This window comes from Meriones unguiculatus, chromosome 3 (genome assembly GCF_030254825.1).
Source record: "Meriones unguiculatus strain TT.TT164.6M chromosome 3, Bangor_MerUng_6.1, whole genome shotgun sequence".
NCBI lineage: Eukaryota > Metazoa > Chordata > Mammalia > Rodentia > Muridae > Meriones > Meriones unguiculatus.
In genome coordinates this window covers 44,807,566-44,951,744 of record NC_083351.1, presented here as the reverse complement: position 1 = coordinate 44,951,744, position 144,179 = coordinate 44,807,566, and the positions used below count along the sequence as shown (strand labels likewise).

The window sequence follows — 144,179 nt, the reverse complement described above, 5'->3', positions numbered from 1 at the left end:
TTTCCAGTACTCCTTGTTCCATTTAGGCCAGAGTAGTGTGCCATAACACATTAAGGATTGGGGAATTAAAAGACCATTCAAGAACAATAGAAAAAACAGAAGAAAACCAGTTTGATTTATCAACTACATCAGCTACCATTGTTTGATTGCCTCCCAACTTGTGATTGCATCTTCCTACTGCTAATCGCTGGTGGCCTATGACACACAAATATCATGAAATAGTCACGGATAACTTTACAATAGAATCACAGATCCAGAGAATTTGAGAGGTGATGGGATTCTTGGAAACTTTCTTGTCAAAGTATCTTTTTATGTAAATAATAAAACTGAGTCTCGGTTAGAATAATAACTTGCCAAGGACATGGGGAATAGAACAGGAATTCATTCCAGGATCTGGCATTTAGTCAACATGGCCAAACTTAGTCATCACCCAGTTAGTCCTCCTGCAGTACTTCTAGATGGATCAGATTGGCTGAGGTCAGGTTGCAGTTTAGTTTACTTCAAGCCTTGTTTTTGTTTGGACCGACCAACTTTGCCAGATGGATTTCTAAAGATGGAAGCCATCAGCAGGGTAGGGCAGACATTCAAGCTCACTGGCTATTGGCTAGGAGAGTGATGTACTGAGTCTCAGGAGTGGGGTTGGGGGTGGGTGCTTTTCCTTCTAGTAGAAGGTATCTGACAAACCTTTGAGGAGAACAGTCAAGGCAACCAGAATCCAACTAAAGGGAGAACACATTACGAGCTGGAAAATCAACTGGGAGATAAAAGAATTGGGCCAGCATGCCAAGAGCCTTTAACCAACCAAAAAGTAGGACTATAGAGGATGTATTAAGGCCAGTTCTGAAGTAGGAAGAGAATTGCAATCAAGGACTCTAGTCAAAGGACACCAAAGAGCAAATTGCATTTGAGTCACAGCATATTTTGAAGCTCCTTCTTGCTTTGCATTTTTGGTTTTCAAAAGTTTCAGAAACCTCTTGATGGAAGAAATTTTGTGTTTGCAAATTCCCATTTTTTAAATTATTGGTTCAATCTGTCTTTCAGATCTTACTGTCTAGACAAATAAGATATATATTCAGCAATGTTAGTGACAGTTAAACTTATCATGGATTGCAGAGTAAGAAGACAAACACTAACAGGTCTCAGACAAGTGCTTTGAATTCTCCCTCAAAGAAAGACTTCCTGCAAAGAAGAACACCAAGCTTACAGTCCTCTGCAGTTAGCTGAGTGAGGCAGATTGACTAAATGAGGGCATTTCCACTTCAATGAGAGTGTTAAAAAATATATGGATGATTGGGTTAACAGCTAGGAAGTATCAAATTTGAGACTACAAAAAAATCAACTTTTCTAAACCCATGGAGCAGCTCTATCCCTTGACCAAGAAAATCAGTGTTCTAAATATACTGTCTGATTTAACTCTGGAAGGAGAAATATTAATTAATTAATCTACTTTTGATTCGATTTGGCAGCATACATATTTATAAGAAGAAAGTAGGTTTTATTCATTGATAGCTTGAAAGTTTGTCCCTGGGCAAAGATCTTGAGGAGAACATTAAAGAGATGGATTTTAAACCTTGGGAGGCACGATGGGTCCACAGAGCGAACTGATCATGGTAGATTAACTTCTTTTCAACAAGGTTGATAGACTGGTCAATAAGGCAAATGCCACAGTGTCTGGGTTCCATTTTTTTCTGATGCTTCTAAGAGGGTATGTGAAGATGAAGGAGTCTTGCAGGAAAGACTGGCAGGATTTCGCTCTGGAGCTCTGCTGGCTGTGGAGACAGTGATTACTGATGATACTGTTAAATAGACAATAGCTAATGAATAGTCACACTTAGAGAGAATGGATTAATGGCTGGATGGAGCATGCTGCACTTTATGGTGGTTTAGTATTTTGTATTAGGAAACATATTAAAACAATACTGTCTATGGCAGTTTTGGAGGGGTAGTTAATGTAGAGCAAGAGGAATCAGTATCTGAGGTCTCCCAAATCTGAAACTATAAGGAAAAATAGAAAGAAATTCAGGGAAGTACTTAAAACACATGCAAATGAAATAGCGATAAGTAGGGCATATTCAAGGTGGAAAGTGGGACTCATGTGACTGTGTTAGCACAAAGCATCTCTCAATGATTAATTCATATGTCAAGGTGACTGGGCCAGGGGGCACAGATGACTGATTAAACACCATTTCTGAAGATTTCTGGGTGAGATTAACATCTGAATCAGTAGGCTGAATAAAGCACAGTTCCTTCCCCAGTGTGACCGAACCTCATCCAATCCACCGAGGGCTTCGACGGAATAAAAGGCTAAGTACTAAGAAAGGAGGTGGAAGGGGGTTCTTTCTGCTAGATGCTCTTTGAGGTGGGAGGTCCTTCTGTTGATATTCTGATTCTGATTCACAACACTGATTCTTGATCCAGGACTTTGGACTAAGATTCTATCTATGCATTTGGCTTTTATGGTCTTAGTTTTCCAGCTTCCATACTCATGTCGACCTATTCTTTTAGCCAGTGTATGTCATTGTCTCTACAGTCGCATGTTCACAGATGCAGGCACACACACAAAGACATACACAGATACGCATACAACCCATTGCTTCTGTTTCTCTGCAGAATCCTGAAAAATATACTTCCAGGTCCCTTCAAAAATAAGAAGAAATGGAATCAGTGGGAAAGGCTTTTCTGAAATTGGTACAAGTCATAAATGTTCCAAAATATTAAGGATACTCTTGCATCCCAAACAAATAAGATGCTTGTTATGGTTTGATAGGAAATGCTCCCACGGGACTGATTGAAGGGTCTGTTCCCAGCTGGTGGCACCGTTAAGAGAAAATTGGATCGTGAGTCCATTAGTTTACTGATACATCCATAGCTGGATTGTCCTAGGTGAGGTCCTCCTGCAGGAAGCAGGTCACTAGGAACGTGTCTTTGAAGGATGTCTCATCCCTGGACTTTTCCTCTCTCACTCCACATCTCTCTGCTGTCTACCATGATATGGCTGTCTTTGTTCTGCCATATGTTCCACACTGCGTTGCTCTAGAGGCCTCACCACAAGCCCAGCACTGCAGTCAAGTGAATGTGGACTGAAACCAGAAGCAATGGAGCAAGATAAGCCATTTCTCTCTTTACATTACTCAGGTATTTTGTTACAGGAGTGGGAAGCTGGTTACCACGGTGATATCTTAAGAATTACCCTGATCATGCTTTCAAGTACTGTACTCATTTTGGGTAATCACAGCAGAGGCAAAAAAGAATCAAGCAGAAAAAATGTCCAGAAAGAAAGCACTGTGGTAGCAGATGTGTCAAAAGTCATGCGATGAGAAATGCTCAAAAGGACACTGGGGAGATAGTTCAACCTTACAAGCCTAAGAGTCTGGGTTCAGTCCTCAGAACCCAAAGGGCTGCTATGGCAGTGCTCTTTGATAATTCAAGTGATGATGAAGAGACCGATGGACGAAAAAAGAGAGAAAGAAAAAAAAGAATGAAAGAAAGAAAAAAGGAAGGAAGGAAGGAAGGAAGGAAGAAAAAAGAAAGAAAAGAAGGAAGGAAGAAAAAAGAAAGAAAGGAAGGAAAGAAAAACAGTGCACGTTGAACAATGCTGGAAGATGAAGTTGTCCTCTGATTTCCACATACACACATACCCACACACAGGAACAATACACAAACACACACTCTAAGAGAAAAAAAAAATCAAAAGTGCTGAGAGTGCTACCCTGGGAGAGACTAGTGTGGGGCATAGTGGGTGCCTCTGAGAGCTGAAACTGTTGTCTGCAAGAACAGAGGACTTCCTCCCTAGACCTCCACACACCAGTGACTCAATGCTTGCAGAGAGCCATTTAGCTCTTCCTACGGCCAGTAAGTTTTTTTTTTTTTTTCCTGAGTCCATGTGGTTTGGAGTTTTCCTAGGTTAGAGACAATTTAACATCAGTTAACTAAAAGATGTTTTGGAGGCTTTTTTACTCAGTGAGATTGCTTTGGTGTGGGACAGTATTCTTAAATAGCATGGTGTTGTGGATTCCTTATTCTATTTAATGAAAGGCACTTTCCAGAGATGTGTTCACAGGTGAAAGCTTAGCTTAGCTCATGTTTTTAAGTAGGTAGCGGAGGAATCTTTCTACATTAATTCTTTTTAGTTACATTAGCTTCTTTTAGCTATTTTAGTTTAAATTATCTATTATCCCTTTGAAGTAGCACAATGGATTAAAACTATCATTCACTCATTCATTCATTAAACATTTTTTTTCCTTAATAATACCAAATGAATTGCTGTTCTGAACCAGTGACCTCCAGGTACTTAAGGAAATAACATCTTATTAAAAGTAATTTAGTATTTGGTATTGGATAGCCAATTGATGTTCTCTTCTCTGGGAGAGACAATTTCTCCTGCTCCCAGAATTCCTTAGTTGCCTGTAGTTCTTTGTCCCAAGTTGAAGACTCCTGAGTTTTCCCCTTCCATGTTAGCACATCTGCTGGTGTCATTTTTATTCAGCTCATATTTAAGCAGCCGTGTCAGTGCGACTTTATGGGTGCAGCTTCTGACATATCTAAGAGACATCAACTACAGCAACACCCCTGCTCCTCTGGCTCTTATGATCCTTCCACCACCTTTTGAAAAGGCTCCCTGAGCCTTTGGTGCAGGAATGTTTTGTAGATGTGCTCTCTGGGACTGGGCTCTACAACCTTGCTTTTTGGTCGGTGTTGTTTTCTGTAGTAGTCCCCATCTGTTGCCAAGTAGTTTCTTTATAGCCCTGCAGGAATGAGGACACATATTTAGAGTCTAACTATGGATTATACGGGTTTATTAACACTCATACCAGGCTTTTTGACATACGTTCTGGTGTGCATACTCAGGTCTTTATACTTGTGAGGCAAGCACTTTACAGATGGAGCTATGGCCTCAACCCTTGAATTCCTTCACTTTCACAGATTAACTTCACCAGTCTTTGAGTAACTGTATAAAGTCGTTGCCATTCTTATTCCCATTTTAACATTTTAACTTTAGATTTTAGGTGTGCGTGCGTGCATGTGTGTGTGTGTGTGTGTGTGTGTGGTAAGTGCACAGAGTCTAGAAGAGGTCATTGGAGCATCTAGAACTGGAGTAAAAGATGGTGAACAGCCCCATGTAGGTGCTTGGAACTAGACCTGAGTCCTTTACAAGAGTAGCACATACTCTTCACTTCTGAGCTATATCTCTGGCTCTCTTTATTCCAATTTGGGGTTGGAGAATGAGGGGTCAGAAAAGATGTCTGGCAATTTGTTCTGGGACACTCCTAAACAAAGTGTAAGCTTCCGGCTCTAGAGTTAGTAGTCTCCTCACTGTGTTAGTACTGTTGAACAACTCGCAGTTTTTGTAGCACTCCAGTTAAAAGCAGAAGCAAACTCTGGAATTTCTGCATATGGTCCTGTAAGTCCTATTGAAGAGTAGGCTCATGGAAAGCATCTACCATGGGGGCTGGAGAGACGGCTTGCTCCCTGATTAAGAGCACTTGTAGCTCCTGTAGAGGACCTGAGTGCAATTTCTGGCACCCCGTATTGACCAGCTCATAACTGCCTGTAACTCCAGTTCCAGGGAGTCTGATGCCCTCTTTTGGCCAAATGGGAATCACCCACATGGTCATAAAGATGCACACATATACACACATACACATAATAATAAATCTTAACACACACACACACACACACACACACAGCTCTGCCTATTCTGGGCTGTGAGAGACAGATGGCTTCACTGTCCTCAAGTCACACTTTCATGGAGACAGGCAAGCAGGTTCCAGTATCGTCATGATCTACTAACTAGATGTTATTTCATCTTAATTCATCCCTAAAGGATATTGCCTTTTCAGCCCACAGCATAAGCTTTTCATTACTTTGATTCTAGTATAGTCACAGATGAGAACTTTACTGACATATATCTAGGCTGTGAGATTTGACTTCATAGACCCCAGTTCAGAGCCCAGTTTCTCTTTTTACAAGGCAAATGAATTAGGGCAAATGACTGTATCTGTATGGTAGCTCCCTCTTTTTGGATGGAGATTTCTGTCTGATACACCCTTTGCAGAGAGTTAATGAAGATTAAAAGAGACATCAGGGAGCTAGAAATGGAGCTTGCTGATACAATGCTTGCCTGTCATAAACAAGGCCCTTGGTTCAGTCCCGGTACTGCAGACAGATAGACAGACAGGCACACACATAGATATTATGTATGTGACACAGGAATAGTATAGAATTGGGACTTTTTTTCTTTTCATTTGACAAGTATCATGTAGACTACTCATTTTTTTGGGTATTATATTAGTAATACAATTTTAAGGAAAAATTATTTTACTTCTTGTAACTTGAGTTTCTGCTTGAAGATAAGGAAAAATCATACTGGGTACAACTCCTAGGTAGTTATTTAAGGTTCATAGGCTCCTTGTGCCTTCAGTGGGGTGCTGCATTCCAGTGAATTGTGTAACTAGGCATTGCTCATGTTGTGCGAAAACATCCATTATATCTTGAATTTTCCCTTTATTGGTATTAATGCTGCCTCATGTTTTAGTTATGGCCCCTATGCCAATTGCATTTTTCATGGAGTGTCCATTAATTTTAAACACTGAGCATCTATTATGTTCTTGCCTCAGAGAAATAAGACAGAGCTTGTCATCTAGACAGGAAATGCTAGATCCCAACAGAAACATGGAGGGGAAAAAAAAGAGTAAGGCAGCCTTCTACTTGACCCCACATGCAAATACTGAAGAGAAGGCTCAGAGAAAGGAATGGCTTCATGTACGTGAGTTTACCTACGAGCATTCACTTCTTCAGACCAAAGTATTTCACTTTCTCCTCCGGGCTGCTGAGCTCATGACTAATTATCCATATCTCAACCTTGTAAGCTAGAATAAAATATTCTGGTTAGGTAGCCTGATAAATTTTCCTTTAGAGAGAAAAGAAATATATATTCTTGAAATCATACAAGATACTATGACTTAGAAAGAAAAAAAAAGACGAAAGTAAAAAATATTTGAAACCTACTAGGTTATTGTAAATATATACCCTTACAAAAGTTATATATGTACATATGTATTATGTATATTATATATGTATCTATTGAGATAGTATCTCATTATGTAGCCTTGGCTTGGAACTTCTTGTATAGGTCAGGCCGGTCTTGAACCTTGAACTTACAAAGATCTGTTTGCCTTTGCTTTCAGAGTGCTGGGATTAAAGGTGTGCACTAGCATGCATATGTGTGTGTGTGTGTGTGTGTGTGTGTGTGTGTGTGTGTGTATTTCTGTATCTAATGAGCATCAAACCAAGGTTCTGGTACACACTGGGAAGCTGCTCTCCTACTGAGCTACATCCTTAGTCTATTAACACTGGAAAACACTGTTCTGAAAATTTCTCCTACAGTCATAGATATGGTACATAATAGAGGGATATTGCAGATATGGTTTATGTACATAGATTTGGTTCATAAATGAGGAATGCTGTAGATACACTTTGTATTATATGTTAAGAGATGACTGAATAATATATTAGGACTATTTCCCCGTGTTAAAAAAAAGAAGAGTAGATTTGCATGGCCACTTGGGAAGGACATGTTGGTAGCTAGTGCCTTGTGGTGCAGTTCTGCCCTAGAGAAAAATAAAATATTTATTTTGAGAAAACCTTGCACAAGAATGTTTGGGGCAGCTCCAAACGGTTCATGCTGCGTGGGTTGTCATCTTGATTTTGCCACTTCTTAGCTTTCTGACTTTGGGTAATATAGTTCTCTGCACCTCAGTTTCCTTATTTGCAACACAGTAACAATGATATTTACCGCACTTCCAGCATTATGGTGGGCTCAGTGGATTAGTATCTGAGGAATTCTTTGAAGGAGATCTAGGAGCAGCCAGTGCTAGTCAACGATGGATGGCTCTTATTACTATTCATGTAGCCGCAGCAGTCATTCTCTTTATAGAAAATTGCTCTGATAGAAAATAGCCTTACTTTTCGGTTCTTGTCATGAGGTATCAATGGGCTTGGCTTGGGATCTCAGAGGAAATATTATTTATCTCCTGAAATTCATTCTAAGCGCTTCCTCTGATGTCTGATACATTATGAGTGTGTGTCGAATGTTTAATGAATAAACATTTGGATCAATAATTGATAGAAGATGGAGAAAGATCTGTGGCTGCTGTAACAAAAATAAATCCCTCCTGACTGTGAAAGGTTATTGATTTGAAACTGGACACGGAGTATGTGCAGGTGTGTGGATGCTTTAGGTTGAGACCACATGGCTGACAGATTCTAACAGGGGCTCTACCACTTGGTAGCTGAGTTACCTGAAGCAAATTAGCCACTGAAGCCCTTTGGTGCTCAGTACTTCCTATTCATAGGGCAGGCAAACACTCCTCTCTCCTGGAGAGCTAGGAAAATTAAGCAAGCTACATTGTATGGAATACTTTTGGTTACATAGCAATTAGGTTTCTTATAGCCTACCTTATGCTTGTCAGGGAGAATCCTAGGATCCATTTTCTGAAAACTGATGGACATGAGGCTCTCAGAGGTGAAGTATAATCCAGAACAGAGAAGTCTTGCCAGTTAGGCCACTTACTGAATAGTGATCTAGAAAGACAGTTTTTCCAAACAGACTTAACAGATGGCACACCTTAGTTTTCTGTCAATGTGATCAAAGAAGCCTGAAACACTGCCTGGAATCTTCTACATTAGTTCTTTCTTTAACACAGAAAGTTTTATTTCGCTCATAATTCGTTAATTCAATCAAAAGGGTTGCCTCTGGTTGGCCTAGAACAGCAGTTCTCAGCCTGTACACTGTGACCCCTTTGGGGGAAGCGAGGGTATCAAATATCTCTCTCAAAGGGATCACATATCAGATACCATGTTTATCAGACATTTACATTACATTCACAACAGTAGCAAGATTATAGTTATAAAGTCGTAACAAAAATAATTTTATAGTCAAGGGTCACCATAGCATGAGGAACTGTATTAAAGAGTCTCAGCGTTGGGAAGGTTGAGAACCACCGGCTTAGAACAAACCATGACATCAAACTGTTTTGGGCTTTTGTACAAGATACCAGTGGGCCTCTGACTTTTGACTAAGAAGAAAAGACAGCAGTTTATTACAGTGAATGTCTGTAACAAGACTGTTCCTTGAGATGTAGCAACTTTTAGGTGCGTGGGTTGCAGGGAAGGCATCTCAGAGGCATCAGTTTTTGCATTTGTTACACTCTTGTGTAAGTACACATTGTATCTCCGGCACGGTGCCAGGTGCTGATGGCAGTGCCAGTGAGGAACAGAATGCAGATGGAGTCTGCCTTGAGGAAGCTCCTTCTAGTTGGCAGTCAGAGGGGGCTTCTTCGCCTATCATTTTGTGAATATGTGTGTCTGCAGTAGACATGCATGAACACTGCTTAGAGGAAATCCATGTCGCAAACAACTAACTCATTCTAGGTGCACCAGAAGGCAGGGGTGACTTTCAATGGTGGCTGAAAGGCAATTTCTCAACTTCATTAGAGAAATGAGAGGGATGGACGTTCCTGGCTGAGAAGAGAGCACTGGCCAAAGTACAGGGGAAGGTAGAACTGCTCCAGGGGGAGACCCTTCAAGCCTGGCAGGGCAGTGAGAATGAAGCCCAGGCTTTGGCTGGTGACTTTCTAGAACATCCAACAATGTTGACTTTAAAGTGACATAAATAATGAAGACTTTTTTTATATATACTCTAAGACCTTGTAAAGATTTTTTAAGATCTTGCAAAGCTTGTAAAGAATTATGCAAGTTCTAGCTCTCCTCCTCTCGGTCTCCAAATCGTGCTCCCTGAGGGAACAGGATGGGTGCTTGTCTTTTGACTTGGATGTTGCCCATGTTTTCTGTGTGCGTATAAAACTTATATCATTACATATGTATCCAAATTCATACAGTTATCCAAATGAATGAAGTATCAATATTATTTATGGGCAACTTTATTTTTCATTTAGAATTGTATTTTAGAAACCATTCCACATATTTTGGTTGTATTTTGAATAGTTGCATAGTATTCTATTATAAAGGTAGACCATTATTTGATTAAAATGATGATTAAGGCTCTTCTCAACTCATTATGCTAGGGATTTCCACTGATTTCATTATCTCAAGCAAAGACAGGAAGGATAATGTTCAGTGCTGTCCAAAATGTACATCTTGATTTGAAAAGTTCTCTTAAGGCCAGAGGACAACGTGCCATCTTTCCAGGGTTCTTAAAACACCATCTCATGTTATGTTATTTGGTTTGGCCCAGGAGCTCTGAGAGCCCTTCAGTCACAGGGTCTGTTGCAGACAAGATGACATTTTGAGCATTACTCTCTCCTGAGAACTCCACTGGCCTAGATTAAACTGCAATCCTGGTCCTTTTCTCATTCCAATCAGTCAATCAACAAGCCCTTAAGAATACCCACAGTGTACTCAATAGCAAATAGCAAAGGGAACATGGCTCTGGCCTTTGATTAATTTACAGTCTGGCTCAAGAAACAAGAGTCATAAAGCAGTTATGAAGCAGAGTGTAAGAGTTGCTGAATTTTGCTCTATGCTCTGGAGACTCCAAGGAAGAGACTGAGCCAGGCTGGGAAAATCAGTGACGTCTCAATGGGTGGCTGAGGTGTGGAATGGATGTTAGAGGAAGAGCTGGATGCCAACATACAGGGTAACAAAGAGGGACTTTCTAGCCACAACCAGGGTGGAGACATACCAAACAGTTGATGGGTAGGCATACTGCCTTCAGTCGCTGGCTAAATAATAGGGAAGAGATGAATTTCCTGTCTGTGTTCTCAGATACCAAAGTATCCTACTGTCCTCTTTGCTCATGAGTCACAGATTCCTCATGGCAAATAAAGAAAATAATGATTGCTTACTGTCATGAAAATAAGTCTCTAGGCTTCTGCCTTGTTGACATCTCTGTTTTCAGGCTCATGTTTTCAGGCACATCATCATTCTCATTTTTGGGGTGCCTGGAGGGCTTTGATTCACAGCTGCTTCCCAAAACAAACATGTCCACGTCTTTGACCATCAAATGTTCAGAAGAGAGCCTGAACATTAAAAGAGCTCTGCCCATAGTAGCCACAATGCCCAGATGAACTCTGGGCAGTGGGAAGCCCTGGTGACCTGGACTATCTCTTGGCCTAACTCTACTTCAATGCTCCCTCGATGCCATGTTCCCAGGAGAGCCTGAACCCTCCAGGGGCTTTAGAAGAAGGGAAAGCTGGGGAGGGTTTTACAATATAAGTGAACAAAAATGTTAGGAGAAAGAAGGCTGTTCTCAGAGAGAGCAGATCTGATTTATATCCCAGAGCCACAATTTAATTTGTTTGATAATTTTGGATGAATTACTTTACTAGTGAAACGACATATTTTGCAGAAGTAAGGCATACTATTCAAATGGGCAAAATGGCATGCTTGCTCTCAACTGCTTTCAGGAAAACACAGTTAGACTAATTGATGTATTCCTGTGAGTTCAGGACATACATGAAGGCCATACTGAGTGCCTTTAATCTTAGGCAAAATGTGACTGTGCATATATGTTTCTGTGGAGAAGCCTTATAGCTCAGTTGCCTCCAGTTAACAGAAAACCCAAAGACCTTTCAAACCTGAAAGGTCATGTTTCTTCCTACATTTGAAATGGGATTTAAGAAGCAAATGTAGTTGTGGAAAAATAATTGACTCAAACCTCTTTTAAATTATAACTTTATTACATGAATCTGAGGCCAAATTTATGTTATAGAGGAAGACATTTTACTCATGAATTCTGAAAGATTCAAAGTCTTATAATTTTCATCCTCTTGATCTTAGAATGTTTGTGTACCCAAACAACCCAAAAGGTTGTTTATTGTACCATTATTACTGACTTTAGTGAGGACACCAAGAGTGTTCCTCAGGGTTCCCTAGACCTCATTATTGGGCTTTAGGGGGCTGTGCATTTCAGGGGAAATGTTGTTCACTGCTCTAAGCTGTAATTTCCTGTATCAATGCCTTTTGTGGATTGCTATTTGCTCAGCAATCACTACTTATGTGGCTGCTGTAATCTTGTCCATTTGAACATGTCTGTGTTTTCTGAAGAAACAGAAAGAAGATATATCTAGTCTGTCATTCAGTGTCAACGTCCCATCTATACAGTAAAAAAGGCCAACTCACAATTTAATCTCAGAAAAAGATAATCTTCTAAAAGATTATCTTCTGCCAAATGTGATGACTAGCCACATAGTGAGTTCAAAGCCACTGTGGGCTATATTAGACCCTGTTTTTAAAGATGAAAACAAGCCAAGCAGAGTGCTGTACACATCTTATCCCTGCCCTTGGGGAGGAGGCAGAGGCAGGCAGGTCTCTGTGAATTCCAGGACAACCAGAGCTACATCAGCGAGGCCCTACCTTGAAAAAAGTAGATTAGAGAGAGAAGGTGAGAGAGGGAGAGAGTGATGGGAGAGATTAACTTATATTCTCTTCCTATTAAAAATGGTTCACTCTATTTACTGTTTGCTTTGCCTCTAAGGACCCTCAGGATGAAAGTCAAAGCTCAAATATAATTTGTAAGAGTTTGTGAATTACAGCTATTGAGACATACCTGTACTTTTCTGTATGTATTCCAATATTTTTTTATCAGTTATCTATTGTAAACTAATACAGTTCTATTGAAGAAGAAAGTAAGAATTGCTGTCCCATGACCATGAACAACCTTTGCTTTTATCATGCATTCCTTTACTACACTGACACAATTTTACTAAAACTGTATGTGTATTAAAAACTGAACTAAAACTGTATGTGTATTAAACAAAAAAAAATCTTTCATTAATGGTAAATTGTGAACATTTTCTATTCAAGGAATTTTCTTTTTTTAACTTTTTGTTAACTTTTAATGAAAAAGAAATTTTAATAGGATTGATTAGGCATTTGGGAATTAAAACGTGAACAAAGCACAATCACTAATTTGTTAATTATTTTCTCTGTTGTGGACCTCAATTAGCTCAATCATTCAAAAATCAGTGTATATTAATTATATAAAATAATGGGTTTTATTGTGATATATAAGTACATTTACATAATGTGCTTTGATCATGCTCAGCCCCCTGCTACTCTCTTTTCCTCCCCCCACCCATTGTTTCCCGTCTCCTTTCAGATTAATTTATTTTATGTATATGGATGTTTTGCTTGCACGTGTGTCTGTGTACCATACGCTTGCTTGGTGCCCCAGAGGTCAGAAGGCAACATCGGGCTCCCTGGAGCTGGACTCAGGGATGAGAGCGAACTGCTGTATGGAAGCCATGCCTTCTGCAAGGACAGCAACTGCTTTTACCTGCTGAACCATCTCTCTAGCCCCTAGGTGGTGATTAGAAACAGAGAGACTAGAGTCCCTCTGAGGCTGCACCGTGGGCGCACAGCCTTTCTTTCAGTCATTAGGACAGGCTACTGCTTGATGTGTGGAATGCTTGAAGCAGTGCCTGGAGTGCCAGACGCAGTCAACTTGTAGTCACTAGTTTAGTAGTTAGAATTATCTTCTTAAACTTTCTAAGCTTTATGATGCCAAGATTTAATAGTTGTCATATCTTTCTGAGGGGTCTCGTGGTGGGAGAATAAAACAAACAAACAACAATAATATAAAAAAACCCAAAAAAAACAAAACAGTGGGGCTAAGGAGATGGTTCCGCAGATAAACGCAGTTAGTGTCCAAGACTGCTGACCTGAGTTTCACCCCTAGAACCTGTGTAAAAATGCACCATCTGTAATCCCAGAAATCTGGTGACATGGTCGGACGCAAAGCAGGCAGGCTTCCCCAGAACAGCGCAGGACCGTGAGATACGTCATCACGAAAACAAGGTGGAAGGGGAGAACTGACTTCTATGTGTGCGCCATAGTGCACTCGCCTGTGCACACATCTTGAAAATACGAGATCAATCACTTGTGTCAATCTCATTAGCACCTTGTGACATCTTTGGAAGAACGGAGCATTCTCTCCTATTCTGAGATTGCTTTACCCTCGAAATAAAGGTAATGCACAGACAAAGAGGTAACTGATCGTGCTAGAATGTGCAGGTCTGCAAGCACATAGGCCATTGCGCTTTTCTAATTGTTTCGTTTCACATGACAGGTGATACTCCATGACCTTTTCCTAGGAGGTTCTCAGGATACTCCACAGGTCTTTGATTTCTACTCAGGAAATAATCCAAGCAAGGCTCTCACTTAAAAGAGAAAGAAAAAAAAAAAAAAAAAGAAAAAGAAGAAGCTGCCAGGAAGCTATCAACCCTGGAAGGGCTCGGAATTATTTTCCTTGAGACCAGAGACCCCACCAACTGAAAAGAAAACAAATTCAGTTGCAAATCTGGTTTTGAAATGAGGAGTGAAGAGCCTCCAATTTGAAAATAATCACATCCACTGTATCTTCATCTTCCAAATGAGGCCTCTCTTACATTTTAGTTAGGCAGTGTGTAATGTTCCTTTTATTTCTGTTCTCAAAGTCTTGACATCACTAAAAATAAATGACTCAATTACACTTGTGCATAAGCAGCTGGAAAACGACCAAAATGTTCCCAGTTCCAAAACTGAGTAAACAGAGACACCAGAAGAGGGGGTAAAAAGAGAGAAAAAGGGAAAAATAAGGAAAGCAAGAGGCTTTTGAAAAGAAAAGAATGTGCTATAAAAGCTCTCAGAGAAGAGAGTATATTTCTTCCACATCTTTGCTTCTTGTGGCCCACAGCAGCCAGTCAGTCACCTGGTTCAGGGAGAGAGCAGGTGGGAAAATGGATGACGTCTTACAAATAGCTGTCCCTGCCTAATGCACATCTTACTACTCACTGTGGGAAAATGTTGGCAGCTGCCTCTGCTTCGATGTTCCAGGATCTTGGGGCCCTTCATCTAGAACTTGAAAAAGAATGGAAAAAGTGGAAACAGAAACCTGGGCTGGCTAACAATCCCCCAAATAATACCACAAACCCCCTTCATTTTCCCAAACTGATCTTTTGTGGTGACTTTTAGCTCAGAAGGCATGATTATAAAAATGAAATGTTCCAAATGTCCCTGATACCCACAACATTCTTTTATTTACTGTCTGCCTTTGGTAGAATAATATACTTTGTCTCCTAAATGTTCTCTTGCTGGGGAAGCGTGGCGATTCTGACCAGCAGAAAGCCTGATTGTCTTTATCTGTTCCCCCTCGTATCACCAGGAGAGGAGGAGAAGGTGGGAACAGCTGTGCAGCTCAGCTAAATCACCCGGGGTCTGGCTGCACCTCAGATGTGTGCTTCAGGGGGAGAACACCATTTGAGATGAAAGTAGTCACACGGCTGCAGAAGGCAACTGAGGCTAAGAGAAGAGAATGACAGCTGAGAGCTGGGTTAAACCTGGGGCCTGGAGCTCAGGGTGCTTCTTCTGAGCAGTGAGCAGCAGGGGACTGTGAGCTTGTTTCTGTGACCTCTCTCTACATCATCTCCTGCTCTCCAGCCCTTCCCTTGCTCTTGTTTTAATCAGTAAATAAAGTGCCTGTTGGGGCCAAGGAATCTGTGAAAGGACCTTTCAGGGGCAGTGGCAAAGAGCTTTCCTCTTTTCCACACAAAGACAGGCCAAAGGGGAATGGCTTAAATTGCTTCCAGCAGGATTTAGGTTCGGCATGAAGAAAATCTCTGAGGGCGATGAGCTGCTGGAATGCATTAGGAAAAGAGACCCCGAGATCGACTCCAGGGATCTCCAAGGACGCCATGGAATGCTAATCCTTCCTTAATGGCTAATATTTTGGTGCAATCAGAGCTAGAAACGTGGACGACCTTTCAAGTTCCTTTACTCCGGTGATGAGAACAGACACTGCCCTAGAGTGACAGCTGTGGTCTCCAGACCCTGCATCCTCTAGGTCACCCAAGGTTCCTTAGCTTCCTACCCCCCTCTGTTAGCACTGGGGTATTGATCTGGGGAGGGGGTGGGGTGATGGGGAAGGAAGAGTCTTTTTTTTTTTTTTTTTTTTTTTTCAAAAAAAGGAAGGAAGGACTTAACAGAGAGTGAGTCCAAGCCAAAATTCCTAGGACATGCTGACAGGGAAAGGACAATATTCTATTAAATATTCCAAGGGGCAGAGACTGTGCCAGAACGGAAAAGCAGGGGCCAAGGCTCCAGAGCTAAGTAGAAGGAAGGTGAAAGCAGTTCATTTGAAAGCCAGACAGTTCACTGATGGAGACTCTTGCCTCAGCAGCTACATGCCAAAAGGAGTTGAGGAGAGAGTTAATGTGGGAATGAGAGTCTGTAGGCAACCCAGCTACTGATGAGAAAGAACACACAGGGATTTATAAGTGAGCATAGTAAGATGGCTTCCAGGGTATCTTGATATTAGCATCTCTCTATCACTGTTAGGTCATAAGCTTTCTCCTGTGGGTGGAGAGCTGGAGACCTTGCCACCTCATCCTGGGGAAGGAGGACAGTTCTGAGATCCATGGGAGCCACTTAGCGAGGGTTCTACTCATGGATCTGATTGGAGAGATAATCATGTGAAGTGCAGATAAGATGATGAGCTGGCAGGCTAGCTGGAGGCCCATGGCACAGTGTTGTGACACACTCAGTGTATTGTCATCATAACAGTATTTGCCTGTACTGTGGTTATCTGAGTCCATTATCTGCCACTCTGACAAAATACCACAGACAGAGTGACCTCTGAACCAGAGATGCTGATTTGGCCAGCATATCTGGAGTGCCAGAGGTCTGAAAGAGAGAAACTAAAGTTAGTGATGCTCTCCCACCAGCTGCCCCTCATAGAGAGAGAGCCTGTGCAAGAAAGAAAAGAGCCATTCTTACAACTAACAGACCCTGCCACAACTGGCTTATCGCGTTTATTAGGTCAGTGGCCCCATGACCTACTCACTTCTAAAAGAATCTACCTTTTAATACTGTCACTATAGCAATCAAGTTTCAACATGGATTTTGGAGGGAACAGTCACACCAGGACAAGGGGGCACTTCTGTTCACTTCTTTTCTCTAGACCAACTTGCTCCACAAGTATCATTTTTTAAAAGTCATTTTCTAGAAGAAGCAACCTTTATGTTTCCAGGCTAGGGTGTGGTCCAACCAATATGCAGTTATCCAGTTTGTGAGTTTTGAGCTAATAAGCAAACAGAAGTGGTTGGCTTCCCTTTCACTGTGTTTCATGCTGCCATGGACACGACTGTTTTTGCTCTCCTGTGCTGGGTTGTGGAACTTCAACTCCAAGATGAATGAGACGGGGTTCCTGGTCTCAGTCTATTCAGCTATCATCACCTGCTTACTCGAGGCTTCTGTGTCATAGAACCCTGACATAGAGGAGAGAAGAGAAATGGCCATCATCAGAGGGGTGATGTCTGATGTCACATTTTGTTCAACTATGAGGTGATATCTAATGGTGGAGGTGATCAGGGAAGGCTGGCAGAATTTGTAAGAACTGGAGACCATTTTACAGCATACTGTACTACACCACACCATGCCATATCTCACACACCAAACCACACCACACTATACTATAGCATAGCATACCATACCACACCAAGCCACCCCACCCCACCCCACCCCACCCCATCCCACCCCACCCCACCCCACCCCACCCCATCCCACCCCATCCCACCCTACCCCACCCCATCCCACCCTACCCCACCCCACCCCATCTCATCCCATCCCATCTCATCCTATACAACAACATCCTATCTCATTCCATCCCATACACCACCCACCAAGCTGCACCACACCATGCCAAAGCATACTGCACTATGCATATAATATCATACTATACCATACATTATCAGACCACAAAAACCAACTGAATTAGAGAAATTCAAGTATAATTCCTGAACCTAAGATGAAGAACAAGGAGAGTGACACCACAGTGGTCATAGGCTTGACTCCTCCAGGCAAACATGGAACCTTTAACTTTCTTTCTAGAATCTTCTCCTTAGGGTGCCTTTAAGGCAACAGGTTCTGAGATTTCTGTGCTCCCTGAGTATGTGTGGGATGACATTACTATTGAATGGCAGAGAGAATGCTAGCTAATGACCTAGGGTTGGGAGTTGCTGGACTGGTGGTCATTATCTGAATTTTACCACTGACATTTCTAGGAAAGAATTTGGCCTTGATGATTTTGGCTGCAAAAATATTGGTAAGATAACTCCCTGCTTTCCCTTCCCATGTTCATCTCCTCTGAGGCAGAGGAAAACCCCAGACACCAGCTTTCTGGTAACACAAAGAGTTTCCCATAACCATGTACTGTAAATTACAAGCACGACCCTCCTCTTTCTCTTCCTCTTTGTTTTGTTCCCCAAGCAATATTGTAAGAGTCTCTACAGTCTCATGAGGGACTTGGCTGGCAATCAGCGTAAGCAGTAAGTGACTAGACTAATGTTTTTTTTTTTTTTTTCTTCTTCAGTTTCAGCAAAATTGCATTATGGTTCTACACTGCTGAGGGTCTGGAAGAAGAAACCAAAGCCTGGAGAAAGTGAAGGTATAGTCTGGCAAAGCTGCCTAACCAGGCATTATGATTTTACCAGCTGCAAGTCACAGGCCCATTCACATGTTAACAACATCCCTGCTGTTTCTTTGGGGTCTGGCTTCTTTGCAGTCACTGAGGCTCAGGATCCCTTGTTGACCAAAAGGCAGATAAGGTGAAGAATCTATGGAGGCAAAATAAATCTGGGGGCTGACTTCAATTTTTAGGTTCATGTTCTTTATCTCTACCTTTGATCTCAGAGATGCTGTCTTTCAAACAGAACCTGGCTCAAAGTGAAGCCAAGAAACAAAATGGATTGTGAAGCCTTCCTTCCTATCTCAGAGCCAAAGGAAATGGACATTTAAACTCCATCACTAGTTGGGACAGGGTCAAGCCTTTACAACCATTTCCACTGTATGCAATGGAGTTGGGGAGAAGGAGTGAGCCCATGAGACCAAGCCTCAATTTTCCTAAGTTACGTTATTGGGAGATGAAAGTATTTTCCTCATCTGGTGAAAAACAAATAGGCCTTGGCCACATCTCTTTCCTGCTTGGGGCAGTTTCCGAATGTTCCTGACAGTTAGTACTTCTTAACTTCCTTCGGCTTTGTTTTCTGAGATAGTAGAGCTGTTTTACCATGAAAGAGTTGGCTAAGGGTGAAATTTGGATCAAGTATGTGTCCTCTGTTTTCAAATACAGCATCGTGGTAAGGAGTTGTGAAGAGCTGTCAGAGACCCAGGGATTTTGGATACATAACGTGAGTTGGCTTTTGAAAATCATTGTCTAAATCCTTTGTGAAGCTGAGCACGGGGACAGAGAAGCCTTGTGCATCATCATTAGCCACCCTTGGGTCCCTAAATTGGTGCTAGCCCATAGCACACATTCCTGAGTACTTGTGGGATGAGGACATTAAGTGAACCAGCTTGCTACGACAAATTACATCATTGATATCAACTACAGTACCAGAGCTGGGAATGTGGCTCAGTTGGTAGAGTACTTGCCTAGCATGCATGTAGGCCTGATTTTGACCCCTCAAGTGCTGCATAAATGGGGCACGGTGGGGTAGATTTGTAGCCCCAGCATTCATGGAAATGGATGCAGGAGGATCAGAAATTGAAGCTTTTTCTTGGGTAAATAGCCTGACCTCCATGAGACCTTGTCTCAAAACAAAATATAATAGCATCCACAGATAAATTTTCCAACTGTTTAAGATTATGAAGGGTTTTTAATTAAGGTATAATAATTGAATATACTTGGTGGGATTCACAGTGTATCACCCCTGTCAGGAGACCATGACTCTACATGATCACAGTTTCTTCTGATGATTGCTTCTAGGGACTGAAGCAGAATCGTCTCCAATTGGAATAAGTTTGAAAAATCATTTTCCCAAATTTTAAGGACTTGGATTCTGAGCATGGCTTTTCTGTTTTTAACTCATCCATGTAGCCTTGGACAAATACTTCTTTTCTCATGACCTTAATTTTCTCATCTATAGACAGGGGTTTAAGTTTCTTAGGCTCTTTCCGAAAACAGAAAGAAGAAAATGATATTCAGTTCGGCATTCTCAAGTGAGAGTTTCACAACTCCAAATGCCTCTGTTCCTTTAAGAATTCCATCCCAGCCTTGAACCTGGCAGAAGATAGATGGTAGACAATAGACGAAGAAACAAGCACAACTGTTTCAGAAGTTAGTGCTGTGTTGGCTGGACACCAGGACGAACACCTGCCTAGAGAGGGGTATTTACGCCGAGAATGTGCTGATTCTCAGAAATGTTGCCCTTGGAAGCCCCGACCATGCCACTCTGCCTTCTCACATCTCTTTCCTCTAGAGACAAACCTGGCATGAGGTTTAAGGTGTGAAGCAGCACAGCCTCTCTCTCAAGTTAGCGCTCACATTCAGCCATTGTTGCTGATGGCCCAACTGCACTCTAGTAGTTCAGTTTGGAAAGTTGATCTATGGCCTCCATCCTTTATCCTTCATCTTGAGTCTGAGAGAAGCCAGAAAGAGTTTACCAGCACGTTTATTCTTTCGTCCTTTTTGTGTCTTTCTAGGAAATGCTAGCTTATCTAACTTATTTATTTATCTATTTTATTTAACCCAGTATCTTATGTATCCAAGGCTGGTCCCAAACTTACTTTGTTGTCCAGGATGACCTTGATCTATTGATTCTTCTGTGTCACTTAAGAGTGCTGGAACTATAGGTGTGTACTGCTATACACAGATTAGGGACCCTAGGGGGTGAAGTCTAGAGCCTCAAGCATACAGGCAGAGCACTGTATCAACAAAGCCACACTCTCAGCTCTCCCTTAATCTCTTTGTGACTCCTGCCTTCTCCTGTCCCCTTACCCTAGCCTGCCCTCCTGTCCTCACCTATCATCTCTTCCCATACTGACAGCCCTTCTGTCGCCTGCTTCATGTGGGGATCTTGGCGGCATGGATATAGCCCGGCCCACAACATTTTCAAACTCTGCAGATTCCAAGGTCCAGTTAAATGATGTTCGTGTATGCCAGAGGAGTTAGGCTGACCACTGGCAGGGAAATGCAAAGTGAGAAAAGAGAGTCTCAGTCATCATGCGTAGACTCCATTATGATTATAATTCTTCAGAGATGGTATATTGGGCTCATTAGCTGAAAGGTCAGTACTGTGGGCACTAGATGTAAAGATGGGGATATGTTAATGGTTTCTAACAACTCTCTCTGCTCACATGCCTGTAAGATTACTGGAGGCATTAGGACATAGATATTGTTCAGCTTCTACCCCCATCAGGAACAAGGGCTCAAGTTCTGAACACATGTCAAGTAGATGGGACTGTAATCTTCCTCATCTCTACCTGTATCTATCTATAGACCTCATCTAGATCTATAGTGTTCCCCAATTCATGACGAGTCTTGCTAAGCTCTGCCATCCCTCTGGATCTAGCCATTCTTGCTTTGCTAGTTGTTGATGATCACATTCAGGAACTGTTCAAAGACGTCAGATAAAACTGGTAAGTGGCAGCCTTAGTAGCAGAGCTCATGTGGACAGAGGCCAAGGCCATTTTCAACCTTCAGTGTGTCTATGTGAGGTGAATCTTATGGAAAGAGATCCCGCTTCAACTGTAGTCCCCATCACCAAGCCCAAAGGGCGACAGAACAAAAGAGTAAGGACTGAGGTTAGAAGCAGAATGGAGCCACAGCAAAGTGGAGCACGAACTGATGAATAATTCAGAGTTAGCAGGAGAGCTCAAACTGTGGACAGAGATGAATGATGTCTTCACCTACCAACAAGTAGGCAAGCTTTACAGAGGCCCTCAGAACTGGGCCTGTCTACTTTCTGGGCCTTACTTTTCTCTGTGTGAGGCTGAACTTATTCCATCCAACAATGTGGCTAGTCTCAGAGCAGGACCCATCCAGGTTGCTTCCAGGGCAGTGCAGGCCACACTAAAATGTGACCCATTTCATGCAAAGACTGTATTTGGTTGCCAGCCTTGAATAAGACCCAGTAAGTCTGTCTGTGTTGAGCCGGGAAGAGAAGGCAATCCCCAGGCTTGTTTCTGTTATTCCTTCATAAGGGCTGGTCCTTCTAAAAGTTCAGATACATCCTAAAAACTGAAAAGCAATTTTAAAAACAAAGCATTTCTTTACTCTGCAGGAAAATCTGCTGCCCCACCCACATCTCTTGCCTGCGCCAAGTCTGTCTGCTCCCTGCTGTCACCATGTGCTTGGTGAAGTCAGGACACTCGCTGAATTGGCAAATGAATGACTGTTACCAGTATTGGTATGAGACGTTAATTTACGGTGTTTGCTCATAGCAAGGGATGAAGCCCAGTTCATGATTTGAAAGCCACCCAGAGCAGAGCCACATGTGTGAAGATTTCTGAAGATGCTGTCTGATGCCACAGGAAAGAAGTAATCAAAGCTGTCTGTGGTACATTCCTCTCATTACAGGAGAAATCCCAAGTGGGGCTTTCGTTCGAAGGGCCAGAGTGGTCTCCAAAATATTATGAATTCCATCAAATTGACTTTTACCTCCTGAAGTGGATGGGAGAAGAAGAATTCGGTGTCTCTTTAAACATTGATCATTCTGGGAGAAATAGACAGGGCTTTGAACGAAAGGGATGGGTGTGGAAAAAAAGAGCTACATTCCTGTGCAAAATGTAGAAATATCATGTAGAAAATACTTTCATGTTCACCATCTCGTTTAATACAAGACAGTTCCAATGATGCTGTTAGTGCCCCAAGTTTGCAGATGAAAACACTGAGGAGTTAATTTTTCTGACACGAGAGTCCATGTTATGTGAAGCACCTCACCTCTTTTCTCCCACATGCGGCAGTAACATAGCCATCTGCACATACAGGCTTTCATCTGTGAATCACCAATGGGGGACGACGGTGGATCAGTCTTTCAAATGATGAATGCTGTACTTCAGGACACATTCTCTATTTTAGTTGACAGCATCACCTTGTGGATGAAAATACATCTGGTGTGTGTTTTTATTTGTAAATATATGTTTACTCTAGCGATTAGGGATAATGAGCTAAGCTATCACGCTGTCAGTCAGAGTTGTTTAGGGATCGTAACTTCTTTTCCAGAGTTTATTTTATTTTACTTTTTAGCAATCATTCTGTTATAAGAAGGATGGTCGAATAACAATTCTCAATCAACAGAAGGAAAGCTACTCTGTGTCTGGCTATCTTGATTAAAATGTACTATGATTTTGCTTGCTTAATTAATAACTTTTGAAGAGTGGGGAGTAAGAACTGACAGCAATTGCGATTCTGTGGTAAGAGGTAAAAGGCAACAGGAGGCAGCAGTGGCTTAGCAGAACCACGCTGTTTAAGACAGAAGGACTTCAGCCCCAGGCTCAAGATCTTGAAGGTTGGCCATTTTCACTTTCGGCGTTTCCAACTCCCTTAATATCAATGTCTTTCCACATTATACCCCCCCATTACTCCTCTATTTCTTTCTCTTCTTTGAAAAATAAAATCTTTGTGTGTCAAGAGCAAAGCAGCCAACATTCTACCAGGAGTAGAAAAGGGGTTCATGAGCTCTTAACCCTAGCTAGTGAGCCATTGATAGTTGATAACTTCTGGGATAGGGTGGGCCATTTTCTTTAAGGGTGTGTCCCAATTGATAGGCCCAGGAATGTATGGGCCACACAAACTGGACTTGATGAGTTAGAGGGGGGAAGAGAGAAAGAGAGAAAGAGAGAGAGAGCACATGAAGTTAGGTGAAGTTAGGGGATAGTCAGGTTAGGGATATATCTGAAAAGGGGTTATTGGAGGAGTGGGGGTTTAGTATTATCAAAATACATTATAGGAAATTCTCAAACAATAAAAAATAAAAACTAAACCCTAAAAAGTTATGTGTGTGATGCCTCTGTGTATCCATGCTCCTGTGTGTGTGTGTGAGAGAGAAAGAGACAGAGACAGAAAGACAGAGAGACAGAGAGACAGAGAGAGCACCCTTATGTGCTGCTGCATTGGAGTGTGGCGATTAGAGAGTAACGTTGGGTGTTGGTGTTGCCTTCTGTCTTGTTCGGGACAGTGTCTTAGCTCTCATCGCTCCACAGTAGCTCTGGGTTGCAGACACACTTTAGCTCCTTTGACTTTTTGTGAATTCAAGTCCTAATGCTAACTTGGTGAACACTCTACCTACCAAGCCATCTCCCCATTCTGTTTTTGTTTTAGAGATGGATTCTCACTATGAAATTCAGACAGGGTTGAACCCTCTTGTCTCAGTCTCTTAAGTGCTAGGATTACACCTGGACAGGTGAGTCCAACATTTTGACTTTGTGACATGACATCGACATCTACAAAATTCATGCATGAGAACCACGCAATTGAGTGAAACACACACACACACACAGGTTATAATATTTCAAGCAAGTATATGATTTTGTGTATTGAGTGGCATTCTTGGGCTGCAGGAGGCCCTTGGGTTGGATGTGCATTTCTAAGCTCAGTTTATTCCTCACATGGAGAAACTGATGCAGAACATGTGTGGTAGTTGTCAAACGCCTGGGAACATAGATCCATGTTTTAAAGGACCTAATCCCTGCCTTTAATAACAATGAAAACCCCCAAATGATCACCTGTCTAAAGCGCCCATGACCAAAGCAAGAGTTACGGACCTGGCAGCCAGTACCACCCTGTCCACTGCCTTCTTTCCTTGATGTACTTTTTGGTAGACAAATAGAGCTATAAAAATAATGGAGTGAAAATGACAAATTCTCCAGCCCTGGTCTCCAAAGACTTAACTGACAGCATCAACTGGCTTTAACTAGCCTAATAGCTCTCAGTCCTAGGGCAACACAGCACACCCTGTCCTCTTTGGAGGTGATAGTTTGACCAAGAATTCAACCACCTGTCTTACATTATGTGCAATGTTTTGATTAAACGCTTCCTTCAGAAATTATAGTGGAAAAAAAATTCTTTTCTCGTCATTCCCCTCCCACCCCCCATTTCCCCAGTGGGAAATCCTGTTGGGAAATCCATGAATGTCAGCCTGCATGTTAGAGTCTCACTTTTATCGAGTTTGCAATAAGCCAGCCCGCTGAGCTCTACCTCATCAGGCTTTTCTCGGGTCGCCCCTGCCAGCCTGGCTCACCTCACACCCTGCCCAGCAGCTCAAACCTCACAGCTGAAGGTCTTTAGGGCAAGCCTTCAGTTTGAATTTCCCGGCTTTTTGTCAGTTGGTGTCAAAGCCATAGCCGCCTCCTCCCGCTGACTGCGGTGGCTTTGTTTTGTTTTTGTTTTTTTCTTCCCCTCCATTTGCTACTTGTTAGCCTCCGTGGACTGTGCCGCTATACTTGCAGGAGCCAGAGCGTGGTGGTGACAGATGGAGGGGGTGGGGGCGGGAACTGAGCTGCCATGGCCAGCCGCCAAGGGTTATGGGTGGCAGGGCCAGAAGCAGCCCAGTGCTCTCTGTGCAGTTTGTTTGGGTTCTGTGGGCGTGTTCGTGGGTGTCTGTGCACACGTGGCGTGTTTTGTTGTGTTACTGGTTGTTTTTATTGTTGTTTGGGCCAATGACAACAGAGGCCGCTGGCTGGCTGCTGCTTTCTGCTCTTGGCAGTTTCCAGGCTCCCAGACAGGAAATCCTCCCAACGATTGCAGCTGTGAATTGGCCCATTTTTCTGGAAAGAGGATAAAGAAAAGAGTTTAGTGGGATCCTTTGCTTTTCTTGCACAGCAGGGATGTGTTGAATACAAACAAGGAAATGTGGAGCTAAAAGGGTGAGTGGGAAGAGAAGAAAGAGAGAGCTCTGAATGATGAAGATGAAATTCCAAACCCAGAGCAGGCAAGAGCTCCCAGACATACAAGAGGGATTCCCTAGAAGCCAGGTGGATGGTGTTGAGAGATGGTGTTGGAGGATTTAGAGTGGGGAGGGGAGGACAGGAGTGTCGTTACATATTAAACAATTTTTCTCCATCTGTGTTTTGGAGGAGTTGCACTGGTCTAGACAAGGGTGGATGGATGAGCGTAAGAGGCTATTTCTGGTGAAAAATGATGCTCCCATGAATTAGTATGATAGCTGTGCAAATGGAGACGGAGGGGTGCAGGGATTAGGTTTCTGTGTGGCAAGTGGACCAAGAGGAAGCATCTATGGGCAGGTCAGAGGTGGTTGGCAGAATATTCACCAACAGCACAATGGTTCTTGCTTCGGTCACTGGATGGTACATGCAAACATTCACCAGGATGGGAAGGGCCATGAGAACGGAGGCTTCCTCCCTCGGTATGCAGGACAGACACTTACTCTACTGTACACTGGAATGTTCACTCTCTTGAAAGTGAGTTCAGGCTCTTGGGATGAGAAGAAAATGCCTTCCATTGAAGGGGACAAAGATTGTTCCAGGCAAGAAAACAGCTTCCTAGTGCTTATGATGTGTTACTTCAGCTTCGTCCTTTGTCCAGCTTGGTCTTGCCTGTCAGAATCTAAACTGATGATGATGACAGTGAAGCCAATTTTATAGATGGAGAAAATGTGAGTCTTCATGGTCACATAGCTGATAATCCTCATTATTGCCAACGTTCATCAAAGGCTTACCATGTACCAATTGTGCCCTGGTGCACTTCATGCTTTATACACGGCAGGGACACCTCCAGCTTTACCCCGTTTTGCAGAGTGGAGTCCAAGGGACAGAATGTTTAAATGCCGTGTTCAGCTTTATACGTGACAAAGTTGGGTTTTGTTTTATGCATTTTTATTTTATTTACATATTGTATGTATCTGTGTGGGTATACACATGTGTGTACACACATGTTATGGCCTGGGTGTGGAGATCAGAGGACAACTTCGGAGGGGTCAGTTTTCCCCTTATAGTCTGGAATTCAGAGCTTGAACTCAGGTCACCAGGCAAGCAAACACATTGGGACATCTCACTGACCCAAAGTTGGGTTTTAAATAGAGCAGTTGAGCTCCTCAAGATGTGCGCTCTTCAGCATCACATGATGTGTGGTAGAAGGACAGCAAGCCAGAAAAACCTTTCATTGGTTTTATACACATTCAAGCTCCCTCCCCTTCCTTCCCTTCTTCTCCCTGCCCCTCCTGCTCCTTCTATGACCCTCTCCCTTTTCCTTCTCTCCTTTCCTCTTCCTCCACCTCCCCTTCTTTTCTGGTGGCCCATGCTGGGTGGGGCTCAGTATGTGGCAAGGCTAGCCTTGAACTGATCCTCCTGCCTCCGCTCCCACGGCTAGGATTATAGCCCTGTTCCACTAGCACATCTTACTGCTGAAACTGTTTTCCATTCTATTTTGATGCTTATTTCCCCCTTCCAGTGGCTTCATATATTTGGGGCATTATCAGCATTACTTTAGTGGCTAGATAATTACGTCTTAACTATTTTTCTCTAAAGCCTTTAGGGCATCATAACCTCCAAACTTCAAAAATAAAAGACTATATGTTGAAGTGACATGATGGTCATATAAAACTTTATAAAGAAAAGAAAGGTACCATAGATGCTACAGAATAGTTTGGTTCATGCCTTCAATTTGAAACTGAAAATCAAACTTCATGGAATGTTATTATTATTATTATTATTCTTTGGTGTTCTAAGGACTAATAGGAAGGTCTGATACTAACATCACATTAGTTTCATTTTCCTATCTATTGACAGACGACCTTTGCACATACCAATGATTGAAGGAATTAGGCTAAAAGCAATGACCTATGTTCACATGCCATGGGCCTGTACACATTGTCTTGGCAGTGTGCTCAGTACAGTTCTTTCATAACAAGAAGAGAGATGATTCCAACTTTATCTGTTCCTATGTATTCTACCAGGCTTCATTTATCTAATTTCTCTCTCTCTCTCTCTCTCTCTCTCTCTCTCTCTCTCTCTCTCTATATATATATATATATATATATATATATATATATATTTAAGTAACTGCCAGTATGAGAATGGGGCAAGTTTGCATTCAGAACTGCTGTTTCCAGAAAGTTGCTCTTTTTCTAAGTAGGATTGAAGCAACTGTAAACAATTTCTTTCTTTAATTTTTAACTCCTAGCTACTGTGGGGTAATCACGGAGCCAGATCCTCTTGCCAGTTCTTTACACTGGTATCTGGTATGCAGACGATGGGAGGAAACAGCTATTGATACTCATATGCAGGACGATGGTCCTGCAGATAAAGCAGGCTGTTTCTCCATTATGGCTACCATCCAATCAGGTGGCTGAGACAAGACAGGTGAAAATGACTACTTGTCATTAACTACCACTTCTAAAAGGAAGTGTAGGAGAATGTTAGTATTATACACTCCCTAAAATGTGTTCCTGGTCAAGATTTGAGAAGTGCATTCTTGCCATGTATTGGCAAACTGAGAACTCTAGTAATCCTCACAATAAAGAAAACTTTTAAATATCTTCCTGACATAGCATTTTCCAACTTACCTGCTTTCATGAATGCTGATTGCTGTTGGTCCAACTGATGTCCCAGCTAAATCACTCTGTAGCTCATTTAAGATATATTGATGAAATCTTTTCCATTAAATAAAGAAGATCAGGGTGAAGGATATTGACTCTAGGTAAGTTGTTTACAATCTGGTGACACATAGCTTATGCCCTGGCTCAGTCCATTAGCAATTCTGTAATTTTGGGCAAGTCCTTGATTTCCATGATCACAAAATGGGCAACAGATTTTTCCCAAAGGATGGTCATGATTTTATTTATTCATTCAAAACTTCATTCATTTTTCCAATGTTTCATTTTTTTTCAACCTCCAGGTATTGATCTTGGAAGGAGGATGCAAGAGTTACTTAGTCTCCTTGGAACTGGATTGTTGACTTTCAAGAAACCCCTTTTGAGAAGTGAAGAGACTAGTCTCTGCATTTATATTAGCCCCCAAATCACTTGATCATCTTCTGTCTTGGTGTTATAAAGCAAGAAAGAGTCCCCAGTAGAGCTAGTCCATGACAGGCCAGGCCAGATGTTTTTCAGTAATTCTAAGCCAAAAGGATGTCACTCACAGCCTAGATGGGTAATGGAAAATGTGCCAAAGTAAAGACAAGCTATTTGTCAAGGCGCTTCCTACAAGAGTTTCACAAATGCTGTTTTGACTACTGTTCTTTGTTCTGCTTTTTAAAACAAAACCTTGGAGTTTTCAATTTTCTTCCTTTAATTTAAGAAATGTATTTATTTATTTACTTTTTAAAGAATTTATTTTAAAGAATCAACACATGAAATATTCTGCTTTGAAGATGAATAGATTAATACAAGAAAAGAGGAGTTTCAGGTATACCTACATTGTTATGACTGCCACGTCCTCTCACCTCTTCCTTAATTCCCATCACCTTCTGAACCTTGAAAAGTAGCTAGATATTTTAACTAAGTTCTGCCTTATAGAAAACACTGGATTACATGTGGAGTCAGAACAAGGTCTGGGAAGCTAGACAGAGCCACAGGAACCATCCTTTTGTTGCTTTTGTTGAGAAGACTTTTTATTCAGTTTCTAACAAGTTGGTCCAACAAATGCAGCTGTATTCATAAATGCTCACATACAACTTCTGGCCCATAGATCTAGAGAAACTAGTGTACTTGCCCAGGTGGGTGAAAGACTGGAAGACAAAAAAAAGGGGGGGGGTGAGGGCTGGTACTATCTTTTTGCTGCACATTGCTGAGCAGCGTGGTGAAGACATTCAGCTGTCCTTTGCATTGTAAGATGCTTACTGCTGTCCAGGACCTCTATGTACTTTTAGATATCAATAGGTACTCTTTCCAGATAGTGCCAGATGCCCCTGGGACCTGAGAACAACACTGTCTCTGGTTTAAAATAAGCATTTAAAAGCAAGAATTCTTTCAAAGGTATGGTGCAGTGGACTCCTTTGGAAAACTAGAGAAGATAATCAACTCTTCCTTAGATTGTTGTTTCTAAACATGTAACAAAATGTGCAGGACGAAAGGGGCTAAGATTTGCATTGAGTAATCTAAATACTAAAAACTCAAGATTGTGCTATGGCAATTTATATTGTGATTGGGATGATACCAAAAAAAGGTGTCCTGATGTAGCTCAGGGGACCAAAAGAACAGCCATGGTGATATGTAATGTGACACAATTGTAAATCGTAATTGGCTCAGCAAACAGCTAACTGCCTTCCAGAGGAAGTTTTCTGACCTTGCTGGACCTCAAGGCATTACTTTGAAAGCTCTGTTTAACCATGTTTATTCAGTTTCTGTTGCGTTTTTATGTCGTTGAAGACATGTGAGCCTAAATGAACCTCATTCTGCTTCACAAAACCCAAAGTTGCTATTATCTTTATTTTATTGAGTATGTGTGTGGCAGTTAGGAGATAACTTGTGGAAACTGGTCCTCTCCTCCTACCATGTAGGCTCCAGGGATTGAACTCAGATCATCAGGCTTGGCAGCAGGCACCTTTACCCAGCGAGTCATCTTACTGGCCCATAATTCCAATTTTACAGCTGAAGAATTGTTATGGAAAAAGAGTGTAGGCCAAACTACTTCACTGCACTCACAATTGAAGTCAGGCAAGCTTCTTGGGTCCCCCAAATGGGCTTACATATTGTTAACTAATAAATTAACTTCTTTTGTTTAAGAGTCTTAGTAAAGGCTAAGAATATTAACATGCTCTCAGTGATGTTTTTTGAATGACAAAAATAAGTAAGTGAATGAATTCATATGTTACAAGTTTCTACTTTCAGTTCCCATCAATCCATTCATCTTAACATATCATTGGTCAGCTTTGTCAGGTGTCACCATTTGTGGTGTGATTTATGCCGCTTATCTCAACATATTTATGGACTAAGCAATGTTAACTCTATCTCATACTCTCTCTGTCTCTGTCTCTCTGTCTCTATCTCTGTCTCATCTCTCTGTCTCTCTCTCTCACACACACAGATCCCTTATCTTGTTTGTCTATTGCTTCCAAGGGGTAGTGAGGGGTCCAGTTCACCAGTGTCTTCTCAAACCTCCCCTGAGCCTTATCTGGATGTCTCTTCACAGCAGAATGGCTTCTGTGGGGTGGGATAGGCTGCTCTGTGGTGTCACCCCCCTATCAAGCGGCATTTCTCATAACAGGAGGAGGGCTCCTGACTGAGGCAGAAGAACTACCTACGGAAACTATGGGGGTGGAGGGCAAGGAAGGCTAAGCCAAAAAATGAAAGCATGGCAGGCTTTATTTATTTATTTTTTGAAACTTAGCTTTTCCTAACAAGGGAAAATAAGCGCCTCTGCTTTCTGGCTTTGTAGAAAATAAATAGGCTTCACTATGGGCCTGGAGTTCCACATGGGCTGTGTGAGGCACATGAGTTATAGAACCAGAGGCCCTGTGATGCTTAGTTTAAATTGTCAGCTTGACACAACCTGGAGTCCCTTGAGAAGAGAGTTTCAGTGAAGGACTGTCTAGGTCAGGTAGGCCCATGGGCCGTGGCCATGTCTATGTAGGATGCCTTGATTGCCTAAACTGATGTAGGTAGAAAGACTGAACTGGAAAGTGGATTGTACTGTTCCCTGGTTGGGGTCCTGGGCCATGTTAGAGAATCTTGCTGTGCACCAAGCATACAGGCATTCATTTCTCTCTGCTCTTGACTGGATGTGAATAGCTTCTTCAAGATCCCACCAACTGGGACTTTCTTCCTGTGGTAGATTGAACAGTGAGCTGCAATCATTCCCTTCCTTCTAAGTTGACTTTTATCAAAGTATTTTTCTTTTTATAGCAAGAACAATAAAGTAGGGAGGCTCTAGAGCAGGAGTTGGTGGATCTGAGAGCTTCCTGGGTGATGTTCATTAGGGCATGGTAGCTACAGGTTACAATTCAAAGGCTTAAAGACGGAAAATGTGTATGAACAAAGGTGGATACAAATAGGGTGAGTGAGGACTGTGGCCAGCTGTGGATGTCTCATCTGAAAGAGATCTTGCTACTAAATTTTAGTTCACTAAAACCATCTAGAATTGGGCCTGAAGTTGAGAAATTGATCTAACTTTAAATGAAAGTCTGGAATTTGAGTTTTAAATGTTATGAAGTCTTCCGAAGTCTTAAAGAGCCACCACAGGGAAAGGTTAGCCTTAGGATAGCAAGGAGCATTTCTAAAGGCTCATAGCATTATCATTTCAATGAATCCAAGTAGGTGTGCTACTTCTGTGAAGTGTTTCAAGTTCACATTTATAGTTTAATAGTTTGCAAGTCATTTTCATGATTCTGTCTGAGTCCCACAGTCACCCTGTAAGGGATTGCTATTGCTTTACAGAGAAGAGGGCAGGTTCAGGACATTGAGCTACTTAATTTTCTTTAGACACAGGGCAAAGAAGTTGTGGAGTCTGGATGCTAATCTTGGTTTCTTCAGCATACCTTCTATCGCTACCACCTTTACCATCATACAGACTTTTGTGACCCTATTAAGACCTCTGGACACCAGTGAAGGAAGCACCATCATTCTATTTTTTTCCTCTGTGGAGGTGTACTCTTGAACCAAGATAGGTCATGAAACAAAGATGTTTTAAAGAAAGAACACTCAATATCCATCCTCCTATTCGGTTACACATTGGGTTAGGCTTTCTTCTCAAGTCTCAAGTATTCTGAGACAGGAACGAGACGAGAGGGAGGGAACTGTTCCCATAGTCCTATTGTCAACTTGTGTGACCTTAAACAAAGCACCCCTTGTCCTTTCTCTGAGCTCCAGCTCGTCATCTGTACAGTTGGCAGCAATGAGGAGAAGGGGTACAGCAGAAGCCAGATTGGCATCTCATTCCCACTGCATAGACTGAGATCAGCCCATGCTTTAGACATGGGCACAACTGGGTCTTCCAGTGTCAGACATGCTGGGTAGATGGCTGACAGATAAAGAAGATACAATGAGACCCTTGAGACTGCTGCTTCCACAGACAGATCTTATTAGTCAGAATAAGTGAATGTGACACAGAGGCTGACTCTTCATGCTATCCTAATACCATCAGAAAGGAATTTAAAACTCTTGAGTATCATACAATAGGCGGAAGTCTCTGTGTCACAACAACCTCCATCCAGTTTCTAAGAGATAACTTATATGGTGGCCCGAGAGATGGCTCAGTGGTTAAGAGACTGGCTTCTTTTCCAGGGGGCCAAAGTTTGATTCCCAGCACCCATGAGGCTCACAACCATCTGTAACTCAAGTTCCACGGGACTTGACTTCACCTTCCGGCCTCTGTGGGTACTGCACACACATGGTGCACATCCACACATGTAGGCCATGCACCTATCAAGCAGCTTCACGCTGCTAAGTCCTACCTTCTAACTGTCCCACAAATTCTCAGAATGGCATTACCAGCTGAGGACCATACGTTCAAAACACGAAGCTGTGAGGGACGCTTCATATTCAAAGCACAATATCCCCCAACCTGTGTTCATTTTGTACCTCCTTGTGACCAAAGCCAGGCAATGTGCTCTTTCCAGATACAACACCAAAGTAGACATTCTGTTTCTCTCAAGACAGTCTGTAGTGTGCCACCAAACGGTAGTGTCTCAGACTTGTAGTGGTACCAGACCTTGAGCCACTTGTCAAATTGTTTGGTGCTATGTTTCTCCGCTGTTTAAATCATTATTTTTTTTCTTTGCATCTGATAGGTTTGTTGTGTACAATGTCCAAAATAACCAATACAATATTGCTCAACAAGATGTTCCTCACCTTTCCTAGAATCCATTAATAATCCTCATCCGAAGCCACCACCACCATGGCGGTTGTGAAGTAATTCTATCTTCAACATGCTCCTACATTTATTAGCTGGCATTTCACCAAAATAAAGGGTTCTCCTCCCTCTTTCTTCCTCTCATTTTCTTCTCATCTTCTGTTCCCTTCTTCTTTTTTCAGGATAGAAGCAAAGCGCTCAGTTTTAGAGAACAGATGGGAATCTGTTAGAATCCTCATTTATGTTGATGTTTAAATCCTTTTGTATTTGGCCAGGCAGGGACCTTTTCAATCTGAGGAGCCCTTTGGTCTTGTCCCTACTTCTTTCAGCACTTTCCTACTTTATGTTGCCAAAGCTTTGGGGGCTTATCTTAAACTCTTTCTGCTTTCTGCTTTGGAATCAATCTTTTTTCCATGAAGTTTTGGTTCCCATCAGTGGAAAAATGCTATAGCTGTTTTCAGCATTTATTCTAGATGTCTTCTGTAGACAGTGATGAAAAACAGTTAAGAATGTATTTGAACATGACTTCATAGACATATACCTATGCAACTCTATGGGCATCTGTGATTAGTAATACGTCCACACACATATATTTAAAAATAACGCTGTGAGTTAATTCTCTATGTCCAATTTCAATCTGACACCATGGGTTTTTTTTTCCTTAGACTTCTCTTTCCACGTCTAAGTCTCTTCTCTAATCATGCTGATATTTTAACAAATTGCAGAGCTTTTTCTTGCCTTTGTATACACTAGAGAGTTCCAAGTTCAGATTGCAGGTTCTTATCCAGCCTTCTTCTTTGGTCCCTGATTCAAGGACAACCTTGTCTTTAGCAGTGAATCTCCTAACTAAAGAAATCATTATATCAGGAGGCTAGTTTGTGCCTTATTATGTGATGAAAGCTGACAGTATAAATCCCTTTAACTACTGTCATTGCCTTTTTTTTTTTGTTTAAAAATGTGTGTGTTTGTGTGTGGTGTGGAATGTGTGTGGGGAGGTGGTGTGTCTGAGTTTGGGGGATTGTGTTTGGCGTGTGTGGTGCGTGTGTGTCCTATAGGGGGAGTGCGGGAATGTGTGGCATGTGTGTCTGCTTGTCTGTGTCTCTCTCTCTTTGTGTGTGTATGTGCATATGTATGTGTGTGTTGTGATGTATTAGCACATGACTGTCATGGAGTACATGTAGAGATTACAGAGCAACACTGTGGCGTCAGTCCTCTCCTTCAGACTTGTTGAGGCAGATTCTCTCTTGTTTCTGTTGTGCTGTACACACTAGGGTAGCTGGCCTATAAGCTTCTGGTAGATTCTACTCTTCACCCCCAGCTCCCTGTTGGAGTGAGCTCTGGGATTTCAGATGTGTGCTGATGCATCTGGTTTTATATATGTGTGTGTATGTATGTATTTATGTGGGTTCTGGAGGTTGAGCTCTGGTTGTCAGGCTCATATGACAAGCATATTAACCCACTGAGCCATTTCACAGGCTCCTCATAAACCACTTACAGTGAGGACTAAAAAAGGACTCTCAACATCTCTCAGAGGTTCTCCAAGGACAGATGCTACATAAACCTAATCATTGTTGCTGTGTGGAAAAAAAAGTCCCCATCTGCTTTGTTCTACCATAGTTGGAGCCTGATTTTGAGGAGTGTTGCTATTCTCAGTGCTCCAAACAGACACAGCAGCTAAATATTGCATGAGATAGTCACAGTAGCATCAGTCACAATGAATTACAACCCCCTAACTTCCACATTTCACATTTTTCTTAGACTTAAGAAATGCAGGATGACAGAGGGAATGCAGTGAACCTGTCTTTCCTGTTAACACAGGAGGGCCTTAACCCTGAGGTCAGAAAGGGTGTGGTTATCTCGGGAGAAGCAACCAACAACAAACTAGAGAAGTCCAGGTGGTTATTGCCATGGATCTCTCTGACTTTTCTTCACTTGGCAGCACCCATGGAAAGTGATGCTCTCTTCTGCTAAGGCCTTTCTCTTAGAAGGAGAAAACCGATTAGGTCCTGAAGGTTTCCATAAATGCATCAGGCAACTTTCTCAACAGTCCCTGAAGTAGTAAGTGAAGAATCAGGACTCAATCAAAGAATACTACCTTTTCCATTTATCCAGCAACTGCTTCCCAGCCTCTAGATAAAGGATTATTGCTCCATGATTATTCATGGTTGGCTGTGTTTCACTGAACCCAATGTAGAGACATACAGAGACTTAGTCTCTGATTTGAGCTCTGCCTGAAATTATAAGAATAGCCAAGATAAAAGAATACTCGAAGATTTCACCTAGGTGCATAATTTTACAGATGAAAACATTTTATAGATGAAATCTGTCCTACTTCCACTCCTTTCTGCTTTACAGCTTCCCTCTTGTAACTTGTCCTTGTGCCTCCAGGAACTACATCTTGGCTAGGGGTCATCTCTGGGTTTACATTTTAAGATAGCACATTATTGCTAAATAAGTTTTAACTAAGAGGAAATGGTATAGTGGGATTTCCCTCTCATTCTTCCATGTTGTACTCCTAGCATAGTAGAAAGTATATCCAAATGACTCCAATTCTGCCACTGCTTTCAACCAGCTGAATGAGCTGGGTTGGATTTCTTTAAGCCTCCATCGCCTTTTTTTCCCCAAAATGCATGTACTGGATTAAAGCACTCCTTTGAGGGCTGGGGAGATGGTTCAGCAGTTAAAATGCTTACTGCACAAACAGGAGGACTGGAGTTTGGATGCCCAGATCGTATGTAAATGCTGGCTGGGTGGAGCAGCCTAGAGCAAGCTGGTTAAGCAAGAGTAGCCATATTGGCCAGCTCTGGGTGTGACTGAGACACCCTGCCTCATGGAATAAGGTAAGAAGGCAATCTGTTATCACATGCTCCCACACATGGAAACATGCATACACATGGGTACCATACACACAGAGGGAAAGAGAGCCAGAGACAGAGGGAGTGAGAGATAAATGGGAAAACAAACATAAAATAGCCCTTAATTCAACAAATACCATTTAAAAATATAACTTCTCCCTGTCATTTAGTATATAGCTTTTAGGAAATTATCAAACTTATCTGTAACTGAGTCTTTGCAAGAATCAAATGCATGTCCATGTAAAAAACCTTTATAATAGTAATTGACACACATTACTTAAAACATGCTTACCAACATCATTACCAGTATAGATATATATTACTATTATTACCAATAATATTATCAGTATTATTGCTGTTTTCTGATTCTTCATTGGACTCTGTTTTCGTTTCTTCTGCTGAAGTTGACTTTCCTCCTATTGGTTAAGTTCAAATGCAGGGCCCAGTTCAAGTTCTTTTTCAGCAAGCCTCCTTTCATTTGAGCCAGCTTCTTTTCTGAGACATCAGCCCCAGTTTCACTCAAATTCCATGTGTGCACACATCAGTCCTCCCTCAGAGTTCCTTCGTTTCCACCTGAACTATCTTTAACCCATGTACCAGGCACATAACATAACAACGTACAATTAGGTAATAGTAGCTGAATCATAAGGTGTAATGTTGCTTAAATAGTTGACCTATATTGATTGTTTGAATAATTGTGCTGATTTCAAATCAATATAAGCAAGAGGCATTTTTTTCTACTTGTTTATAAAAAGGCTGTACATGACATACACAAATAAACAATTTGGGATCTACCTTAGTGAACCCAAATTTTGATCTTTAAATCAAATCAATCCACCTCATCCTTAGAGTTTATAAGTATATGAAAGCCTGGTTCACATGTCTCAAATAATTTGACCCAGTGTTTGTGTGTGTGTGTGTGTGTAGCCAAAATGGGAAAGCTCAAGTCTCTCTTAGCTGGAAAAACATTCTTCAGTTTTCCTTCCCCACATGAGTGATTAATTTCCACAAAACAAAAACAAAACAAACGGATAACCAGAAAAGTCTCTTTGCTCTTCTATGTTCATATCAATATTTTCATTCTACATAGATGATCCCCCAATAAATGATACCATCTGTTAAGGGGAAGTACGTTAGAAAGAGTGTTCTGAATGACAAGAGATACAGAATATACTTGATCAAATGTGTTTGAAGGTAAATAACTTACTTTAGAACTCTGGGTTTCATTTTTCACATCTTAAAAATGAACACAATTATATTAACAGAATAAAGCTTATTGGGAGACTTTGAAATCATCTTGATTATTCAGCACTATTGTGCCACCAAAACGCTATTTGATTTTGCTAGAATTAAGCCTGTCATAAATGAAGATATTTTGAGGGTATTTTGGAAGCAACTCCTGCAAATACTAGGCTTTTAGCCTCTAAACATTTATGTTTATGCACATAGCTTAGCACTTCCCTTAACTTAGGCAGAAAAGCTTCTTTCTGCCATGGTCAGGAGTTAGTGTGGAGAGTCACAGTGGGTCAAAGTGTTGAGAATCAGTGGCTGTTGGGTACTCAAGCCTAAATGGGATGTTTATATCAGCCTTTCCCTAGTCCAAACCAGGACTCAGGGAACATGGCGGAAAAGAGGTTGGAAAGAGTGTAAGAGCCAGAGGATGGAGAATAGTCTCTGTCTCTGGACATGAACTAGTCACTGTACTCATGAGCTCACTGCGGCCAGGGTTACCTGCTCAAAACCAAGCCGTGGCCAGTCAACACTCTAACCGACAGTACTAATTTGACTCAGTGTGTCACAAACAAACAAACAAACAAACAAATAATAATAATAATGACGATGACAACAACACAAACTAGAGAAAACATGAGTGAGGAGGGTATATACTGGAGGTGCATACAAACCAGATACATTGTAGACATGTATGAAATTTTTCAGCAAATACATAAAATACATGAAAGATAACCCATTTTTTAAATTAAGGTTTTATTTTTACTTTTGTTTGTGTGTGTATGTCCATAGACATACATGGGTGCAGTGTCCATGGAGGCGAGAAGAGAACTTCAGATCCCACGGAGCTGAAGTAAGAGGCAGCTGCAAGCCACTTGATGCAAGTGATGGGAGCCAAATCTGGGTCCTCTTCAAGAACAATACACATTTTTAACTGCCGACCCATCTCTCCAGCCCCACAATGAAAGAAAATATTGATTTTTAATGATCCCTTGGAGACGGCAAGAACTTCTCTGCGGTATTTGGCAGAAGAATCAGCAATTGTGTTTCAGTAGGTCTGTTGGTCACAGAATCCCAAAGGCTTGCCTTCGCACCTCTTTATGGTTTATCAGTTGGAAAAATGTTACTGAAAATTCATCTTTGACTATTTCTGTTAACCAAACATGGTGGCGGGTGACAAAAATACGAGTCATTTTTAGGGCTAACTCGTGGGCTTATGTCTAATGGACTGTATGTTTTGCCACAGTGATATTTCCACAAGCATGTTTAGTGTTCCTCTTCCCAGTAGCCGGGAAATGGAACCAGCCTAGATGTCCATCAGCAGCTGATGTATGATGAAAATGTACATTTACACAGTGGAACCACATTCAACTGTAAATAAAAGGGGGATTATGAAATTCACAAGAAAATGGGTACAACTATAAAACATTGGGTTAAGAAACATAATATAGCTCCCACAAGACAAAAATCATGTTCTCTCTCATGTGCCGAGCCTAGTTTCTGAGTGTTTAATATGTGTGTCTGGGTGGAAATAGACATAGACAGGGCAAGAAAATAAGGAAAAAAAAAAACTCTATGAGAGGGAAAGGAGGCATTAAGGGAGGGAGTTGGATAACCTTGTAGAGGACACATTAGAACAAAACTGGAAGGCTGAATCCTGGGCGCAGACATGTACAGTGGGAGGTGAAGGATGCAGGCAAATCAGGGAGGAGTGGGATAGATGGGGAAGGACCCACCAGAATAAAGTATTATGAAAATGCCATAAGGAAACTTGCTTCTCCCTAAGCTATTTTTTAATTAAAAATATTTTTAATTTACAAACAAAATTGGACACAGTTGTAGAAGCAAATATGTAAACGTTTTAAAAATATTTGAACATAAAATAAATAAAATTTGTTTAGGCTAAAGGGAACAAAACCCTTTCAGGTGAGCTTGGAGAACAGTTGGAGAGAATAAGAAACTGTGTGGACCTCTGCTACTCTCCGCATGTCCTGTCCATGTGCTCTGCCTTGCTTCATCCATACCCCAAGGCAGATGGTTGTTGGGTACATGCTTGTCTTTGCCACCAAGGAGAGAAATGTTATCTCATATTCTGATTTGACAACTCTGAGGGAAAAAATTGCCTAGCTTTGGACACAGCTATGCCCTCAGCCAACCGTGGAGAAATATTGTGAATGAAAGATCCAATTAATAAGACAACCCCTCAGTCAGAGGAGGGATAGTCCTATAAGTCAAGAATAGGATGACAGGGAGGCCAGCGATGTCCACTGCACTGTCCCTTAGGCATCCAGGTAGAAGTATATGAAAAAGACTTGCAAGCTAGCCAGCTACACGGCATGTAATGCAATGAATCAGGACTTAGTTCTGCCACCAACTACTTATATGACATTCAGTCATATTGTTCATCTGAATTCTGATTCTTAGACATGGCTGATTGCTCAGTTAACTAGGGACTTTTGAGATCCATAAGCCACTATCACTCATCTTTACCTCTTTGGGACTAAGTATCCCTTAATGAATACTCAATGTTATATTTTTTCAGTTGTTCAGGGAATTGGACCCAGGGCCTTATGCATGTTAAGCACATGCTTTATCACTAAGCTATCTTCCCAGTCCTTCTATAAAAATTAATGTGCAAGCAGCATTTTTAGTAAGGCTTATTGGGTTTTTTTGAAAAGAAAAAAATGAATGAGGACAAGAAAGCACAAAGAATATAAGCAAACAAGAAAGATAAAGTAAGATAGGATATAAAATCTTATTGGAAAATGATGGTGATGCACTTGACTTTAAGTGTCTTGACAGCCAGTGCAAAGGCAGAAAGGAAGACAACCCTATAGTTAGCACTACCACTACCAGATTTTACAAAAATCACAACAGAACAATAGTAAAATAATAGAAACCCGAGTTAAATTTGAATTGTAGTAAAGTGAATAATTTTAGTATTCCATTGTTATGCTATATTTGGAATAACAATACTAAAAATATATTATAAAAAAGCACAACATTTGTTATCTAAATGTCTTATATCTGGGCAACATCATCTATAATTTGGTTTCCCACCCCCAAATAGAAGAACCAAGCCAGTTTCTCAGGTGAGCTCGAGATGTTTACAGGCATGGGCTTCCCCAGGGAGTCAATGAGCTGTTGCCTGAGTAAAGGGACTCCTCTCCACTCTCCAAGTCTTGGTTCCCCATCTGCACAAGGAAGGAGTTTGGCCCAGTGATCCACTAATCTCACTCCTGCACCAGTGCCTTAGGATTACTGGACTGGGATTTTTCCATCCCGTGGCATGGAGCTTTCAGACACTTATGGAGCAAAAGGCTGACAACTGTTGATGATCACTGAGCTGGATTCTTTATTTCATCCAAGAGGTAAGCCTGTCATTCCAGCTCAGCCAGGAGGCTCTGGAAATCCCCACTCCCAAGTCAGCAGAGAGCCACATCCTTTATCTTTCTGACTGTACCTGTGCATGTCATCACTGGACTCCTGGGTCCAGCAAGAGCAGTGATGACTACAGTTTTCCTGAAGGGAGGTCTCAGAGTCTGGGAGGGAGTTCACTCCAAAGTCTAAGGAAAGCTTAAGAAACAACCCAACATAACCCAGAGGCCTCTCCAGTCACGTGGTGAGCAACCCATGCCATCTTCAATAGCCTTCTCAGCACGGCATGCTGTCTTATAAAGAAGCTAAGCCATAGAACCTTCTAGAATCATGCTCAGTTTTCCACCATGCTCAGTGAAACTCAAGAATTAAAGGGAGGGAGAAAAAGTGGGGGACAAGAACTGGTTGCCCATGATAAGCTCTCTGGGCTTAGTTTTATTTAATTTTTTTTAAAGATGTAGTTTATTATTTATTTACGTGTATATACTAAGGAGGTGTGCACAAATGTGGGCTTCTGCCTGAGATCAGAAGAGGGTGTCAGGTTCCCTGGAGCTAGAGGGGCAGGTGATTCTAAGCAGCCTGTCAGGATGGCTGGAACTAACGTCCAACCCTCTGCAGGACCAGCTCACACTCTCAGCCGCTGAGCCACCTCTGCACTTCCTAGACTTATTTCTTAAAACATCATTTTACTGGGTTCGCTTAAAGACTTTGAAGAAAGAAAAGAAAATCTGGTAGATCCTTTTCTTTTCTTGGAAGAGGTGTCATGGACCACACAGGAGATTTCAGCAATAATGTAGTACTTACAAACCCAGGCCTCTGAGGAGGTTCCTCCTTCCAACGACTTCACCCATCTTCAGTCTGCCCTAAGAGGTCCTCACTCAGCTGTCACAGCTGTGTCCATGTCCCTGAAGATGGCACACGTTCCCACCCTTGGAGGTTTTGAGGTTCCCCTCTGTCTTCAATCCCGCACAAGAAACACCACTTCTGAGAAGCTGTCCTCTTTGCCGTGAGAGAGCAACCATTGCCAGCAGCTGTGAGTCTTCAGCTATCCACGGACAAGCTTCTCAGCCATTGACTCACACGAGGAGCTTGTAGGCAGTTGTCCTTGTCAGCTGAGCATGTTGCATAAAGTCAGAATTCATTAATTATTTGTTAAAAAGGGAATGAATGAGAAAAAGAAGGCATAAAGGAAAAAAAAAAAGAGGAGCTTGTGGTTCTATGTTTGTCAGGGTTCTCCAGAGAAACAGAAACAGTGAGAAGATAGGTGTGTGTATGTGTGTGTGTGTGTGTGTGTGTGTGTGTGTGTAAGAGACAAAAACAAATAGGTAGGAAGACATAGAAAATAAGTAATTTTTTTTAAAGTGTTGGCTATGAAGGCTGACAAGTCCCACAAGTCCCTGATCTGTCCTTTGGAAGTTGGAGAATGAGGAAAGTTGATGGTGTGATTTGAAGGCCTGAGAATCAGAAGCACCAGAGGCAACTGAAGCTCAGTGCCAGTTCAGCCAAAAAGCAGACAGTGAATCTTCCCTCCACCTTTTTATTCTACTAGAGTCCTCAACTGATGGGCTCATTGGAGAGATCAGTGGGTATCACTCAGCCTGCTGACTCAAGCACGAGGCTCTTCTAGGAAGACACTCACAGACATGCCTAGAAATGATGGTTCCCCTGAGATCTGGGCATCCCCCAAAACAATCAAATTAACACATCCCATTAACCATGGCAGTGTTCTTTGCTGTCTCTAAGAGGAAGGACAGAGGTAGGAGTTTTGGTTATTTGCATTATTTTGTTTCCCCAGGATGTAATCTCATTGTACTTGTTTGTGGGCTTTATAAACAATTAACTTGAATTCATTTTAATTGTTTTTTTTTTTAATAGTGAGGCATTATGATTGTAGTTCATAACTGTCTGGGCTGTGCCTTGGGCTCTGATTCAGGGCTGGAGGCACTTTGGAAGGAAATAACTCATTGCCTAACTCAGCTTCTTCTTTGGTTTGTCTCAGCTTTGATTTGTCGTTTTTGTTTTTGTTTTTCAGAGACAATGTAAGCTCAGCTAGCTGCACACATTATGGAATAAAGGCAATTTGGCAGCACTCTCCACATTCACATCCAGTCAGCTTGCCCTGTGCTGCCAATATTCCTTCTCAAATATTTTTCATGTTGTTTCATCCTCCCTAAATACCCTGTGACTGCACTCAACTGAACTAAACCTCTCCCATCTGAACTCTTGCCTCAGCCTCTGGGTGGTCAGCCTGTCCCTCTGTGTCTCCACCTCGATGGAATGAGCTCCCTAAACCCCACTGGGAAGTTGTTTAGTTGTCATTGTTGGCCCCTTTCACTCTTCAATACAAAGAAATGAGCTCATCGAGCAGGACACCAGTTAGGTTGGATGACAGCTCTGCCTAATGAATTCACTTTTCACTTAGCTACCTCTGTTAAGAGCTCGTATGAAAATGAGGGTGCCTTCTGTGCTGCCAGGGAAGGATTAAATTTTTTTTACATACAAATTTGGAGGGACACAGCTCAACCCATAGCATCACATTCTCAATCTCTTTCATACTTGCAGGACTTTACAGACATGGGTCCATTTGTATAGAACTGTTTTCCCCTGAACCCTAACCTACACAGGCAAAATTAATCGATTAAGGCCTTCTCTCGTTCTTCTCCCCAGTTATGTACACACATTCTACTGTAATCCTTATTTCAGTGAACAAGACCTAACCAATCCCCTGTCCATCTCTTCACCTACCCTTCAGGGCAAAGATGGTCTAATTCATCATTATATGCTCAGTGCTTACCATTGTTCCTGACATACAGCAGGATAATTAAATATTTGGGAGAAATAAATTAGAAATAAGCCAGAGGAAATGACACCTAAGCTTACCCAGTAAGCATTAAAACTTCTCCAAATAAAAGAAATGAAGCCCTTCCAAAAACGGAAGCAAAACAGAGTGCTTGTGGATATACTGGCATATAAAGTCGGGAGTTTGAAGCTATAGGAAGGTCATATATGCAGGCAAATTAAGATCCTGAAAGAACTTGTGGACAAAAATGTTTGGTAAGCTTATGTTTGTTCACTTATCATATGCTTTCATAGCACACCATGCCATGTCTCCAGAAAGGTTTAGAGAAGTAAATCACCTGATCACATTTATTTATTGTGATAGTAATGTTGGTAGCAAAATGAAGGTATATTGCAGAGAATCAAGACTGGAATAAGGAGACCACTGGAGTGGACAAAGATAATAAAGAAAGAGAAGACACTATGGAGGTTGAGAGGAGGAGACATATTACAATAGTTCTTAGAAGGTAAAGGTGGGTAAGTTGGATGTTTGATTAAGTAAGAGACAGAAGAGGAATCAAAGAGAAAAACTAAATCTCATTCCTGATTGGATGAACGAAATTCTGTCAGACTTCAAAGTCAGAAGGGGAAAGAAGAACACCCTGGAATGCATTTATCAATATTGTCTTACTAATAAAACAAATATCCTCAGGAGTTCATTCAAAATTAAAATTATAATAATTATGTTAGAGTAAATTTATCAGGAGATTAAAACCTATCTCTTCTCAAGTTCATGAAACAAAACATAGAAAAAAAAATCCTTGACCTGGAGAGCTAACTCAGCAGGTAGAATTGCTCACAGCACAAGTGTAAGGGCATGACTGTGAGGGTCCCGAATCTGTGGAAAATGAGATGTGTAGCATGAACATGTGTAATCCCAGATCTCCTGTAGTTAAGATGAGAGACAAAGACAGGAGAATGCCTTGGAAGATACAGGTGATCTAGCCTCACCTATGCCGCTGGGAAAACCAAAACCACAACCAAAACCCAAAGTGATCTTCTCCCGAAGCAGGCAGAAGTTGAGGACTGATATCTAAGTTGTCTTTTGACGTCCACATATGCCACATTCACAACACATACACACAGCAAAAAATCTCTATTTGAAAGGGTTCCTGTGCAACCATCATAGAAAACAACACTAAAATGTCCCTAAAAAAATTCACTAAAATGAGATGGACGCTCTCATTTTTCAATTGTATAATGCTGTATTTGTTACTTAAAATCACTGAAAGACAACCCCCAGCAATAGAAACTTGAGGAAGAAAAGGCTCATTTTGGCTCAGAGTTTAAGCTTTAAGATTAATTTCCAAAGTGGTTGTACAAGGTTACATTCCTATCAGCAATGGAAGAGGGTTTCCCTTTTCCACATCCTCACCAGCATGTGTGGTCACACTGAGTTTTTGACCTTAGACTTCTGGTCGGTGTAAGGTGGAATCTGTGTCATTTTAATTTGCATTTTCCTGACAACTAAGGACGTTGAGGATTTGTTTGTTTCTCTGCTATTCGATATTCGTCTGTTGAGAATTCTCTGTTTAGTTTTGTACTCCATTTCTTAACTGGATTGTTTGGTTTGTTATTTAATTTCTTGAGTTCTTTATATATTTTGAATATTAGCCCTCTCTTGGATGTAGTGTTGGTAAAGAACTTTTTCCAGTCTGTAGGCAGTCATTTTGTTCTGCTGACAGTGTCCTTTGCTTTACAAAAGCTTTTCAGTTTCATGAGTTCCTGTTTATCAATTGTTGATCTTAGACCTGAGCTGTTGGTGTTCTGTTCAGGAAGTTGTCTCCTATGCCAATGAGTTCAAGGTTCTTCCCCATATTTTCTTCTAACAGTTTTAGTGTGTCTGGTTTTATTTTAAGGTCTTTGATCCACTTGGACTTTAGTTTAGAGAAGGGTGATAAATATAAATCTATTATCATTTTTTCTACATGTAGACAGCACCATTTGTTGAAGATGATTTCTTTTTTCCATTTTATGGCTTTGGCATCTTTGTCAAAAATCAAGTGCCAGGAGGTGTGTGGGTTTATTTCTGGGTCTATGAGTCGATTGCATTGATCCACTAGTCTGTTTTTATGCCAGTACCATGAAGTTTTTATTATTGCTGCTCTACAGTACAGCTTGAGATGAGGTATGGAGATTTGTCCAGAAGACCTTTTATTGTATAGGATTGTTTTAGCTATTCTGGGTTTTTGTTTTATCCACATTAATTTGAGAATTGTTCTTTCAAGGTCTGTTAAGAATTGTGTTGCTATTTTGATGGGAATTGCACTGAATCTGTAGATTGCTTTTGGTATCAATTTTGGTGAGCCTGGAAGATCTTTCCATCTTCTGATATCTTCTTCAGTTTCTTTTTTTCTGCTTTGTTAGAGTTGTACCAATATACTTTATGTTATTTGTGGCTCTTGTGAAAGGTGTTATTTCTCTACTTTCTTTCTCAGCCTATTTGTCTTTTGTGTATAGGAGGGCTACTGATTTTTTGAGTTAATTTTGTTTGTTTTTAATTTTAATTTTTATATTAATTATAGTTTATTCACTTTGCATTACAGCTATAGCCCCCTACCTCATTCCCTTCCAATCCTACTCTTCCTCCCTAATATCCTCCCATGCCCCTTTCCAAGTCCACTGATAGGGGAGGTCCTCCTCCTTTTCCATCTGACATTAACCTATCAGGTCTCATCAGGACTGGCTGCATTGTCTTCCTCTGTGGCCTGGCAAGGCTGCTCCCCCATCAGTGGGTGGAGATCAATGAGCCAGCCACTGAGTCCATGTCAGAGACAGTCCCTGTTCCCCTTACTTGGGTACCCACTTGGATACTGAGCTGCCTTGGGCTACATCTGTGCAAGAGTTCTAGGTTATCTCCATGTGTGGACTTGGTTGGAGTATCAGTCTCAGAAAAGACCGCTGGGCCTTTTGTTGCTCTCCTTGTGGAGCTCCTGTTCTCTCCAGGTCTTTCTGTCTTCCCTTTCCTTCATAAGATTTCCTGCACTCTGCCCAAAGTTATGAGTCTCAGCATCTGCTCTAACACACTGCTGAGCAGAGTCTTTCAGAGGCCCTTTGTGGCAGGCTCCTATCCTGTTGCCTGTTTTCTCCCTCTTCCAATGTTCATCCCATTTGCCTTTCCGAGCGAGGATTGATCATCTTACCCAGGGTCCTCCTTCTTGATTAGCCTCTTAAGGTGTACAGATTTTAGTACGTATATCCTATATTATATGCCCAATATCCACTTACAAGTGAGTATATGCCATGTGTGTCTTTCTGTTTCTGGGATACCTCGCTCAGGATGATCTTTTCTAGCTCCCACAATTTGCCTGCATTGTCATGATTTCCTTGTTTTTAATAGCTGAGTAGTATTCCATTGTGTAAATGTACCACAATTTCTGTATCCATTCCTCCATTGAGGGACATCTGGTTTATTTCCAGGTTCTGGCTATTACAAATAAAGCTGCTACGAACATGGTTGAACAAATGTCCTTGTATACTTGAGCATCTTTTGGATAAATGCTTAGGAACAGTATAGCTGGGTCTTGAGGAAGCACTATTCCTAATTGTCTGAGAAAGCGCCAGATTGATTTCCAAAGTGATTGTACCAGTTTACATTCCCACCAGCAATGGAGGAGGGTTCCCCTTTCTCCACATCCTCTCCAGCATTGTATCAAGCCACTTTGCTGAAGGTATTTATCAGCTGTAGGAGTTTCTTGGTAGAATATTTGGGGTCATCTCTTCATTTCCTTTGATCCATAATTCTGTTTCTATGCCAGCACCATACAGTTTTTATTACTATTGCTCTGTAGTACAACTTGAGATCAGGGATGGAGATACCTCCAGATGATCTATTGTAGTACAGGATTGTCTTATTGCTCTAGCTAGGACTTCAAGTACTATGTGGAGAGCGGACAGCCTTACCTTGTCCCTGATTTCAGTGGGACTGATTTTAGTTTCTCTCTGTTTAGTTTGATGTTGGCTATAGGCTTGCTATATATTGCCTCTACTATGTTTAGGTATGTGTCTTATATCTCTGATCTCTCCAAGACTTTAAACCTGATCAGAAGTAGGATTTTATCAAATGCTTTTTCAGCATCTAAGAAGATCATGTGGTTTTCTTTTCTTTCAGTTTGTTTATATGGTAGGTTACTTGATGGATTTTCATATACTGAACCACCCCTGCATGCCTGGGATGAAGCTGCTTGGTCATAGTGGATGATATCTTTGATGTGTTTGGGTGAAGAGTTCTATAGATATCTGTTAGGTCCATTTGATCCATGACATCTGTTAGTGTCATTATTTCTCTGTTTAGTTTCTGTTGTGTTGACCTGTCCTTTGGTGAGAGTGGGTTATTGAGGTCTTCCACTATTAATGTGTGGGGATTGATATGTGGTTTAAGCTTTATTAATGTTTCTTTTACAAATGTGGGTGCCCTTGTATTTGGGGCATAGATGTTCAGAATTGAAATGTCTTCTTGGTGGGATTTTCCTTTGATGAGTATAAAGTGTCCTTCCTTAACTCTTTTGATTAGCTTTGGTTGAAAGTCTAGCTTATTGGATATTAGAATGGCTACTCTAGTTTGCTTCTTGGGTCCACTTGCTTTTTTCATATCTTTAGTCTCAGGCAATGCCTATATTTGTGGCTGAGATGTATTTCTTGTATGCAGCAGAATGATGTGTCCTGTTTAGACATCCACTCTGTTAGTCTATGCCTTTTTGTGGGCTCTGCTGGATAAGGTTGAAATCTGTCTTCTCGGGATAGCCATTTATTTTCACTTGGTCTATGATGATAGACTGCCTTTGCTCAGTGGGGTTTTAAGTTTCCCCTGATCTGGGTGATTCCAGGTATTGTGAGGATGGTCACCTGTCTCTTAGGGCAGATTACAGGCTAGACTTCCCTGATAAGGAAACTGTTCAAGAAAGCACCTAAGAATTCCTAGAAACACCCCACCCTACTAAGGATCTTAGTCCAGCAATGACCTTCAACTGTACTTGGAGATCCTGCCCCCGCCCATAGGATAATTAAGTACTGGATTTTCCTTCATGTCTTTCTTTCTGTTGTTGTTTGTTCATTTTTGTTTTGTTCTTTGAGACAGGGTTTTTCTGTGTAGCCTTCGCTGTCTTGGACTTGCTTTGTAGATCAGGCTGGCCTAGAACTCACAGAGATCTGCCTGCCTCTGCCTCTTCAAGTGCTGGGATTAAAGGTGTGTGCCACTGCACCTGCACATTTTCCTTCTTGTGATAGGACTATTTAACTATCCCCAACTCCCTGACCCCAGCGAACCAAACACATTCACACTCTGCCAAAGGTTTATATTGCCCTTGATTTCACATGAACAAAGGCTCACATTTTCTCACTTCAAGACTATCCTCTTCAAGACTATTCTCGACAGAGGAATATTGAATGGCAGAGAAGCACTTAAAGAAATGCTCAAGACTATCCGAGATTTGTCATTTGTCTTCCACAGGGTAGAATCTCACCAGGCCTGCTCTCTGGCCCATCAAGTCTGGGCCTTGCTAGGTCTGGGTCTCACTAAGACTGTGTCTTGCCTGAAAACTGACCTGGCATGGGCCTTGCCCTGAATCTCGAGCACAGCAGCTTAACCAAGAGCTGCAACACTTTGGTATCTCCATAAGCTTTGGAATGCCTGTGCTTCCATTGCCAAAGGCGACCTTATGCCAAAAGACCTAAATTGTAGCCCTCTGTGGAAAACCTTTTCCATGCCCTGTCTTAGCTTACTCAGGCCTCTCCCTAATGCACTCTTGCTGCCCCTGAGAGAAATGGAACCCTATTCTCCAACTGGAAGCCAAGTTCTAGGAACCCAGCCAGAATCTAGGCTCCTGCTCAACAGAGAATGACACCTTCTAATTAAAAAGTTGAGTCCAGGAGAAAACTTCCTGAACAGAACACCAACAGCACAGGCTCTAAGAGCAACAATCAATAAATGGGACCTCATGAAATTGAAAAGCTTCTGCAAAACAAAGGACACCATCATCAAAACAAAGCGACTGCCTACAGATTGGGAAAGAATCTTCACCAACCCTTTATCTGACAGAGGACTCATATCCAGTATATATAAAGAACTAAAGAAGCTGAAAAGCAGCAAACCAAGTAATCCACTTAAAAAATGGGGAACAGAGCTAAACAGAGAATTCTTGACAGAGGAATATTGAATGGCAGAGAAGCACTTAAAGAAATGCTCAACCTCATTAGCCATTAGGGAAATGCAAATCAAAACAACCGTGAGATTTCACCTTACACCCATGAGAATGGCCAAGATCAAAACCTCAAGTGACAACACATGCTGGAGAGGTTGTGGAGAAAGGGGAACCCTTCTCCACCGCTGGTGGGAATGTAAACTTGTACAACCACTCTGGAAATCAATCTGGGGCTTTCTCAGACAACTAGGAATAGTGCTTCCTCAAGATCCAGCCATACCACTCCTAGGTATATATCCAAAAGAGGCTCAAGTATACAAAAAGGACATTTGCTCAACCATGTTTGTAGCAGCTTTATTTGTAATAGCCAGAAGCTGGAAACAACCCAGATGCCCCTCAACTGAAGAATGGATGCAGAAATTGTGGCACATCTATACAATGGAATATTACTCAGCAATGAAAAATAAGGAAATCATGACATTTGCAGGTAAATGGTGGGACCTGGAAAGGATCATCCTGAGTGAAATATCCCAGAAGCAAAAAGACACACATGGTATATACTCACTCATATAGACATACAACATAGGACAAACCCACTAAAAGCTGTGCATCTAAAGGAACTAAGCAAGAGAGAAGACCCTAACTAAAATGGTCAATCCCCATCTGGAAAGGCAATGAGGATGGACATCAGAAGAAGAAGAAAACAGGAAACAACCTAGGAACCTACCACAGAGGGCCTCTGAAAGCCTCTGCCCTACAGACTATCAAAGCAGATGCTGAGCCTGATGGGCAACTGTTGGGCAGAGTGAATGGAATTTTATGTAAGAACTGGGAAATAGTAAGAGCTGGAGAGGACAGGGTTTCCACAAAGAGAGTAACAGAACAAGAAAATTTGAACACAGGGAACTTCCCAGAGACTCATACTCCAACCAAGGACTATTCATGGAGATAACCTAGAACCCCTGAACAGATGTAGCTCATGGCAGTTCAGTGTCCAAGTGGGTTACATAGTAATGTGAAGAGGGACTGCCTCTGACATAATCTGATTGGCCTGCTCTTTGATCACCTCCCCCTGGGGGGGAGCAGCCTTACCCGGCCATAGTAGAGGACAATGCAGCCACTTTTGATGTGAACTGATGGACTAAGATCAGAAAGGAGAGGAGAACCTCCCCTATCAGTGGACTTGGGGAGTGGCATGCATGCAGAGGGAGGAGGGAGGTTGGGATTGGAAGGGGAGGAGGGAGGGGCTTATGGGGGGGATGCAGAATGGATAAAGTGTAATTGATGAAAAATTTTAAAAAAAGGAAAAAAAAAGAAAAGATAATTTAAGAACCTTAAATGACTTTCAAAAGTGGAGGAAAACATGGAGTTAGTCAATTTACATGGAGCACGTCTCGCCCCTGGGGGCAATGGTCTCCTGAACCTACTCAGACCTCGGACACCACCACTGCTAGTTCTAGAACTGATGCAGGATGTTCCAATGAGGGGGTTAAGGCTTCTCATAATATTTCCTATAAGTCCACACCTGTTTGTTTATATCCCCCATTTTTATTCATTGTTACCCAGATAGAGCCAAGTAATTGTGGAAATGATACTTGCTTTTTTGCCCAATGCTGGAATGCTAATGAATTTAGGTATGCCCTGGTTACTCGCATGCCTCGCTGGGTGCCTGTGCCCGTTGATGCCCCTCACGCTATGACTCTCTTCAGACAGAAAAGGGATCTTGGAATTACAGCCACCATTGTTACTGCCATCTCATTGGCGGCTGTTGGAACTACCACTGCAGCATTAGCCATGAGTCATACTGTGCAGACTGCTCAGACCCTAAATAATCTTTTAGCCAATGTAGCTCATGCTTTAGATGTACAAAAAGGAATTAATGCTCATCTAAAAGGAGGCTTGATGGTGTTCAATCAGAGGATTGACCCTGTGCAGGAGCAAATTGATACCCTATGGCAAATCGCTCAACTTGGCTGTCAATGAAAGTATGCTGGACTTTGTGTCACTAGCATACAATATGAGAATTTTTCCCATGCTGCAAATCTGTCTAAACAATTGTCTAGCTATATTTTAGGTAATTGGACTGGAGAATTTGATACTATGATGGAGCAGCTGAGAGTGGCCATTGTTATGGTAAATTCTACCAGAGTGGACGCAGGACTAGCCACAGGATTATCATCATGGATTGCTGCAACCATGAATCATCTGAAGGAATGGGCGGGCATGGGAGCGTTAGCAGGCCTTCTGGTGTTGGTCTCCATGGTTTGCCTGTGGTGTATATGCAAGATTAGAGTCTCACAACAGCGTAATGCAGCCATGATCATTCAGGCCTTTACAGCCATTGAAGCAGGACAGTCTCCCCAAGCATGGTTGGCTACCATAAAAAGCTAAAATGTTACACTCAGGATGCGAGGCTAAGCACTGCACTCAGGGTCAGCCGCTTTGGACCCAGAGAAGAGCATGTCAGATTGCATGCGGGTTGAAGCCCCAGGTCCCGCCTCTGAGAAAAAGGTATTGGACGGGTCTGATGCTCTTTGGGTGGATGACACCTAAATGAACATCAGTACAAAGTCCCAATTTATTTCTAATATCAGAGATCAGACCTCTAATCTTGCCTGATGCATCTAAAACAAAAAGGGGGAACTGTAGAGAGCTGCGTAATGCCGCGCCTTAAAGATGGAGCTGGTTTCCACCTTCCACCTTCTCGATGGTGAGTGCTCTCTGTCACAAACAACTCCATATTTGGCTAAGGCTGAGGATCTGGCTTGCTTCTGTGTATGTGGACCTATCTGCATTGCCCACGTGGCACGCTGGTGTTGGCTACCCAGAGGCTATTTAAGCTGTGGGCTGGCTTTCCCCAGGGTCAGAAGATTGTTCAAGGTTCCTGAATAAACTGCATTGAGGAACAAAAAAAAAGTTAAGTTCATTTATTTTGAGAGATATTAATGGCAAGTGACAGTTCCTTGGTGTTGGTTATTTTAGTGTGTCTGTGTGCTTGTCTACTTTTGGTTTTGCTGTAGTGAAGTTATTTATATCCTGTGTGTTTTTGTTTGTTTTTGGTATAGTTAACTTCCATTTGGGTGGGAGTTTTCCTTCTAGTATCTTCTTTAAGGCTGCGTTTGTGCATAGATATTGTGTAAATTTGGTTCTGGCATGGAATATCTTGTTTTCTCCATTGATTGTGATTTGAAATTTTGCTGAGCATAGTAGTGTGGACTGGCGTCTGTGATCTCTTAGGGTTTGTAATACATCTGCCCAGGCCTTTCTGGTTTTTATAGTCACTGCTGAAAAGTCAGATGTGATTCTGATAGGTTTGCCATTATATGTTACTTGGTCTTTTCCCCTTGCAGCTTTTAATATTTTTTCTTTGTTCTGTATGTTTCGTGTTTTGATTATTACGTGGTAGAAAGATTTTCTTTTTGGTCCAATCTAGTTGGTGTTCTGTAGGCCTCTTGTATGCTTATAGGCATCTCTTTATTAAAATTGGGAAAATTTTCATCTATGATTTTGTTGAAAATATTTTCTGGTCCTTGGAGCTGGAATCTTGTCTTTCTTCTATTCCTATTATTCTTAGGTTTCTTCTCTTCATGGTGTCCTTGATTTCTTGGATGTTTTGTGTCAGGAATTTTTCGGACTTAAATTTTCTTTGATGGAGGCATTGTTTTTTCTCATTGTGTCTTCTACACCTGAGATTCTTTTCTCTATCTCTGATATTCTGTTGGTGATGTTTACCTCTATAGTTTCTATTTTCTTCCCTAAATTCTCTCTTTCCAAGATTTCTTCAGTTTTTTGCTTTCTTCAATGTTTCTATTTCCATCTTCAAATCTTGAACTGTTTTGTTAATTTTCTTCACCCGTTTGTTTGTATTTTCCTGCCTTTCATTAAATGATTTGTTCAATTTCTTCAGCTGTTTGTTCATACTTTCCTGTATTTCTGTCAATAATTTATTTATTTCCTCTCTAAAGGTCTCAATCTTGACTGGATCTTCCTGTATTTCTTTACAGATTTTATTCATTTCCTCCATTATCATCTTCAGAAGCATAGATTTAAGGTCATTTTTTTTGTGTTTCAGTTGTGTTAGAGTATATCCAGTGCTGCTTGCCCTTTGATAACTGGGTTCTAGGGATGCCGTAGTATTCTGGCCTTTTTTATTGTGTTTTTATTCTGACCATTAGTCATCTGGTTGTTCCTGGTGTTGGCTGTAGATCCTGTTGCCTACTGGAGTTCTTGGGGGTTTGGGAAGAGCCCTGGGCAGAAAGCTGGATGTTCTGCAGGAGCCCCTCTCATATTAGTAGGTGGGTGGTTCTCAGAAAATTGCCCGTGGGTCTCAGCAGATGTTTGATCCTGGGCACCAAGTGGATTCCTTGGGAGTTCAGGGGTTTTCCTTTCACCAAGGGAAGTCCTGGAGTTAGCTGCCCTGCCACTGGCTCTCTTGCTCTGTGGTGAGTGAGCTCAGGCACTCGGCGTAGCCTTTTTAGAGAACCTGTGATCTCAGAGGTCCTTCGTCTCCTTAGGAAGATGGGTTGAGCCTTGGAGAAGTGTCTACGTTTGCTTTCATGGGTCCTGAGCATCAGGAGGCCTGAGGTTGGGGCTGTACACCCAGAACAGTAAGAGTGGGGCCCTGAGGTTGGAGCCATGCCCCCTCATACCAGAAGGTATCCTCTCCACAGGTCAGTGAGAGATGGTGGCTGAGTTTGGAACCTGGAGCTGTTGGTACCAGAAGGTATCCACTGGACTGTGAGAGTGGGCCCCTAGTTGGAAGCCTCACCCTTGGTACCGGAAGTTATCCACTCCACAGGACAGTGAGAGTGGGCATCTAAGGTTGGAGACGCTAGCTGCAGGAACCCAGAATGTGTTCACAGAGTGGTGAGAGCTGAACCTGTGTGTGGAGCCCCAGTACTGGAAGGTATCCAGTACTGACAGTGAGAGTCAGCACCTGAGGTTGGAGCTGCAAGCCAGGACCAGGAGGGTGTCCCAAGATGATGAGGCCTAGGGCTTTTCCCAATATTAGCAGGAGGATCTGAAGTTGGACCCTCGTGTTTCTTCATGGTTTTTCCTGAGAAACGGAGAGGTCAGTGTTTTGGGGTCCACAGTATGGCCTGTCTGTCGCTTTGCTCTCACTGCTGAGCTGCTTTTCAGATCTGTGTAGTAAGTGCCACCATATTGGATCCCCTTTCTGTAATTATCTTTTGAGTTCCTAAGAGGGGTTATAAATTCCTCCTAAATGACTGATACGATATACATTGTGACTTCTTCCATTGTTTTTATACAGAATATGAAGCATGGCTTGGGAATAGCTCAAGATCACTGTTAATATGTGGAGCTGAAACTACCTTGAACAGACTGTCTTCTTTTCATTGTGTTTTCTATCAATGATGTTGAATGCTCTTATATTACTTTTAATATTTACTAGAAGAAATGAAATAAAGAACTGCTTCTCTCAGTAAATGAAGACACAGTTCATTCTAAATTATGTGGTTAAAAAATGTAATATTTAACATAAGACCATCTCTTTTTTCTGATGCTGCTGTGGAAAATGCCCTTATGCCCGATGTTGTGGGTTCTGAGCTGGTCTACTCACCTCCTTCTGTATGTTCTCCTATGATTACTCATGACAGGGGCTGAGAATCTCCACTGATTCTTATTTGGAGACAATGTATCAGCCTGAGCTATCCTTTGGACTGAAACTGTATGTACAGTGATTGGGCTGTGAATGCAGAAAAAAGGCTTTGTGGCAATCTTTGTTGGTTGGCTCCAGCCCCTTTAAGACTGCTAATGCCAGCAAGCTCACTGAATCACAGAGAAAAGACTTGAAGACTCACTTAAATGATTGACCTATTTCTAAGCTCTCTGTTGCTGCAAATTACAAGAATATACTGTGTGCATTTTCAGGTAATTTGATACTATTACCTTAAAACTCACTGGTTGCACCTCCCCCTGCTGTCCCCTATTTAGATGGAATATCTGACCTTTTCCTTTGGCAGGCTGCTTCTCTTTTCCAGGTAACTGGTGATGATTTTATACCCTGGATGATAATCAATATGTAGAAGCTGTCTTTATTGATTTGGATAAAACCACCAATTACGGCTATTTTGAGCAGAGCTCAATGGGATTAGATGTGATTACATGGCCCTGGAGTGTGAGCCTATCAGCACCCAGAGGCTGATGTGTGGCTATTTAATATTTACAGAAGTCGTGTGGATGAATGGTGACCCAGATCCAGAACTTCTTCAGTGGATACTGTCTCCAACTCTCATGGAGCAGAAACTCCAAGTGAGGTCACCTGGCTACACACACTTCAGACCGTTAGTGTTTAGAATTTAATGGGTCTGTCTTCAAGATAGCAAAGGTAGACTGGCTCAAAGAGAAGCAATCCTATTGGCCCCATCCTTTACCCTGCTTTTATCCAGAATGCAGAGGCAACAACATTTCCAAGAACGTGAGGATTTCAGTCCTAGCTCCGTGTCGGTTAGCAGGAAGATAGAACAAAGCAAGCTGGAAAGAAGAAGCAGAAGTTATCAGTGAAAACAGCCTGACCAAGATTTCCACACTCCCTGAAAGGGCACCACAGCCTCCCCTGAGACTTCCCAACGTCTTTTCTGGAGAACAACTCCGTTCCCCAATAGTGGAAAGCATGGCTAACACTTGCATAGTCCAGTAATAGGAAGTTTAGAACAAACCTGATACTTTAAATTGAAGTTACTTCCTGCAAATTATCCAAATCTTTCTACATTCTTTGTAAAACAGGAATAGTAACAAAAATTTTTAAACTGCCACTGACCTCTATCGTTAGCCTTCTGTCTGCACTGAGAGAGCAATCCAAATGCTCACAGCACTCCCTACTCTTCCTAGTCTGTGTCTCTGCCTACATGCCTTCAGCTGTATCGGTTACATTAATTAGCAGGCATGATGGCCATGACACAGGAGAGGTCTTTCTGACTGTGGGTAGGTTCCTAAACAAGGAGAAACTCATTGCTTTTGTTTGTTTTCCTTTTTCTTGTGATAAATACTCGACAAAAGCTACTTAAGGGGAAAAGGGCTTCTCCTGGCTCATAGTTCAGAAGTGTAGTCCGTCGTGGCAGTGAATCCAAGGAAGCAGAAGAATGAAGTGCCTGGTCATTTTGCATCCACAGTCAAGAAGCAAGAAGGCATGCATGCCAGTGCTCAGGTCACTTCCTTTCTCATCAAGTTCAGGATTTCTACCCAGGGAAAGGTCCTGCCCACAATCAACATAGGTCTCCCCACATCACTTAACATGATTAAGAGAACACCACCCAGGCACGCACAACTTCTGTGTGATTCTAGATTCTACCACACTGACAGTTAACACTGACCATCACACATAGATTTCCTCAAGAAATTGAAAGGCATAGTACATTAAGGTCTTAATAGGAATGTCAACTATCTATATTTTATTTGTGGTATCAGTCATGCATTCACTCATTAAAATAATTTATTGATATTCCTCTAATTGCTGAGAAGACATTGTTCTGGCTACTGGGGTAGAGTGCTGGGCAATTAATGAGGATCCTAACACAAATAATCCTATATCTCAATGAAGAAAGAGAATATTAAGTTTCTGCAAATAAAATAAAATAAAATAAATGGAACAAGATAGTTTGAGTGTTGTGAATACAGAGTAGAACTGGGTACCCAAGAATGATTATATGGAGACATTGGGGGAATGCTGCTACTTTGATTACATTGTTCCTCTTTAAAGACATGGCACCAAATGAAGAACTGGAATCCAAGATGGGACTGACCAGGTGAAGATGCAAGAAGATCCGCAACAAAGCTAAAAGGTTGGACTGGACTGGAATGTGTATGGACAGCAAAAGCCAACCCGGAAAGTCTTACCCAAGCACAAGAGAAGAGTCTTCAAAAATCAATAAATAAAAATCTAAGAGGGGAGAAGAGTCCTCTTCAGCATCTTTGGTGTCATGGTTACCACTGAGCCCATGAACTTCTGTTTCAGGATAATAAATTGATTCAGGAGCAGTCATGACTCAACTCCTCATTCTAAGTCATCATCTCAGAGCCCCAGACCCTCCCCTATGCATAGAGCTCAGAGCTGCTTCTCAGCAGTGGATGGATTTCCAGAAGATACCCAGAAGATCCACAAAATTACAAAATCAAGAATTCAGATCACACCAGCTACTTTTTTTTTTTTTTTTTTTTTTTTTTTTTTTTTTTTTGAGACTGAGTTTTTTGTGTAGCCTTGGCTGTCCTGGACTTGCTTTTGTAGACAAGGCTGGTCTCGAACTCACATCGATCTGCCTGCCTCTTCCTCCTGACTGTTGTGATTAAAGGCATACACCATTGTGCCCAGCTACACCAGCTACTCTAACTCACACACTCAGACATCTACACATGAATTGATTTCATGATGCCTGAAAACAAACTCAGATAAACAACTGAAGTCTCCCTTGTATTTTGTTTTCTTCATTTTCATGCACTTTGGATTAAAAAAAAAATTCTTAAGTTAGAAAAAAAAAGAGAAAAGAAGAACACTAGTTTCATTTGCTTTTGGAGGGAGTGCCTTACAACAGTTGCAAGATTTTTTCAGGTCTGAAGACAGAACCATTGGAATTATGCCTTATGACCCCATCATTTAAGACTAAATTCTCTTCTCTAAGACATAGTGATGGTCGCTGTTGCATAATGTAGTTTCCTAGCACGCACTTAAGTCCTATTCATACAAAGTGGAGCTCAGTTTGTAGCAAATGTAGAGTATGTGAAAGGCTGTGTGCTGTTGCTGATGAGAGAGAATTTACCTGCTATTCCTCCAAGCATTCTTGATACTGATCTGGCGTTTGGGAGGAAGAAAGGAGACAGTGATGAGGATGATGTTGGGTGAGCCAAGATGCATAAAGATCTGTAGCAATATGTATGCACGCCTTGCTTCTTACATATAAAATTGATCTATGTATCACCTTTTGTACTACTTCTGAACATGCTGACAAGAGCGGTTCAAAAGACAGTAAGTGCATAAAGGTCAAGGGTCTCTAGTCTGAGAAGAATGAGCCCATCTCTGGAGTAGGTCAACACATCTGAGGAAGCTCCTTTCTCTCCTTGTGGGCATGTTTGAGTCCATGTCATCACCAAAGCAGGAAACGCACCTGTTCTTCTCTGTTTTGCTTTCCCAGCTTTGGTTGTTTGACCATCAGATTATATAATCGATGAGACTCAGCAGATTACAGCTCACCTCAGCTACAGAGACAGAAAAACAATGCTTCCAAAAACCTGCCAATCTTCAGAGTTGAATTGGATAATGCCTGTAACTTCCTAGTGCTTTCCCTATCTTCAGCCTGACACAGCTAGAGTGATAGGCTCTCACTGGGTGATATTGATAGTTACTGAGAAATAAAATAAATCCACCTAAGTCCTGTGCCCTCTTCTCATTGCCTGCTTCCTATCTGACCCCTCTTCTTTCTTCAGCTGGCTTGAACCTCACTTAATAAATGAGTTCACTTCAACCTTGTTTGTGTTAGTTGCCACCTAATGCTAATTGTAGCTTGCTGTACTTTCTGGTTTCTAGGTCAATAAGGTTATCTGATGAATGGCCACCCCTGTATGGTTACCTTACCATCACTTCTTACACTCCATTGTTCTCCTCTCTGCTTCCCTCTGCATCAAATCTAGACCTCAGTTCATCATCCATCCTCTTTATCCTCAATTCCCAATTGATAGAAAGCTACCAGTACATGGTGCTCATTAAAGATATAAACATTGAGTGAGACTTTTAATTTCAGTGTACTTCAGCTCCCAAAGCAGCTCTGCATATTATGCAGAAGAACTTCGGGAGATGGCTGCCCCCCGTCTTCATATACTCCAGACAAGAGCAATGAGACTGAGAGCCAGCAGAGCTTGACCACCATTCTTGCTCCAATTTACCAGCAATGTGCTCTTCCCATGCTGTTCAGCCTCTCTTCACATGTTTTCACATGTGTACAAAGCATGTTTGTAGAGCTGCTGAGAATTATTAATCATAAGGTGTATGGAAAAGAAAATACTCTTGAAGTTCCGATCATTGTACTACCCTACTCATGTGATTCTTCTGACTAGCTGAAATGTAAGCACAAAGGATATTTTGGGTGATGGTTTGTCCTTACTAGAAGTCTCAGAACATTCTCCCATGCAGAATAAGCTGTCTGACATACAAACCATCATAAGAAATTAAATTACCTAGAGATACAATAAAATATTAATTAAGTTTTAAGCAGTATATTAGAGTGAGTAGGTTATCTTGGACTTTGGAGGCCATTCATTGTAGCTACGATCACTAAACTTTCGTTTCTTCTTGAAACCTGACCGGTTAAGGGGCAGGTATTATTTATACACATTCAGTCAGCAGACAGGCACACACAGACACATACATACATACACCCTGCACATGACTCAGACGATCAACCTCTTTCTAATCTGAGAGCATTCTGGGAAAGGCTGTTTTCTCTGTAGAGTGAACATAAATTCATTCAAATTGAGACATTTTTTGACAGTAAGAGAGACACTATTACAATTACCCTGAAGCAAGGAGCATACACCACAGTCTCCCAGACACGATGTTACTAATGGCTGCCTTCTCATGCTCCATCTAGAACCCTCTTAGAGCTGTATGCACATATAATAATAGTGCTAGACAGGAAGCCCCTCCCCCTGACCCACAATTCCCTTCTGTATATCTCCCTGAGTCTTATGTGACAGTCCTCTTCTCTACCTTCTGTTAGCAATTTCTACTTTAAACTGGCTGTTTGGGGCACATGGCTCTTCTGGATAACCTAATATGAGACTTTCAAGAGAGAAGAACATTTAACAGGTTTCCTGAAATTCTTTTTGCTTTCATATTTTCTCAAATATCACTCTCTCCTTTTCCCTTCCCATGTAAGAGTCATTTCCTGTTTTGTCTGTGGCTATTCTTTGCAGACAACCTCTAAAAACTCACTTTAGGATGCTCACATTGTAGCCTCCAGTCTTGGGGAGGCAAGGTACACACACATCTCACAATACAATGTGGTGAGTGTGAATACTACCCTCTTACAACAAGCAGGAAAACCACTTTAGACAATAAAAAATGAAGAACAAATTCATGAAGGTGATGAGAGTGAGCAAGACCCTTAAAGATATATACACCAGGGAATGGAAATTTCCTCCATGAGATATGAGGGCACAGGCAAAGGTCTTGGGCAAAGAAAGGCAAGAACTACAGTGAGAATTGTTACAGCTCTGAGAGAAGTGGGGGGAGTCTGGCAAATTAGAACCAGACAGCTCAAAGTCCTCCATCTTGTATGTGTTGAGTAGATAACAGACAGTCACTGGGAATCTGGGAAAACATGAGCTAATCCAAGCAAAATCTCATGAAGATGGGAGATTCATGTAGTAAGAGATCATGGTCAATAGCCTGACCATGTGTTCCAGTTCTCCACTATCTGATTCTTCATTGCACACTTTTGAATTATTAAACTTTAAAGTTAGTAGTCAGAGTAATGGGTCTCATCAGTTCATATTTGTATATACATCATTATACTCTGTTTTCATTGTTTCCTTCCCCCATTGTCCTATACTCACACTCTTGCCACCAACTGTTTTTTCTTCCCTCATTTCCTCATCATTTCTGCTTTCTTATATCTCTCCTATGTAGTACTTTTTCTTTAAAACTCTACTTTATTTGGGATGTTTATGCCTCAACTTCCCTTCCAACCTCCTAACACTTACTTGGGAAAGAAAAGGTTAGTGGGAAGAGAGGGCCCAGACTCCTTTACTTCTCCGGGCTGTTTAGGGTCAAGGGTATTTTTCAGGGCTCTATGCAAATCTTCATCAACTGCAGGCACAGTTAGCAGTTTCCTCCATGCTGCTGTGCCCTGAAATGTTTATACCTGTCTGTCTGTTCAAACCACCACACTGTCTCTGGTCTCCGGTATCTCCAAACTGCTACATGCCACACACCAACATTGAATGCAACCTTCTCTTTCTCGGCTCTCACATGTATGTTCAGAGACCTAGATATGCCCCTCTCTGTGTGGCGTGTGGAAGACCGTTACCAGCTAGCAAAAGCCACGCCCTGCACAAGACAACTAATATGTGTGGACAAGCTACAGCCCAGCTAAAACCCCACACTTGGGATTAAGACAAAAAACATATTTACGTGATTTAACTGAGTTTACAAAGAGACTAAAACTTCCATTATATTCCCATTATCTATCCTATTTCCCAACTCCTTTACTAGCTCCTCCTCTATTATAACCAGCTTCTTAGTTTCATGACTTAGGAACATACACATATAAATACACACACACACACACACACACACACACACATACATACATACACAGAGAGACACAAAGGCACAGAGAGAGAATTTTAAATCTAGGTGTCACATAGCAGAGAAACACATGGTATTTGTCTTTCTGACAAATTCACTTAACATAATTATTTCCAGTTTCCTGAAAACGTCATGATTTCACTTTTCTATGTCTGCACAAAATTATTTTGCTGGGTATGTGTAACACATTTCCTTTATCAAGCCATCTGATGACAGACATCTATACTAGTTTTGTTCCTTGACGAGTGTAACAATGCGGCTATGGACATGTATGGACAAGTATCTCTGCTGTTTATGATTGACTTAGAAGCCTCTAGGTATGGATATAGACCCAGCAGGAGTGATATTGCTGGGTCATATGGTAGTTCTATTTGTATCCGCATCTTTCTTGCTACATTCGTATGTGTGCCCAATGCTAGACAACCAAGTCATGCCCTACTAACACCGTGTTTAACTCCTCTTGCTTGTATAATGTCTAGCACAGTGGTTCACAACTGTGGGCATGATCCCTTCGGAGGTTAAATGACCCTTTCACAGGGATCTCCTAAGATCATCGGAAAACACAGATGTTTACATTATGATTCATAACATAGCAAAATTACAGTTATGAAGTATCAATGGAATTAACTTTATGGTTGGGGTCACCACAACATGAGGAAGTGTATTAAAGGGCCACAGCATAGGAAGGTTGAGAACCAGTGCTCTAGGAGAACATGTCCTGCAGTCAGCGCTTAGTATGTATCTGTGGAAGGAAAATATATCTTTACATGCTGAATGATGTTAGTAGCAACAAGGAACATGACAGAATCCATAGTAGCAATGTCAGTGGAGAGAGGCTTTACTGGGCGATGCTCTTGACATTTTTACAGACATCAGTAAATGCAGCCTACACAATGACCTCCTAGTGAGCACAATGCTACATCATCTTATCCACACTGCTATTTACATGGATGAGCTGGGCAAACTGACCATCCTTTCCCTCTTTTCTGGGAAAGACAATTCATGTAGAGAGCACTGTGAGACTCTACGAAGGGTCACTGTGCAAAGAAGTAAAAGAGGAAATGTGGCAAGGGAACATAGCGCTGAGAACACAGCTTCTCTGCGACGTCACAGGAGGGAAGCATGGCTAGACTTAAAACAAAACAAAACAAACAAGCGAACAACCTTGAGTGGAAGACTCAGTGCCCCCATTCCTGCCTATTCACTCTTCTCCTGCAGGTTGTCTACTGATTTCTAATCTCTCTCACCTAGCACTTTCTGACCACATCTGGAGCAGCCAGAGGCTATCACAGTCTGTCAGTGAGTGTTCATCCAGATGGCCCAGAAAGGATGGGCTACCTCCTTCTGCTTCTGTGTCAGGGAAGAAAAGTCAGGTACACTGTGAGACTTCATGAAGGGTCTCTGGGTAATGAAGTAAGAGAAGTGGAGCAAGGGAAGGTAGAAGGAACCATTGACTTAAGAAATGGTGCCCACCCTGCACCTCACAGGAGCTAAGAGGTTTTAGTTCACATCCCTCCTTCATTCTCATTTGAATTGTGGGAAAACAGCCTCAGAGAAGAGAAGGACGTTGCCCAAGGTCACACCAATAAGACTTATCAATGCAGGTTTCTTTGAATTCCTCCCATCTGGCCCCTTTGCATCAATAACGATGTATTGGCAGGCCTAAGGAGGAGGAGAGTGACCTGTACCAAGCATGGAGAAAGGAGACACTTGGGAAGAATACTCCATGAGTCAGCTTTCTGGTTTTGTTGTAAAGGAAGAGTTGTTCTATTTTTGTTTGTTTGTTTTTAATTGGCATGAAAACCAAGTATCCCACGTGTTTTAGCAAAATGACAGTCATTCCTTATTATAAGAAAACCCACAACATCAAATGATTGTCATAACAGCAACACCAATAGAACAATAAAGTATGAATTCCTAAAGCCTTCAGTTAGCTCTACTGGGGGTCCTGTCTTGCCCTGGTCTGATGACCTTTATCTCGACCTGGCACCTAGAGTAGACAACCAAAACAAAACTCTACAGTTGTACCATACGCACCAAAAGCAAACACTGGTTTTGACACAGTTGCTCAGTGATTCTCTTCATGTCCATCTGTTTTAGGAGAAAGTAGGATTTTTTTTTTTTGAATTTCAAAATAACAATAGCAGAAAGGAAATCTCAAAGGCCTCATAGTACATCAGCTTTGAAGTTTTCCCAACCCTTTAATTAGATAAAAAGCAATAAAAGTATCTTTTAAGAACTCCTTAAGAGAGGATCTTATGGAGCTGACCCCATAGAAGAAAAAAAAATCCACTAAAGCACAAGAGACACAGCAGTCTGGGGCTGAAGATCAGTAGGGGGCTTGTGTAGCATGTATGAAGTCCTAGGTTTAATCTCCATTACCTCATAGACTAAGCATAGTGGCAAAATGTAACCTGAATACTTAGGAGGTAGATGCAGGAGGATCAGGAGTTGAAACCTAATCTATGTAGGAAATTTGAGCCTTCCCTGGCTCAAGAGACCTTGTGAGACAAACACAGTAAAAGAGCACATGAAAACAAGTACTATTACTGTAAAGAAAGACCCTACCCAGCAGTGTATCAAAGCAGATATTAAGACTCATAACCAAACCTTCAGCAGAGTGCAGGGAATCATAGGAAAGAAGGGGGAGTTAGTAAGAACTGGAGAGGACAGGAGCTCCACAGGAACCAAATATATCAGGGCACAGGGGTCTTTCATGAGACTGTTTCTCCAGCAAAAGACCATGTATGGATATAACCTAGAACCCCTGCTTGGATATAGCCCATGGTAGCTCAGTATCCAAGTGGGGTCTCTAGTAAGGGGAACAGGGACTATTTCTGACATGAACTCAATGGCAAGCTCTTCGACCCCAGCCCCCCTCGAGAGAGGAGCAGCCTTTCTAGGCCACAGAAGAGGACATGGCAGCCAGTCCTGAAGAGACCTGATAAGCTAGGGTCAGATGAAAAGGGTGGAGGTCCTCCTCTATCAGTGGACTTGGAAAGGGGCAGGGAGGAGATGAGGGAGGGAGGGTGGGGTTGGGAGGGAATGATGGAGGGGGATACGGCTGAGATACAAAGTAAATAACCTGTGATTAATATAAAAAATAAAAAAAATTAAATAAAGAAAAAAAAAGAACAATATGCCAACAAGCCTTCGTGATGAATCCCACACTGTCTTCTAGATTCAGATGTAGAGAAAACATTTTAACCATCCAATCCATATCTCACTCTTTATAATCAATAATCCTGCCCAAACTGTTGCTAGGGTCATTCTGAGTCATGGGCTGATGTCTCAGTGTAGTCCAATAGGAAAGGAAAAAAAAAAGATGGAAGAGAAAGGGGAGAATGTTATTGTACTTGCTACTGATTAGGGGCGTTGAGTTCTTAGGACAAATTTGAACTTTGCTTTCAGGATATCTAATTTCTTGTTGTTGTTGTTTCTTCTTTGCACATAACTACTTAACAAACAGTAACCAACCAACAACCAACTAACAACCGACCACCTCTCTTGGGACCCTAGCATTTATATACCTTCTGAAAAGTCTGCAGAATTCCAAATGTCACACAATCACAGACACTATCCAGGGCAGGCGAAATCACACCGCTGTTAGAGCACAGTGTGAATCACAGTCAGCTGCTGTGGACAGTCTGAAGCAGCCCCATATCCATACCTGGAATTTAAACAAAGACATATCCCCACAATATTTCTGTGGTTTTTCAAAGAAGCCAAAATTCTCACTCTACTTGAGACATAGTCTGTGGAGTCTTCTCCAACGCTCTGGGTGCAGTGAAGTCCTAGAATCTATGATGTGAAATCAGGACTGCAGGGTCTGTTCACTGCTGGGTGTCACACGAAGGAGGTCCTGATCACTGGGGCTGGTTCAGAAGGTCTATACACTACCAGAATGGAAGCCATCATGAACCACAGCGTGGGACAAGGGCCACTCAATAGGACACAGGGCCAAGCCCTGGGGTTGAGTAATTGATGCCAATTCAGAGAGGGAGTATCAGCTTCCAGCTTATGCTAAATGGCAGGATGTAAAGATCAGCAGACACCTTTGAATGAAGAGAGGTGTGAGGAGGCTGTTCATTTATTCATCAAAAATGTACTGGGATCCTATGTGCCAGGCTCAGGGGATGTGGGGATTAATAGACAGATATTTGGACCCCCCCAAGCTTATAGACTCATGAGGAAGATAGAAAATTGAGGAAAATGAAGTTGAACATATTGCCTCAAACTGGGGAACAATGACAGTCAGAACTGACTGGTGTTCAGAAGGAACTGGTGTCACATGCCATTGACAGGGGTCTCCTGTGTGCCCAAGAGCCTTACACACAGAGATGATACCAACACCTGTGGCTTCCCAGGTTCTTTGGGTAACACTAGAAAACAGAAGGAAAACTGGAGTGTGAAGTCCACGGTGTAGATACACGACATTTCTGCCCTTTTCTCCAGTCCCTGGGGATCACATTCTAAGGCTGTACCGACAGACTCACACTAGGGACAGAGCAGAAATGACACTTCATGATACTTTGTGACATATGGAAAATGAGGGCAGAATATCTGAATTCAAATTCTGTTGCCACCAATTGTTAGCCAAATAGCTCTGGAAATGACAGCCCTCTTTGGACCTGTTTCCTCATCGTGGCTTAGGGCAAACAGTATCTATATCCCATGAGAATAAAAGAGTCAGCACAATATCTGTGACTTAGTAGTCATTTGTAAGTGGTGATAAAGATTACTGTACTAGTTGCTCACCTAGCTTTCTCAAAATGGCAGAGTTGAGCAGAGTCAGGAGATGGCCAATGTGGCAGTGACCTCACAAGTGTGTCCCTGGGTTCTGAGAGCATGGATTTGGCTCATCTCGTCCTAACATCTTACCCCAGTGTTGTAATCCTAATTGTATATTGCAGAATCCCTCTTAGCTTTAAGCCCAGACCTAAAGAAGGAATTAGCTGCATAAGCCAAAGTGGCTAAGTGTCCTAGTGACCCTGGAACTGAATGTTTCCAGGGGACAGAAGGCTTTCAAGAGTCCAACATGGACAATGCCAACAAGTAGAGATGCTCCATCACTGCGTTTCACTTGATCTCTGGTTAAGCTAGAAAAGCCAAGGGCTATGCAACTCATCATGTTCTGTTTCATACTGTATGCACCTATGGATGACCAAGAGAAATAAGCAACACAGAGAGAAATGCATCCTAGAAACCAATGACATAGATACCTTGTTTGCCTGTAATTAAATTGGATCTATAATCGACCAACAGGAGCCGCTCTGAGTGCTCTACTTAACGCAAACATTCAAGCTTCTGGAACTCTGGCTTTGTTGTTTGCCATGACTTGGAAGAAACATGGCCTTCTCTGCTCTATACTTATGATGCTATTTTAGATTATAAATCCAACAGGCTGGTGCCAAAAGGTTTCTGAATGAACAGTCCATCCTCAAGAACAATGTGGCCAGGATTTTTTGTGTCCTATCTTACAAATGTGGATTGGAACAAAAACATAGCTCCCCTTTTAATTCCATGACTATGTGTGAGATTTGTCTCTGCTGGTGCAGGACAAAGCAAGTTGTCGGGGTGTCTGCCTAAGTGACAGAGCCCCCCCTTCACTATGAAGCTCCACTTCCCTGTAGGACTTACAATTCAAGTGACTGAAGATGCTGAGCTCTTTAGCACAGCTGTAGAGGTTTCTTCCAAAATTCCTGCGTTGTCTGCTGCGTGTGAATTCGAAGTAACTGAGAAAAACATTTTACTTTAGGGCTCTTTCAGCTTTTCTCTCATAGTAAAAGACTTAAAGGTAGCCAGGATGATGCCTAGACAGAGGGCATACATCTGTTGGAGGATATGTGAAATAAGTCAGCGGCTTCCATTGGTCAGTCAGCTTTTTCGGCAACATGATGGCCCCCAGTTTGGGAATCACTGTACCCCTCCCTTATGATGAAAAGCAGGAACTCCCAAGCGAAGTTGTGCAAACACATTTCTTGGCCACATCTGTTACTTCAGCAGGGTAAGCTGAAGAAGCCATCTTGAATTTTTTAAAATATTATAAAATTGAAAACTTTGAAATATACCATAAAAAATGACAACACCTCCCAGAAAACCCAATGCAACACAGGTGGCATTCCGATGTTCTGGTTTCCTTAATATGTAACAATTTCTTATAGTTCAATAAAAAAATATTTACTAGAAATAAACTGGAAAAAAAACCCAGAAAGATTATTTCTTCATAAGAGATACAAATGACTTAGCAAACTTTGAAAAGCAGCTGGGCCTGATAGCCTAGGCCTCTGTCTCATTGACACAGTTTTGGATGGGTACACTGCTTAATATTTATTTGTTTGTGTATGTTTTTGCTGTGCACACATACACATGCATACATATGTGTGCATGTGTGTGTGTGTGCATGTTCATGTGTGTGTGTGTGTGTTTGTGCATGCTCACGTGCATCAAGGTGCCTACAGAGGACAGTAGAGGATGGTGGATCTCTCCTGATGTTACAGTTATAGGCTGCCAGTAGTGAGCTTCCCAACATGAGTGCTGGGAACTGGATTCAGGTTCCCTGGAAGAGCAGCCAGCACTTTTAATTGCTGAGACATCTCCAGCCATGGTACGCTAGCTTTGTACTGTCCCTATTGAACAATGTTTGTGCCTTCTTTGAGAATACAGTGCTTGAGAGAGGCTCAGAATGGAATGAAAATTTACCTGTGTGTTTGGTGTGTGTGTGTCTGTGTGTATGTTTGTGAATCTTGGAGAGAAGGACACCAAAATAGTCAAAGGTTAACATTTGAAAATTCTGCATTAAGGGGACATAACAAGCCTTTGAACTGTTCTTATAACATTTCTACAAGTTTAATATTATAAAAGCTAGGGTTAATTTTTAAAAGTTAAATGAAGAAGGCTGCAGTCTGAAGCTTTTCCTATCTCCCCAGCTCTCCCACCCCCAGTACAATGATTACAGTAGTTTGTCTTTCTACGCCAATTACTTATTTAGTGTGTATTGCAATGAATGTGGTATAATGTGTAATCACACATGATAAGAAGGATAGAAATAACATATGAAACATAGAAGTGAAAGTAATTGCATCTCATTGTTGGCCAGGAGAAAGTTTCATAGAGGAGAGACATTTGAGATGTATAAAATATGGCCAGGTAACATCAGCTACTCACAAGCTAAAGATCAAATGATACAGAAGATCAACAGGGCCCCTGAGCAAGGATGGCATTATATTTGTGATATAGTCCTTTGAAAAGATGTGGTCAGACAGAATCAGGAAGAAGGTAGAAGCAAAGAGGAGACAGAACAATGGCGTGAGAGAGTAACCAGGAGAGGTTTACAGTGCTGTTTCAATTACAAATGATAGACATCTGCTCCAACTACCACAAGAAACACAAAGGGATCTTTCTGGTGTATGTAAGGGTAAAGTGTAGAAAAAGTACAGCTTGAACCAGGTACCTAACAAATTTCATTAGGAATGAGTCCTTTCCTTTCCCCATGTCCTGGTGTTTCTTGTGCTGGCTTCATTGTCAAGATAATCTTTCCCAGTGATAAGTTACAGTTGATAAATAAAAACTTGGTAGGAAAAAGGCTTTCTTATTCTCAATAGTTCCAAGAAAACATCAGAACTAATGTTGCCTTTTTGATCCTGTTTTGGTCCCAAAAAGACTATGTGCCCATCACCATATCTTGTCATGTGTTCTTTCCTGGGACTGACTGGGAGGAGGATCAGATAAGGTGGGAGTAGCCCTTTCTTGAAGTGTAAGAAGTATAAGCAGTTTCCCAAAGGAAACTAGAGATGCTTCGAGAAGGAGAATACACAGGCATGGATTGATTTACCACTGGGTGTTTGTGGAACACAAAGCCATAACATGAGCAATGAAAAGAAGAGGTACAGGAATTCAAATGGGAAATCAAGTTGCCATCATTGTCTTGAAGATACTAAATGCTAGTAGACTAAGACCACAGTTCTTATTTAGTGGGTTAGAAAGAAGTTTGACATCTCTTTCTACAAAAGGCAGATAGGAACTCTTTTATGCCATACAAGCCATGTGGTTCCTTTCAAAATTTCTCATGTCTACTGTCATGGTGACAGTAGGCAATAAAACACATGATAGATTTGCCATGAAAGCTCATCTTTGGTGACCTTACATTAAAGGAAGCCATCAAAGACACCAACACTATAAATGATATCATTGGAATTATTCTTTGGGAGGATACATCTCACAACCAAGTAGAGAATAGTAGAGAATGGACTAGAAAAGTGGGAGGATTAAATGGGTAAGGCTGTTGCAATGGCCAACCCCTGCATTTGCAATATGAAGGAACCTATACAGTGTTTATAACTGCATCCTCCTGGGAATTTGTAGCTGGCACACAGCTGAGTCTGCCTGTCTTTTAGCTGACCCAGATTCCTACCAATCCTTCTAGTTCATCCATCTCTGAAACCCTCCCATGGTTGAAATCTATGTTGGAGTTAGTAAATCATCTTGGGAGGCTTATTATTCCATATCTTTGCTCTACGGTGTTTTTGATTTTGAGAACCAACCCTGTACTATTTGTATGAGAGAGGAAAATCAATAAAAAGAAAAAGTGTAATAAAATGCATTCCTCATTGACTTTAATTAACTTGGTCTTAGGTTTACAACTTTGAAAAGTATGAAAAATGAAAAAGAAAAAAAAACACGCCTCATATCTCATCCTATACACAAAACTTTGTATGCATAAACTTGTAAATTAAAATCCAAATGGATCAGTGATTTATTTGAGTGCAACAAGTTCAAGAAAAAAAAATGACATACTGGGAAGAAAAGAAATTCTTTTATTGAAGTCATAAAGAATAGACTAGCATTTCTAACTTCCAAGGTATATGAGTGAGTGCTGGATCCAGGCCAATGGTTTATCATTGACCTAGAACGCTTGTCTCTTCTCCAGACCCAGATGGTCATAACTTGGCATCTTATCATTTCACGAGCCCTAACCATTCTTAAAACCTGTCTGCTTTGCTTATAACTTCAGCACCAATCCTTCCTGCTTGGAAAGAAGTTTACTACAAATGAGAAGTGACCAAGGAAAATGATGTGAGTACCTGCCTCCTACCAGGTGTTGGCAAAGAGCTCCTGAATGCTTGGGCAATTCAAACATTACATATCTGTGAGCCTTTTTGGTCACCTAAAGTAATGCATAGATAGATATGTATGTCTATGAGATGTCAGCATGTATACTGGTATAATATGTAAATATATACACAGGCATATGGATACCACATATGTAGTCTATAAAGTTCTACATGCATTCATTCAATTTCACAATGGATATGTATATATGTGTGTATACACACATGTGTACACACATATATATTTAGCAGATGTAGACAACATTGACTAAAACTGTTACATGAATATTATGGATTTATGTCCAAAGATGTTATAACATAATTATACAATAATGTACATGTGGGGCCTGCAAGATGGTTCAGTGGGTAAAGATGCCTAGCACTAAGTCAGGTTCTCAGGACCCACGCAGCAGATGGAGAGAAAGTTGTCTTCTGACCCCCACAAGCATGCTGCGTTCCAGTTAAATAAATAAATTAATAAGTAACTCTCTTATTTTGAAAAACACTATAGTAGAAATAAAATGCATGAAATATAGGACTGAAGTAGCATTTAAAATCATAAAATATGTATATGATGCATACAAACACAGCAGCTATGTACAACCATATACGGCATGTGATCTGCTCTCCGTCTTTTCTGATTACATTCTCTGCTGCTTGAATACTTTCCCCACAATCATTATATTCCAAGTGATTCCTGGCTCTTCCACAAATGCTTGCTGCTGTCCCACCTCAATGATGGTGGTTCTCTGTACTGCAACATTTCCCCAGCAGCGCTCACACAAACTGCTTCCTCATTTCCTTATGCCTTTGTGCGAATCTCAGCATGTCAATGAAATCTGCATAACTACTTCTAGAAATGGTGCAATTCCCCCCACTGCACAATACATGTTTCCAACCTTCCTTATTCCATCCTGGTGGCTATGCTATTCAAGAAATTATTTTTTATTGTTCATTTCGAATGTAGTATTTATGCTTGCTCACTGCTATTTAGAAAAGAAAAGAAAAAAAAAAACAAACCTGACTCATTGAAGACACTTAGTGTATATGTTTTCAATGGCTGAATGAGTGAATGCATGAATATTAAATCATCCAACATTACATTTACGGATAAATATATGTATCTATATGTAATTGTTAGATCACATATAATACATTAAGAGTGGTGATGTCTCCGCTCGCAAATAACATGGTGAACATATCCATATGCTTACTCAGAATTTGAGACATGTTGGCAAAATGGTGTAAGCGTTACAGGATAGGGGGATGTTCTGGAGTCATTGCAGTTTTCTACTTCCATAACCAAGAAATCAAGTTCAGATCTGAGTCTCCATCCTGTATCTATGTAAAACTCCACCTCATGACCTCCAGGCCCCGTAGAACATCCCTTAGGGACTGTCAGAGATTAAATTGTTCTAAGTTTACCCTTCTGAGTGCCTGTGATTCTCTTCAGGCTTAAGTTAAATCTTCAGGTCCAAACCACAGTTCAACTCCTTCCTTCTTGTTTGAAAGGGGAATTTTCAAAACATTAAAGACAGTTATGGAGATTTTGTAATTATTTTTCAAAAGGAGGTTCCATAAAGAGCAAAGAGTGGACACTATTACTAATTATGTCCCTCTTTTTTTGTCCTTCTGCCTCTCTGTTCACATTATTGGTGATTTGCTGCCTTCTGATAGATTCTTGGTAGAACTTCTTTTGAAGTGCCTATTGGCATGTAAAACAACAACAACAACAACTGTTTTGTGGTGGTTGCTGTTGTTGGGGTGGAGCGGAGCTGTCGAGATGGATGAGCAGTTAAAAGCACTGGCTGTCCTTCAAGATCCAGCTGGATCTTAGTTCAGTTCCCAGCATTCATAGGGCAGCTCACGACCATCAGTAACTACAGCTCCAGGTGGCGCAGCACACTCTCTAACTTTCATGGGCACAAACATACATGTGACATATATGTGTGTGCATATGTGTATGTCTGTATGTATATTTATATACATATCATACTCATATACATAAAATAAATGCATTTTCAACTTTTATTAATTACACTTTATTCACTTTGTATCCCCCCATAAGTCCCTCCCTCCTCCCCTCCCAATCCCACTCTCCCTCCCCCTTCTTCACTCATGCCCCTCCCCAAGTCCACTGATAAGGGAGGTCCTCCTCTCCTTCCTTCTGATCTTAGTCTATCAGATCACATCAGGAGTGGCTGCATTGTTATCTTCTGTAGCCTGGTAAAGCTGTTCCCCCCTCAGGGGGAGGTGATCAAAGAGCAAGCCAATCAGTTCATGTCAGAGGCAGTCCCTCTTCCCATTACTATGTATCCCACTTGGACACTAAACTGCCATGGGCTATATCTGTGCAGGGGTTCTAGGTTATCTTCATGCCCAGTACTTGGTTGGAGTATGAGTCTCTGGAAAGACCCCTGTGTTCAAATTTTCTGGTTCTGTTGCTCTCCTTGTGGGGTTCCTGTCCTCTCCAGATCTTACTATTTCCCACTTCTTACATAAGATTCCATGCACTCTGCCCAACAGTTGGCCATAAGTCTCAGTGTTTGCTTTGATAATCTGCAGGGCAGAGCATTTCAGAGGCCCTCTGTGGCATGTTTCTAACTTGTTTCCTGTTTTCTTCTTCTGGTGTTCATCCTCTTTGCCTTTCAGGATGGGGATTGAGCATTTTAGTCAGGGTCCTCTCTCTTGATTAGTTTCTTTAGATGTACAGATTTTAGTAGGTTTATCCTATATTACATGTCTATATGAGTGAGTATATACCATGTGTGTGTCTTTCTTCTTCTGGGCCAGCTCACTCAGGATGATCCTTTCCAGGTCCCACCATTTACGTGCAAATTTCATGATTTCCTTATTTTTCATTGTTGAGTAATATTCCATTGTGTAGATTTTACACAATTTCTGCATCCATTCTTCAGTTGAGGTGCATCTGAGCTGTTTCCAGCTTCTGACTATTACAAATAATCTTTGACAAAGATGTTAAAACCATACAATGGAAAAAAAAACAGCATCTTCAACAAATGGTGCTGGTCTAACTGGATGTCTATATGTAGAAAAATGAAAATAGATCCATACTTATCACCCTGCACAAAACTAAAGTCCAAGTGGATCAAAGACCTCAATATAAAACCAGACACTTTAAATCAGTTAGAAGAAAAAAGTGGGGAAGACCCTAGAACTCATTGGTACATGAGACAACTTCCTGAACAGAACACCAACAGCACAGGCTCTAAGAGCAACAATCAATAAATGGGACCTCATGAAACTGAAAAGCTTCTGTAAAGCAAAGGGCACCATCATCAAAACAAAAGGACTGCCTATAGATTGGGAAAGAATCTTCACCAACACTTTATCTGACAGAGGGCTAATATCTAATATATACAAAGAACTAAAGAAGCTGAAAAGCAGCAAACCAAGTAATCCAATTAAAAAATGGGGAACAGAGCTAAAAGAGAATTCTCTGTAGAGGAATATGGAATGGCAGAGACACAAAGAAATGTTCAACCTCATTACCATCAGGGAGATGCAAATCAAAACGATCCTGAGATTTCACCATACACCCATCAGAATGGCCAAGATGAAAAACTCAAGTGACAACACATGCTGGAGAGGTTGTGGAGAAAGGGGAACCCTCCTCCACTGCTGGTGGGAATGTAAACTTGTACAGCCACTCTGGAAATCAATCTGGGGCTTTCTCAGACAACTAGGAATAGTGCTTCCTCAAGATCCAGCCATACCACTCTTAGGCATATATCCAAAAGATTCTCAAGTACACAATAAGGACATTTGCTCAACCATGTTTGTAGCAGCTTTATTTGTAATTGCCAGAAGATGGAAACAGCCCAGATGCATTTTTAAAAATTAAAAAAAAAAATAATACAGTCTGCCACCAGGAAACCTGTAAGTTTAGTGAAGAAGAAAGATGCTAATGTATTTTTTTTTCAAGACATAGTTCTTGAGTACTTCTTACATGTATCTACTGTCCGTTTACACCCCGGGGAAAATTATCAAAACAAATTAAGGTTTTTGCCTTTGTGGAGCTGAGAGCTGGAAATAAATCACTGCATTGTTTGCACCTAGGATGAATTGTCTAAAAGAAAGGGCTATGGTACTAGGGAAACCAAATAGCGTCCTGTCTAAAGTGAGATTTGATGCTGTTGAGGAGGTTATGACGCTTGAGTGCTGATGAGTTCAAGGGTCACCACATAAACGGGCATGGGAGGGACAGGGAGGTGACCTTTCACACAGAGGAAGAAGCTTGTGGAAAGACCTCAAGACAAAAAGAAACACAGCCTTTCCGCAGAGCTGGACCGGAAGATGGTAATGCGACCAGAGAACTAGCACACGGTAGGGGGTGGGGTGTGCCGTGGAAAGAATCTGGAAGTGGCAGGCAGAAGAAGACATCATGGATATTTTTGGGTCAGGGAAGACCCCCATCTTCCAGGAGATGGTATATCCTGAGATAATTCATCCCTCCAGCATGGATGAGACTGGTGAAGCAGCTGTCTGGGGTGCTTAGCTGTGAAGCTGGGGGAGGGTCAGAGTAGTCTAACGTTATGAACTTCCTGCTCTGTTAAGACATAGGGTTCAGCCAGATGTTTTCCTGTGGTCACACACAAGAAAGGAAGCGGTAGGGAGAACTTGTCAAGATTGAAAAGGTCTGGGTAGTGATTGGAAGATGGGGTCTCAAGGCAGCTGATAGAGACCATGCTAGGCAGCATGACTGACATACACGCATTTATTCAATAATACTAATTGAGCACCTAGAATGAGCTAAAAACTTTGAGAGGCATGGAGGAAATAACCATTATCACAATAGATTGGATTTATGCTACCAAAAAATTACATTTTACTTGGCAGAATATCTTTATCGACCATATTTTAAGAAGGATAATGAAAAACATAGGTCTGTTAAGCAATAAGGAATCCAGAAATCAGAGTCCAGAGGAGAACTAAAGATTAAAGATCAACATAAAAATGTTTGAAATTTCCACAGAAGAAAAGGTGGGTTTGTTGTGTTTCATTTTAGGATGTGGGGCATTCTGAGGCTTCTGAGACATTAATTAAACACAAGAAAGACTATTTTGTGGGTGGAGGAATCTTGGGGTGCAGTAAGACTGCTGGAAGTTTGGTCTGATGGTCGTTGCAGAGAAGACTATTTAGGAACTGACTTTGAGGAAGAAATGTGGGTTCAGTGTCTGCAGTTTCCTTTGGCTCACAGACACATAACACAATAAACTCAAGGAGGCAGCCCTCTGGAGAGAAATGCTTGTCTGCTCAATGAGGCAGGCTCAGGTTGCCTAGCTGTAGCTTGCTTTGCATACCTCAGCCTGGTAAAGGGATGGCCTCTCTGGTTTCGGGAATGGGAGAGTGATCTGTTAGAATACTCTACTGCTCCTTTGGTCAAGGTGGCCAAAGGAGCGCAAATCTTAGGTCTGACCTCCTTCCTGTGAAAAACTTTATCTCTAATTTTGTTAGCTAATGCATCAGCAAGTAAATTCTACTTTTAAAAAATTATGTATTTATTATCATTGTGTGGGCATATATGTGTGTGTGTGTGTGTGTGTGTGTGTGTGTGTGTAATGTGTGTGTAGGGGGAGGGTACATGTCTATGTAGAGGCTAGAGGACAACCTTGAGGAATTGATTCTCTCCTTCTATCTTTATGTGACTCTCTGGGATGGAACTCAGGTCACCAGGCTCTTATGATAAGTGCCTTTATTTGCAGAGCCATTTCTCCAGCCCGGGATCTACCTCTCAATGAAAGTCTGATGGTTAAGTTTATTGGAGGGTTTTGCTAGCTGTGAGACTGCTCTTTTTAAAGGAAACACATTCTGAAGTTACTAGAGGACAGAGTCCTGTTCTTGGTAATGGCGACCTGTCAAAGATAAGAGTGGCCGTTCTTAAGAAGATTTACTGTTTAGGTGCTGATTTTAGATCCTTGGATGGCAGTAGCTATTTTTACAGCTATCTCCATTTCTGAAATGAGAATCAGGATGTTCAGATAAGTAAGGACTATGTTTAATAATCTAGAGAAAGAGCTTGTATCCACCAGGACAATAGCAAACAATGCTCAGGTCTTAGGCACATATTATAATAAAAATTTAATTCCCTGTCAGTCTACTTGAGTGTGAGAGTGAGTGCCCACTTGCTCTCTATGGTCCTGCCCCTCCCTCCTGCCCAGGCTGACACAGCATCTGTCACTGTAGTACTGACATCCCCACTGCAAAACGAAAGGTATGTTCTTAGATCTGCCATTCCGAAAGAACTCAGCTTGAAATATGAGCTCATATTTCACTGGCCACAGTTAACTTAAGTGGGTGGAAAATTCCATCTTACCATGTGGCTGGAAGAGAGACCTGGCCTGTCTGTATGCAGACTCAGCAGTTGCTGTTGTGCTATGGAAACAACCAATTTGTTTCCTCTATCTAAACAGCCATACTTTCCACTGGGCAGTTTCTTTTCATACTAGGTCAGTGTTTCTCAACCGGTGGGTCATTACCCTTTTGGGGGTACATATAGATACTCTGAATATCAGATAATTACATTATGATTCATACAGTTATGAAGTAGGAACAAAATGATTTTATGGTTGGGGGTCACTACAACCTGAGGAACTATATTAAAGGGTTCCAGCATTGGGAAGGTTGAGAAGGTGCTAGAAGGTGAAATCAAGACTGAGGTTGGCATAAACAATCTAAATGTCTGGAAAAACCATTTGTTACTTCCTTGATGCTTTTTGTTGTTGGGCAGTTTATCTTATTTCCCAGAATAAATCCTTTTGGGCATTAACATAAGTTAATGAATCCTTCCTTGTGACACTGTAGGACTCTTGTGAGAAGGCTTAACTATTATAAACCTAGTTATGTTGTCCTAAGTGAATTATTCAAAGATTTACCTGGAACATAAGTCCAAAACAGTAATAGGATATTTTATCTACACTGGAGATACTCACTCCATCTACCATGAAATAAAAAAAAAAAATGCTCCCTATCTCCCAGACTGTGCACAGATTCTGAAGCATTGACTTTGACAGTTCTCATTGACCTTGGGGATCTTTGTCTTCTAGAATCTCTGGCTTGAGCTGCTTTGCCTTGAGTTTTTCATCAATTAACCTGGACTATTGAAGACAAGAGATCCTAGAATTCTTCATTTCCTCAACTTCCTAATCCTAGTATTCTTAAGAGTATCAGGAGAGAGAGAGAGAGAGAGAGAGAGAGAGAGAGAGAGAGAGAGAGAATCATCTGAAAGAAATCAGGTATCTGTTGAAAACACAAACAATAAAATTCTAAACAAATGTGTGAGTACTAGTGGGAGCAAGGCCCAGTAAAGCTATAAACCATAATTGGGCCTGATTTTAACAAGACATGTCTTCTGTTGAACCCTGGGCATGGAACTGGAGTTTCTGATTAGTACCTTTTTATTTTCTTATATTTCTTCCCTAAAGAAACTTAAAGAATAAATCATCCAGGAAGTGGAATAATCACTATGCTATTTGGTATATAAAATTTTGAATGTTTGAGATACATGTAAATTTTTTGCTTAGTTCTGACTTACTCCACACTCAAGTTAGTTTTTTGTTTTGTTTTGTTTTTACATCATTCCCTATAAAATGCTTCCGCCTCTTTCTGAACATAGCATTGCCACCTGAAAGGGATGACTAACCAGCTAATGAAGATGAAATTTCCTAGAGATATGAAAAGGGTTAAACTACACAGTTTCACCACAGTCCACTGAGTGTGGCTGCATCACGAGTGACACATTGTTCCGTTTTAGGTTCAGGCATTCATTTGCTATGGAGGAGGATATTGGCACAGGATTTCTTCACTGGTTCACTGGTATTCCTGTGGGATAAGCAACATGAAGGAGAAAGGCTTTCTTTTAGTTCACAGTTCAAGATACAAATCATGATGTAGGAAGTCAAGGTAGCAGGTGATTGAAGCAGATGATCACATCACATCCATGATCAGGAAACTGAGAGGGATGAATTCATGACAATGCTTTTTTCACTCTTTATATTTTATCCACTCCACAATCCCCTTTCTAGGAAATGATCCTACCAATAGTTAGGATAGGTTTTCCCCACATCAATTAATATCATCAAGATAATCTGCTCTATCATGAACAGATAGAGTGGTCTATCTTGTATGCGAGTCCAGATTTTCTCAAGTTGACAGTTAACACTAACACTAACCATTGCTGCTTCCTTGGGGTGCATACATAAAGAGCGCATCCTATATGACTGTATGTAGTGATTTTGTCTGGACGAATGGTGAAGAAATATTGACAGAATGTAGTTTTCCATAGATGTTTGCTATTCCTCTTGGCTTGCTAATGAAGCCTCTTGGCTTGTTAATGAAGAGAATCAAAATAATTTTATCTACCTCAGGTAAACATCTCACATAAATACCTTAGATTTTAAAGTATGTATTCAATCATTGCTAAAGATGGACATGTTTCATGAGTTGAGATTGTAAATCTGTAAATGGGACAACAGTGAAAATACTTTGCTTGTTAAGCTTTCTGGTTATGATCCCATCTGAAGTTAATCATAAGCGATGCTTTGGAGGTCTTATTATGGAAGTGCAGCTACTGACATACCTTCAACTGAATGGTCATTCTATCCAGGAGAGGCTCTTTTCTTCACCTGAGTACACAGCTTCAGGAGGGACACATATGAAACACTAAGGGAGAAAGGAGACACCTACATAGCAGGCCAGATGAGCCAAACCAACTCTAGCAATCCATCAACCAGGTGACATATTTAGCAGCCAGATGATCTTTACATCCCCGAAGTTAGTCTTGAAGGACATGTGTGAGTCATTTTGATGATATCAGGTGGGCAAGAAGCACTGAAATAAAGTCTGAGCATTCTCCACTCTAAGCTCATGTAGTTCAGATGACTAATGGGGCCTGGGCTATATACCAGAGCAGAAATAGCAGGCAGGTCATGCAGACCTTTCAGACCACACAAAAAAATTCACAGACAATAGGTACTGATACCATTGATTAAATAGATGATTAATTTCAGATTCATTGTTTACACAGATTACTTAGCTACAGAAAATTGTTGGGGAGAGAGAGAACACATGTCAGAACAGGGACACCAATTGGGAAATTTGCAAAAATGTAACCCCCAAATGAAGTAGAGTAGTGGGATTATGAGTCAAATGAAAAAGATAAAAAGTAGTTAAAGACTGGTCCCAAGGACTAGTGTGTGTTAATCCCCACATGGTAGGTAGACTAGATGATTCACAGGATGTGGTGTAGGCAAGAGGAGACTAGTCAACTGCTGAATTCTGTTTCTCACTTGAGGTAGAGGAGAGTGGCAGTACATGCAAGAGAATGGGAAATAGAGGAGGAGCAGGTTGGGGGAATGAAGGAAGGAAATCTTCTTTGGGAACACACAGTGGAGATGCGCAATAGAAAGTTATGCATCCGAGGCTATTGCTTTCTGGAGAACTGTGGGGATTTGGATCCCTAAGATCAAACCGGAACTCATCCAAGCAAAAGCAGTGGTTGAAGCCACGGCAGTGATGAGGTCATTCATGAATAGTATGCCAACTACAATGATAGCCAAGAATCTGACCACAGGGAACATCAGCATCTTCTCTATGCCAACGGAAGTAGGAAAGAGTAGTCAGAGAAATGGGAGAAAGGTCAAGGGAGTGAAGAGTGATGAGATAGCATGAAGAGAGAGAGAGAGAGAGAGAGAGAGAGAGAGAGAGAACATATGAGAGAGCTAGAACGTATAACATTATAAAATGTTACAGGAAAATTAAGCAGTGTAATGGCTAAACAAATTTTCAACTGCCTCCCTCCCCATGTGTGTAGACATGCACATTGCAGATAGAGGTCAGAGGAAAACCTTAGGAGTTTGCCCTTTCCTTCTACCTTGTTTTAGGCAGGGTCTCTTGTTAGAGGTTGTGAACACCAGGCTGGCTGGCAGGCAAGCTTCCAGAGACTCTCCTATCTTCCTCTCTCATCTTGTATTATGATTACAATGTGTATGTGTGCTACCACATCTCATTTTATATGAATTCTGGGTATTCAAATTTAGGTTCTCATAGTTCCCTGGCATTACCCACTGAGTGAAATCTTCAGTCTAAAGACTAAACATTTTTAAAGAGAAATTTATAGGATATTTCAGGAGCCAGGATGTAGGAAATCATGGATGAGATGCAGTCAAGAGACAGCAATTGTAGACTCTTCTATTCCCAGATTATCTGAGGAGAAGACACTTTATTAAATACAAAAGAAACATGTTAATCCCCACATGGTGGTAATTACTCTCTTTGTTTTTCAGACAATGGCTGCCCCTTGTAACTTATTTTGCTTCTATCCTGTGTGTCTATCAGAGCCTAGAGGGTCCCAGCTCCAAGGGTGGGACTCACAAAATGGCTCTTCTGATGAAAAGTCCATGTGACGGGAAAGTAAAAGCCACGGTTGTATCTGAAATGTTGGGGATTTTCTTTTTTCCCCGAAGATGGAAGGAAGCCAGGCATGCTCAGGCAAAAGTAGTAATGAACACACGTGCTGTCCTTGGAATGTGAAGTAGGGTTACCTGTCATTCTTACAAGCCGACAACAGCAACAGGAAGACTCAGCTACCACCAAATTCCAGTGGAAAAATTTTGTGAATTTGAGATGTGCCACTAATTACTATAAAATAAAATACACTTTAGTTCCATCATTATCAAATCTGCACTTAAGGTTGTTTCGGAACGAGCAACACTGTATAGATAGTGTTGAAATAAGAGCTTAAAAAAACATAAAGCCCCAGCTATTTATGTGTGTGGGGGGGGGCGGGAGGAGACATTATTTTCATTTTTATCTGACTGTAGGTGTTCTTAGATAAACTAAAGCAGGAGATTCCTTCCCAATTTCGTTTGCCCTCATCAATTTGAAGGATATAACAGGAAGCAAATTTTCTTTTTGGACTAAGTGTCTTCATGTGTTGGAGCCCAGTTCTCCATCTTTGTATGGACAGGCGTTATCCTTCTCTTGCAGGACTGATAGGAAGATTAGAAATGCTTCCCTGGGTCTGGTGTAGGGAGGCTACACTAATGCAAGTGCTGCTAGATTCTTAAGATGAAATTCATTGTTCATCTTGAAGGAGAAATTCCACCTTTGGAAGAATGGCTAGGTTTGTTTAGCATTACTAGTCACATAGCCTGACATGGTGTACTTCTGAGAGAGTATGAAACACTTCTTCTTCCCTATATTTTTTTTTTCAAAAACAAACAAATTCAACCTGAATCTAACTAAGTTGCTGGTCTTTACTACAGCCCTGGGTTTGAGAGACACTGACGTAAGAAAATAAGGCAGTCTGGCCTCAGTGGGAGAAGATGGGCTTAGTCCTGCTGCAACTTTAGGTGCCAGAGTGGGTTGATACCCATGGGGGACCTCCCCTTCTCTGAGGATAAGAGAGGAGTGGGGGAAGGTGGTGTAAGGGTGGGACTGGGAGGAGAGGAGGGAGTGGGCACCATCAGGCTCTAAAGTGATTAAGTTAATTAATAGAAAAAAAGACAAAATAAAGCAGTGTGTAATGCACCAAGATACCTTCATTTCGCCTCCTCATAAGTACATTTACATAGCATTTTTTCTCTCCTTCTCTCACAGGTCTTATGAGAAGTATTGGTATAAAATAAAATAGACAAGAGACTCAATAATGATGCATAACCTGTCAGCCTTCATGATTTGAAAATAATTTATAAAGTATAATTTGAGATAAGTTGGGAAATATTTGAATATGGGCCAGTTATTAGATGACATGAACACTTGTTTATGTAGACTATTGCTTTTTAGTTTTAGATTTTTCTGGCAAACATAGTAGCGAAGTGTCATAATGTGCAAAGCAAACTAATTTAAACAAAAATAGAAATCTTACACATATATGTGTATGAGGAGTTCTAAAATAAAATGGCAAGATGTAATAATTACTGGATCTAGATGATGAGTATGAAAATGCTTTTTGTGCAATCTTTAAAACTTTTCTGTAAACATGCTTGAAAACAATAACTGTTCAAGAGAAAACGGAAACAAATTAGTCAGAAGAGACCCAAACTCACATAATTAAAAGAATAACTTCAGAAACAGAACATTGACATAGTAGCCAGGATTTTTGTATTTATATTAACGTGAACTGTTAAAAAAACAAAGACTTACAAGACTAAGAAGGTTTTTCTATACTGTAAGTAAATTTTATGGCTTAAAATGTGCTTGGAAAAACAAGATTCTATTTGGTGGTCACTTGAATCTCCCAGATTCGCCCCATTTGTTAACTTTGAAGACTAGCCAAGGGCTAGTGCTGTTGCTGTCCAGTTTGGAGAGGAGGGTCTCTGTCCCCCCCCATTTTTATTTGAACCATTGTAGTGAGAATATATAGGAATAGTATTCCTGGGTCTTGAGGTATGGCTGTTCCCACTTTTCTGAGAAAGTGCCACACTGATTTCCCAAGTGATTGTACAAGGTTGTACTCCCACCATCAATGAAAGGGTGTTCCCCTCTCTCCACAACCTCACCAGCATGTGCTGTCACTTGAGTTTCTGTCACTTGAGCTTTTGATCTTGTCCATTCTGATGAGTGTGAGATGGTATCTCAGAGTTGTTTTGATTTGCATTCCCTTACAACTAAGGGTATTGAGCTTTTCTTTAAATGCTTCTCTGCCATTCGAGATTACTCTGTTGAGAATTCTCTGATTAACCCTGTACCCCATTTTTTTAAATTCGGTTATTTGGTTTGTTGGTGTTTAATTTCTTGAGTTCTTTCCATGTTTTGGATACTAGCCCTCTATTGGATGGAGAATTGGTGAAAATCTTTTCCTAATCTGTCATTTCATTCTATTGACGAACATCCTTCGCCTTACAGAAGCTTCTCAGTTTTATGAGGCCCTGTTTATTAATTGTTGTTCTTAGAGTCTGAGCTTTTGGTGTCCTCTTCAGGAAGTTGACTTCTGTGCAATGAGTGAAAGGCTCTTCTCCACTTTCTCTTCTAACTGATTTGATTTAATGTGTCTAGTTTTATGTTGAGGTCTTTGATCCACTTGGACTTGAGTTTTGCACAGGGTGATAAATATGTATCTATTTGCATTTTTATCCAGTTAGACAAGCACCATTTGTTGAAGATGCTTCTTTTTTTCATTGTATGATTTTAGCTTTTTTGTTAAAAATCAAGTGTTCATAAGTGTGTGGGTTTATTTATGTGTCTTTGATCCAACTACGTTGATCAACCAGTCTATTTCTATGCCAGTAACATAGTTTTTATTACTATTGCTCTGTAGTATAGCATAAAGTCAGGGTTGGAGATACCTCCATAAGTTCTTTTATTGTATAGGTTTGTTTTTGCTGTTCTGCTTTTTGTTTTCGTTTTTTTTCATATAAAGTTTAGAATTGTTCTTTCAAGGTATTTTGATGGGTATTGCATTGCATCTATAGATTGCTTTTTGTAAGATGGTTATTTTTACTGTTAATCCTGCTAATCCATGAGTATGGGACAGCCTTTCATCTTCTGATATCTTCCTAAATTTCCCTTTCTTTAGAGACTTGAAATTCTTATCACATAGGTCTGTGACTTGCTTGGTTAGTGTTACACCAATACACTTCATATTATTTGTGGTTATTGTGAAGGGTGTGAACAGGGGTCATGGAAACTGAAATGAACAGAACTACTAATGGAGGGAGGGGATCACCAACCCAACCACAAAAACTTCAACCCCAGATTTACTCTGCCTACAAGATACACAGATAGATAGATAGAGATTGAGGGAATGTCCAACCAATGGCTGGCCGAACCTGAGATTCACCCCATGGGAGAGAGTCAACCCCTGATATTACTAATGACACTCTGCTTTCCATAGCTGTTCTCTGAGAGGCTGCGCCCAATATTGGATCAAAACAGATGTTGGCACTCACAGCCAAACATTGGTTGAAGTGTAGAAAGTCTTGTGGAAAAGGGGAGGGGGTTAGGAAAGATTAGAAAGACCTGGAGGTGACAGGAGCTCCACAAGAAGACCAACAGAGCCAACTAACCAGCGCCCAGTGGAGCTTGTGGAGTCTGAGGCACCAACCAAGGACCATGCATAGACTGGACCTAGGCCCCCAGCTCCAGCAGCTCCAGCTTCATGTGGTCTCTTAGTAAAGGGAGAGGGGGCTGTCTTTGACATGGACTCTGTTGCCTGCTTTCTGATCACTCCCCTCTGGTGGGGCTGTCTTGCCAGACCACATTGAAGAGGATGTGCGCATTCCTGATTCAACTTGATGAGCTGGTTGAATGGGTAGGAGGGGGCTCCACTTATCTGAGGAATAGAGGAAGGAGGATGAGTGAAGAGAAAGGGAGGGTAAGATGGGGTAGGGGGAAGGAGAGAGGGGGCTAAGATAGGGATGTAAAGTGAATAAAAATAGATTTTTAAAAACAGGGTAGACAGGAAATTTTTCATCCATCCAGGTTCCTTTTTTTTTTTTCAATGCAGTTTATTCAGGAACCTTGAACAATCATCTGACCCTAGGAAAAGCCAGCCCACAGCTTAAATAGCCTCTGGGTAGCCAACCCCAGCGTGCCACGTGGGCAATGCAGATAGGTCCACATACATGGAAGCAAGCCAGATCCTCAGCCTTAGCCAAATGTGGAGTTGTTTGTGACGGAGAGCACTCACCATTGGGAAGGTGGAAGGCAGAAACCAGCTCCATCTTTAAGGCGCGGCATTCCGCAGCTCTCTACAGTTCCCCCTTTTTGTTTTAGACACATCAGGCAAGAGTAGAGGTCTGATCTCTGATATTCGAAATAAATTGGGACTTTGTACCGATGTTCATTTAGGTGTCATCCACCCAAAAAGTATCAGACCCGTCCGATACCTTTTTCTCAGAGGCGGGACCTGGGGCATCAACCCGCATGCAATCTGACATGCTCTTCTCTGGGTCCAAAGCAGCTGACCCTGAGTGCAGTGCTTAGCCTCGCATCCTGAGCGTAACATTTTAGCTTTTTATGGTAGCCAACCATGCTTGGGGAGACTGTCCTGCTTCAATGGCTGTAAAGGCCTGAATGATCATGGCTGCATTACGCTGTTGTGAGACTCTAATCTTGCATATACACCACAGGCAAACCAAGGAGACCAACACCAGAAGGCCTGCTAACGCTCCCATGCCCGCCCATTCCTTCAGATGATTCATGGCTGCAGCAATCCATGATGATAATCCTGTGGCTAGTCCTGCGTCCACTCTGGTAGAATTTACTGTAACAATGGCCACTCTCAGCTGCTCCATCGCAGTATCAAATTCTCCAGTCCAATTACCTAAAATATAGCTAGACAATTGTTTAGACAGATTTGCAGCACAGGAAAAATTCTCATGTTGTATGCTAGTGACACAAAGTCCAGCATACTTTCATTGACAGCCAAGTTGAGCGATTTGCCATAGGGTATCAGTTTGCTCCTGCACGAGGTCAATCCTCTGATTGAACACCATCAAGCCTCCTTTTAGTTGAGCATTAATTCCTTTTTGTACATCTAAGGCATGAGCTACATTGGCTAAAAGATTATTCAGGGTCTGAGCAGTCTGCACAGTATGACTCCTGGTTAATGCCGTGGTGGTAGCTCCAACAGCCGCCAATGAGATGGCAGTAACAATGGCGGCTGTAGTTCCAAGATCCCTTTTCTGTCTGAAGAGAGTCATAGTGTGAGGGGCATCAACGGGCACAGGTACCCAGCAAGGCATGCGAGTAACCAGGGCATACCTAAATTCATTAGCATTCCAGCATTGGGCAAAAAAGCAAGTATCATCACCCCAATTACTTGGCTCTATCTGGCTAATAATGAATAAAAATGGGGGATATAAACAAACAGGTGTGGGCTTATAGGAAATATTATGAGAAGCCTTAACCCCCTCATTGGAACATCTTGCATCAGTTCTAGAACTAGCAGTGGTGGTGTCCGAGGTCTGAGTAGGTTCAGGAGACCATTGCCCCCAGGGGCGAGACGTGCTCCATGTAAATTGACTAACTCCATGTTTTCCTCCACTTTTGAAAGCATTTAAGGTTCTTAAATTATTTTTTCCCTTTTTTTTAAATTTTTCATCAATTACACTTTATTCATTCTGCATCCCCCCATAAGTCCCTCCCTCCTCCCCTCCCAATCCCACCCTCCCTCCTCCCTCTGCATGCATGCCACTCCCCAATTCCACTGATAGGGGAGGTTCTCCTCTCCTTTCTGATCTTAGTCCATCAGTTCACATCAGAAGTGGCTGCGTTGTCCTCTACTATGGCCTGGTAAGGTTGCTACCCCCCAGGAGGAGGTGATCAAAGAGCAGGCCAGTCAGATTATGTCAGAGGCAGTCCCTCTTCACATTACTATGTAACCCACTTGGACACTGAACTGCCATGAGCTACATCTGTTCAGGGGTTCTAGGTTATCTCCATGAATAGTCCTTGGTTGGAGTATGAGTCTCTGGGAAGTTCCCTGTGTTCAAATTTTCTGGTTCTGTTGCTCTCCTTGTGGAGACTCTGTCCTCTCCAGCTCTTACTATTTCCCAGTTCTTACATAAAATTCCATTCACTCTGCCCAACAGTTGCCCATCAGGCTCAGCATCTGCTTTGATAGTCTGTAGGGCAGAGGCTTTCAGAGGCCCTTTGTGGTAGGTTCCTAGGTTGTTTCCTGTTTTCTTCTTCTTCTGATGTCCATCCTCATTGCCTTTCCAGATGGGGATTGACCATTTTAGTTAGGGTCCTCTCTCTTGCTTAGTTTCTTTAGATGCACATCTTTTAGTGGGTTTGTCCTATGTTGTATGTCTATATGAGTGAGTATATACCATGTGTGTCTTTTTACTTCTGGGACAACTCGCTCAGGATGATCCTTTCCAGATCCCACCATTTACCTGCAAATTTCATGATTTCCTTATTTTTCATTGCTGAGTAATATTCCATTGTGTAGATGTACCACAATTTCTGCTATTTATCATGCATTCCATGTGTCCACTCTGCCCTGGGAATTCAGAGATGAATCAGGCACCATGAGAATTTTACAGCAGTGTGTTCAATAGACAAGCTAAAACACTTGGGCTTTGCTCCAAGGGTTATGAGTGACTCCAAGCAAGGAAGCAGGATGATCAGATGCAGGTAAAACTCTCATTCTAGCTGCTGTGTGTGGGAGACACAGAATACATTTTTAGATCTGGCGGTGTCATAGGCATTCAGAGATAAAGCTGACTCGGACTGGGAAAGAGTATAAACTGATGGTGGTGGGGTCAGTGAGAGAGATGTGTGAGCTGAGGGAGCGTCAGCACCACAGAGCTCATCTGGCTCCAGACTGAACGTCACAGTGCATTCTAGAAGGGAATGGAAAGACCTTCGGGAGGAATAGTTGAGTCTCAAGGTAGTGATGGCACTGAGAGCTCTGGCCTGCCCTTGCTAGCTGAGTGTTTAGTAGAATCCCAGCATGGCAGTCACCACCCTGCTCATAGTATCCATTTGAATTAATGTCAATATCAATAAGAAAGTAGAAGACAGGCTTGTCACAGCACTCGGAAGCCCCACCTTTGTGGACTGTTACAGTCATCCCTGAATATACACCGGGGACCTGAACAAAGACACGCTGCAGCATTGTTTAAAACAGAGGAGAATTAGAAGCAACTTAAATGTCTATCCTTAGCAGAAAGGATATGCAAATATCCTTTACTCCTGTGATGGAATCCGCGTGTAGCTGCCAAAATGAATGAGATCCATATGTATCAATGTAAGTTTATCTTATAAACATTATTTTAAATGGGAAAAGAACTGCAGAACAATGCGGGCAATATGACAGCATTTAAGATATGTATTGGGGACACATGGAGATGGAGATGGAGTGAAATGATAAACATGATGCAGGAGACATACTAAATCCGTGAATGTGGCAGCTTGGGGAGGGGGTCTCCGGAAGGGTCATATAAAGCTTCCACTTTATCTGCAGAGAGCTGGTTCTTCTTATCCATTACACAGTTCAAAACAAAGAGGACTCACCTGACCTGTCCAGCAGCTTTAGTCAATTCTAGGGGTGTTTGGGATCATGTGGACACATCTAGCATATGGAGTTTAGGTCACAAAGGGGTTCAGAGTACAGAGCACAGCTAGTCTCTAGTTCAGTGATTGACTGGGACTTCCGATCTGGTTTTCTGCTTAAGACATGTACATTGAATACAAACACATTTGCATGCTGGATTGCTTTTAATAATTTTGTTAATTGGGGTTCAGTAGCTGAAAACCAAGAGTTTCTGGATTCCAACACTCACAGTGGAGGAGGTAGATATGCCACTCACTTCATTAGCAGAAGGCTCCTGGTTGTATGGATTACAGAGCTGTGCAGTACAGTGAAATGACATGCCAAGGGCAGTTGAGATGGGGATGGCGGTAGCTGCCGAGGTGTTCCCACTGTATCATGACAAAGAAGAGGCTGTCTTCAAGCTGGGAAGAGAGCAGGAAGAGCCGTGCTCTCAGTATCATACACTTCAAAAAGTTGAAATGAACTTGGGCAGTTGTGATCAGCTTCCATGATTGCTCTTTAATTTGCTCTGAGGACAGTATGTGATTGTGACAGAAGCTTGGCATAACAGTAATGAGATATAGATGGGGTAGGAAGTTCTAGACTGACAGTCTTCAGCCCTGCCTCTTTTTCCAGAAGACATTTTCGTCAGAGAGCTGAAATGATAAATATGCTTCTGTCATGATTATCCTTTCAGACCTGTGAGAAGTATTTTACAATTTTTTTTTAGACTTTGATTCATAATTTTGAAGTCCTAAAGGTCAGAGAAGGACAGGTTTTGTATTATCGAAAAGGTACTATTTTGCTGGGGTGTCCACTGTGACCCCTCTCTTTGCCAATAGTTGTGTGGCTGGTTAGAGCTGGAAAACCTTGACAGCTGCCTAGAGAGAACAGCAAAGGAAGAAAATCTATATGGAATAGTTTGACTAGCAAGCTCATGAAAACAGACTTAGGAACACACACTCTGTATACAATGGGACAAGAGTCTGAGGATACTGGAATGATAAGTGAAGTATTTCCCTGCTTCACAGCCAGCCCTTGTTCTAATTTGTTGCTGCCTTCTGGCTGGTGTCAGTCCTGGACAGTTGGGGACTGAAGCCTAGGAAACTCAGGGTATGATGGCCCAGAGCTTTAAAAACCTACAGTTAGACTGGGAAGATGGCTCAGAGGTCAAGAGAGCTTTATTCTCTTGCAGAAGACCCAAGTTTGCTTTCCAGAACCTACATTGAGCGCATGACTCCAGTCTCAGAGGAGGCAATGACTGCTACTGGCTTCTGTGAATACCTGCTCACGTGTGAACAATCTCTCTCTCTCTCTCTCTCTCTCTCTCTCTCTCTCTCTCTCACACACACACACACACACACACTGTACTAAAAAGTACATCTTGAAAAAGCTGGCATTTGGAAGATAAAAGATGTGATGTGATGGAAGTGAACCAAAATATCACGGCAAGTGTTAGAGAACTGAATAACATGGCGGGATGAGGTAGGAAAGACCTCTCTGACCACCGGAAGGGCACTATGCCCTCAGATAGACTTCCTCCTAAGTTTTTTTCCCCATTATGTGTATGCAACCCATGAGAGTAATAGATAGATAGATTGAAAGATGAAATGGAGACATTGCTTTTAGTCTCCAAATTAATCAAGTATCCAGAAGTTTGTATGAGCTTGAGTGAGGAAATCCTGAAGAACTGTAAGACAGGATTCGTGTGGAACTCTGTTTGGGTGAGGAGATCACTGCACTTAGGAATCCCTCAAACAAGGATATGAGCCTACAGCTGTGATGTCTGATTTTAATAGCAGCACCTTGCAAGCAATGGATGGGGCATTTTAGCAGTGACCAGTCCAAGGTCTGGACTGGAGAGGACTAGAGTTTACCTCATGTACCCAGTGCATCTTTTCTGTCTTCAAGAATGTGGAAAGACAGCTCGCTTAGGATAAAGAACAAAGGGAGTCATACATGTTGTAAGACGAAATATTTACCCAAAGCAAAAGTATTCACAGATCAGGGAAAATGTGAGCCTTCTCAAAGTGTAAGGTGAGTGTTGACTGTATTCAATATTTAATCTGGTTAAACTGGGAAGGAGATTGGGATAATGTTAATTTCCTGTTGTAGGCTTTCCACCTTTCCTTTAGGTGGATAACTTCCCTTTAGGTGGATAACTTTCATAAAATGAAGATGTTACATTTTATTTTCATGTTGCAGTGCAGTGTGTAAATGTTACTTTATTAAAAACCAATGTTTATAATCATACCTACATCTTATAATTTGTGGGTAACATGTGAATCTTTAGGTTCACATCTCTTTCATACATTTTGATGACATCAGAGGGATGTTTTTCACATTTTGTCAAGACACAAAACATTCCCATCACTCTGTTTCCATCACTCAGTGTATCTTCCTCTCATGGACAACCATTGATCTGTTTTCAATTATTATGGGAAATGATGGCTTTCATTTTACCTGAGGGAATCATAGAATTTACATTTTTTTTTGTCTGATCTTTTTTGCTCAGCAAGATGTTTTTGAGATTCTTCCATGTTGCTATGCATATTAATAGGTCATCCCATTGCATTTCTGAATAGTATTCCATTGTTTGAACACGCATTTACTTACCTAGCTCTTAATAACGTATGTTGGACTTGTTTCCAGCTTAAACTATCATGACTAAAGTTACTAGAACATTCTCTAAGACTTATTTGTTTTTATGTGTGTGAGTGTCAAGTTACATGCACGTGTGTGAACCATGTGTGTTCCTGGTGTTGGTGAAGGACAGGAGTAGGTGCTAAATACCCTGGAACTGGAGCTGCAGAGAGTTGTGGGCTGTTCTGTGGGTGCTAGGAACCTGTGCAGGTCCTCTGTAAGAGCAGCAAGTGCTCTTAACTGCTGAGCCCTCCCTCTAGCAACAATGTTGCTACAGCATTGTTGAAGACTGCGTTCTTTCTACTGAATACATACCTTTACAAGGAGCCCCCCATTTCCCCAGGCACCTCCATTCACAACGGTTCTGGTGAGTATGGGGGGACAGCCAGTGAGCTGTATTTTCCTTATAACGAACGGCGGAGTGCCAGTTTTCATTCCTTTCTGGCCATTTACATATCTCCTCTTGGACACTGTCTACCTTGTTCCTTTTCCCATTTCTTTATCAGGATAACTTGTGACCCATGGGAGCCTGGGCTTTAAAGTTCCTTTGGAACAATCTACTTCAGGGAATGGAGTTGGCTGACAGTACCAGTTGTTGCTCCCAGCCAATGCCAGAGCCTGGGAGGAATCCAAGGAGTCTTGCTTCTGCTGCACACAGATGCTTTTGAGGGGCAGTGATTGCTGATGTTCTTTTATGGGGGAGACAGGCTCAACTTGTTTTGTGGCTCAAGGTTCTTGCTCATCAGCCTTTCCTTCCTCTGTCCTGTACAGCAGTTAAGACAGCCTTTTGGTTATCTTTTTTTTTTTTTTTCTATCTGCTGGATCCTCATAAGCTCTTCACTGAATATACTGTTTCAATACCATTTTGGCATCTGAAAACACAGTTTGATTTAAAAAAATGACTTTTAAAAGCTTTTTAATATTCTGGATACAGTTTTAAGTTTTTCTTCAATATGTGTTTTGCATTCTAATTACCCCACTGTGTATGTGAGTGTGTGTATGTGTGTGTGCGCACTCACGCAGGCCACATTTTTTTTTATTCATTTTACAGCCTGATCAAAGCCTCCTTCCCTCATCTCCTCCAAGTCCCACCCTCATATTCCTTCTTCTTTCCCTTATTCTCCCATTCCCTCATCCTCAGAGAAGTGAAGGCCTTCCGTAAGTACCAACCCATTCAGGCGCATCAAGCGGCAGCAGAACTAAGCTTATCTTCTCCCACTGAGGCCTGACAAGGGCAGCCCAGCTATGTGAAAGGGATCCAAAGGCAGGCAACAGAGTCAGAGACAGCCGCTGACTCTAATTGTTAGGGGACCCACATGAAAAACAGGCTGCTCATCTGCTACTTCTGTGTAGGGGGTCTAAGTCCAGTCCACCCATGCTCTTCGGTTGGTGGTTCAGTCTCTGTGAGCCTCTATGGGCTCAGGTTAGTTGACTCCGTAGGTCTTCTTGTGGTGTCCTTGACGGCTCCAGCTCCCTCTATCCTTCCTCTCACTCTTCCACAAAACACCCTGAGCTCCACCTGTTGTTTGACTGTGGGTCTCTGCATCTGTTTCCATGAGCTGCTGGTTGAAGCCTCTCGGAAGACAATCATGCTAGGCTCCCGTCTGCAGTCATAGCGTATCAATAACAGTGTCAGGGGTGTGTCTCAGGTTGCATCAGTCATTTGTTGGCCGTTACCTCCAGCTCTGCTCCATCTTTATCCCTGCACTGCTTGTAGGCAGGGCAAATTTTGGGTCGAAGGTTTTCTGGGTGGGTTGGCGTCCCCCTCCCCTCACTGGAAGTCAGTGGCTACAGAAGGTGGCCTCTTGAGCCTCCATTTTCCTCGCTGGGAGAAGTCTCAGCTAGGATCACCTCCATGGACTTCTGGAAGTCTCCTCCATCCCACAGATGCCCCTCCGCACTGATTTCTGTTCTCTCTCCCAGCCTTACCCTCTCCCCACTCCTGATCCTCACTCCTGTTCCCTCCCCCATGCCAATTTTCTAAATAATATTTGATACAAAACTATCAGCCTTGATGGACTATAACTTACTAGGTTTGCCTTTCACGGGAGCATGAATGTTCCATTATAACTCAGGGAAGGTATTGGCATGATACTATCATAATACTTCCGTGATATGATTTAATGCTTGAAGACTCAGAGTTTATTTTCTGTCATTCGTTACCACTCATGTAATGATCATGTTTTCTTAATCTTTAACATTGACTGATTATTTTTTGCTATGGGGTTGCCTACTCTACTGATGTTTTAAATGAATGTCTGGATTTTTAAATTTTTGTCAATCATTTAACACACTTCATTGTTTATCTTTCTTTTCTCGTGTTCTGGGCTTAACTTCTTGAGTTTTAAGGTAAATGCTTAAGAGTTTTGATTATCAATCTTTCTTATTTTCTAGTATGTGTGTTTAAAGTTTTATACTTTCTTCTAAGCATTCTTTCATTCTGCAAGCTTTGTTTTGTTTTCATTTTTTGTTGAGTTCAACGTATGCTTTTTATTTTTCATAGAACTTCTTTGACTTATTGGTTATTTATGTGTTTATTTAGACACTCACACATAGTGGGTGTTACAGTGTGATGAAAGATCATGACCAAAAGCAATTTGGGGAAGAAAGAATTTATTTGGTTTACATTTCCATATCACTGTTCATCATCTAAAGAAGTTAGGACAGGTACTCCAACAGGACAGCAACCTGGAAGCAGGCACTGATGCGGAGGCCATGGAAGGGTGCTGCTTGCTGGCTTGCTCAGCCTGCTTCCTTATAAAATCCAGCATCACCAGCCCGGTCGTGGCACCACAATGCACTCGGCCCTCCCTCCCTCACCACCAACTACGAAAATGTCTTGCAGGTTTGCCTGCGGCCTGGTCTTATGAAGGCATTTTCTTACTTGAGGTTCCCTCCTCTCAAACGATGTTAGTGTGTGACAGGTTAACGTAAAACCATGCAGGTCAGCGGGCTACCTTAAACTTGCTCTATAGCCAGCAATGACCTTGAACCTCACGTTAGTTCTTCTGCCTCTACCCCTCAAGCCCTGAGATTACAGCTGTGTAGCAGCATGACTCGTTTATCCAGTTCTAGGGATTGAACCCAGGACCCTGTGCATGCTAGGCAAGCACTCTATGCCTGCCTCAAGGAGTCATGTATCATGAGTACCCTTTCACTCTCAAATATTTGGAGATTTCCAGTTATCTTTTCATTATTAAATTCCAATTTAATTATTCTGTATTTAAAGAATGAATTTTATGTCATTTCTGTTTAAACGTAGTTATAGTTGATTTTTTTTATGGTGTATCTTGATGAATACTCTGTTTTTCATTTGGAAAAGAGTGCCTTGCAGTGGCTAATTGAACTACTGCAAAAATGTCCTACTTAAGATGACTATTGGCGCATTTATAACTAATATCTTCATTAGTTATTTTATATATTTGTTTCCTTGAGTATTGATAAAAACCTTCCGTTACAACTCTGCACTTGCTTTTCACTTAGTCAGCTTCTCAGCCAGCATTAGGAAGTCGTCATCACACGTGTGGTTATATGGAGCTGTTATGTGTTCTTGATTATTCCATTGATTGAGACTACTTCCCACGCTACTGGTGAGACATTCAATAAACAATTTCCTTTTTATTGGTGTTTGTGGAGATCTTATTTTTCCACTCTTAAGTTTAGTTTAGTTATATTTTAAAACAGATACCTTATAGATATCATATAATTGCTTCAAATGATTTTATGTAGTGTATTAATCTTTGTCTTTTAGTTGGGTATAATTAGCTTATTTGTGTTTAATTATGTATATGAATAATGTTAAGCCTGTTGTCTTATTTACTTTCCACTTGTGTTTTCCCCCATTTCTAACTTTCTAGATCAGCCTCTCTTTAAACAGCTTTATGGTAATTAATCCATTTATTTTAATTTGTATCTATTTTAACTACTTTTGTTGTACCATTTCTCAGAAACATAAGAACCTTATACTGAGGATAGTAACTTTTATCCTTTATCCTTTTCATTATTGTTATATCTTTTACACTTTCATGTACTTGAAAGCCTACAAAATGTTATATTTAACCTTAAAAATATTTTAAACTAAGTGGGAGTTCATTTACTCATTAGCACATACATACATAAAGGCACTCTATTTTTTCTTCTATGTCTGAATTTTAATGTGGAATAATCATTTAAGCTTGAAGAACATTTTATTTCTTGTAAGGCATATCTGATGTCACCACGTTTTTCTAGCTCTCATTTACCAAAAACATCTCACCTTCGTTTTTGAAGAATATATATCTCTGTTCACACACACACACACACACACACACACACACAGACACTTTCTGGATCAAGCAGGTTTTTAAAATATGTGCCCCTTAGCACTTTAAAGATGCATATTCCTTCTTCACTGGCCTCGTTTGATATGAATTATAAAGTAATCTCATATTTTTACATTTTAAATAAAATCCTCTTTTACTCTGATTGCCTTTGAGATTTCTTTGTTTTTCTAGGAATTTTACTATTTTGTATATGTGTGTATAAGTATATGTTTATGTATATTTTGTGTGTATGTTTATCCAGTCTTTTTCACTCGAGCTTTCATCTGCTTTTGAGGAAAAATGTCTTTTTCAATTATTTTTCTTTTCTTATTTCTTTATTGTATCTATCTACGTGTCCAACTGAACATATATTAAACCACTTGATATTTTCTTTCTCAAAGTCAGGTACAATTCATTTATTTTAGTGTTTACTTCTCCATTCACTTTTTTAGTCTGTATGCTTTCTATATTTCTGTCTTAAGATTCTCTAATTTTCCTTCAATAGTTTTCAATGTAATATTAAGACCATCTATTGAGTTTTTCAATTAAAATTTAGTTATATATGCTATAATATTTTGCTCTAGAATTTGACTTTAAATCCCCTAAGAAATAAATTCTTTTTTTTTTTTTTTGGCTTGACTAAAATCTCTCATCTGTTTATCCATGGTATACATTATTTTATAGTTTGAATACATATAATTCATGCATAATAATATTATTTAAAATTCTTTAACCCTTAATCATAATATGTCATTTTTTTTCTGTTTATATCCCACTGTTCATTAAAAGCTCATATTATTCTGCTCCTCAGCCTGTTTAACAAGTTTTTATCCCTTGGATTTCACAGTTGCTACATTGTTAATAATAAGTGTTTTGTAATTTTCCTTTCAATTTTCTCTCATACAGGGTGCTCTAACCCCTCCACCCCCGCCCCTTTTCTCTGAAATCTAGCTAATTTACCAACTATTTAGCTTGGTGTCTTTAAGGCTTGGTCTTAGAGTCAGATGTAGAATAAGTCTTCCTCTTTGGTTAAGGTGAGAGTCCCGTCCCAGCATGTGCCATTTCTGGACCTAAGTTTGAGGAGAAGGGGAGCCCAGCACAGATGTTACAAGCCAGTGTCTGTGACCGTCACGTGAGCTCTGTGATTTCTGATCAACTCATGCTTTTCAAGTAGTTGTTTCTTCCAGGCCGGCTTCAGTCTTTCCCTGCTCATGTTATAGATAGACACTTCTCTAACAAACTTAAGGAAATTCATAGACATTTCAAGGAAATTCATGAACAAAATCCTTTTGTCTGACACATCCATACTCCACAGTACTCAGTAGCCATCTAGCTTATTAAATAACCTGTGACAACATTTATTGTGTTCAAGTAAATTTAAACTCATTATTTCATAGTGATTACCCAAAGTACAGAAATAAAGAATTTGGAAATTAAGATAAATTAGAGAAAATTAGTCAATTGTTCTAAGTGAAAGTGAAAAAGGCTCCAATAAGGAAATAAAGAGAAAGAAAAAAAAAACATAATACAAAAGACCTATATGCTGAAGTTACCAGTACCTAAGAACCATGGTCTTTTGTCAACTCTTCCTATGGTTTCCTTAAGTATGTGTGCATAGAATAGTCCCAGTACATAAACAGGTACAATGCCATTTGTAATGTCAAGCACCCACTGTAGAGGTCAGGGCCTAAAGCACTGTGGATGAGGTATGTGTGTATAGGTACAGATAGGACAGACAAGCACATGCATACACCAATGCATTGTTTTGAATTTGCTTCAGCATGTGAGAGAGTACAGTGATGCTCTAAAGGAGATTTTTCTGTTCTTCATCTAATTGAGCCCATGTGAGGAAGTAAAAGATTAAACCTTATGCTGTGGGTTGGGAGAGTTTTTTATTATTTCTCTATGACAGTGGGATTATCTCTAAATCTGATGGCTTTATGCAGAGCTCACTCTGTACTCTGGCCTCATTTCCTGGTATTTTGTGTCCTCCTATAACCCTCATATCACTGATGTCTCCCACCTTGTTTTCTACTTCTGGTTTTCTAGCTGTTCTTTTCTCCCATACTCACCTGTTCTACCAATACCATCCATAACTGACTGTGGTACTGCCTATCCTTCCTTTTCCCCACTTTCAAGAGTGCTGTCTTACCTTTTCCGTAAACTATCCCTGTTTTTCATTAGAAACTAATTGTTTTTCCTCACCTCATCATCATTTATTTCGTTCATGTATAAGAATTTATTTTTATGGCCCAATGTCGCTCTTTCCCGTCCTTATTATGTTATGATATCACAGCAGGAGTATGACATTCATAGCACCATCACATTCACAGTGTCTGGCACACAGTAGGCTCCCACAGAGTGTTTGCTAGTTAGATGAATTAATGGCCATATACATGAGTGAAATGAGGCTGGATATCTCTATTTTCTAATGATAATCCTTCTAGCCCCAGGACAGTAGAGTCTAAAGACCAAGTCACATGCTAGTCATGCTGTCCAACATCCATTCTTTGTCTCCTGGCTGCAGATCTGAATTGCATTATTTCTCAAAGGCTATTAAGAAGCCTTCAGAGAAAGCACATGAAATTACCTCCAGCGCTGGCTTGCAATAATGTCCTTTTGTTCTCAGATAGTCTCCAGTTGACAGCTATCAAGGTTGTTCTAATTTGTGTCAAACGGGCCATCTACAGGGAACATTTTGGAATGGGGAAGGTTCAGGAGATAGAAAAAAAAAAAGTAATGAATATAAAGTGTAAATGCCATAGTAAAGTAATAGAGACATACAATAACAGCAAGGGAAATTTGACCTTCTGGCCAGAAACTCGATCGTGAACCAATTGGAGAACTTGAGAAAATTGGATCAGCCTCAATAGTCACAGAGTAAACATGGGAAGTACAATCCAGTCTTATTAAACATAATGCACACTTAATGCATAATTTTATTGCAGCCAATTTCATGCTAGTGCTTTAAATGAAGCTGGGTTTCCTTCCACTGCACCAGTCCACTACCGTTAGAGCCTCTTAAGAGAACAGCAAGGCCAGTAAACTGTCACTGGGTTGGTCTCTTTTCAGCCCATACTTTCTGCTTCATAGATTACCCTGCTCCCACAGCTTGTACTGAGATCTTGTCTCCATCCAGTACACGGTTTTTGAAGCACTACATTCTTTTGGCAAGTTGTTTGCATATGGGAACATGAGAGCATTTCCATTTTATGCCAGCATGTAACGCAGCGAACTTCTGCTTTGCTGAGATGTTTGTCTGAATCCCAGACCCAGGAGTTGAGGTTCCTATTATCTATAAATTCACTCTGGAACAAGAGGAGCCTCTGCAAGGCAATGAGGAAGGAGAAGAGAGAACCAACGGAACGCATAGTATACATCATCTCTAGATCTTAAGGCTTATTTTTTTCCTGTCAATATTAATTTTATAAAATAGATTCTCCAGTTGTTCTGGTTGTCTTTCTCCAGAGTCTGGTCTTCATATGTGTATAAACAAATGGAATAAGGTGAGATCCCGAATAAAGATGAAGAAATCCGAGCCCAATGACCGAGTCTGGAGTGTTTACTCTGTGACTGCCTTCATGTGCTTGTCAAGCTCTGGCCCCTCTCCGCCCCCATGCCTTCTATAAAACTAGGGTCAGAATCATCTGTGAGCAGATGCAGGCAGGCTGCAGAAGAGCTTTGTGAACCTGAGAGTGATTTGAGTTTATTATTGCAACTAAAGAAAAGCAGCCAGGGTGATAGATGATGAGCAAGCCAAATTCTGTCAAAGCCATAATTCTTTCCATAACCTGATAGACGTTCAGTTTCTAAAGACATCAAAATATGCACCGGATAGATACTTAATTCTGCCACAGAATTCTGAGTTCCCTTCTCTAAAATCAAAATACAAATCAAATTTTCAAATAGAAACAAAATTTCTGAAAGTGTTATCTGCCTGCTGTGGGATGAGAGCAAATTAAAGCCCAGGAAGGCATTCGCGACAGACGGTGTTCACAGATCTCTGGGGCTCTTTAAATCCCATACAAAGCTGTACTTTTCCATTGAACAACTCACTCCCCACAGAACTCCCTTGAAAGCGCTGCTCTGCCAGAAGCCATAAAGAGTTCTGGTACAGGGGTGTGTGGTGGCCTCGGAAGGGGTGTTCCTGGGTGGCCACAGGAGATCCAGAAAGGAAATTACTGATCTGCATTCAGAATTCTGGATTCATCGGGATTTCAAAGACCATCCACAGAGGGAAGGAACTGCTTCCAGAGAGCTCAGATATGAAACCCAGTCAGACTTTTCTATGGGTTTTGAAACCTACCCATGTTTTAAAGAGAGCAGTTATTCAGTTGTCTATCTTGTTATGGCTTTTCAGAAACAGCATAAATGGATGCCGTTTCAACACAGGACAGAGTTGGAACCTGTGTCACTGGGGAAAATAAACCCAATTTGAGGAAGTCAGAACAGCCACAGGCTTCAAAGTCCCTTTGCTTCTGATGCACAAAGAGTATTCTGCATTATTATTACAGTTATTATTAATAATAATTTATTTTAAAATTACCAATGTGTGTGTTTATTTTCTCAGATCCAGATGGGTTTGGAGACTTATGTTATTTCTTATAACTATGACAAACAAACAAACAAACAAACAAAAAAGCCAAAGCAAATCAGCTTAAAGGGGCAAAGATATTTTGCATTATGCCTTTGTTTTGCATTTTTGTGTTTCTTTAAGGTGGGGTCTCATGTAGCCCAGGCTAGGCTTGAACTCACTATGTACCTGAGCATAACCTCGAATCCCTGATTTTCCTGCCTCTCTTTCCCAAGTGCTGGGATCACAGGATTGTGCCACCATATCTAGCAAGAAAGACTTTCTTTTGGCCATGGTCAGAGGCTGGCAGGCTCCATCGCTTTCTGGCTGTGAGAGGCAGAAGCTCACACATGGCAGGGAACACTTGCTAACGCACACTGGCTCGTTTCATGGTGGGTAAGTCAGAGGAGAAGGGAAAGGCAGAGAGATGTCAGAGAGAGAAAGAGAAAGAGAGAAGGAAGGGCCATGGTACTGACGATTTACTTCCTTGAATTAGGCCACGCCTCTCAGTAGCCTCGCGAGTATGAGCTCATCAATGCATTAATCCACTAATGAAGTTAGTACCTTCACCATCCAAGAGCTTTCCACCAAGCTGTCAGCTAAGCCTTTGACACATGGGTCTTTGGACTATTTTGTATTCAAACCATGAGGCTCATTGGTTGTTCACCAACAGATACCAGCTAAGTCCAAGATGTGATTTGCTGACCCTGTGCCAAGCATCCAAAAGAGAGGTGCTGCTGCACCGAGGGGTGTGCGACCCATCCAGATGTGAAGCAACATCATACAAGATAAAGTACAGTAAAAGTGTCCAAACGAGGTGAAATTCAAAGTCAGGGGAGCTCAGAAGAGTGGTCACCATAGCCCATGGAAAGCTTTTTCTTATCCTGTATCAAGATTAATTATAATTATTTTGTTAAGGTGATGATCTTTGAAATCTTCTGTAGATCTGAACTGCAATTTTAAAATGCCTGCTCAGCACATTTTACGTGGTCATGGACACATAAACTGTCTATCCAAATGTGTATTATCCATGGTTCAGACGCTAGTGCTGAGTATGCTGGTTATAACGCTACAGCTGATGAGGGACAGTGTGAGATATTCCCCCCCCCAATCCGGCCATCTGGTGGTGAACTGACAGGACCTGTGGAATCTAGAGTTTTAATGAACTTAATCATCATTGACAAGGCAACCTATCCTGGTCACGTTTTCGTGTTCTTAGAAATCATTTTTTCTGTTTGCTTTACTCCTTGGTCACCCTCTCCATTCCTTTTCCTTCATATTTGTAAATTGAGGTGCAATTCACATAGCGTATGAATGATGCATGGAAAACACTTCAAGGTAGATAGCTTTGTGGGTTTTTATACACTCAGGAAATGTATAACGGGAGCCATTAGCTTCCTTTAATCCCAGACCTTGTTTTCTCATGGGACCCTTTCTCCCTCAACCCCAAGCCCATGTGATGTAGTGATCACACTCTGTACACTCTATTATTACCCAGCCCTAGTGGTTCATGAATCTACTTAGTTTCTAGGGATTTGCTTATTCTGGACATTTGTGTAACTAGAATAATAGTGTCCATGTTTCTTTTCTCTTGATGTGATTAAATACACGAACAAAGGTGACCTAAGGGGTAAAAGAGTTTGTTTTAGCTCATTCTTGCAGGAAACAGTCCATCAGGGTGAGGAAGTCAAGGCACCCAGAGCTTGTGGGAATGAATCACATGCTATCCACAGTCAGAAGATAGCAATAAATTCATGTGTGCTACTATTGAACTGACTCCTTGTTGCTTTGTGACAGGGTTTCTCTGTGTAGCCCTGGCTGTCCTACAACTCACTCTGAAGCACAGGCTGGCCTCAAAATCAGAGATCCACCTGCCTCAGCCTCTTGAGTACTGGGATTAAAAGCATGTATACCTTCTGGGATACTTCACTCAGAATGATCTTTTCTAGATCCCACCGTTTGCCTGCAAATTTCATGGTTTCCTCTTTTTTTATTGCTGAGTAGTATTCCATTGTGTAAAAATACCACAAGTTCTGTATCCATTCCTCCATTGATAGACATCTCAGTTGTTTCCAGGTTCTGGCAATTACAAATAAAGCTTCTACAAACAAGGTTGAGCAAATGTCCTTGTTGTGTACTTGAGCAAATTTTGGATATATGCCGAGGAGTGGTATAGCTGGATCTTGAGGAAGCACTATTCCTAATTGTCTGAGAAAGCGCCAGATTGACTTCCAAAGTGGTTGTACCAGCTTATATTCCCACCAGCAATGGAGGAGGTTTCCCCTTTCTCCACAACCTCTCCAGCATGTGTTGTCACTTGAGTTTTTCATCTTGGCCATTCTGATGGGTGTAAGGTGAAATCTCAGGGTCATTTTGATTTGCATTTCCCTAATGGCTAGTGAGGTTGAGCATTTCTTTAAGTGTTTCTCTGCCAGTCAAACATGGTATATACTCGCTTATATAGACCTACAAGTTATGATAAACACATTGAAATCTATACACCTAAAGAAGATAATCAAGAAAGCAGACACGGGGCAAGATGATCAATCCTCATTTAGAAAGACAAATGGTATGTGCATTGAATGTATGACAGGAGTCTACCGCAGAAGGCATCTGAAAGACTCTACCTAGCATTGTTTCAAAGTAGATACTAAGACTCATAAACAAACCTTGGGCAGAGTACAGGGAATCATATGAAAGAAGGGGAGTTAGTATGATGTGGAAAGGATAGGAGCTCCACAAGGACCAAATATATCTGGGCACAGGTTCTTTTCTGAGACTGACAGTCAACCAAAGACCATGAGTGGATATAACTTAGAACCTCTGCTCAGATGTGGCCCGTGATAGCTCAGTAACCAATTAGTTTCCCATAGTAAGGGGAACAAGGACTATTTCTAACAGGAACTCAATGGCAGGCTCTTTGACCTCCCAATCTCCCAAGGGAGGAGCAGTACTGTTAGGCCACAGAAGAGGACTTTGCAGTCAGTCCTGAAGATAACTGAGAAAACAGAGTCATATGAAAGGGAAGGAGGTCCTCCCCTATCAGTGGACTTGGAAAGGGACAGGGAGGAGATGAGGGAGGGAGGGTGGGACTGGGGAGGGAATGAGGGAGCGGGATACAGCTGGGATACAGAGTTAACAAAATGTAATTAATAAGAAAAGTAAAATAAAATAAAATAATAAAATAAAACAGCATGTATACCCATGCCTAGCTCAGCCAACTTAATATCTTTTCTTTTTCTTTTTTTACTTATCCCAGACCTTTTCCCTAAATCTCAAGATCTTACTCCTTTAGATCATAAACCCATTTAGATCATAAACCCATCTCCCTCCCACCCCTGCTCCCTCTCCTTCAGATAAGGGGAAGCTTACCCCCCACTAGCCCATTCCAGCACAGGACTGAGTGCATCTTCTTCCCCTGTGGTGTGGTGAGGCAGCCCAGGCAGGGGTAAGTGATCAAAATTAGGCAACAGAGTCCATGTCAGAGACAGACTCCTCTCCCATTTCTTGGGGAGCCACATGAAGAGCAAGCTGCCCACTGGCTATATATGTGTAGGTGGCCTAGGCTGAGTCTAAGTATGGTCCTTGGTTGATGCCTCAGTCTTCTCAAGACCCCCTCCCCCCCCCCCGGACCCAGGTTAGTTGGCTCTGTTGGTCTTCTTATGAAGATCTTGCCCCCTCCTGGTCTTTCTATTCTTCTCCACATTCTTCATAAGACTCCATGTTCTCTGCCCAATGTTTGGCTGTGAGCATCAGTTTCAACCCACTGTTTGGTGGAGCCATTCAGAGGACAGCTATGCTAGGTTCCCATTTGCAAGCATCATTAATGGTGTCAATGGTTGGCTCTCTCCCATGGGGTAGGTCTCAGATTGGGCCAGGAATTGGTTGGACATTCCCTCAATCTCTGTTCTATCTTTATCTCTGCCTATCTTGTAGGAAGGGTAAATTTTGGGTCAAAGTTTTGTGGGTGGGTTGGTGATCCCCTCCCTCCACTGAGAGTACTTTCTGATTAGGGGGTGGCCTCTTTAGTCTCCATGACTTCCACTACTAGGAGTCTCAGGTAGAGCCACCCCCATATCCTCCCAGAAGCCTATCAGGTCTCAGCTTGTCACAGATGCCCACAGTCATGTTTTTTCTTCTTTCTGCAAGCCCTCTGTCTTCCCACCCGCACTCTCCCTACTTCTGATCTTTACCCTCATTTCTCTCCACTTTCCCTCTCTCACCCTGTTCCCTCTCTTCAACTGCTTCTGCTGTCTATTTCTTTCAGTTTGTTAATATGTTGGCTTACATTGATGGATTTTTGCATAGTGAACTATCACTGCGTCCCTGGGAATGACGTCGAAATGATCATGGTGGATGGTGTTTTTTTGATTCGGTTTGTGAGTATTTTATTGAGTATTTTTGCCTCAATGTTTGTGAGGGATATTGGACTGAATTATTTTTTCTTGATTGATCTTTGTGTGGCTTAAGTATGAAGGTGACTATAACTTCATCGAATGAGTTTGACAATGTTCCTTCAGTTTCTATTTTATGGAAGAATGGTTTGAGGAGTATTGGTATTAATGAGCTCTTTCTTGAAAGTCTGATAGACTTCTACACTGAAACCATCTGGCTCTGGGATGTTTTATTTTGGCTGGGAGATTTTAATAACTGCTTCTATTTCCTTAGGGATTATAGGGCTATTTTGATTGTTAATCTGATATGGATTTAACTTTGGTAAATACAATCAATCAAGAAAACAATCCATTTCATTTAGATTTTCCAGTTGTGTGTAGCATTGGTTTTTGAAGTAAGACCTAATGATTCTTTGGATTTTCCCCGTGTCTGTTGTTATGTTCCCCCTTTTATTTCTGATTTTATTTATTTTTTAATTAATTTATTTTTTATATTAATCACAGGTTATTTACTTTGTATCCCAGCCTTAGCCCCTTCCCTCATTCCCTCCCAATCCCACCCTCCCTCCCTCATCTTCTCCCTGCCCCTTTCCAAGTCTACTAATAGGAGAGGACCTCCTCCCCTTCCATCTGACCCTAGCTTATCAAGACTCTTCAGGCCTGGCTGCAATGTCTTCTTCTGTGGCCTAGAAAGGCTGCTCCTCCCTTGGGAGGGGGGGGTCGAAGAGCTCGCCGTTGAGTTCATGTCAGGAATAGTCCCTGTTCCCCTTATTAGAGAACACATTTGGACACTGAGCTACCATGGGCTATATCCAAGCCGGGGTTCCAGGTTATATTCATACATGGCCCTTGGTTGGAGAAACAGTCTCATGAAAGACCCCTGTGCCCTAATATATTTTGTCCTTGTGGCGCTCCTCTACTCTCCAGGTCCTACTAACTCCCCCTTCTTTCATATAATTCCCTGCACTCTCTTGAAGGTTTGGTTATGAGTCTTAATATCTGCTTTGATACTCTGCTAGGTAGAGTCTTTCAAAGGCCCTGTGCTGTAGGCTCCTGTCCTGTTACTTGTTTTTTCCTACATCTAATGTCCATCCCATTTGTCTTTCTAAGTGAGGATTGGTCATCTTACCCGGAGTCCTCTTTCTTGTTTATCTTCTTTAGGTGTATAGATTTCGTATATTTATCATATCTTATAGGTCTATATAAGTGAGTATATACGATGTGTGTCTTTCTGCTTTTGGGATACCTCACTCAGGATGATCAATTCTAGGTCCCACCATTTGCCTGCAAATTTCATGATTTCCTCATTTTTAATTGCTGAGTAGTATTCCATTGTGTAAATGTACCACAATTTCTGTATCCATTCCTCAACTGAGGGACATCTGGGTTGTTTCCAGGTTCTGGCTATTACGAATAAAGCTGCTGTAAACATGGTTGAGCAAATGTCCTTGTGTACTTGAGCATCTTTTGGATATATGCCTAGGAGTGGTATAGCTGGATCTTGAGGAATCACTATTCCTATTTGTCTGAGAAAGCACCAGATTGATTTCCAAAGTGGTTGTACAAGTTTGCATTCCCATCAGCAATGGAGGAGGGTTCCCCATTCTCCACATCCTTTCCAGCATGTGTTGTCTCTGAAGTTTTTGATCTTAGCCATTCTGATGGGTGTAAGGTGAAGTTTCAGCATCGTTTTGATTTGCATCTTCCTGATGGCTAAGGATGTTGAGCATTTCTTTAAGTGTTTCTCTACCATTCTACAATCCTCTACAGAGCGTTCTCTGTTTAACTCCATGCCCCATTTTTTAATTGGATTACTTGATTTGTTGCATTTTAATTTCTTGAGTTCTTTATATATACTGTATATTAGCCCTCTGTCAGATGTAGGGTTGGTGAAGATCCTTTCCCAGTCTGTAGGCTGTCGCTTTGTTCTGATGACAGTGTCTTTTGCTTTACAGAAACTTTTCAGTTTCATGAGGTCCCACTTATTGATTGTTGCTCTTAGAGCCTGTGCTGTTGGTGTTCTGTTCAGGAATTTGTCTCCTGTGCCAATGAGTTCTAGGTTCTTCCCCACTTTTTCTTCTAACCAATTTTGAGTATCTGGTTTTATGTTGAGGTCTTTGATCCACTTGGACTTTATTTTGTACAGGGTGATAAATATGGATCTATTTTCATTTTTCTGCATGTAGACATCCAGTTGGACCAGCACTATTTGTTGAAAAGGCTGTCTTTTTTCCTTGGAATGGTTTTGGCTTCTTTGTTAAAAATCAAGTGTTCATAGGTGTGTGGGTTTATTTCTGGGTCTTCTGTTCGGTTCCATTGATCCTCCTTTCTGTTTCTATGCCAATACCATGCAGTTTTCATTACTACTGCTCTGTAGTACAATTTGAAATTGTGGATGGAGATACCTCCAGATGATCTGTTGTTGTACAAAATCGTTTTGGAGATTCTGTTTTTTTTATTCCTCCATATGAAGCTGAGAATCTTTCGTTCAAGGTCTGTACAGAACTGAGTTGGTATTTTGATGGGAATTGTGTTGAATCTGCAGATTGCTTTTGGCAGGATGGCCATTTTCACAATGTTAATCCTACCAATCTATGAGGATGGAAGATCTTTCCATCTTCTGATATCTTCTTCAATTTCTTTCTTCAGAGACTTAAAGTTTTTTTCAAACAGGTCTTTCACTTGCTTGGTTAGAGTCACCCCAAGGTATTTTATGTTATTTGTGGCTATTGTGAAGGGTGTTGTTTCCTTGATTTCTTTTTCGATCCTTTTGTCTTGGGTATACAGGAGGGTTTCTGATTTTTTTTTTTTTAGTTGATTTTGTATCCTGCCACTTTGCTGAAGGTGTTTATCAGCTGAAGGAGTTCTCTGGTTGAATTTTTGGGGTCGCTCATGGAGACTATCATATCATCTGCAAATAATGACACTTTGACCTCTTCCTTTCCAATTTGTATCCCCTTGATTTCCTTTAGTTGTATTATTGCTTTAGCTAGGACTTTAGCTAGCTAAGTACTATGTTGCATAGATATGGAGATAGTGGGCAGCCTTGTCTTGTCCCTGCTTTCATTGGGGTTGATTTAAGTTTCTCTCCATTGAGTTTGATGTTGGCTATAGGCTTGTATATTGCCTTTACTATGTTTAGGTACGTGCCTTGTATCCCTGATCACTCCAAGACTTTAAAATTGAATGGGTGTTGGACTTTGTCAAATGCTTTTTTAGCATCTAGGGAGCTGATCATGTGGTTTTTCTCCTTCAGTTTGTTTATGTGGTGGATTACATTGATGAATTTCTGTATGTTGAACCACCCTTGCACGCCTAGGATGAAGCCTACTTGGTCATGGTGGATGATATCTTTGATGTGTTCTTGGATTCAGCTTGCAAGGATTTTATTAAGTATTTTTGCATCAATGTTCATAAGAGAGATAGGTCTGAAGTTCCTTTTTTTTGTTGGGTCTCTGTGTGGTTTAGGAATCAAGGGGACTGTGGCTTCATAGAATGAGTTTGGTAATGTTCCTTCTGTTTCTATTTTGTGGAATAGTTTGGAGAGAATTGGAGTTAGCACTTCTTTGAAGGTCTGGTAGAATTCTGCACTGAAGCCATCTGGCCCAGGACTTTTTTTTGGAAGGGAGACTATTGATGACTGCTTCTATTTCCTTGGGAGATATAGGACTATTCAATCTTTCTACCTGATCTTGACTTAATTTTGTTGGATGGATTCTATCTAGAAAATTGTCCATTTATTTTAGATTTTCAAATTTTGTGGAATATAAGCTTTTGTAGTAAGACCTAATGATTGTTTGGATTTCCTCACTGTCTGTAGTTATGTCCCCCTTTTCATTTCTGATTTGCTGATTTGGATAGTTTCTCTCTGCCTTTTAGTTAGTTTGGCTAAAGGTTTGTCTATCTTGTTGATTTTCTCAAAGAACCAGCTCTTAGTTTCATTGATTCTTTGAATAGTTTTATTTGTTTCTAGTTGATTGATTTCAGCCCTGAGTTTGATAATTTGAAGCCATCTGTTCCTCTTGGGTGAATTTACTTCTTTTTTTTCTTGGGCTTTCAGTTGGGCCATTAAGTTGCTAATATGTGATGTTTAAAATTTATTTTTGGAGGTACTTAGTGCTATGAGCTTTCCTCTTAGCACTGCCTTCATTGTGTCCCATACGTTTGGGTATGTTGTGTTTTCATTTTCATTGAATTCTAGGAAGTCTTTAATTTCTTTCTTTATTTCTTCCCTAACCAAGCTGTCATTGAGTAGCGGGTTGTTCAGTTTCCATGTATGTGTAGGCTTTTTGCTATTTCTGTTGTGGTTGAGGTCCAGTTTTAGACCATGATGGTCAGATAGGATACAAGGGATTATTTCAATCTTCTTGAATCTGCTGAGGTTTGCTTTGTGACCAACTATGTGGTAAATTTTTAGAAGGTTCCATGAGGTGCTGAAAAGAAGGTATACAATTTTGATTTGGGGTGGAAAGTTCTATAGATATCTATTAGGTCCATTTGATTTAGGCCCTCTATAAGTGCCCTTGTTTCCCTGTTTTGCTTCTGACCGGATGACCTGTCCCTTGGTGAGAGTGGAGTGTTGAAGTCTCCCACTACTAAGGTGTTGGGATCAATGTGTGATTTCAGCTTTAATAATGTTTCATTTATAAATGTGGGTGGTCCTGTATTGGGGCATAGATGTTCAAAATTGTGATGTCCTCCTGCTGGAATTTTTCTTTAATGAGAAGGAAGTGTCCTTCTTCATCTTTTTTGATTAATTTTGCTTGAAAGTCTATTTTATTAGATATTAGGATCACTACCCCTGCTTTTTTTCTGGGTCCATTTGCTTGAAAAACATTTTCCAGCCCTTTACTCTGAGGTAGTGGTTATCTTTTTTGCATAGGTGCATTTCTTGGATGCAGCAGAATGTTGGATCCTGTTTCCCCAAGCATTCTGTTAGTTTGTGTCTTTTTATTGGAGAGTTGAGACCATTTATGTTGATAGATAATAGTGACCAATGACTGTTAGTTCCTTTTATTGTGGAGTTGGTGGTCTTACTATGATTCATTGCTTTTTTTTTTTCTTTTAAGTTTTGTTGGGAAATTATCTGTATCCTATATTTTCTTTGGTGTAGTTGTTTTCATTGGTTTGGAGTTTTCCTTCTAGTATCTTCTAGGGCTGGGTTGTTGTGTAGATATTGCTTAAATTTAGTTTTGTCATGGAATGTTTTGTTTTCTCCATCTATGTTGACTGAAACCTTTGCTGGGTATAGTAGTTTGGGTTGGCATCTGTGTTCCCTTAAAGATTGCATGACCTCTGTCCAGGCCCTTCTGACTTTCATAGTTTCTGATGAGAAGTCTGGTGTGATTCTGATTGGTCTACCTTCATATGTTACTTGACCTTTTTCCCTTGCTGCCTTTAATATTTTTTCTTTGTTTTGTAGGATTAGTGTTTTGACTATGATGTGACGTAAAGTATTTCTTTTCTGGTCTAGTCTATTTGGTGTTCTGTAGGCTTCTTGTATGTTTATGGACATCTCTTTCTTTAAGTTGGGAAAATTTTCTTCTATGATTTTCTTAAAAATGTTTTCTGGTCCTTGTAGCCTGGAGTCTTCTCTTTTATCTATTCCTATTATTCTTAGCTTTTGTCTTTTCATGGCGTCCTTGATTTCTTGAATGTTTTCTGTTTGGAACTTTTCTGATTTTACCTTTTCTTTGAGGGAGGCATCAATTTCAGCCAGTGTATCTTCAGCACCTGAGATTCTCTCTTCCATCTCTTGTATTCTATTGGTGATGCTTACCTTTGTGGTTACTGATCTTTTCTCTAAGTTCTCCAGTTCCAGGGTTTTCTCTGTGTTTTCTTTATAGATTCTAATTCTGTTTTCATGCTTTGCACCATTTTCTTCATCTGGGTGAATGTGGCTCCTATTTTTTTGTTTGTTTCTTCTCTATATGTCTTTGATTGTTCCTGTACATGGGCAGTTAGAGTCTCCTGTATTTCTTTGAGAGCTCTGTTCATTTCCTCTTTTTGTTCCTCTAATAACTGCATAAGCATAGCTTTTTTTGTTTTTGTTTTTGTTTTTTTTTTTCAATGCAGTTTATTCAGGAACCTTGAACAATCCTCGGACCCTGGGGAAAGCCAGCCCACAGCTTAAATAGCCTCTGGGTAGCCAACCCAGGCGTGCCACGTGGGCAATGCAGATAGGTCCACATACATGGAAGCAAGCCAGATCCTCAGCCTTAGCCAAATGTGGAATTGTTCGTGACAGAGAGCACTCACCATCGGGAAGGTGGAAGGCAGAAACCAGCTCCATCTTTAAGGCATAACATTCCGCAGCTCTCTACAGTTCCCCCTTTTTGTTTTAGACGCATCAGGCAAGAGTAGAGGTCTGATCTCTGATATTCGAAATAAATTGGGACTTTGTACCGACGTTCATTTAGGTGTCATCCACCCAAAGAGCATCAGACCCGTCCAATACCTTTTTCTCAGAGGCGGGACCTGGGGCATCAACCCGCAGAGCATAGCTTTAAAGTCATTTTCCTGTGTTTCCGCTGAATTAAAATATCCATTGAATTTGGGGTTTGCTGGTGGGTCCATGGTGTCCTGATTTTTGTTGGGTGAGTTCTTATGCCTACCTTTGGCCATTTGCTTATATGAGATCTTCACTGTTTTTTCCTTGAGTCTTAACTTCAGACTGGAACTGTCTTTCTCTGGTCTCTGGAGTATTCTTCACGATGATCAGGTCCAGCGGTTTGAGAGTGTGTGTTGCTGCTTACGTTGTTGTACCTAAGGGAGGAAAACCGCTGGCACAGATTCGTTATTGCGGGGGGGGGGGGGTAGCGTGTGCGTGTGTGTGTCATGTGTGTGTGAGTGTGTGCTCACGTGCGCGTGCTTGCGACTTGAAGGTGGGTGCTAGAGAGTATAGGTGCTTGGGATATGGGGGTTGGGAGCAAGCGCAAGAGGGGATGTGGGTGCTGGTGCGGTTAGCAAGCGCAGATTGCGGGCACAAAGTGCCTGCACAGGTTTCCTGGATACCCAGTGGTCTCCAGTCTGTGGAGGGCTCTGCAGGCTGGACTCTGAGGTCTGTGGCTGGCCCTGCGGGCGGGGCAAGTACTTTGTTGTGGGCTCTGTGTGTCCAGCCCTGTGCTCTGTGCTCTGTGCTCGAAGCTGTGAGCACAGCAGGCTGGGTTCTGCTCTCTGAGTTCAGAAGGGGTATGTGCTTCCTCTGCTGCTTCCCCCTCAGGCAAGGCTGGTGATCAGAGGTCTTGGGGGAAATGCTGGGGGTTTGAGTGTTCTCAGACTCAAATATCAAGGAGGGAGATCTGTGCTTAGAGCAGGCAGCACTGTGTGCAGGCAAGCTGTGTGTGCACTGCGGGGTGCCTCCTCTGCTTCAGCTGCTAGTTCCATTAACTCCGGTAACTCAGTAACTCCGGTAACTCTGCTTAGGCTTCCCTGTTGGCTGCTGTACCTCCGTCTCTGCTGCCGCTGCCGCTGCCAGCTCGGCCACCTCCACCTCGAAGTGCCCGGAAATCGATTCCCCAGGAGAAGTCCACGGAGATGTCCGCGGCTGACCTGTGTCCTATTGGACTCGGATCAGGGTTTGTCCCCCTTCTCCCCGGACTCCTCGTACAGTTGTTTTGGGTTCCACAGCCCCTTGACTCACCAATTTGGAGTTTCAGTTCCTCTGAATACGGTGCGCACTGGTCGCCGCCATCTTTGATCCCTCTATTTCTGATTTTATTAATTTGGATATTATCTTTCTGCCTTTTAGTTAGTTTGACTAAGGGTTTGTCTATCTTGTTGATTTTCTCAAAGAACCAGCTTTTAGTTCTGTTGATTCTTTGTATTGTTCTCTGTTTCTAAGTTATTGATTTCAGCTACAAATTTTATGATTTCCTGCAGTTTACTCCTCTTTGGTGTGCTCGCTACTTTTGGTTTTAGGGCTTTCAGATGCGCCGTTAGGTTGCTAGTCTGTGATCACTCCAATTTCTTTATGAAGGCACTTAATGCTTTGAACTTCCCTCTCAGCACTGCTTTCCTTGTATTCCATAAGTTTGGGTACCTTCTGCCTTCATTTTCATTGAATTCTAGAAAGTCTTTAATTTCTTTCTCTATTTCTACCCAGACCCAGAGGTCATTGAGTAGAGAGTTGTTCAGATTCCGTGAGTTTGTAGGCTTTCTGTTGTTTCTGTTGTTGTTGAGTTCTTCCTTTCTGCTAAGAAATAGAGTGTTATTTCTATCTTTCTTTTTTTATCTGTTGAGGTTTGCTTTCTGACTGAGTACATGGCCAATTTTGAAAAAGGTTCCATGTGGTGCTGAGAAGAAGGTATACTCTTTTGTGTTCAGGTGAAATGTTCTGTTGATATCTGATAGGCCCACTTGATTAATAATGTTGGTTAGTTTCATTATTTCTCTGTTTACTTTCTGTCTTGGTGACCAGTCCATTGATGACAGTGGGATGTTGAAGCCTTCCACTATTAATGTTGGGATTCAATGTGTAATTTAAGCTTTAGTAATGTTTCTTTTATGAGTGTGGGTGCCCTAGCATTTGGCGAATAGACATTCAGATTTGAGCGGTCATCTTGGTAGATTTTTTCTTTGATGAGCATGAAGTACCCTTCCCCATCTCTTTTGAGTATTTTTGTTTGGATATCTATTTTATTAAATATTAGTAAGCTATTCCTGCTTGCTTGGAAAACCTTTTTCCAGCCCATTACTCTGAGGTAATGTCTGTCTTTGTTGCTAAGGTGTGTTTCTTGTATGCAGCAGAATAATGGGTCCTGTTTACACAAACGATCTGTTCGCCTGTGTCTTTTTATCCGGAAATTGAGTCCACTGAGGTTGAGGGATATTAATGACAAATGACTGTTGATTCCTGTTATTTTTGATGTTGGTTGTGCTAGTGTGTGTGTATGGGTGTGTGTGTGTGTGAGAGAGAGAGAGAGAGAGAGAGAGAGATTCCCCCCTTTTATTTTGTTTGTGTGAAATTACTTATTTCCTGTGTCCTTTTGGGTGTGATACTCCTTCTGATGCAGTTTCCTTCTACTATCCTTTGTAAGTCTGGATTACTGGGAAGATATTATTGAAATTTGATGTTATTATGAAATATCTTGTTTTCTCCATTTATGGTGATTGAAAGTTTTGTTGAGCATAGTGTTCTAGACTGGCATCTGTGATCTCTTAGAGGCTGTATGACATCTTCCCAGGCCCTTCTGGATTTTAATATCATTGTTAAAAAGTCTGGTATAATTCTGATATTTCTGCTTTTTATGTTACTTGGCCTTTATCCCTTGCAGCTTTTAGAATTCTTTCTTTATTCTGTACATTTACTATTTTGATTATGATATGGCAGGAGGATTTTCTTTTCTGGTCTAATCTATTTGGTGTTCTGTAAGAGTCTTATACATTTATAGGCATCTCTTTCTTTAGGTTAGGGAAATTTTGTTCTATAATTTTGTTGAAGATATTTTCTGGGCCTTGGAGTTGGGAATCTTCTTCTATTACTATTATTCTTAGGTTTGGTCTTTCTATGGTGACTCAAATTTCCTAGATTTTTTTGTTTGTTTGTTTAAAACATTTTAGATTTAGCATTTTCTTTTATGCCTGAGATTCTTTCTTCCATTTATTGTAGTCTGTTGGTGATGCCTATTCTGGTAGTTCTCTTTCCTAGGTTTTCCATCTCCAGGATTGCCTCAGTTTGTGTTTTCTTCATTGCTTCTATTTCCTCTTTTTGGTGTTGAATAGTTTTATTATTTTCCTTTCCTGTTTGCTTGCATTTTTCTGTATTTCTTTAAAAGATTTATTCATCTTCTTCACCTGTTTGATTGTATTTTTATGTATTTCTTTGAAGGTTTTATTCATTTCCTGTTTAAAGGTCTCTGTCATCTTCATAAGATTAAATTTAAGATCGTTTTCCTATGCTTTAGGTGTGTTAGGATGTCAAGGGCTTGTCGTACTAGGGTAGCTGGAGTCTGGTGGTGCCTCATTGTTCTGGGTTTTGTTGAGTATGTTCTTACACTTTCCATTAGCCATCTGGTTGTTCCTGGTGTTGGCAGGCATGGAGGTCTCAGGCAGTCACTGATGGCTGTCACTTCCGGTAGTCACTGATGGCTACTGCCTCTGAGATTGCAGGCAGAGCTGGGATCCAGGACCTGGCACATGAAGGTCATGGGGCCAGCCTCACTAGTGCTGGTGGTCCCCAAAGGCTGTTGTCTCTGGGACTGCAGGTAGAGCTGGGGTCTGGGAACAGGAGCCCAAGAAGCATGGAGCAGACCACAATGCTGCTGGTAGATCCCAATGGCTGCCACCTCTGTAACTGCAGGCAGGGCTGGGGCCCAGGAACTGGCCTGGTGCAAGTTGGTCAAGGAACAGACCTCCCCAATGCTGGTAATCCCACTGGCAGCTCTCTCTGGAATTCTCAGCTGACATTCTTTACTTTTGTCCTTGCTTAGGGAATGGCATCCCCATAATAAACATCTCTTCCCATCTTAATGTAATCAAGAAAATCTCCCATAGTTGGGTTTAGAGCCCCATTTTTTTTCATATGAATCCAGATTCCATTTAATGTAGTGTGTTGGTGATGCCTATTCTGGTAGTTCTCTTTCCTAGGTTTTCCATCTCCAGGATTGCCTCAGTTTGTGTTTTCTTCATCGCTTCTATTTCCCCTTTTTGGTGTTGAATAGTTTTATTATTTTCTTTTCCTGTTTGCTTGCATTTTTCTGTATTTCTTTAAAAGATGTATTCATCTTCACCTGTTTGATTGTATTTTTAATCAACTGTTAAACTGACATTTAACAGTTACCATCACAAATATAATACATGAAATTTTCTGTGTGGTTCTGTTACTAAGTGTAATATTTTGAAGGTTCGTTTGTATAGTATGAATAAGTATTTCCTTTCTTCCTGTGGTTGAACAACATATAGTTCATTTGGGTTATCCATTTGTCAGCTGCAACTTTCAGATGCTACTAGTCTTAATATCTGTTGTGTAGCTATAGCTATTGCCTCTGCATTGAAACATTCCCTTAAAGCTAAGGAAGTAAACAAAGCTTACAAGTCTCAGGAAGCTTCTGATATTTGGTAGATTCACCTGGCCTTTTCCAAAGTTATATTTAGTTGTATTAACATTAACAGCTGTTGGGTGGAGAAAGTAGACTCTCAGATTGGCTATCCTGCTTGCAAGTTGTTCTGCAGGAAAGCAGTTGTCTTGAGTTGCAACCCATTATGGAGTAAGATCTTTGGTGATGCCATTGCCTTTAAATTATCCATATACCTGTAACTAACTTCTTATACATGTTCTTATAAATAACCTCAGTAAATCCACTGGTTCACTAAGCTAGATTTAGGTGAAATAATTTCTTTGGTTTGTTGTTCATATCTCCTCAGAAAAGTCACACAATACTGGTAAACTACTTGTGTTTAAGCTTTGGTGTTCATTGGTTGCTGTCTAGTCATTCCCTGTACAATGATGTATCTTTGTAAAAATTTATCATACATTTTGATTATATATACATACTCACACAGAGACTCTGGATAAAGATATCCTGCCATTCTTGATAAGGGAATAAAGAATCTAGAATCCAGTTAACTATCTTTGGTAATTGTGTTTCTCTTGAAGAAGATAAGAGATAAATAAACTGTAAGTATTCAGAAAATAAAATCACCCACATGAATGTGTACACATTTTTGTTTTCATTTATTCATTCTTCTTTCCAACTAAGAGTATGCTTCAGGTAGAGATTCACATGCAGCAAAAATCTCAGTGAGATATAAAGTAATATATGATGTGATATTCCTGATAAGGAAGGATGTTGTTTTGGGGAGTTGTGTCAACAGTGTTTATTTTATAGACATGGCTAAGAAGACAAGCAGGAAGGTGATTTTTCCATGGATAGCATCAATAGTCAAAGAAGATAGCCGCTCACAAATTAAGTGACTTGCCCATCATCTAGATGAAATCTGCAGATGTAGTGTTACTTTACTATTTTAATATTATGATTCTGAAAATTTTTTATCTGTTTAAAATTATCATTCTATAGTTTTATGTAGATTAACCAGGAAAAGGGTACAGACAAGACTCCAGCTGTCTTGGAGTTGCAACCCATTATGGAGTAAGATCTTTGGTGATGCCATTGCCTTTAAATTATCCATATATCTGTAACTAACTTCTTATACATGTTCCAGGAATTCTGGAAAGAAGAAGCCCTAGAGAAGCAAGAAGGTTCTGAGTTGCTGATTACCTGTAGTTTATCCATTCTTCTACCTTTTAGATAAACAGAATTTTCAAGCTTAGTTAACGGGATGCCAGCCCTTGTTCTCTCATATAGGATGACAGGATGTCTTTCTCCAGAATCTCTGGGTGAGGAGATGTATGTATAATCACAATGTATTTTTTTTTACAAAGATGCACGAACATTTTATAGGGAAAGAGTATTATCCAAAAATATTTAAGTATCTTGTTAAGAGTTATGTCCAATATTTCACTCATACATGCACTCAAAGATTTGTGTGGTTCTGTCTCTGGACTTTGGTGAAAATGATTTTAAGTATCTTAAAAAGAAAGCCAATCATGATTATACAGCGTGACACACTAAGCTGGAGAAGAGAAGATGAAGCAAGTCTCAAACAGGCAGTTATTATCTGTGGAATTGTCTAAGAGGGGGAATTCCAGAGTAAAGAAAGGTTAAAGCAAGACAGAAGAAAGGCTATGAGCCAAAGGAAGCATGAAAAGTCTGCAGAGAAGGTCTATCGTATTAAAACTACTGGAGAGCACAAGGAAGGTTAGAAGAGATTAGTAAGTATGATTTGAGGGAGTCACAGACTAGTCATGGTTGCCTCCACAGTTCACATTATGTATCTGAGTTTACACCCTCTCTTTCTGTTTTACTTTTTTCCCCTGTGATAAAACACCATTATCAAGGCAACTTATAGAAGAAGGAATTCATCTGGGTATTAGGGTTTCAGAGAGTTGGGGTCTATAATGACAGTGACTGCATGACATTTAGGGATGCTATTGACAGCAAGCAGCAGTCATGGCAGCTGGAGCTAGAATCTGAGAGCCGAAGGGTCAGCTCTCCACCACAAACAAAGAGAAGAGGGAACAGACTGGGCACAGTACATGGCTTTGAAACCTCAAATCTCACCACCAGTGATGTACTTCCTTCAGTAAGGCCATGCCTTCTCAGCCTCCCCAAGCAGTGCCACCAACTGAAGAGAAAGTCTTTAAATGCCAGAGCCTATGGGGACATTCATGTTCAAGTCACATCACTCTCACAGAGGCACCTCTCACTCACTATATGGTTATGGTTTCACCATTATCTTTTAAATCTCTTCACTCAAGATCAGGAACTGATTAAACTCCAAACCTCATGTGGTTACATCCAAAATCTGTTCATTTTATCTGTAACATTTAAGCAATTAACAAATTCTTATTGTCAGCTTCCCTTCCTCTCTTTCTTCCTCTATGATTTTTTTCTCCTCTGAGGTCAGGATTTTGATATGTCCTATGATTAATTCATGTTGTATATGAGTTTGAAAAATTTTTTCAGTAGTGAACTCTTATTTTAAAAAATGACATTCTACCTCCAACACAGACAGTTACTACATTCTAAGTTGGTGTTCCAGGCTCAGCTCTCACTGCCCTGTCTACTCTAGGCCTCAGTGGGATCTTTATTTGAAATGAACATAAGCATCATTCTGTAACACATTCAATGACTGTCATTGTTCAAAGATAAGGCCTGACCACAAGACTCCATTGCAGTCTCCATTTCTCTTTTTAAAGCTATTAATATTTTTATTTAACATAACAAATAATGAACTTCACACACGTTATTGAATTCACTCATATTTACCCCTCTACTACCCTGTCTTGTCCCTTCCCCAGTTTCTATCAGTACCCCCTTCTTTCTTTCAAATATTCCCCCTTTGTTTCATACATACATATATTTATTTAAGTGTATGTGTTTTTTTATTCATTCTTCTCTCATATACTGTATCCTGACTGTAGAGTCCCTTCCCTCTTCTCCTCACAGTCTCTTTCCCTACCTTCTCTCTCCCCCAGATCCACACCTACTTTGTTTCCCTTGAGAAAAGGAAAGGCCTTTCAGGGATATCAACCAAATATGATATATCAAGTTGCTGTCATATTAAGGCTGGTTGAAGCAACCCAGTATGAGGAAAAGGGTTCCAAGAGCAGGCAAAAGAGTTAGAGGCAGCCCCTGCTCCCACTGTTAGGAGTCCCACAAGAAGACCAAGCTAAACAACCATAACATAAATGCATAGAACCTAGGTCAGACTCACATGGCTTCCTATTGTCAGTTCAGTCTCTGTGAGCCCCTGTGAGCCATGGTTAGTTGATTCTGTGGACTGTTTTCTTGTGGTGTCCTTGACCACTCTGTCTCCTACAATACTCTCTTTCCCTCTTCACAATTTCCTGAGCTTCACCTAATGTTTGTCTGTGAGTCTCTGCATCTGCTCCCATCAGTTGCTGGATAAAATCTCTCTGATAATGATTATGCCTGGCTCCAGTCTACAAGTATAGCAGAGTATTAGTAGGAATAATTTCATTGTCTTTTTTTTTTTTCTGGTCGTGTTTGGTTTTATCCTAAGCCTGTAGTTCCTGGACCTCCAGGCAGTGTCGGCATGGGTCTTAAGTTGGACCAGTCATTGGTCGACCACTCCCACAAGTTCTGCACCACCATTACCCCAGAACATCTTGCAGGTAAGACAAATTATAGGATTAAGGTTTGTGACTGGGTTGGTGTCATAGTCTCTCTGCTGGTAGCCTTGCCCTTTTACAGAAGATGGCTGGTTCAGGCTCTGTCTATTCCATTACTAGGAGTCTTAGCTAGGATCATTCTTGAAGACTCCTGGGAGTTTTCATTCACTAGGTTTCTACCTCACCCTACAAATGCCCCCCCCATTCCAGTTTTCTCTCCCAATACTCTTGCCCTCTATCCCCCACCAACTGTTCCCCCTGTTCCTATCCCCACCTGTCCCCAGTTCACCCTCTAAATCTATTTTATTTCCTTTCCCCAGGAAGGTCCATGTGTCTCCCCATTAATCTCCTCCTTTTAATTAGCCTCTTTGGGTCTGTGGATTATAGCATGATAATCCTTTACTTTATAGCTATTATCCACTTATAAGTGAGTACAATGTATGTGTATATTTTAAATATGAGTACAGTGTATTCATATATTTTAAATCAAGATTCTTCGTATGAGAGGAAACACAAACTACTTTTTATTCTAAATCTGGCTTATTTTGCTTAGCATGATGTTCTCTGGTTGTATGTTTCTCAAAAATAATGTATGATTGAATGAAACGTAAATATGTATAAACATGTCACATTTTTACTATTCATTTGTTGATGGATATTGAAGCTGATTCCATTTTTTTGGCTATTGGGAATAGTAATATAATAATCACAGATGTGAGATATCTTGGTGGCATGCTAATTTAGATTCCTTTGGGTCTATATCAAGAAGTGATATAGCAGTATACAATGGATTTATGGCCATTCTACTTTTAGGTTTTGTTTGTTTGTTTGTTGTTTTTGTTTTGTCTCTGTTTTAAGTCTTGTGTTTCCCAGCATACAAGCTTTGTTATTGACTATGACTCTGGGACACTCCCTATAATTTCTTTGCTTTGGTCTGGGTTGCTCAATCTTTAGTGAGTAATGCTTTTAGTACATCCTTGCACATGAGATATTATCTAGTGCCTCGTGATAATAGTCAATTGGTCTATCCATTTTCTTATATGTAATCCCACCATTTCTTTTTTGGATGACTTAAAAACTCATTGTTTATCCAAATAAATATCTCTGCTCATGTGAAACATGCATACCTGTCCATTTGTGCATACATGCATACTTCCATAGGTCATGTAACAGACTTGCAGCAGGCATGGAAAAGAAACCTTTAAGAATGTTGATGAGCTTTTCTGGACCTGCCTGAGCAGGTGGTGCCATCATGAATGTGCCATCATGAATGTTGTCATTTGCTACAACAAAGACCAAAAGTCTCAGCACAAAGATTCCAAGAGCCAGGCCATCTACCTGAGACTGCTAGTCAAGCTGTACAGGTTTCTGGCCAGACAAACCAACTCCACCTTCAATCAAGTTGTGATTAAAAAAAGCTATTTCTGAGTTTTACTAACTGGCCACTTCTGTCCCTGTTCTGGATGATCTGAAAGATGACGTTTCTTGGCCAAGAGAAAAAACAGTGGTGGTGGTGGAGATGCATGGTCACAGGTGACATATGGATTTTGGATGTGCACAAACTGCAGGTGTGTGCAGAGTAAGTGAGCAGGAGGGCTGAAGTTCCGTCTTCAAGGCTGGGGTTAAGATCATCAGCTTTGACTAACTGGCTGGAGTCTCCCAAAGTCTTTGGCACCATACTCTTGTTTGGTCCTTGAAAGAGCCTAAGGAACCCCACACAACCATGCCAAACCCTTATGTCTGCTCTAAGGGCCAGAAGTTTGAGCATGCCAGAGGGCCATCTGTTGCCTACAAAACGAGACCCTGCATCTTACTTTTCTTAAGAAAAGCTTTGGATGTTGAAAAGCAAACCCAAAGATGGTGAGCTGAATATGTATCTCCTTGATGTGAGCTTTCCAAAAACCAAGTATATAATCTTGGTCCGAGTAGAGAGAGGTAAATCACAGGTTCATTCAACAGTTACTGAGTCATCTCCTGTTTGCTGTCTGCTCTTTTGGAGTTTCATGCCTTTCAAAAAAGTAGACATTAAGCGATTATAACCATGTAAGAGGAGTGTATTTTAAAGCATGATCAGTTCTAGGAGGAAAAAGACCAGAGAACAAGGAGACAGATAATAGAGACCTAGTTTCGATGGAGTTATAAGAAAAGGCTTTTTGAAGGTAGTGTCTAAGAATGGAAGGGCAGAGCCAACAGAAGTGTGGGAGGAAAAAGGAATGCAGGCAGAAGGACCAGAATAGCAAAGGCCACATTAGGAAGTTTGCATGATTGGAAGGTTTAATGAGTATTATAAAATGTGGACTTAGTGAATAATTTTCATTTATTTCAGGGTGTTCGTATGGCTACAATGTGGAATAAACACTGCAACCTCCTTTGCAAATGATCTGTATAAATTATTATAGACTGTGGTTTTACTTGACTATCATAAAAGAAGTGTACTTGTAAAAGGAAAGCGGAAGTGACAGCTTGGAAAGGACAACAAGAAGGAAGGAAATAAAAACAATAGCTAGCAAGGTTTTTCTGTGGTATAGTTGTTATGTTTGGAAAAAGCACGTCATTTTCCATCCTGTCTGTATCATGATCCTAAATGTGGGTATTCATTCTATTAGACAGAAATTGAGATTGATTGAGGTTTAGCAACTGGCATAATTAATAAATGATAGGGTCAGCTCTAATTCTGTCTATTGGGTGACAGTGCCCTTCAACTACAGCACTGTCACAAGATCACTATTTTAAGATCTCCAAGGCTGTGAATGGTTGGGAGGACAAGGCCCTATACAAAGAAGACTAAAGCAGGGAGTGTGCTTAAGGGTCCAAAAACTTTATTAGTAGTGGTATCTATGAAGACACTAGAGTTAGCAGCTCCACATTGGAAAAAAGACAGTATTGTGTACATAGATCAGGAGCAAGAGTCGGCAGACAGTCTGATCCAAATGTGAGTCTAGGAGATGTACTGGAGAGTCAGGGAACTTGGAGGACTTCAAAGAGTGGGAAGCTATGGTGGTTGTGATCTTTTGATATCCTTGGTCCCTGCCTTAACCTATTCATACTACTATTTCTAGAAGATAGGAGGTTATTTCTCACAGTTCTGGAGTCTTGTACATCTTTGTTCAAGGTCCTAGTGAATTTGATGCTTGTTGAGTATCAGGCTCTTGGATCAAAGCTGGTCCTTTCTCCCCATGATCTCACCTGGTAGAAGAAAGATAAGTTTTGTTGGACCCTAATCTCTAGGGCATTGATCTCACTCAGGAGGGTAAGTTCTCACAAACGGGTCAGCCACACCATAAGCCAAACTCTCCTAATGCCATCACATTAGGAACTAGTTTTCTTCTTTCCAATTTTTGAAATGTATGTGTGTGTGTGTCTGTATGCACAGTGTGTGTATTTGTGCACATACATGAGTGTAGGTGCCATGGTGCATATGTAAATGTCAGATGACAACCTTGGATGTTGGTTCTTAGCTTACTATTTGACATATGATCTATTTTTTGGCTGTATATTTCATGCTAGTTGGCCCACAAGCCTCCTTGGAGTTCTAGAGTCTTCATCTCCCATCTCAAAACAGGAGTGCTAATATCGTAGACATGCATGCAATTTGGGCCAGATTTTGAGTTGTAAGGTTTTGAACCTAGATCATTATGCCGGAATGGCAAGTGTTTTACCCATGTAGCCATCTCCTCAGTCTCTGGAGCTAGGATTTGAACATACCAATTTATGAGAGGTGATACAAACAGGTAGACTATAATAGACCCCAAAATAAGCACTTTCCAAATATTAGGTAGACACTGCTGCAGCTGATGCCACTCTTCCTGGGTAGCCCCTGGCCAGCGACCAAGAACAGTGGCAAAACCAAGACCTGATCACTATTGCTCAGACCATCTGCTCCAGTTGTTCTTCTGGGATTTCCTGATGTTCTTTAGAGTGGAATTGATGCCTGAAGCTCTTCTGGTCTTTGTGCATCCCAATGTAATAGAGGACCCTGGGACATTGTCCTTGCTTATTGTGGTACTTTGGTCTTATATGTCACCTATTATGTGTCAAGTACTGTTTTATAAGACCTGTGTCTGTGAATAGATTAAGTCCTCAAGAGACCGTGAGTGGGTAGAACTTTCAATGTCAGTCACAGATGGCTCACAGTATGAAAGTACTGTAAAGTTTCACAATAATTTGTAGCTAGAGTCTCTGCCCATGCAGTCTATTATAGAGTTGAAGGTCATAGCCTTATGCTCTCTTAGGCACCCTGCGTTAGAGGGGCTGTAGATATCACTGAAAGATAAAGGGGCATGGTGTAGGTAGAGCTGTCCTGGTCTGCCACTTCACTCCCTAGCTCTTCTTAGCTTCTTTCCTTCAAGGATTTCATGGTACCTTTTCTTCTGCTCACACCATGCTCACTTGCCTGGAGGCTTCTGGGGAATTTTCTCTTTGTCTCCCATCTCACTGAAGGAGTGTTGGGATTTTAAATGTTGGGGCTGCTGTTTGTGGCTTTCATGTGGTTGAACCCATGGCCCGTGACTCTTCCCTTCATTCTCACCTAATTTGTGTGGACCTCTGTCTACTCATCCTTCAAATCCTCATCAGCCCCACACCCTTGGCCAGCTCTGTTCTGACCACAGACAGAGCGTGATCCTATAGCTACACTTGGGTGTGGCACCTGATACTTCAATTTCATGTCTCCACTAGCAACTTCTGTGAAATAACTAATTCACACAGACTTTGTTGCTGGTTCCTTCCCACAGACATCATGCTCCAGAGGATCACCAAGTTCAGCCTTAGACTAGCCTATAATGAGAAAAGTCTAGTGACATTTTGGCTGGATGTTTTCACCCTGGCAACCTGGGTCTCAGGCTACCCAAAAGAACAGAGAGCTGGAAGCTTCCTGCAGAAACACACGTTCTGCAAAGGCTGAAAGTTCTGTCAGGAGGACCTGGTGGACACCAACACACCAGCTCTAAGTTCTGGAGAGGATAGTTGGTGGGAGTTTGGAGAAGAGAACCAGCTTGTCAGGTCTAAGGACAAAGCCAGTTGTACCCACTCTGAGAGTCCTGAAGTGACCTCCCTAACGCTGCACAACACACGTGTCTTGCCACCACTCAGAAAGTAGCTCCTCATAAAGAAGCCAGCAAAGTTCAGGGAAATAGCTAGCAGCAGAAAATGACTAGTGGCATGCTTTCAGGTCTGGCTTTGATTTTTTCTTGTACAACCGAAAACAAAGCTGTTTTCCCACACCAAGGAATGAGGAGATAGACTACAGCTTCTCCCGAGTCCTTCAGAGTGGAGCACAGCAGGTCATGCTTCTTAGTGTGAGGGTCCCACCTTCCTCAGGGTGGTTTCCTACCCTCTTTCTCACCGTGTGCTTTTATCCTTCCTTATCACTTATCCGCACAAAGGAAGACTGACTCTTGGGGAAAGTAGTGCACAGACCAAGTGTTGCGTGCATGCTCAGAGCTTCCACTTGAAGGAATTCTAATGAAAAAAAATAGAAAATTTCCATACTATTTTGGATTCCGCAAAACCGTTATGTTGGAACTGTTTCCTTTCTCTCTCTAAAGAATTACGTAACTCAGGCAACATCACTTCTACTTCATTGATGATGAAACTGCTGCTGGATGGGATGTGCCCAGCGTCTCACTGCTAGAAGCATTTCTGGGGCCTGGACCCCCATGATGTTCAGCTGTACTGCCTTCATTGCATGCCATCAAGCAGAGTCCAGTGTAAGGAACACATATGTAAGTGACATTAGCCGTTCTTATCCACAGTGTCCATTGGCTTTGTACATGTAAACCATAACTGAGACATTAAAATGAGTTATTTTTCTGAAAACTAATTTATTAAGGAACTATTTATTTGTGGTACTACTTTTTTTGGAAAGAATTTATTTGTAAGACTATTTAGCAGCTCAAAAAAATCTATGTATTCCTGCTGGTGGTGTGTTTAATAAAAATATTAAGGCTGTATGTTTTAGAAATCTTGATACCCCAAACTATAACATAGTCCTTCTGGGTAAGACAAGAAGTTTCAAGTGGATCCCTACATATTGTCTTATTTTTCTCCCAAATCCTTGTAAGGTAAGTATAGAATAGAAGGAACCAAGCCCAGGTGAAGTCAATTGGCTTGCTCAAATCCACCAACTAGTGTGAGGACTTGCCCTCAGCTCTGAGGATTCTAATTTGATATATCATTCACCCAGTGAAACGAAAGCTCCATGCTTGCTTCTAGCATTCAACTTTGAGGGCAGATATGTAAGGTGACTGAGCCCATGAAAAAGGCCTTTATGTATAAGAGGCTCTATGCATGGATGCTGGGGAAGTCAAACTAAGATCTAATTTTAGTATGCAGCAAAGGCTGTGTCTCTGGTAATCGTATTCAGTCAGGCAGACTGGAGAAGAGAAAGGAATAAAATAAACATGTCCCTTAACCTTTACAATCCGCACATGCTGATTGTCCCACCAGGTTTAGAATCTGTCTTGCCTGTAATCATCAGTCACGTTCTGTGATCTCTGCAGACCTTTTTGTTCTCTGTTCTTCCCCCCCTTCCTGCCATTTTACCTCTATGGGATTTCTTTCCCCTGCATCAAATCAACATCTTTCAGTCTTGAGTTTTACCCTGCTCTCTCACTACTTGGTCCCAGTGGGGTGAAATGCAGCTCAGCAGTGATCTATTGGACATCCTGCATCTGGCAAGATCCAGGCCAAGAGGAGGCAAGGAACCTCATAAATCACACCAGAAAGACCTTGACATCATCATCAACATATAGGAAACAAAAGAATAGAAATAAAAAATGCCGAATGAATCAATAAATTAAAGGAGGGGCTGGAAAGATAATTCAGTAGTTAAGAGTATATCCTACTCTTGCCGGCCAGTGGAGTTTGGTTTCCAGCACCCACTTTAGGTGACTCACAAGTCTGTAACTACAGCTTCAGGACATCTAATGCTCTATTCTGGACTCTGAGGGTGCCTGCACTCACACTTGCACACACTCACACAGAACTAAAAATAAAAATAAATTGTACAAAGAAAAACATTAAGAGATCCTTTTTATCTTGACATGGTCATCCTGCCTTAATACAGGCAACAAACTGCCACCAATGCACAGCCATCAACAAAACATTAAACAAGGCATCTATGGAGTGGAACTCCTTTGTGAATTACTGTATTCAATGAGGCAATAACAAACGCTGTGATTAATAGGTCAAGGCATTGAGCTAGACAGTGCTCTGGAGTTTAGGAACAGGAATTGTCTTGATGAATCTCTTCTGCTGGTTTTGTAGGTGGTGCACGTAATTTTAGAATGATGTGAGTCAGATTTCATCAAAATCCATGCAAGATAAAAAAATCTTTCTAACCGGTAAATGGGAATATAATAAATCTCTGTGATGGTTTGAATAAAAATAACCCCATAGGTTTATAAGGAGTGGCACTAGTAGGAGTTGTAGCCTTGTTGAAGTAAGTGTGACATTGTTGGAGGAAGTGTTTCACTGCGGGTGGACTTTGATGACTCAGATGCGCAAGCCATGCCCCAGTGTGGCATTCTCTTCCCGCTGCCTGAAGATCAGATATAGAACTCTCAGCTTCTTCTCTAGCAACAAGTCTGCCCACATGTCGCCATGCTTCCTGTCATGACAACAATGGACTAACCTCTCAACTCTAAGCCACCCCCAGTTAAATGTTTTCCTTTATAGGAGTTGTTGTGTTCATAGTGTCTTTTCAATAGATATTCTAAGACAAGCTCCCGGCATAGAACAGTGCTGTGCTGTCCAATGTGGTCACCACTAGCTACATATGTCTTTTGATGTCATGAAGTGACTAGTCTAGGCCTAGCTTTTCTATAAGTATATAAACCAGAGTATAGAGATTTAGCATGATGGGAGGGGGAAGAAGTGTAAAGGATATTATACACGATTTTTGTATTTTGATTCTATTGAAATAAGATTGATACAGCCAAGTAAAATCTATTACTAAGATTAATTATACTTCCTGTTTATTTTCACTTTTTTAAAAATGAGTGGTTCATCTTCATTGTTCAAAGTCTTCATATACAACAGCACTGGAGTCCCAAGTTGTCATTAGGTTGCAAACAAAAAAAAAAAAAAAAATCCTTTCTATGGTAATGGTCAATTAGCCAGTGGGGGCAACACTACAGAATCTCTCTCTCTCTCTCTCTCTCTCTCTCTCTCTCTCTCTCTCTTTCTTTCTCTCTCCCTCTTTCACATACACACACACAGAGAGAAAGAGACAGACAGACAGACAGAGACAGAGAGATGGCTCTTAAGATCCAGGCTGATAAAGGAGGCCAATGTTAGCAGTCTACAGTCACAAGAACAACCACTTCATGAGGAAGCCCTGCATGGGGAATCGAGACCAATGCAAAACAGTTCTTGGTTTTGCAGTATCTGTTTTTGTTTTAGAGAGGAGAAGGTGAAAGTTTGTCCTATTAGTTGTAATAAGTACTACACTGTGATTAATTCTGCGCTGGCTGTGCTCTGGAAGGCTCTTATGTTGACTCCCTGAAGCTCCACTCTAAGGAACATCTTCAGGTCTAATGACTACATTTCAGTTTGGAATTGTCTCTGAGGAACTTTCAGCAGCCACGGTGTCTAAGTTGTCCTTCTTGAAGGAGGCAGCTTCAACCCAGACCATCCTTACAGGTGACACAGAATGATCTGTCAATATTCATAATCAGATCAAAGAAATTCCAGTTTTCAAAACCCACTGGGCATGTGTGTATGCTCATGTATGCTGCCTGTGTGGAAGGGAGGTCCTCTCTTAAGATAGTTGCAAATCCAAAATTCCAAAAGAAAACTCTCTCATCAAGTCAACAGCTTGGTCATTCCTGGGGCAGTGGAGATTCCAACTCAGTTTCTGAGTCCTCTGGCTAGTCACAATGTATAGTTGTGGTAGGGTGGGTTCTCTCAGGTTTCTTGTTAAAAATATGACAGTATTTGCTGTTAATCGATTGAGAAATTGAATGCCAGAAACTATTTTTTTCTTTGCCTTTTATTTTCTCTAGTTCTTGGAACGCAAGAACACATAAGGCTGTTTTTAAACCTGGAAAATAATAGATGAATGTGAGTCTTTTATACTTTAACAAAAACAAGAGAAAGGATGAAGTGTGAAAATCTCTAGAGTGTGTGCTTTCTGAGTCAGAGTGTCACATAGCTTAGAATTTGCTATATAGTCATGGATGGCTTCAGACTCCTGTTCCCCCTGCCCCAACTTCCTGGGTGCTGAGAATACAGGAGTGAGTTACTACACCCAATTTACAGGGAGCTGAGGAGGGAAGCCAGAACCTCTACTTTGCACTTTACCGATTACACCACACCCCCACTCCAAAAGCCAGATTGTATTTCTCAGCTCCAAGTGTTAAAACAGGAGATTCCACTTTTTTGGAATCTCTTAGGTTAGAGGTGTTGCAGTCAGTATGCCTCTGTTTTCCCTCCTACTGCCAAATGGGGAAGAAAAGTCAGGGTACAGCAAATCTCTGTCTTCATATACTTGGCATAAGCACACAAGCCTGTGAGCAACCTGCCCCAGACTGAGAAGGGAGCAGCCCCTGTGTGGACTGCTGAAGCCCTCTGACACTGATCAGTTCTCTCTTTTGCTTTGCAAAGGGGAAGATGTTAATGTGAGGCTTCTTAGTGTGCCCATTAATATCTCCAAAAGCTCAGAGCTTCTCACCTTGACAGTGTTTCGTGGAATTTATCCCATTCCCAGCACATAGTTTCTTCTTGTATCACAGCCCCTCAAGTCTCCGAGCTGGGCTTTAAAAGCAAGTTGGGGGCAGGTTGGAGAGTCACTTGCAGATTTTTCATCTTGTTCTCTATACCATTGGAGGTGGTGTCACTGCCTTTGCATAGTGTTTGAATGAGACTTGGTCCACATATTCAACCATGTGCCGATTTTCCCAGTGTCTTTAACTAGCCACCACATAGTGGGGATGCAGATCACAGCTGCTGAATGGCTAAGCTCATTCTCAGACTTGATTCTGGGAAGTTATTTCTTTGACAAGATTGGGAGCTTCCTCACTGTTCTCCCACAGTGGTGGGAGTGGTTGTTCTAACGTTGCCACTTGTACCAACAGCAACTCTGAGCAGGGGGAGCAATATTGAAGAGTGCCTTGGGCTGCTCCATCTAAGTCAGCAGCCCAAGAGATAATTGTTGAAATGTCTTTAGCTCACAGTGGGCACTGTCTTTCCTCTGAGCCGAATTTCACAGGATGTTGGCTGCGGTCATGACCCAGGTTAAACATAGACTGTGGCCTCATAGCTTGCTATTGCTCAATTTGTTCATTATATACTCATCAAAAAATTGACTGAACTCCTACAGGGTGACAGGCAGTGTTCTGGAAACTGGGAAGATAGGTGTGAACAAGGCCGGCAGTGTCGTCATCTGTAGGAAGTGTCCACTTGGGAAGGAAACTGATGTTCAAAAATAAACCTGCAGAGGAGGCCTGTGTTAAGAAGCACACAGATAAAGCACGTTGCCTTGAAACCTCAGAACGGCCACCCAGCAAGGGAGATCCCTAGCATTTTATGTGATAAGGCAATGGGCACCGAGAGGCCAGTGTTTTGAGTTAAGGAACAGAGGTGAGGCAGGGTTTCCAAAACCACCATGGTGCTTCAGGCAATGCTACTGGGGCCCAGGATGCAACATAAAGAAACCTTCAGTTTTCCATGTGAAGGTCCTCCCTGCCTTTTAGGGTTTTGACCATTAAGCAAGCCCAAAGAAGAAAAAAAAAAAACAAAACAAAACAACAAAAAACAAACAAACAAACAAACACTTACAATGGTATCCTGATTTGGACACCATTAGTAAATATACTCTAGCTACTGTCCAAAAGTTCATAGAAAACAAATGACTGCAAAACTGAGTGATAAAAAATTATATATATAACAGGATAAAGGTTCTAGAAACTTCTGGAAATCAGTGACTACTTTTCTTCTACCAAAAGCGAGGAATCTAGATGGTTTTGAACACAGGAATATGCTGCGGAGGTGAAGGCATCAGGAGGAGAGGAAATAGCTTGTACCATGCCTGAAAGAGCAGAGCTCACGTGGGGAGGTTGGGGGTGGGATGGGGACCATAATTGCTCCTTCTGGCTGGAATATGAGTGCCCTAGAGGAGGGGGCAAGAGATGGGCTGGCTTAGCTCACAGACTAATCCCCTTTTCTATGGCTGTCAGGAGCTCTGGGAGGTGATGAGCCAGAGGGAAGCTCTGAGGGGCACAGGCCCAAACATGGTGGGCCACTTGGACCTCTGTCATCTGAGAGGTGAGACCCCAATGTGTGCCAAATTGCCTCTTCAAGATTCAGCCTCTTCGTACCATGGACCGTTTGCCTGTCTGGAATGAGATAATCTGTCAGACACCAGCTGCTGAGCATTCTTCCCTCGTGGGCACATTTATTATTATGTTACAATGCGCATGGAGAATCTTAACCATCACTGGAGTGAAAATGATTAAAATGTGGCTTCTTTTTTTTATTTTTTGGTATTTTGTTTTGTGTGTGCAAAAATCCTGCCGCCCTCCTTCTGACACAGACGGCATCACTGGTCATGCAGTGTGTTGGGGGAGCAGGCTGGGGGGAGCCCTTGTCATAATTAACAAAACAACCAGCAAGAGAATCCCAGGGTCTCCTGGCGGGGAAGGAAGAGACTGTATGGAGCCTTTGTGATCAGCCCAGGAGTTCAGCAGCCAGGGACGCTGGGCTGTGTCTCTGCAAAGTGCACGGGATGGGCTGGCTGGCTGTGAGTGCTGCACCATGTCTAATTATGTACCAGGAGGCAAGAAAAGGTGTAGGTCTGTCTTTCCAGTTCAGAGGGAGAAAAAAAATATGTGGTGTCTCGCGTCTAAGAAACGAACAGGCTGACCTTTTCAGAGCGTCTGAAAGAAAAAACCAGATGTATTTCTCAAGAGTCAGTGTGACTGAAGGCTCGCATTGTACTCTCACATAAAGGGAGAGCTAACCAGAAACCAGCAGCTGATGATCTGAAGCCAGGCTGTGCTATTGTCCGGCACACAAATGTTCTACAAGGGCCCAGACCACCATGCAGTTCTCTGTGCACAGACTATGGAGTTTGGGGGAGAAGGCGGGGGGCACGGGCTTTTCTTTTCCTCCTTTCCTTTCTTTCCTTCCTAAAACCTTTTCCCTTCCAATCCCTCTGCAGTTGCTCACATTCAACTGCTAGTAATTATTCCCCTTGACCCTCCTTGCTCTCCAAACCAGGGTGTGGGCCTCTGAAGGTTTCCCCCCTCTTTGTACCTGACAATTCTGTGTTACAAGCAGGCTTTCTGGGAGGAGGTGAGGTCTCAGCTCCCTGAGGACCTTCCCAGGGGGTGGGGGGGAGTGGAGTGGCTGTGATTTATTCTCCACCGAGCAAAGTCAAAGCTAGGCAACTGTATGCTGAGAGGCAGGCAAGGAGAATCCTCTCCTGCTCATCAAGGGCAGCTTTTCTATTGTCCTTGGGGAGGCCCTGGGTAAAGGCTTGTGGTATGGAGGGGGAAGGGAGAAGGAAGAGAAAGATGAAAAAGAGGAGGCAGCCTGCAAGACCCTTCCCTGTTCCCACTCATGCGATTTAAGCTCTCTCCTGTAGCCTTTGCCTTTCTGGTGCTGCTGGGCACATCTTGTCTCCTCTACAATCTGTAGTGGGTTGGAGGTAGACACTTGGCTTACCTACCTTTTGGCTTCCCATTGTCCTCAGTATTATCTTTGCACTAAGTGGGTTCCCAGTGAGCAGCTGCTGACAGCAATTAAGCCCTTCAGATTGTTGGCTGCATTCCTACTTGTCATCAAAGAGTAGCCCCTCCTAGCAGCAGCCTCCTTGACTAAAGCTGTAAAGCTGGCTCTGCCTCAGGACTCTATCACTTACTTCATTTGCAGAATTTTTTTCCCATGTCAATAGACATTCAATAAACAAACAAACAAACAAACAAACCAGGTCACCTAATAGGATGAAATCATAGCTCTTTATCCTTTTAAGAGGTCTAACTCTACTTTTCATAAAAGTCCACTTGGGACCCTCTCAACAATATTCTAGAATCAGGATCTCATTGCTTCTATAATTGGGACCAGAAATCCTATTACCCAAAAGCCAGACACAGGACCACTTTAGTGTTGTCCCTAGGCACTGCCCCTGGGGTTATTGCAGGTTATACACTGTCTTATTGTTGTAACTCTTTCTACTGGAGAGAATTCTGGCCATATATATGCTGGATCTTGTCTCTCTTCTCTAAGTAAGCATAAAGTTCATGTAATATCAACAAGAATTTTACCCATTACCCATATTTACTGAGTGCTTAATGCGTGTTTTTCTCGTATTGTTTTAAAAGCTTTACACGTGTAACCTTAGTCTCTCTCTCTTTTTTTTTTTCCATTTTGTGAAACACGGTCTGCGTACTGAGCAGAACAGTTAACATTACTTTTAATTCAATAAATACTTTTTTGAACCAAGAGAAGGAATGAACGCTATATTCGTCCTAAAAGTTGCATCTAACAAATGAAAGCAAAATATTAGGAAAAAAGCTCCAAGAAAACAATCATATCAAAAACATTGTCTTTTCCAAAATATGAGTAAATCTAGCTTTGGGCAATAATTTTCAAAGACTCTGAATCTTTTAGAACATATTTTTATTTAACATGTACAAAGGAGACTGGATACATGAGACTGGAGAAATGACTCATTGGTTAAGAACATTTGCTGCTTTTCCAGAAAACCTGAGTTTGGTTCCCAATTTAAGAACTCCTGTAAACCAGGCATGATGTATCAAACCTGTAATCCCAGCATTCAGGGAGGCAGAAGCAGGCAGAATTCGAGGCAGAGTTCAAGAGTTCTGTGAGTTCAAGGCCAGCCTATGAGTCCAGGACAGCCAGGACAGAGAGAAACCTTGTCTCAAAAAAAAAAAAAAAAAAAAAAAAAAAAAAACAAAAAAGCACAAAACCCCACATAAATACACATACAAAAAAAAATCATCTTAAAATGTATCATGAAAATGAGCTATTCTGGAAAAGTTGTTAAACTTGAGCATTTTTTTTTTGAGAAAATTATTATTAGATCTCTAGTTAGACAAAGAAATGATTAATTGAATAATGATTGACTGTAGTTTTTTTGAAACCAGGCTCGCTTTAGATCTCTCTCAGTCTAGGCTGATCTGGAACTGAGTATGTAAACCTACATTTTTCTTAACCTCATGGTGGATCTTCCTGCATAGCGATCTGAATGCTAGGATTGCAGACATGAGCTGCCATGCCTGGATAAAAACAAATATTGTATATTTTAAATAAATAATCTCCTTCATCCAAAATAATGACCACTGATATGCAGTCATATCTCAACACCCTTAAAGTTTTTTTTTTCCACAATTAGAGGCATGTGACAACACACAGACTTTTTTTTTTTTAAATATCACTAGTGATACTGTATTTAAGATTTCTCTTAAGGAATATCCAATGTTCTGAAGTCAATGTTCCCACTTAACAGATAAGAAAGCTGAGGTTCAGGAAGATGGCATAGGTCATAATAGACAACCCATGGGCGGCCACACATCTGACATGTTCCCTTAAGCACATTATCATTTTGAAGCATGGCCTAGGAAGATGGAAGTTTAGTCTGATATGTTGCATGGTACCTTAATCACAGATATGCACTAATTCATTCTTAAAATTTGACTGACCGTCTTCTCTGTGCAGGTACTGTTCAGGAACTAGGGAGTAAAGCAGGAAACCAAATAAAGAAATCCTGGGTCAGTGACTTTTTAAATAATCTCACTATCAAAACTTGTAGATAGTAGCTCTATATGGCTAATCAGATTTAAATCATTGAGAATAGAAAAACAATGGAAAATTCAGGCCATCAATTTCCCTGCTCATTGGAAGGTCTCAGATCTGTGGGTTGGGTGTTTTGGTTGCCGTGTGTGTCTGCTAGTGAGTGTGTGGGACTGAACACGTACAGGCCTGTGAGTGTCCTTCTAGATAGGCTGGAAACAGATGCACAATGTTGCAGGTGGTGATTAAGGCACTTGTGACGACAATTCAGGCTGGGTGAGAGGATAAGAAAGAGATGGAGCCCTTCCTGCAGGGTGGCTGGCAAGAGCTGGTCCCCTGAAGGAAGAGAGGAGGCCAGTCTGTGAGCACCCATGGATGAACACTCCAGGCAAAAGGAAAAGGACAAGGGGTGAGGACATGAGTCTGAGGAGTGGCAGGGGCTTCTCTGGTTGGAAGAGTAGTCACTGGAGGGGAGGGACAGTTAGAGGGGGTGAGGCCAGAAAGAAAGGCTAGACAGATGATGTTAAACTTCGGATTTCCTTAAGGGCTGAGCACCAGGAAGGTCCTGTCCCCTTCCCTCTGCTCCTTTTTCTTTGCCTGTTCTCCCCCAGCTCCTCTGACCTCCTGTCATCCTTCTCCTCCCCACCAACCTCCACCATCCTCCCCTCTGCTCTCCCTTTCTCTCACCTCTTCTGTTCTGCTTCCTTTCTTCTTGTTTTCCCTCCTCTCTCCTTTCTCTTCTTTCATTTTCCTTCCTTTCTCCTTTCTCCACTTTTCCTCCCCTCTCTCTTTTCCCCTTTTACCCCTGTGTCTTATAACTAATGTCTCTGACCTTAAAGAAAGCAAAGCAGTAGGAATTCACAGTAGGCAGCCTCTATTCAGCCCAGGACTGAGATTCCCTGACTGCAGATCCAGTAGCCTGGGCCTTTGCCAAGTCCTTTATCTTTGCCTTGGTAGAAGACAGCTCCTCCAGCCCTAGAGTTGACTATCTATAGGAGAAAGGTGATGTAATAATTTTATTTGAAATCCATAGCATGTTTATTGAGCATCCGCTTTGCATGAGTGGTTTGATAGGAACGGGGTATTTCCAAGACCCTGAAATTCCTATTGTGAAAATAAGAAAGTACTTATGGAATGTACTGGTCTGGCCTAGGTAACTACAATCATAGATTCCATGCCTGCCTTCAAGATGTTATAAGCTGACATAGAATATGAAATTCTCAGTGCTTTTATTGAGGAATATATTTGCTCTGGAATGATGACAGCTTACAAGGATGCAATACATAAACATGTCAAAGGAAGGCTTCCTGGAGGAAGGGACTATCTGGTCTGCTTCTTAATGAAGGGTGTCTACAGAGTGGCTCCAACTCTGATGCTTCCCAGCTCTCTGTAAAGATTCTTGATGCACATCTGTTGTGTTACCCACTGCATTGTGCATGTTACACACCTGTTATCACAGAAGGGATGTAGACAGCCACCTGATGCCAGAGTCCCCACCAGGACCCACATGCTGCCTGGCTGATGGTTTTGCTTCATAAGCATCAAAAAGGAAGGGACTAAGCACCTATTTGTACTTGGGAGTATCAGTATTTGGACAAAGCAGGGCTGTTGATCACATCTGGAGTTCTTCCTGGAAGAAGGAGACCTGGAGGGCACAGAAAAGACTGAGTTGTCTTCCGAATTCGTGGGACAGAGAAGTCGCAGAAGGCTTTTCAAAGACGGGCTATGTCTTGCTCACTGAGTGCACCTCACAGTCTGTTCTCAGAAGCAGACGCTAAAACCCGCAGCACAGTCATTTAGAATTTCAAAGGTTTCTTCTTCAGGGGGCGGGACACAAAAGACACCGTGGTTATTCACACAATACTGGGATGGTGGGGAAAAGACCACGCCATTAACAAGATGCGCAGCAAGCCTCTATGGAGAAAGGCAAGAGCTATTCTGCCAGCATAAAGAAGGAGCCTCATTATGGTGGTTTTATAAAAAAGATTATTATCATTATTTCTCTCTAAAATTCACTCCTGCATTCTACCTAGGTTGGGAGAGCTTAAGAAGGGGGAGAATATTTTTTAAAGCACTCCATGAACACTAAGAATCACAAAACGGTCAACATTCAGCACACACCCTCTTTCAATCAGCATTTAGAAAAATTGCAACACCTAAATCAAGAAAGCTTTTGTTTTTCTAAGGTACAGACCTTTCAGCCCTGCTCTGGACTGTGTGAAATGGATCCCAATCCTAGCCAATGGTCTGAAGTATCAAACAAGAGGGGAGTCCCATCCTGTGTGCTCCTGGTCCTAACATTATCTTTCATGGCTTTGCCTGTCTTCTCTGTCCTTTGTTTTGAAATCACAGGAGGCAAATGCCAGCAATCTAAGTTGGAAAACCAGGAGCCCAAGCTGCAGGGACATCCAGCAGAACAACAGTGTCTCTGAATTGCTATTGTTTCTATTTTAGGAGCCCATTGAGTGATTAGTTTGGGTAACGGTAACATTGCGCATTACCTTGCTCAGGCTGAAAATGTCTTTCAATAAGAAGGCAACACGGAGGCCATGTGATACAATCCTGTAGACAGAGCCAAGTGGAATACATCAAAGAGAGCCTTGATGCAGATGTTTCATGCAGAAGAAAATTAGGTCAGAGACCACTTCAATTTCAGCTTCTGCCAGCCTCGTTTGAGAGCTTCCAGTGAATTCGTAATGAATAGCTTCTAGGGCACTTTTCTCTCATTCAGTCACAGGCTGCCACAGCCAGATGAGCGTTCCATGTGGAATCTTCTCTCATTATTTAAAACTGCTACTTTGTGTTCTGAAATTCCAGAACCCTTCCAATGCACTACCACTATGGTCCCCGAAACAAAAGACAGAAAAAAAAAAAAAAAAAGGAAAGGCATTAGTTTCTATCACATTCCTGCACACACACAGCTTTCTCTCCCCATCCATCATCTCCATACATGTTTTTTAATACATCCCCAAAGCCCCCTTTCATCTGCCTATGCAAGTGCATGAACCGCCGGCTGAGGAAGATTGGAGATGTCGGGCTGTTTTAATCTTACTCAACTCTGAAGAAGCTGAGTGGCCTATACATGACCAGAACGCTTTGTTGGCTTCTCGCAGGGAATGTGCATGCGTGAGTGAGTGTGGTGTGCATGTATTAAAAAAAAAAAAAAAAAAGGTTTTTCTCTGAGAAGAGAAGAGAAGGGCAGTGCGACCTCCATGAGAGTGGATGATGCATCTTTTCCCTGCCCGCCCCCCCACCCCCAGCTCCGTCTCACACGTTATTTATTATATTGGAGGCTGAGAATCTAGGGCACTTCCGTTGCCTCCTCTTTCATATATTCTCACCGCCTACCCTTGTCGGGGCTCACACTGACAAATCCTTGCTGATTGGAGTGGGGCTAAGAGGAGTGGGTCTCTGCGATTCATGCCAGGAGAAGAATCATTAGATTCGAAATGCATCTTGGGAAGATGGTATGGGAAGGCAGGCACAGAGGGTCACACAGGCTCTTCAAAGCCAGGGATGCCCCATTCCCATGGGAAAGGGAATGAGGTGTCAGCCCTAACTCCTGCTCACAGTGACACCACTATTTTGTGCTTGTTACCTCCAAAGCACCAGGGTTTTCTCCAACGGGATGTTTACAAGGAAGCAGCAGGTCATCTCAGAAATGCTCTAGAAGGCCTGCTTTTGTTTCAGTCCCTCATGGGAAGTCATCCCCAAGATATTATCTCTTCCTTTTGTTTGGAAGACTATTTGTGGCATACAAAGATACCAGCATCCCAGACCCCCACTGTTTCTTTTCTTAGTTCATTCCTGCAATTCTGTCTGTCCCTCATTAATTCTCTCTGTTTTCTCTATGCCTCTCTGTCTCTGTCCATCTGTCTCTGTCTCTTTGTGTGACATACACTCTCTCTCTCTCTCTCTCTCTCTCTTTCTCTCTCTCTCTCTCTCTCACACACACACACACACATACAAATACTTAAGTTTCTGAGAAGGGCAGAAGAGACAGTGACGATGGAGTAGAAAAATGACCTGACAGAGATAGATGGATTTAACAGTGAACTTGGATTAGCAGCTAACCCTATTTTTTAAGTTCAGTATCCTCACCTGGAAAAAGAATGGTTACTGGCCCTGAGTCCCTCACAGTTTGGACATGAACACAATGAATAATTACTCTTTCATGTGACAGGTAATCAATGCCATTCAGTGTCTGGCTGTGGATTGCAGTAACAGACCAATCTGATAGGTAGGAGAGTCTGATTCCCTCTCCAATCACTGCAGTGGAGGGAAAGTTCAACGTAGGAAAACTAATGTTGACTTTAGAGTCATCTGTATTTGAATGTGGCCTGGCTGTGAGACCACAGGCCTGCTCCTTAACCTCTCTGGCCCTGTTTTTCCATAATCACGTGGATATAAACCTTATTATGAAAAGCAGAGAGAAGAGTAATGAAAGCACCTGGAACTAAAGAGCTTATCACAGTGTATATGGCAGCTGCTAAACAAATACTGTGTGATCTTTTTGTCACCACCGAAACAATGAAGGCAAACATGCATACATGTAAGAGACTTAGGGCAGGGAAACAAAATTCTCACACTGTTTGAATCAACTGCAGTTGTTCCATGTGGAGAAAATTTCAATACATACATGTACACAGGCACATACACAGACACACACACACGCACACTCACACACTCATGCACACACACTCATGCACATGAACCATTCAGTTTCAGAGGTAATGCACCATTCAGTTTTAAGGCTAATTTCCATATGGTAACACACTGAAAGGCCTTGGGCCCAGGAATGCTATATCAATGCTAGTTCTCTTCATGTTTCTTTACTATGAATTTAGTTCATTGGATAGCACACTATCTTGATCCATCCTCCTCTCTAAGGAGACCTTTGTTTCAGAGGTAACATGAGGGGGGGTCTACATAAGCAGGAATTAAAACCCACTGATTTGCTGTTGATTTCTTGATCACAAAAATCTAGAAGTTTAGGGCTTGGAAGGGTAAACCTGAAGCACAAAAGTCACATGACTTGACCTTCTCTGTCCCTAGCTTTCATGGAACTGATTTCCAGTTTGAGCCCATTCACATGGGAGTGCTTAACAATGGGTAGGTGCCACCTGCCTGCTGCCCCGTTTTCCAGCACCTGACAGCTCTCCTCAGAACGGTGGCAGGGTACCAGTGACACAAAATAACTTCAGAGTCATCTTCCAACAGATGGACTGCTTGCTGCCAAAGGAGAGTGTTTCCTCTCCACACACGACAAAGTGGCTCTGGGAAAAAGGTTCTAAGGTTGAGAGAGTGGTCCAGTCTGTGCTGTCCAGAGTGAACCACTATGGGCCAAGTCCTGTCTGTGTGTACTGGACATGGCCATGGGATTTATAAAAGGCAAAAAGGATGAATGAGAAGAGAGAGCTTTTTTTTTCCCTTTTGCTGTGCTCATTCAGTCATTCACTTGCTTACTAGCTTACTCATTCATTCAGCTTACTCATAGTCTTTATCAAACTTTTTCTTAAGAGAAAGAAGCCTTCTCCATTTTTAGCAGTAAAAAAGAGTGCTTATGTAGAAACACTAATCAATTGCAACTCAATATAGCCGATGCCATGATTACAAAATACTATGGTAATGTGGACATTCAGTTCTGCTTTCTAAGAACTAGGTAGGATAAGTACTTCATGATAGTAGGGGTTGTATCAGAGAAATGATAAGCTGATAAATATATGTAAACATGTAAATATTTGTGCACACATATAAATATTTAGGGATTTGGCCTTACACAATTGTGGAGATGACTTAACAGTCTATAAACGATTGTTGTTTTTGCCATGACTTGATATTGCTTTTTTTTTAAAAAAAAAAAAAAAGAAAGGATCCAAATAGTACATATTTAAGGCTTTTGAAGGTCTTCAGTGTTGTCAAGGCACAGAAGTAGCCCTAAATAATTCATAAACAAATGTTACGAATATATGTCAATAAAGCCTTTTTAAAAAATAGGAAGAGGACCAGTTTGCCTAGGGAAGGGTTTAGCTTGTTAACCTCCAGCCCACTATGCTACTGGTTCTGGACTCAGTAGGCCAGGAAGATGGGGAAGGGAGATTTGTATGAAATGAAAAAGACAAAAGGGACAAATTGGAGCCATTGAGGGACATAGGATGGAACATGGCTGGAGGTTGCGTCTGTCTCTCATTTCCCTCAAGCTTTCAGCTTCCAGTATGTTTAAGCACTGTGGGTGAAATGTTGTCTTTCAATGCCTAAGCAACCTAGACGCTGGGAAAATAGAAGGGGGACACAGGGAAGCTGAAGTTGCCACTGGTTAGGATGCTTTGACTCGGGCCAAGGTAGGTGGCGGATTAGCGACAACAGACCATAACACAAGAGCCTTTAGTGTCCAGCCTTAGTCTTCTCAGCATAAAATAAATATGGCTTATGATTGACTCAGTCTTTTAATCTTCGTGCGAAGGTCTCTGACGACCCAATCAAGAAAGGGTTGTTCTAGGAAGCACAATGCCAGCTGATCCAGGGCCACACAGTGAGGAAGCTTAAGGGAGGCAGTTATACTGGGACTGGGCCATCAGGAAGCATAGGTGAGGGCTGACCAATTTGAAGGCACTCAGGATCTGTGGGCAGCATGAGTTGAATGTGATCAGTTTTCAAATGACTCCAGCATATTATTTAAAGGAAGAAAGAAAGAACCAGCTGTTTTGCTTGCCAAATATTTGAAGAATTTATGTTCCTACTTTCTCTCCCACTAATTGACTACTTTCTTCAGAATCCAGATGTCAGCAGAATGGTGAGCTCTATGACAGTCTTGGCTCCCACTCCCCTCTGCAGGTTTAGAACCAGGCTGCCAGTCTGTCCTCAATAAGCAAACCTACCCTTGGGACAAGATGAGCAATCTGTCTATGCAGCCATGGTCATCCAATTACATTTATCAATATTTCAGCAGGTAATTCCCATATAAAACTTTAGTCAGTCACAGCACTGAATATTCTCCATATTTTAGTAACTTGCTTCTTCTTTGAATTTCTCTTCATTAACACTGCCAGATTTTACTAGTGCCTTAGGCACAAGAGCTTACATTCAATTCACCCGCCTTCAGGTTGCTTCACACACATTGATTTAACAGGTCCATTCATTCACCGTGTCTCCACATAGCCATCTTTCTATCTTTCCATCTTTGATCATCCACCCAGTCATTCCATCTCTTTCAGTCCACCAGCATTGGCTGCTTAAGTGGCCAGAAGGCTCAGCAAGTTATTTGTCATAAAACATTTAGTGAATGAGTAGAAACTGTATTACTTTTCCCACCGCTGCAACAAAACACACCAATGAAGCAACTTCAAGGAAGAAGGGTTTATTTTATCTCATGGTGTGAGATGATGAGGTCCATCAGAGGAAGGGAGGCGCGGTGGATGAAGCTTCCTCTGTGGCAGCAGGAGCTGGACCTTGTCTTGTAACATCTCAGGGCCTACAAAATAGAGAGGACATGGTTGGAAATGGGCCTTAACCTGTAAAGTCTGCTCTAGGGCTGGCCTTACTCCAGCCAGGCTGTCCCCTAAATGTCCCACGGTTTTCCAAAACAACACTGCTAGCTGGGGTCTAGATGCTCAAACATAAGCTGGTTGGTGGCATTTCACACAGAAATGTAGCAGAGGAGGGGTGTCATGAGCACAAGGTTTTATTCTGCTCATGGCTACTGTTATTGGTTCTCTAAGCCTGCTATGGTAGTTCTGATACCCACATTTAAGGATCTCTGTAAACACTTGTCCAAATGAGGTATGTAAACTAGAAAGGACAAAGTACCCAAATACTGATTCCTTTTCCTCTCCCTGTTGACTTTATGCATTTTCATGTATCTTCATACATTAACACGTGAAATTGTCACTCCTTGGCTTTGGTGGGGAGTCCTTTTCACTTAACATTGAAATTCATTACTACCTAGACACTGGGTCTTTGTTTACAGGAACTGTTTTCCATGAAGAAAATTGAACTAATTTATTGGAGCAAATAATTTCACAGCTAAAATTTTCTTTCTTCCAATAATCCTGCCTGAATCTGCACAAATTTAAACTTTTACCAGTTTGCATTACTAAAAACCTATATTTTTTAGGTATAGAAAATGGGAATTGCATTTTGGAGCTTATTGCTGTATGTTGACATACTTGTATACTTTTCAAAACCATGTTGTGGAGGAGCTATTATCCTTACAGTTTAAGAGAAGTGCTTTCCAAAGCTTGCTTCACAACTAGAAGGCTCCAAGGAAAAGTTTCAACCTGATTCCAAAAGTCTCCCCCATCATGAGTTTTAGAGAGTTTTATTTTTTTCATTAACTAATCAGTTAAACTTTATGTTTGTGTCTGTGTATATGTATTCAAACATATGAGGTGAATGGGTTCCCTCAGAGGCCAAAGGAGAATCCTCCAGAGTTGGAGTCACTTCTTAGATACCCAACGTGGGTGCTGGAAACTCAGCTCAGGACTACTGGAAAGGAGCAAGTGTTCTCAATCACTGAGCAATCTCTCCATCCTCAATAACTGTATTTATTTTTAAAACAAATTAAAAATCATGATAGGTTTCATTAATGAATTATATTAAGAGACAAAGATGCTGATTTATTTAGTTGTGTATTGCTTTAAATGTTCCAGTGTAATAATTTAAGATTTCTAATGGAATGGGCATGTGGTAAGGGATCAATTAGAAGATATTAAAAACACAAAGAAAACCTGGTGTGGGGGTGTGCTTCTTCAATCCTAGTGGATATCTGTGCATTCTAAGCCTCATCTACACAGTGAGGACTGGTCTTAAAAATAAACACATAAACAATAAGCACAAATACCGTTGTGGTACCTGGAATAAGCAGTGTCTCACTGGGGGTGAACTTTGAGGTTTCTAAAGTTTCTACCAGACATAGTCTTCTTCCCTTCCCCTCCCCCACCCCTCCTTGTGCCCGTAAGTCAGGATGTAAGCCGTTAGCTGCTGTTCCAGTGCCATGCTTGTCCACTTGCTGCCATGTTCCCACTACGGGGATTGTGGACTCAGCCTCTGAAGCTGTAAGCGGGCCACCAGCTAAACACTTCCTCTCATAAGCTGCCGTGGTCATGCTCTTTATAAGAATAAAGCAGAAACTAAGGCAACCCCCTTATCCTGCTTTCTTGGAAGATTCCTGTCTAATTTCTAACTATAAATCCCTCCAATATCACCAGGGAAAGGTTGACTTTAGTTTCCTTTTACTTTAGTGAGGAAGTCTGCGGTAAAGAAGGAATTATTGCTATTATTATCACTAACTTAAATTCTGATTATGTAAAAGACCCCATACATTCTGAGGTCCTAGGCTATTTCATGAAAAGCCTTGGCTTGATCCTCATGGCCAGCAGGCAGCCAGCCCACTTATTTATCGTTCCATGGCTTTGGTAACCCTGC

General features: G+C 41.4%; 1 pseudogene; it reads left to right on the top strand.

Annotated features, from left to right (window-relative positions):
* The first annotated feature begins 121,268 nt into the window (after positions 1 to 121,268).
* LOC110539366 (large ribosomal subunit protein eL18-like) lies at positions 121,269 to 121,866 on the top strand (annotated as a pseudogene).
* The last annotated feature ends 22,313 nt before the right edge of the window (positions 121,867 to 144,179 follow it).